The 121,896-nt window shown below is 41.4% G+C and overlaps 1 protein-coding gene across 1 annotated transcript; it reads right to left on the bottom strand.

Moving 5' to 3' along the window:
• Nucleotides 1-20,227: 20,227 nt before the first annotated feature.
• On the bottom strand, nt 20,228-121,003 carry suclg2 (succinate-CoA ligase GDP-forming subunit beta). The gene is made up of 11 exons (XM_084348223.1): nt 120,893-121,003; nt 99,193-99,334; nt 79,836-79,935; nt 77,697-77,787; nt 75,899-76,051; nt 74,568-74,657; nt 72,904-73,000; nt 68,088-68,249; nt 66,673-66,815; nt 30,685-30,805; nt 20,228-21,291 (listed from the first exon to the last, which is right to left on the bottom strand). The coding sequence occupies exons 1-11, from the start codon at nt 120,974-120,976 to the stop codon at nt 21,179-21,181; spliced, it is 1,296 nt and encodes a 431-aa protein (XP_084204349.1). The 5' UTR covers nt 120,977-121,003; the 3' UTR covers nt 20,228-21,178.
• Nucleotides 121,004-121,896: the final 893 nt, after the last annotated feature.

The raw sequence follows: 121,896 nt of genomic DNA on the forward strand, positions 1-121,896 counted from the left end.
TTGATTGGGCTCTGATGGGCAGGACACTGGGAAGACTGCCATAGTAATGTGTCTGGGCTTGGCTGGAAGGGTGCATTTCTTCCCTCCAACTCCTTACCCCCCCCCCCCCTCCTCCTGTTTCTCATCTTCATCTAGCTGCAGGTTGTGATTTAATAATATTTGCTACTTGGCACTGCAGCCCAGGGGTCCGGGGACCCGGAAACAGGAGCCCAGCGCTTCCTGTGGGCTGTCAGAAAGATGTTAACAACATGACAAATGTTTGGCCAGGCTCTATAAGGATCTGAGGGTGAATAAGTGGAGGTGTCAGCTGAGGAATTTATGGCTTCACCTGGGCTGGGGAGGAGATTGGGTTCATGGAAGAGATGAGACAATCCATATGGTTACACACACACACACACACACACACGCGCACACACGCTTGTTTGTCAGTGCAGAAATACATCCACCTGCTTTACTTAGCCTTAAAACTAACCCGTAACTAGACACAGCAGACCTGTCACGCTTTCTTACACATGTTGAGTGTTAATGGGGCTGTAGAGAGATACTTAACACTTAGTAAAGTTGTTAGGAATGGATAAAACAATGTTTATTCGCTGTAACGTAAGATGCAATTGATAGCATGTCTGGCTAACTAGCTTAAAGTAGTAACCAAGCCTACATCTAAGGACAAGAGGTACATCATTAACCAACTTTACGATCTGGTTTGGTACCTCGGACCCAGATATGTCACCTTACCAAGAGCCACAGTGACTAAACATTTGGAAAAACTCTTTGAGAAGAAGAAGTGTGAGCTACAAGACAAGCTAGCAAGGGCAGACAAGCTAATGTTAGCTCCAACAAGTGACTGCTGGACAACTTCACGACTACCTGGAACTTCATCAGTGCTGACTGGGCGATGTGGTCGGGTGTGCTCTTTCTTCCAGCGCTGACACAGCGACACAATGAAGCGTGGAAAAAGTCCAGTTATGCGAGACTCGTGCTTCTCAATTAGAGCCAGAAAACCTTGACGACAAGCTGTAGCGGTGCACCCGATCCCATTAAGTCAACGGGCACCACACTGAAAGGAAAATGCCTCTTTTCATACCATTTTGCTTTTATATTCCTAATAACTAACTGTTTTTTTAGTTATGTTATTTTTTTATTTGTTATTACATTCATACTGTTCTTCTTACACATAGGATACTGTAACTTAAACTTATTAACTTAATAAACAAGCACATACAAACCTCGCTTGTGGTCATTTCAATATACTTACAACTACTGTCTTGTGGTTGAGTGTGGCTGGACAGATGTGTTTCTCCACTGTTGGAAAATCATTAGAAAAACAAACTTTTTTTCACTTTGGACATTTTGACAACAGCGCATTATTAAAAGCAAATAGTTTGAGGAATACCAGGGAGCTGAAATTCATTCATGGGGAAACAAGATTTAAAGAACACTCAAGCAACCACAGCAAACGTTACCCAAGATATCGCTACTTCCGCCAAACACAAGGCTCTGAAAGCCTTTTCTCTTGGAATGGAAAATGGAAAACAAACGTCAAAAAAATGTAAAGTTAGAAAAATGAAAAAGTCTGCCAGAGACTGTTTTCAAAAGACTCACAGAGCTGAGTTTGGCTTAATTAGCTAACTAGACACAGCTGATGAAATCTGCAAGTAACAGAGTCAACGAGCAGCTTCTGTCATCCTCTGCATGAAGTCCAGAGCCCATCGTTTAGAAAATCACTGAGGATTCTGAGTGATACATCTGCAAATATCTAAACTGCATGTGCATGGGTGAACAGGTGAGGCAACAGTGACTATAACTAATGGTGGGTGGACTTAGCAATTTCAAAAATGACATGTGAACTGCGATGGCTCCTTTTTGTGCTGTTTTCATCCTCCAGTCAAAACCAGGCAGATCTAAGGAGTTGAAGAAAGAAACCAACTGGTAATTGCAGCTCCAGTTTTTAATGAACGCTTCTATAAAAACATAAAAAAATCAAATCCCAACCCCTCCCGCCATCATCTGCAGCGTCTTCAACTGAGACAGGTGCCCAGAAAGCCATCCATCAGCGGGGACGGGCGCAGCCAATCACGACTTCTTAAATCAACCAGACGTTTACCCTCGCTCCCAGGTGGGTGGGCGGTAATTGCCAGTCGCAACTTTGCCCACCTGGCGGGCTGCCATGGGACGCAAAGAGGTAGGGAGAAGTCTGACCTGAGGGAAGAGTGGAGGGGAATGAGGAATATTTAACGGAACAAACAGACGGTCGGGACTGGCACGGAGAAGTGTGGCTGAGCAAACCTGATGACTCATCTGAGATACGCAGTACGACGCTCCTAATTCCATTGTTAAGTCGGCGTCTCGTCTTCGCTCCACGCTGCGTTTGGCTCACGGTGCTTACCCCCGTAAACACTCCTGCTTTGTAGCTCTGCCATCCTGGGCCACTGTGATGATTGTCATTATGCTGCCTCAGCAGCGCCGTGCCCCGAAGAGAAGAGCAATCACGCTGGTGGAGGATTTTAAATTTCACACCCGTACTGTGGGAGGGAATGGGACGTGGGGGGTTTTGGACAAGGTGCTAATTGAAGAGGCGATACACCACCTGTGTGTGTTCCAATGCGAGCGTTCATCCAAATAGCTGATGCAGGGGCTTCGACTAGGCTGTGAAGTGAGGCGTTGGCTGGCTGCTTTCCTCGCCCATAAGGATGCTGAGAGAAGCTGTTCTGAATGGGACCCCAGATATACTTCAAAATCCGTCTTAATTGCTCTTGAATGTGGAAAAACTACCGGCTTATTGTTATTTCATGTCTGCGTGGGTGTAATACACCACAGCCTTCCAAAGGCGCAATTGTTTTTCATTTCACAGGCGTTTCTAGCTGAGATTTTCCTGAACACAGAGCGGTGCAGACACACTGAACTGTAAAAACTGCCAGTAGCTGTGGCGTCAGATGGCGGAGGGCCAGATTCAGATGTCCACATGGCGATTGGGGCTGTCAGATAGGCAGGTTGGGGGGAAATCGGAGCAAAGCTGAAGACTACTCCTCCGGTCATCAATCACCTGCCTGTAGCCGGCGTGCGAGCCAATCCGCCCAGGCCTCGGGCCCCGGGATTCATCAGAGGGGACAAGGCCTGACATCCAGAAAAATGAGCTCAACCCTCCTCACGTCAGGACAGATCGGAGCCCAATGTCACCGACTCGCTAAGCATGAGAGGTCTCCACTCAAAAGGAATAACAGAGACAGGAAATGTGTATCTGCACAGTATCTTCCTCTATTTTTGTTCTGACAGTTGGTCCCACGTGATCTTCACATTCCTATAGTGAGGAATTGTAGTTCTGCCATGTGATGAGCATGTGTGTGTCCATGTCCCTCACTCACTCTCACACACATACACTCTTCCTGGTTGAGAAGATGAAGGGGGGAGTCATCGGGCTGAAAATGATCAATGCCCCTTTTTGTCCATCCTGGCATCTGGAGCACATCTGCCCCGCTGGGACCAGGACAGATATGGTACCCGCTTCAGGGATTAAGCTGCCCTTCGCCCTCTCTCCTGAGGCTCCAGGTAAGGGATCCTTCCCTGCAGCCAGCACCGCCCTCCCTCCTCCAAAAACCCCCAGGGTGGCTCAGCCTGGGCCCACCTCGGAGCTCGGCACATTAAGCGGGGATGATATTTATGATGTGGAAATGGCCTGCTATTTATTCAGCGTACAGACCCATCGTCTCCTCTCTCTCTCTCTTTTTCACAAATCTCTCCTCGCAGCTCCTCTCCCCTCCTCTGCATTTAATTCCCTCCTCTTCCTGTCTTTCTCTTTGCATTTTTCTACATATCAGGATTTCCTTTTTCATATTTTGAATTATTCACTTAAAATTCCCAGAGTTTTGAAGCAAGGGCTGAGTGTACCTGTGGGTCATGTGGCCAAGTGACAAAAAAACTAGCTGGCTGCTAAGAGAAGGGAAAATAAAATACATAATATACACTAACCCTTATTTTCCTATCACATACAAGGAGATTTCTGACTGCATGTTTACTTATGTTGATATTATTAAATTCTTGCCAGACCAAAATATCTGTGCTTTTTAGGTGTGGAAAAAGTAGTATGTGCTTGTGTACTGACAGAGAAATGATGGAACAGATTTCCTAATAAGACTCATCAGGTTACAGCAGTTGGCAGTTGATTAATTGCAGAGTACAGAGTAGGTGTGGATATCCAGTTGACATAAACTCTTTGATAAGCATATAAAAGCATACAAAGACAGAAATTTGCATTCAGAAAAGGTTGGAAAACCATCAAATTCTTTATCTACACATTCTGCTTTTTCTTCTTCTCTCAAAACTTCCCTCAGATCTGATTAAAAACATAATTTTGGTGGGTTTATATGGCGGTATGTGACTGAGATCTTGAAACGTATCTCTGGTTAAAGTTTCTGATTGCTACCAAACTCTCCAACTCACTTATATCTGCTTTTTTCTGTAAGCCATTTGATTTAATGGAACCGGGAGGAGACATTTCTTGCAAAATCTACCTTCACACTGTGGATCAGCGATCTTCTAATATATTCAAAACTTTAAAAAGGAGAGAGGAACCTTACTCTTATCTTGGTAGTGTTAAAATAGCCTGGAGACATTTCAGCGATACTTTATTTTACAGGTTTTTAATACTGTTTGGGATTAATTACAGGCAAAGTTGAGACATTGCTACACTTACAATATATAAATTCCAATTAGCTGATAGTGAAGCCTGTAGTCAGTGCACAGCAGGTCGGGTGCAAATGCAAAAATGTGTAATTTGTCTTCAGGCAATCATAGAAGTCATTTCCAATAAAAACACAGCAATAAATGAGTATTTACTGGGATTTATATGAAGCATTTTTTAAAGGGTATTCCTCTAGAGACTAACCACTACCACTTCTGCAACGTGACTAACCAAACTAACTAACTAACTAACTCTGTCTATATTGTTGCTATAATTAGTGCCAAATTACTTTATTCTTTCCTCACAAACACCACAGAAAGTTTTCATTTATGCACCCATAAAATAAAGTGCTGCCAAGATGTTCTTCTTTATGTTCTGAGTGAATGCTTCACATATCTGGAGTGATTTGCTTCATCTTACTGTATCATAAATGTTCTGTGTTGTATTGTGATTAAAAAAAAGAAATTGGAAGAGAAATTAAATCTGCAGACGAAGGACAAGCAGTCACTTTACATTTCTCCAGAAACCGTGCTTGAAAGCAATCTTTACATAAAGTGGTGAATTTCTTATTGAAAAAGCTTGTTGCAATTATTCCGCATAGTCAATTAATGACATGCCAAGCAAGGAGAGAAAGAAAGAAAGAAAGAAAAACAAAAAGTAATGTCGCCCAGCATGAGATCACCATGAACGATTCATCGTTTTCCAGGAAGTTACAGTCCCCATATAATCTGAGTGATCATAGTTCATATTTTGAACACATCCACTGCATGCTATGGATACGCTATAAATAGATAAAACAATAGATGAAAATAAATAGAAACATAATGCAAAAGCCGAAGTCCACAGGATACACAGGACACCAATAACGCATCGATACCCCCAATACCACATCATGAGATCTGTGACCACTTTGGAGAGTATTTTTTAGCCTGGCTGACACACACAAACACACGCGCACACACACACTACCACACACACACACACGCTGCCCAGGCGGCTAAGAGAAAAGAGAGAAGCCGAGGGGAGGAGTGTGTGAGAGTATGACAGTGGATCAATAGTTGTGTTTGTGGCGGCGCTCCCACAGGAGTGGAGCAGTATATGAAAAGCCGCTGCTGATGGCTGAAGGTCCTCTCAGAACATTCCCTGTGTGTTTAGCCCAGAGCCAAGGTTAAACCCAGCACAAAGACGCCACAAAACCTCAGCCTGCCTCCCCGGGGCTACACACATTCACACGGGCAAGGGCCCACAGGAGCCTTTCTTCTTTCCCTGTGTGTGTGTGTGTGTGACTGTGTGTGTGTGTGTGCAAAGAAACGGTGAATCCCTTAAATATCGTGACACAAGCTGCTGCTTAACTCTTTCATTTATCGTGTCATCGTCAGCGTGTTTTATTACAATAACTGGCTGTAATTAGATTACAGACGACAGTGAGAACAGTAGAGAGAGGGATCATACGGCAGGTGCGACAGCACATTTCCACAGCGTTTAAACTCTTGTTGTAAATAAAGTAATGAATTTCATTAAAGGCAGACTGTAATTGTGAGCCGGAGCAGAGTTAACCCCGGTGATTTATCCAGACTTAATTTCCATCTTAACACCTCTTTATTGCTTTTACTAGCATTAAACAGCCCCTCAGAGAGAGAGGCAATAACTGTGGGGCCATAACACTGCTAAATCATGCATTTAAAGCAGTACAATGTGTATATGGAAGTTTCACTACACAAAGGGTGACAGGCTCCAATAAAAAAAATAAACGGAACGTTGTTTTTCTCTGGTTGGAGTTAGACATAAGAGAGGGGGGGAAAAAAGTCACCCTCCCGAGGCTCATTTTTCCTCCTGAATTATATCTTATTCACCAGATTCTGCCAGCACAAAGGATCAGTGTTGTTGTTGATTACACAGATGAAGAAAAATAGGAAGCTTGTCACGCTCTCTACAGTAATGATAGGATACTCTGTCAAGCAGCTCTCAAGGTGTCCACATTCCTTCACTTCAGCCGTCCTCGGGCCGTAACTAGCTGCGATGTGCCTCGACAGGCCGTCATCGCCACAGAGGACTGATGGAATACTAATTAGCGTGCCACCACTTGAATTATTCATGCATCTTAATTAGGGGAGAGATTTCCCATTAGGCTTTTGGATGTGACTTAAGAGTTTGGCTCCTGTTTTTTCGTGCGCGAGCGTAAATAGACGAGCGCGCGCGCCAACATGTAGGCCGCCATACATGTGCTCGGACGGGATTTAAATTGGACGTCACTCAAGCAAAAGCTGAAATTAATGTGGAGAGAAGTGTTGAACGGTCACCACATTCATCACTGATGTGCAGCTTTTTCACAAAATGCCAAATCGCAACAACTTTTCTTTTTAAAAGTGCTTAATTAATAAATAACAGCTGCTCCTCTGCAAGGCTGCGCAGGAAACATGCCGGTCCCGCTGCCCCGCTATAGGGTTCACCAATTAACTAACGTGCTACAGCTAAGAACGCAGAGAGAAGCTACCAGTGCATCAGATCCCTCACTTCCTCACTGTGCTTCTCTTTGGTACCGAGCGCTAGCCGGCTCGAGCCAGAGCCACATCCATCTGCTGCGGTTTAGCAGGGAAATTAGGCACTCAATGTAGCATATTTGTTTAAGTAATTGGAAAGTAATTAATAACCTGAAAATATAATAATGTGCTCAGCAGCAGCTCTTCTTCTGCAAACCATTCAGGGGAAAAGTGGTGGGAAGTGCCAAGTGTGTGTGTGTGGTTGTGTGTGTGTGTGTGTGTGTCTTGTCAGCATATTACAGTGCAGCTGCTTTATGCATATCTGGGAGTGAGATAAATAGGACTGACAGTAGAAAGGGGAGAGAGGGGGGAGAAATCAAACGTTGAGTCATAGGTGAGGCACCGACGAGGAGCTCTACATGACATCACTCGGCAGGGTGCTCATTGGCCGCCCGTTTGGCTGCAGACGCTGCCGCACTGTCTCCCTCAACCGCACAGCGGGGACGGCGGCGAAATAGGAGCCCAAGGATTAGGCCCGACATTAAAGGCGGCCTCTAATTACGCTGCTCGGAGATTGTTTTTTATAAATATTTGATGAAATGTCATCTGCTGCACTGAGGTGCTGAGAGGAGGGGGGGGGGGGGGGTGAGAGGAGGGCTGCTGCAGTCTCAATTCACACATGCATGCGAGCACACGCACGCACACACACACACACACACACACACACGCACACACACACACACACACACACACACACACACACACACACGCACACACACACACACACACAGTACCTGTAGACAGCCTCTCTCCCTTCTCACATTCTTGCTCTCAAACCTGCACAGATCATCCTTTAAGCACTTTCATTACTACATATTTCCATGTAATAAAATCGCTGAGACATCATTTTTATATATGTGAACCTGCAGCATCATTTGCACCTCACCTCACACTGGATATGTATGTGTCTATTCTGCTACAAACATAGACGTTTCCAGCAGATTAAACACATACTAGGTCAACTATTTTGGGGAGATGGGGATTTCAAACATAAATGTGCGAGCTTCAGAGAGGACAGCACCTCGCTACACAGATCTGTACATAGGACATTTTACATGGACTTTACTGGATTAGTGAGAAGAAATTTTTATTTTGTGTTTTATGTGTCATGGTGCTAGGTTTTAGTTCAGCTGATTTCCTGTTTTATGTTGAAAGTGTGTCGTCATATGTCAAGTTTTACTTTCCACTTCCTGTCTTTGTCTTTCCCCTGCCCTTTATCTGTGTACACCTGTGTTTCATTCGTCCTTAGCCACTGTGTATTCAGTCTGTGTCTTCAGGTTTGTATTTCTCTTTAGGTTTTTTTCCTTGGACTTCTCTTTGACTGCTTTCTGTTGTTTGCATTGGATTTTGGTTTGTTGGGTATCAGCTCATCATTAAACCTTACTTTTTGTTGTTCAACCTGCCTGCCTCTGCCTCTGCCTCTGCAACTGCGTCTGCGTCTGTGTCTGGGCTCTGTGACATTATGTTTTATTTTGAAAACAGGGTATGAGTTTAATAGTCATGATGCTCAGCATGTTAATTGATCCTTATATGAGGATTGATGATAACAATATAAATGTCTCATGAAAGACAACTATAGTGCAGAGCCTTACTGTATGTAAAGAGGAATTTAAAGAACAGTTACGCATGGGTATGTTGATGAGAGCCATAGAAACAGGCACGTTTAGTTGTACAACGAAACCTTACCTGACTTTCCATCGACATCAGCGTGAGTAGATAAGAACTGACTTTTCATTTTCAGCTGAACTTTTATTTCTGATGGTGAAACCCTTTTTGTAGAGCTTGGTGGAGGATCTTGTTTAACCACTGCAATAATGTTTTTGGTGTCTTATAAGATCATCCATCTTTTCAGATGGATGATCTTCTCTTTCTCCCTGTTTGTCTTTCACATGTGTGTCACATGTGTGTTGAGGTGTGTGTGCGTGTGTGTGTGTGTGTGTGTGTGTGTGAGTGTGAGTGTGTGTTTCACGCAGCTGCTGCATGTGGCTCTCCGGGATGGCTGCCGACATGGTCGAACTCCACCGCAGAGTTTTTCAGGTGTCCTTGAAAGTGTGCGTCAAGGGCGACGGATCCAGGTGGAGGAAGACAGGAGGGATCTCCCAGCTCGCTGCCGCTGCTTTGTAGCTCCACCAAGACGGCAAATTGACAGCTGTTTCACTGCTTGAGAGAGTCGTTTTTGAAATTCCTATTCTCCTCCTCTCTGTTGAGCCACAGTGAAGTGACTCATGAAGAGCAGTGGGTGATGCCGACACGTTGATCCGAAGATCTGACAAGGAAATTAGGGTAATGTCAGATAATAACACCCCATATGTCCTGTAGACTGGACCTTTGTTTTCCAACTGACATCTATGGTGTTCCAGAGAAGAACTTGGTAGTGCTAGGCCTATATCAACTCATTGCACTACCATAAGTAATAAACAAGAAGAGAAAACAAACAATTTATTCAGAAAATTATCTCTAGATTACAATCAGATGTTTGGGTTAATAATGATTAAAGTTTATCAAAAAGCATATGTCATACTTTCATACATACTTGAGTATTTCTTTGTCTTCCCCATTTCTCTGTCTGTCTCTGACTCACTGAGGAGGACAGGGCGCAGCAGTAGACTACACGTCGTGCAGAGCCAGACACAGGTTGTGATAAATAAAAAGGAGAAAAGGTGTAAAAATGTGTCATAAATTGGGAGAAATACAGGTTATGGCCGTGTTGGTGTTGGTGGCATACAGTATATTGCGCAGAACGATGTAATTCACTCAGCAGTTTAACGCAAGCCTAAATGGTACTTCACTATCTTTATGACAAACTGCACATTTTTTTAACTTCATATGTGAAATTCATGGGATAATTAAAACATGATTAAAAAATGATTTGTCTCTTGCCATTAGGGTTGGGCCGATAGAAAGTGCCATCGTCCATCGCTGATGGCTGACAGTCATAGACTACTGAGCCCCGTGCCATCGTACCATTGTGATTTAAAAGGCCCCCCGCCATAAGTGCAAAAGAGCATTGTGTCCCCTCAGAGTTGCTGTAAGGCGAGAGTTGTTGGTGTTTGTGACATGAGGGAGAGAAAAGAAAGAAGTTTGTTGCTGCTCAATGCACTAATGCTACGTCTCCATGTCCCGTTATCTTCTTATTAAAGGCGAAAGAAACTCACAGGTAAACTTATTCAGAAGAGAAAACTAAAGTGAACTGTGAAATTATGAAGCAGCACTGTCAGTTATAAACATCTGTCACTGTTCAACAACGTCCTTGTTCAACATAAAAAAAAAGTGGCTAAGGTCAGTCTGACAGCTTGTCTCTTGCATTATGGGATGTTCAGTGTCACTTTGCAATGACTTTGGTTAGTAGTGTTATCTTCAGTGTTATTCAAGACATTGAATCAACAGAGCACATATTTTCTTACGTATATGAACTACACTTAAAAAGTGCCCACTAGCCACTCTGCAGGCCTCGGGGTGTCATCTGATCCGGTGTGAAATACTAATCCTCCTCATCGATCCACAAAGGATCATTGACGGGGGCAGACCAGATAAATATGTTTATAATGAAGCGGTACCCTGAGGATGCAGTGGAGCCTCCACCTGATATCAGCGGGAACAGGTAACAGGGGTGATGCTGAGAAAATGTGGGGACGGGGAGTTTCTGTTCACACCGACCTTGGTGGCGACAAGCACATACAGAAAGAAAATATTTCCATGTGTCGGTGCCATGTGACCTTGTGGGATAACCAGAGCTCATTACAGGGGAGAGCAGCAGTAGAATCGGTGGCAATGAAAAGCCGACATGACCCTCAGATTGTTGGAGCCAACATGAAAGTGCTCGGCTATCAGGAGGGGGGTGGTACTGTAAGAGCGAGCGCAAAGGAGCTGTCCACAAACTGGAATATGAACTGTACTGGTTTGCATAATTTAAGGTTAATGAGGAAACAACAGCGGATAAGATCTCCCTCGTTCTATCCCTGCTGGCTCGGCTCTAGCAGGGCGCTTTTCATTAAAAAGGCATCAGAAGCAGTGCTTTAATGACCTGCGAAATTCACCGCATTTCATATGACTTCACGTACCGTACATGGATGTGAGAGAGCGCTTCCTTTTTCAAAGAGATGCCCTGTCTTGTTTAGCTTTGGTGGATCAGCGGAGCAAACACGCTGCTACGTCTCCGCCCCTTTCCAAGCGCTATCCTCATGTTTCCATCCACTAATGCTCACATACCGCCTGCAGACTGCATATGTATTAATACAGATAGGCAATAAGTGCATATAAAAGACGCTCTTAATTGTCTTTAAAAGGGAAGTTAAAGGTTAAAAGGAGAACAGCAAGTAGTCATTGATGATACAGCATGGAAAACACTATGTTAGTAAAAACACATTGAGTGCACTGGTGGACTCAAGGGGGGTGATGGGGGCACCGGGGGGGCTCCATGGTCTGGTTGGCCCCTGGGTTGGCCTTCCAGTGGACAGAACGTGGTGAAGTGCCCTCACTTCACTTGAAATACATCACGACTTTCTGCACATTTCCCAACAATTGTGGTGCCCTTTTTATTAATTTTTTTGCCCCTGCCCCTCAAACAACCTGAGTCCCCCACTGCTTGAGTGTGTGTGTGTACGAATCTTGTGTCAAAATACACAAAACTTTGACTCCTAATCAGTGTTTCAAAGGCAGCCTCTGGCCCTCTCTCTGTCTCAGTTATCCTTCCAGAGGTAATTGGACGAAGGGATACGCCATCCTCCTCTCCGCCAGCCTCGTCTCCTCCGCGCGTCCCCCTCCCCCGTGTGCCTAATCACACCTCCATTTGCATGGAGAGCCCGAGAATCAGCCTCAATAACGCCGCGCTGCTTTGAAAGATGAGTTTTTAATCTGGGAGAGGAGATGAGTTTCTGACCCGCACCTGTTTGTTTCCGTAGCTTCTTTTTCCTTGTCGTACAAAAGTGACCTGCGGGTAAATCTGCAGAGGCAGGGTAGCTGCTCGCCTCCCTAAGTACTGTCATTGTGCATTCATTAATATCCCCATATCTGACATGGCGGAGAAAATGGTTCTTGGCAAAAAAGGGCACTTGTCGTGGTGGGTGAGACTCCCTAACAGGCAATCAGATGGGCTGACAGCGAGTGTCAGACAGTGTGTGTGTGTGTGTGTGTGTGTGTGTGCAGGCAAAGGAGAGGGCTGTGGTCTTCGGGAGAGGTGTGGGTATTTATTCTTCTCCCACTGCCCTCTATTGACCCGTGTAATGGAGAATTTTACAAGGGGAAGTGTTTGAAATATCCTTTGGATGTAGGTAATGTTTCATCTATTCAGTCCTGTACTATCTGCCTCTCTCTTTCTCACACATAGACACATTGCCTGTGCATGTATAATACTGCAATATGTAATATGGCTAAATAAACTTATTTTTAGTGTTATTGGAGGTTTTGTGTTCCAATAGAGTATAACAGTACAAACACTGTAGATACACTGAGCGCTGCTGCTGGTCGAGTTTAAAGGAAAGACGAGATCAGGTCTTTGAATGCAACAACTATTGTCAAAGTCATTCAAACTGATCCACCGTGTAGTCCTGGTCCTAGCATGTCCTTTCGTGGCATTTGTTGCCAGGCCCGCCAGTATCAGGGGTACTTGGTCTTTTATTAAACCTGGCTCATTTTTGTCAAACGCGCAATCCGGCAACGTTAGTTTTAACCGTCATGCCATATTACGTTCACCTGGTGATTGTCGCAACCAGGATTGGGGTAACGTACGGTATAATTACTCGTTACCTTTTAAAAATATTTTTTTCTGTGACTTTAGTGGAATAAGTTACCTCCTAATTATGTAATCCTGTTACATGTATCCCATTACTCCCCAAGCCTGGTCATGACAAAGAATAAGAATATGCGATGACGCGAATTTTAATTGTACAGTGATTGGTGATAAACTTTCAAACTCATCCACAATCCAGATGTTACTGAGCCAAACCGTGACGAGCCAGACTCAGCCAACATGAATAAACACCATCCTGACCAGCTACCATCAGTGCACCATTAATAAGGCTTTTAATCTTCACTGTGGCTCCTCAGCAGCCAACGGAAGAACAGGAGGGCTGTGTTTCTTACAGTCGGTGGAAGCTCCCACTAATGAATCTATGCTACTATGTAAACACGCTGATGCTGTGTGCTCAGCAAAACTACTGCAAGTAAACAAAGGTGAGACGAAGTTTACAATTAGTCATCGTGCTGTCTCGTATATTCAGCTCATGCTAATTGCTGCCGTATGATTTAAATGTTCCAGGCCGGGCTGCGTTAAGCTGGCATGAGTTTACCTCTGTGGAAAAAGCAATTCAGTTACAACCCAGAATGCAAACAAACCTTCAAGCATATTTCACTACACAAACAGCTCATCGCCTCTTCCCATAGACGAAACAGAACACACACACAGGCACACACACACACACACACACACACACACTCACACAAATATGCACAGATCTGAGGTCCAGGTACATTTTGTACAAGTAGAAAATAAAACACACCTACTCTGATTACCCACAGCTCCCGCATCAAAAAACATCCTCAACAAGGCAGATCTTAGCACACACGCTGAACTTCATCACCTTGTTTATAGCTGGATGTGTGTGAGTGCTTCCGCGGCACAGCAGCCTTCATCTCGCCATTACTGCTCCGCTTTATACTGTTGCCAAAATCACAGGTGACAGGCCACTTTTCCCGGGTGCCTCGGCGCAAACCCTCCTCTCAGCGCGCGCTGCAGGCACAGTTGTTTGACGCCGATAGCACCCGACACACACAGGTTTCATATATTCAGCCCGAGTATGAGACGGCAGAGGGAGAAAAGAAGGCAGTGAGAAGCTACCGTTATCGCTATTAACTGTCAAAGTCACCTTCACCCCGAGGCACAGCCCCCACTGAGCACACTAAACCAACATACACACAAGATGGAAGCACAGTGGCTCAGGGGTTAACAGGAAGGATCGGGGTTTGATTCCCAGACTTTCTGTGTGGAGTTTGCATGTTCTCTTCATGTTTGCACTGGTTTCCAAAAACATGTATGTTGGGTCTAATATCATTGTCTTCTTAATACTTACTACTAACTATACTTAGCATACTACGAAGTTCACTTACTACTGACTTTATACTAACTAACTCAACACTAAGTATTAATTATACTAAGTATACTTTAAAGTACTAAATTAAGTACTAAGAAGTAAGTATTACTAACTTAATACTTAATACGAATTTCCCATTAGAATCAATAACAGATAACATATCCATGTGCTGAAACTAGCGTGACTCATGAAACTGATGAAGTGATGTTATTTAAATAAAACCTGAGATCGGCCCAGCAAACCTTCAGCCATCTGACGCGAAAGAAGATTGTGTGTGAAGGAGAAAAAAACAACTCACAAACAACAAAAGCGCCTCCCGATTTTCCGCACCGCGTTGTCATTACCGTGCCTTACTGTCGGCCCCTCAGGATTGCGTCTCACCTTTATTTTTACTCAGCAGACGGCATGAAAGCTCGGCATTGTGGGACAATGGAGTGTCTGAGTGTGTCAGCCGAACACCTGCCGAGCGCTCCACCAGGATAACTCAGGAGTCTAATTATCAAGCAATTTGAAACAGCATTCTGTTGTCTCTGCCGCCGTTTTAATTAGGGGGTGTTGGCTTTCAGAGGTCACACCAAATGAGCTTTTAACTACTGTCATTCCAAGAGAAGATTTCTCTCCTCAATGAAGGCCGCTCTCCTGACGCCACTTTGTAGACGACAGGATCGCGGGCAGATCGCCAAAACCAACAACAAAGCGGTACGAAAGTTTATTGTGCAAATGGAAACTAAGGAATATTTAAAAAGACTAAGTGTATAAGATGTGTTAAGCCCCAGTTTCCTCCTTTTCCCCTCTGTTGCTCCCTAATAGCTGACTCAAAGGATGTTGGCTGGTTGCTGAGAAAGGATGCAAGACAGGAAGGAAGGAATGAGTGACACAAGGAAAAATTAAAGATGAATAAAAGGAAAAAGGTACAGAAGGCGGTGACAAAGTAGGCAAAGAAGGAAGGTTTCATGAAATAAAAACTGTGGACAGTAGATAAGAAAGAGGGTGTGACAGATAAAAATGAGAAGAAGGAAGATACAGAGAAGGGAAGCAGAATAAAAAGATGAAGGGGAAACATCCCAAATTACAAAAAGATGAGTGAATAAATGGATGTTTGAATGATGGGTCGACAGGGCAGGAAGGATGGGAAGAATGGAAAAGAAGCATGATGGGTAAATTGGATGAACAGAAGCAGGATGGAATCGCAAATGAGAATAAGATTCAATTTGAAACATATGAAAAGACAGATTGTTGGATATATTCAGCTCTGCTTTTCTTGTCTTTCTTGTCATTTTTTTAAATTGAAGAAGGGTCAATAGCTGCTCGCTCTGGGGGGAGTTAAAAAAAGAACTAAGGCAACTACTGAGAGGACTGAGGCAAGCAAGGAAGGGAGGCAGGGAGAAGGAGGGAAGCAAGGAAGGAAGGAAGGAAGGAAGGAAGGAAGGGATGAAGGGATGAGGAAAATCTGATACCCCTTTCACATTCAATATTCACATTCGGTTCACTGCGCATGTGCCCGTCTCAACAGAGATGAAAAACAAGTGATGTCTCACTCCTTAGCAACTTCTGTCATCAGCTCTGGGTGTTATCCGAGTGTGGTGTGATGAGATCTGATCCGTTTCTTGTTTCTCTGGTGTGTTTGTGATGACGAAGGTGACAAACAAGGTGGAAAAAAAATAACAGAAAGGTAAACGAGTCTCCTCGCAATGGGAAAGGTGTCAATTGCCTATTTTTTAGCTGCATATAACCTGTTAGTGTTGGTGTTAAATTTGTATGAGAAAAGTAAAAACTGCAGGAAGGCAAGGAGCAGAGGAGGAATTTCAATCTGACAGGAAAAAAACGAACGCAAAGAAGAAAGGAAGATTGTTGGTGGACATCTTGAATTTATAAATGCAACTAGCAGCCCTCTGTACTTTGACTTAAATGCTAAAGGCAACATGCTAACATGCTCACAATACTGACTGTATAAAACATGGACGGAGCTTCCAGGCCTGAAAAAGTGAAGCAGTGCTGAAATCCTCCTCCTCCTCGGATGAGTGGTGCAGAGACACGACAGGGCAGGAGGAAGGTGGAAGAACAGACAAAATTAGTAAGGAAGGAAAGGGTGGAGAGGAAGCATGATGGAGAGATGAGGTGGATGGAAGCAGGATGGGGTTTAGGAAAAGGACAAAGACATGAAAAAGAAGGATGGCAGGATAGATGGATAAAAGAGCTAATGGATGAAAGTAAGATGGAAAGGAACGGTGTAAGTCAATAAAAGGAAGGAAAGAGGAGAGGAAAGTACAGTGTTGAAGGGATGGCTGGATCATTTGAGAACTATAAAGTAGGGGAGAAACTGGGGTTTGATTGATGGAAGGAAAGCAAAGCATGATGGGAAGGCTAACAGCAGAGCAGCCACACTGGAAACATCCCAAAAACTCTTTCAGACAAAAGCTGTGTGTTCAAACTTTGCACTTGAAAACTCAAATTGTATTGATTGTGTGAGTGGCTCGGAGACGGGCTGAAAACAAGACATCGTCATGGCAAAAAGGAAGATTCAGGAGGTGTGTTGCTTATTGCAACTTTTTAAATCTGCCCCCTCTTCGCTCATTTTCTCGAGACAGCCAAGGTAATTTAAATCGATTCTAAGTCCTTCAATTACGGACAGACTGACAACAGTTTGGAGAGAGGGAAATGGATTTTTCTGCTCTTTTGCGAGCCAAGGCCAAATCTGAGGACCTCATCGGCCACGCCGCAACAAAACGCAACACAGACAGCCTCGGCTGCTCCTTCACTCTTGACGTTTTTACTCTTTCCCGCACTGTGTTGCTTTTTTTTCCTGCATAAAACCTGTCAAGCACTATTTTTTATGATTTCAGGCTGAGAGGTAAGACAATAACGGCTGTGGAGAGGTGAAGCCGGAGCTGCTGTTGTGAACGAGACGAAGAAAAACAAACAGAGAGGCAACACTTCTGTGTTCGGATTGATCCCCGAGGGGAAAAATTGTTTGCTGTTTCTGTACAGAAGCTCTGAAACTTATGTAGAAAACTAAACACATTCATGCTTTACACAGGGATGGATCAATATACCAGAGAAGACACAAACACACACACATACACACACAGGCTCATGCACCTTATCTCCCAGCCGCCTGCTCGGCAGATGCACAGGCAGAAAATTGTAAATATTGAGCAACCCCTTGTCCCTGAAAGACGAAGTACAATAGCCGCGGGCAATTCACACCGCTATTGCTTTATTATGAACTAATATGTTCATAGTTGTGGCTTCCAAATGACTCAATAAATATCCAATACTTCCTGAGAGACGGCCTTGACCCTGTTGTCTGAAAGAAAGCTTTTCCCGAGCTCCGGCTCTTCCAACACGCTTAAACACTGAAGGCAGCTTCATAAAGTAGCAATTACCGTTTTGACATCAATTCAAAAGCACATAAAAAACCTGCCGCGTCTCCAGAAAGCAAAACGGACAATTACAGAGACAAATAAAGTGAGCCAGCAAGGGTGAAAAATAAAACTGCCGCCGCATAATAATTCAGCTTAATTAAAGGAGCAGCCCGCCCAAAGGGTCGCTTTAAAACAACACCACCCCCCCCTCCCTCCTCTCACCTCCAGAGGTATTAGCCGAGTTAAAAGCAGCGGGCTCCATGATAGAAGTCTTCAAGCTGACCTCCAAAGCTTCTTTCCCCCTCATCTATATTTATATGAAGGAGCGGCACTAATTTTGCCCAGTAAATCAGTGTGCACATTTCGTTGTGACCTCCAGCTTGACACTGAATTAAACAATATCAGGGCCCCGAGAAGCCCGCTTTAACAAGCCTTAAATTCCTCCGCCCAATCCATCAGTGGGGATATTTCTGACACATGGAGGGAAGAGCATGAAATAAGGCAATTATTGAACCCTTCAGCCCATTTCTACGGCTTGGCTGGCTGGCACGGTGCTGCACAGAGCCACAAACCCCTGGGTTTGTGTCTTCAGATGACTCTCGGTGATAGGGGACACTTTAAATTAATAAATCACAAACAAATTATAGCAGCAGGCCAACAACTTCACTTAATAGCTCTCTCTCTACTTTGTGTTAAGGTTGGCAGTAATATGCAGCACGTCACTTCTAACTACGTAGAAAACAAAGATGTGAAGCGACTGAAAAAAATTACAAGAAGGCCTGATAAAAAAAAATCACACAAGACGAGCTCTCTCCAGTTTTCTGTGTGTTCCTCTTAGACAAAACCTCCTGGTGCATACAGGAGGAAGAAAAAAAAGAAAAGCTTTGTGTGTGTGTGTCTTTCATGGAGGTGGCAGTCGATCCTGTGTGTCTGGGCATCCTCTCAGATTGCCTGACAGATAATCCATCACACAGTCAGTGTGTCTGACAGGAAGAGGTCTCATTCAACTCTCTGTCTCCCGGTGCTGCTCACACAGGGCCCGTGAAGGACAGCCGCTCCTCTCGAGTCTCTCCTGGGACGCTGTACACTTGAGTTTCATTAGAGGACTGAAGGTGTGTGCTTTGGGGAGTTAACGTGTGTGTGCACCGACCTGCAGAACAGAAAAATGTGTTAAGTATGTATAGAGTATGCTGTATCGTATATCTTTACATGAATGAGTTTTTTACACAACAGCGGATTAATCCACATCCCATTGTTGTGTTTATATATCAATGTTGTGTTATCTACTGTCGTGTACTGTATGTTAGTTTTGTACTGACCTGAGCAAAATGTGGTTCCCTTGTGAACAATAAAGAACATCTGATTTAATCAAATACAGAAAGATTAGTCTTTTTTTGACACGAACAGAATGTCATTTTGCACATCAACAGCCTTTCATCCCTAAGTTTTTGCAGTTTGCTTGGTGCTTTTCTTGTATAACAAAGACACACCGGTAGCATGAAAGTCCCTTCAAACGATTTAGCTTCAAATAGACGACGATATCAAACTTACTATGAATTTTAGTTAATGTTGTACAAACAATTGCTACATGAGTAACTGAAGGATTTTGGACTGCAGGTCAGACAAAATAAAACATTTTTAGGATGTGACCTTGGACTGGGAAGTGATGGAAGTACATTTACTCAAGTACTGTACTTAATCACAATTTGAGGTACTTTTACTGGAGTATTTCTATTTTTATCCTACTTTGTACTTCTACTCCACTGCATTTTGGAAGTAAATATCATACTTTTACTATTAAATATTATTAGATAACTTACTTTGCAGATTACATGATGTATCAGAGACAGTTTTGAAATTATTTTTTATCAGCAATGAGATAATGTATATATATATATATATATATATGTACACAACATATATGTTGTATCAAATGTACTTACAATTAATATCAGATACTTCAAAGCTTTTACTGAAGTACTATCCATATGGGTGAGTAATATTTTATCTTTATGTATTTTGTTTTGGTGACAGAGCTGTAGCTTTGGGTAGCTGATACATGGCTCAATAAATAAACTCTAATTAAACCAGTCGCTACTAAAACTAAACTAAACTGTCAGTGTAACTGATCTGGATCTTATCATAGTTTGAACCTAAACACATTAGACCATGTGACTTTCATACTGAACATACAGTAAGTTGATCTGAAGGATCAAAACTTGGCAAAATGCATGCTTGATGTTGGCAAAGTCGACGTGAATTATTTTGAACAAGCGGCTGCTGTACTGTATATTGAAAGGTTATATTAAGTCTGGACTATGCGTTTCTGTGTGGGCTGGTGAAGACTAGAAGGCTTGCAACCGTACAAACTGCTGAGGTCCTGCTTCCCCCGACTGACATAACGTTTATCCAACAAAATAAGGAAAAAAAAACGACCACCAGAACCAGTACAATGACTGAATTTCTGTTTCCAAATCTGCTTTCCTTTCATCTACTTCTGTCTTTTCCCCCCATGATATTTTAATGTAAAGTGAGCCAACAAACAACACAGTCATCTCGAAATATTTGTTTTTAATCTCTCAAATTATATACACAGTTTTCACACTGTATTCAAGATTTTCTGTCAATATACATTCACGATTATAAAAAATTCTAAATACAATTTCATATCTGATTTTCTTTTCTGAGCACCTCTCTGTACGAAACTACTGCTGGGATAGTTTACAAAACGCCTTCATGAAATAGGCAGATTTAAGCAGTTGACACACCGAGCACTTAACAAATAAGACACGATGTACAAAATTCACAGCGCGGGTTCCTCACACACCTCATTTGAGACACAGATAAGGCAATGGATGGATTCACGGATTTGGACCAACTTGGATCAAGTCATTAAGAAATCGAGGCCGATTGATCCAAAGTTAACTGCTTGCCTTTTGTTTTTAAGCCAAGTGCCATCAAATGATTTCACAACTCATGAAAAGGCTTTTTTTCAGTCATATTTTGCCTTTAAGTACTTAAAGCAAAGGCTGAAAGTGGAAAGAGAGAATGTCTCTCTTAACTATTTCCTACAAATGCCACAAAATGGAAAGTGGAATGCACAAAGTGTTGGTTCTTCATCCAATTTCACCAGAGCTTCATCATAGTCCATGACAAAATTATGTTGACTTTCATAATGTCAATTAATAACAAGCCTGAGAGTGATTTACCCCAATTAATATGTATTTAATAGAGAAGAAATAATCTGAAAGCTAATTTTCACAGGGGAGGTGAGTGTAAGTGTTAAATATTGCAGTGATACAGCACCTCAAACATTGATATTCAGTAAGTAATGGGAAGTGTAACTTGGAAGCTAGTGTTAAAAATAAAAAATGAAGGCCTTGGAGAGCAAAGGCTTGAAGTCGTGGAGGTCTGTAAAAAAGAAAAAGGCAGACGGTGCTGATCTGAGGCTGATATAAACGTTGGTGACGGGCGGACCGAGTGCAGTCGGTTTACACTGAGAGTTTTCTATTTCTTGATGGCGGCCACTGCTTTCTTGGCGGCGTCATCCAGGTTGTCCGCTGCTGTGATGGGCAGCCCGCTCTCGGCCAGAATCCTCTTGGCCTCGTGGACGTTGGTCCCTGGCAGACACAGGAAAACACTGTTACAACAGGTACACAGAAAAATGACAAAAACCGGCTTAACAAGGTTGAACCTGAGCTGCCATCTGCACCGATGTAAAAACCACGCTGTGTGAAAGACGAAGAGTTCCTTTGGAGGAATCGCTGCACATGAAGACAGATGGATGGAGTTATGGGTGAACGGCGGCAAATTCAGCCGCTGATCCGAAAGCGGCTTGGTCTCTGAGCAAAGTCTGCGAGGCAAGAGGGCAATTTGTGTGTGTGTGTGTGCGTGCTTTTGTGCATGTGTGCTCCTCCTGACTGCAGCGAGGTCAGGAGCAGCAGGTGCTAGGTGATACGGTGGCGTCCATGCCCCGGTAGACCCTCAACCAACCAGAGAGAGAGACACCCGGAGACACTCTGCACGGCCCCGGGGCTCCACACGCTGAGCTGGCTGCCTCCCAGCGCTGCATGCGGAGCAGCCAAACACCAGCCTGACATGGCTGTCACAACACAGGGCAGGGGGGCGCCGCGGTGGACGGAAGGACACGGAGAGGGAGAGGACGGAGGTGGAGCGAGGGAGCGAAGAAGCGCGTGAGAGAGAGAAAAAGGTCAAACGAAGCAGAATCACCCGCGCTGCTAAAACAACAAAAGGCAGCCGTTTATGTGGCATTTACTGATTTCACACATGAAGAGGTGATGGCAAAGAAGAGACTGTTTACACCAGTGTGTCTCGTGAGGTTTCAACTAGTCTTTTTTTGGTTACTTTCTTATTCCTGTTCTTATTCTTATTTTGTTTTAATTTAATAGCTAATAATGTTTTTTTTTTCTGAAATTACTTTGCCGTCTTTATGCTTCTGCAACACCTGAATTTTCCCACAGGAGAACAATAAAGACTCTTTTTAAATAATGACTACATCATACACCACTGAAGACGTCAAACAGCACTGTGTAATCTGATTACTTTGTGCAAGACCTATCACTTTAACCACTTTTCTTTATGCATAAAAAATTATGCAATTGCTGGGGCGACCCGGTAGCTCAGTTGGTAGAGCACGTGCCACATGCTCAGAGAAACCGCAGCGGTCCAGAGTTCAAACCTGACCCGGGCCCTTTGCTGCATTTCTGCCCCCCTCTCTCTCATCCCATTTCCTGTCAACTCTCTAAGCTGTTCTGTCCAATAAAGCCACGAAAAAAGGCCCAAATGTAATAATAAATAAGGTGATGCTGCACTGGGTCATAACATAAATGTACAGGTGTACTACTATAGTTTTGGGGGAGAAATTTTAATCAGAAGAAGAAAAATCTCAATTTCATTGATTGATTTTAATGCCTAAACAAAGTAAATATACAAACTCTCTTCATTTTCATGACTGACTCAACTGAATAAACAACCTGACCTTAAAGGACAACACAGTTTCATACTGTTTCACTTTGTTTATATTTGGCGGACCCTGCCACCTTTGTATTTTCAAACAGTGTTCTGGGACGTTATTTTCCTCTGAGAACAGCTTGTTTATTCAGATATGGATCAAACACATATTTCTGACTTTGCATGATCACTTTATTAATAATATATAATTAATATGAATTAATTAATATATAATTAATTCAATATTAATTTTCTGAGTTCAAATTTCTTCATAGTGCCCCTTTAATTTTGAAGTAATTTATAAGCAAAAATAAATTAATTAATAAAATGAAAATAATCATTAGTTCCAGCTAAACACTCATGTACAGTATTTACTGTATGAGTGTACCAATGTACTCTGAACAAAACGGTGATGTTAAATAAGTGGAGCTGCGTGTGTGTGTGTTTGTGCATGCTCAGACACTTACAGGTTGACCTTAGCTCTCTTGCTTGGCGTGTAATTAAGACCGCATGATATGTGAATTCTCCGGAGGCCCGGCCACCCTGATCAATAGACCTTTCATGAGGAATTCTATTACCAGCGCCACTTAACGCCTAATATTTCATCTCTTTAGTCCAGCCAGATAATAAGTCATTCCAAACACATTTCTGGAGGCTCGCACTCCAAACAATCAATTCCACAATGTAATTAATTAGAATAAGAGCAGGAAGAGGCCTTGCTCTGGCACGTAAACAGGGGGGATCGGGTGTCCCGTGTCATCTTGTGATCAAATAGCATAGATTTTTCTCTCTCTGTAAAGTCTCAACCGGCGAGCTGTCGCTCATACAGAGGAGAGGAAGGGAGAGGAGGGGGGGAGCAGTGCTGTATGCTTTACATTCAATAGGCTGACCTGTGTTAACTTCATTGGGATTGACGGATCCATATTATCATACTGACAGGCTTATCTGTCAGATGATTAAAACAAAGTTGCTGCACAACAAACTTGAAACAAAAGGAGATAAAACTGTGGGAGAAGCTGCCATATGTGCCCACAGCAAATACATAATGCAGGAGACACACTGAAAAGACAAATATGCTTATGGAAAGTGTATACAGCACGGAAACAACGCATGTGTTTTTGCTCATTTTTTTCACACCATAAATATTCATGAGAGGCAAAAGTGTGTGCGCACTGTTCAGACAATATCTGTCTATCCATGTTACGTGTGAGGGGGGGAATCACACATCTGTGGGTGTGAGAAATAAGAGGCATGCACTTCATGTATGTCTGAATATGTGTGTGTGTGTGTGTGTGTGTGTGTGTGTGTGTGTGTGTGTGAGGTGACTGCAGTTCCACTGTGAGCAGTAGGGAGCACTGATAGCTCACAGCAGCAGAGGCAAGGACAGAGCCCAGCTGGATACAGCACCACTAAAAGTGTGTGTGTGTGACGAATGTATGTGTGTAGAGTATGCCAAGTATATGAATGTGTTCACCTGCAGCCACTAGGTGCTGCCAGAGACCTACTCAGAGTCTGGACCAAGAGACATTCAGTATAAGGCACAATGAACGCACACACGAGGCAAACACACCGAGACAGACTCTAATTTTGAAAGATTTTAACAAGAAATTCCATTTGATTAACTCTGAAGAACGACATTAAAACGGAACAAAAGGAAAGATTTTTAATGTCCCATAGGAAGGAAATGATCACAATATATATTTAGGGTTTTATGGGCTTATTCATCAGTAGCAATGACTATTGGCAAATGGGATTTCTGGCTTTCAAACCTCAATTTAAATTCAATCCCAATCCACAGGGCCACCACTTTCTCCCACAACTCTGAGGCCTGCTCCAATCAGCTGATCAGCCTCACAACACCGCTCAGCCGCGAGTCTGTTCAAGCCAAGACAACAGAAGACGAGGCAGCGTTAAGTATTCCTCCATGTGATATATTGCCACTTCACAACACATTTCTGTTTGGATCTCCGCTCTAATTAGCGGGCTTACTTGGTGATTATTGTGAAAATGTCACTTTAATGTGTGAGTCAATTACAGGCCACCATATTTCACTGAGATAATAAGGCCTGGGGTGGTGCCAAACACTTCCGCCAGAGGAGTTCTGTTGATGCTGCCGTTCCTACATTTGTGACTAATTCTGTCCTAACAAGCTGAGTTTCCTGAAGCTAAGATCTAATGTGAGGAGGAGACTCAGGCATAGAGAGGAACTCCATTGTTCTGATGGTAGACTATGTAGCTTGTCTTAGAAGAAATAACAGCATCTATATTATCCAGAGGAATAGCTGATGTCATACATAATAAGGTGTTGTTGCTACAGCCTTACCTGGTGTGGTATGACTAGTTGTGGCTAATGTTAACAAACTTTTAGTTAAATATTGTTCTTCAATCGACATTACTGCGTCAGTTTGCTGACTCTCTGACTCTTCTGTTCATCTAACTTTTAGTATTTACCATGGGCCTGATTCACAGCAGACATTCTGACTTGTCACAGTCGCGGAAGCAGGTGTTACTAATAACATTAACGATGGCTCAGTTCTATCCAAGTGTCCTCGTAAGCCACGACAGTGTGACAGTGAGCCAGCATGAACAATAACTAAGCCATTATTAATCTTATTATTTACACCTCTGCCTTTCCCACTCTGAAGTGTCACAAAGTCTTCATTGAAAAGGCTTTTTATCTCGTCACTTTTGGAGACTCTAGCCGGTGTTTGGAAAAAGTTCAATAAACATAATTTAAAAGGGCCACTATGGAGTTTTAGAGAAGACATTCAACTCAGAATATTAACATTTACAATATTATCTCTCATCTCATTGTCTTTCCGCTATGTCCCTATTGGGGTCGCAGGATGTTGCCGCTTTTATCCCCCCTTTCGGGGGGTTGCGGGGCTACTGGGGCCAAATCCAGCTCTCACAGGGCGAAGGCCAGGGTACACCCCTGGATGAGACGCCAATTCATCCAGGGCCCTCTGATGGCAGAGGCTGCCTTGCAAGGTGCCAACTGCGCATCAGTTGGCTATTTACAATATTACAATATTTAATAATATTGGCTATTTACAATATTAGTGAGGTAATAATACGAACTAAGAAAACATTTTTTTCCCCCCAAAACTGAATAAACAAGCTGTTCTCAGAGGAAAATAAGGTCCCAGAACACTGTTTGAAGCTAGAAAGGTGGCAGGGTCTGCCACAAATAAACAAAGTAAAACAGAATTGAATTGTGTTGTCGTTTAAGGTCAGTTTGTTTATTTATTTATATACCCCAAAACTACATAGTGCACCCTTTAACGTTTTACCAAAAAGTAAATGAACTCTTCTAATTTCTGTTTCCTTTTTGGCCAATTTAAATGTGCATAATTATAAATAATTAGAATAAAACATTTTTTTTCTTATTTTGTTGAACAGTGACTAAGTAAAGCTTATCTGAAACAGATGGAGGAGAATCAGATGCATCTGAAATGTTTGCTGAGAATCTTTTGGCAGATATTCTGGACTGATAAACTATGTGCAGTTGGAAAAAAAAAAAAAAAAAGCCCAAATAGTTAATAATATCACTGAATATTAAAGCAACATTATGTAGAAATGAGCATTTTGTGCAATTAGAGTGCCCCCCCACAGTTTCTGAGTGTAACATCACTGTTGTAAACATAAATCCCAGGTCTGTAACAATGTGTCAGACGTAATGTAGGTGCTAACTACAAACAAAACTCATGACATTATCACAATGTCATGTGTTGAAAACTTGTGTGTTGAAGTAAACATGTATGTAACGCTGTGATCCTTCCCTCTCACTGAAGTTACATAGTGCAGAAACAAGTGTTGGCGGAGTGGCTGAGACAGAGACACCACTCACCCTATTACAAAACACTGTACCATCAACATGATTTTGACACAGACATTAGAAGGTAAAAAAGTTGCATAACGTTGCTTTAAAGAACAGAGATACTAAACGGTATCCTTAGAATTTTTGTCACTGCAAGCACAACAGAAAATACAAGCGTCTTGGTGTCTTGTTACGCCTAGTTACCTTGGATTACTGGTGTAAAAACATTTTTCTTTCATCACTGGATGTCATCATATTTGTTCTGACTTTGACTGTTAATCCTCATAATAATCAGTGGCAACAGTGCAAGTTTTCCCTTCGCAGCCAGAAATGGATGAGCCCTGCTCCTCCCTCCTTATCCTGCGTGTCAAACATCAAATGCTTCTCATTTGGACGCCGAGCGAGATACTCCTGAACAGTGCAGACTCCTTTCCTTTGATGTGCTCGCCAGTCATTAATCAAAGTTCTCATGTCTCGTGTGTTGTCTAGACTCTTGTTTGAGAGAAACACTCTCTGTAGCCAAGTATACTAGATCCACAGAGCATCTCTGACAGGCTGATAAAGAGCCTTATTGTATTAACAAATAAAATCACTGTTTTCAGTTTTTGTGCAGCAGTCATGCTCATAAACTATTCAATTCTTGTCTGGTGCTTTTTAGAGACAAAGACAAGAAAATAATGAAATATTGGTTATTGTTTAATATTCACATCTAAGCATTTCTTAATGTAGATTTAAAAGGCTAAACAAAAAGGTCAGATCAGAGTCAAAACAAGCCTGAATGTGCATATTTATGTATATCTGTTTGTGTGTGTAGCTGCAGCAGATGGTTATTTAAGCTATAATGATGCTGTCAGGACTGAAAAGGCCATCTGAAGCGCACTATAGGACCTCGCATCTCTTTTTAATTAAATGGGAGAAAAATGGCCAGATCTCCTTTTGAGGAGAAAACAGCCTCCACTGTTTGACAGACAGTTGGGGAATGGCTCTGTAAATCAATAGGCCGGGGAACAGAGTTAAGCGAATGCAGTCACCTTTATCCACGGACTCTAAGGGCTATTTAAGGGGAATTTTTTCCATAGTGGTAGACAGCATCCTCACAGAGCAATATGTCTATGTTCACACTGTGGCCAAAGGGGGCAGTACAGTACTTCCTCAGGTATCTCTTCCTATCAGTACCTTAAATATTAGTGTTTCTCCATGTGCGTTCTGTGCTGAATCTGTAGCTTTAATTTTCAGTGTATGAACACAAGTGCTGAATCTGTATCCAACAGACTGTCTGAGATTTAGTTAGACTCTCAATCAGCCCACAATAAACACTTCATGCAACCCTAATCAACTAATTCCACTATCAGCATCTAGACCACATGGTCCTTCTCCTCCACATATGGGAATATTAAACTCTCCACCAATGAAATCAACCCAGGCCTTTAAAAAGAGCCTTCCCAATTAAAAGTGTGCCAGTTAATCCATTCTGATCCTGCTGAAGAGCGCTGGGCCGTTCTCACTGCCCTGCGGTCAGCCTAGCAAGCTGAGCTGATTGATTCTGAACCAATCTTCTCCACAAGGCTGCAGCCCAGGACGTAATGACCCACAGCTAAAGCTTGGATTAGGCCCCGGCCAGCAAAACGTGGTTGGACCAACCACCAGCAGTGACCTTCTGGACTCAGCTCGGTTTGTGAGTCAGGTTGAATTACATGGCCTAGTATGAGAAATGTGCAGGGACTAATTGAGGGTCTGTTTTTCACTGCCAATCCGGTCGCTTCTGTGGCAGTTCAGCAGTTATGGAGAAACTCTTCAGCCAATCAGTTGGCAACATGAGGACGGATAGTTGACAGAAATTACACACAAAATTATGACGTTGATATGATACTTGTCTAAATGTCTCAATACGACACTGAAATGATACTACGGCAAAAACCTGAAACATTGGGAAAAGTAATGGAACAATGTACCGTATTGCATGATCGATCATGATACTTATTTATTAATACGAAAAACTACAGAAAATGTAAATACCATTGGTTGACTATGATTACAATTACCAGTACTATTTGACAATAAATTGATAACTACCTCCTCTTCCTTTTGTCCGTTGGTTGGTTTGTCATCAGGATTACACCAAACTACTCAACGGATGTCCATGAAACTTGGATGGCTGCGAGTACAAAAGGGGACTGCTGGGCCATGGCGGAGGTTTGCACCCTACTGAGTGCCATTCTAGTTTATAACTGGTGTTGTTGATCTGCATACTTGTGAAAGTCTGATTTAGCAGCTTCTAAGTTATAGTAAGTTTACTTCTTCAGTGGGAGCCTTGTGTTAACATATAGAAATCTATGCCATTCATACGTTAGCTAAAGCTAAAGCAATTAAACATTATTGCCCTTAGTTGTCGGTGGCAGATTGGCATATCTATCAGCAAGATGCTTAGCCAGTTCGGATGTGTTGGCTCCCTTGGTCTGCTTGGGTTTCAACCATCTTTTACAGACAGGCTTTGTGATGTCCGTGAGCTAACCTTTACTGCGCTTGTGTTAGTGAAGTAATGCCATATTTTGCTCCATGTGTCTGACTGTCAACAAGCGGTGGACAGATGGCAAGAGGACTCATACTTGCAGCTACGTCTAATATGAGACGTGCATATGAAAGAAATTGTGGTAAAGTACTGTTTCTAATGGCAGGGTATTGTGATACCTCTCTAGTGTCAGTTCACTGTGTAACACTAAAAACAGTTGCATATTTTGCACCTTGAGCTTTTCCGACTGGTACCGGTGTTTAACTACGTGTGTAATTGTAATCGCTGGGATTTGGGTGTAAGCCACACATCTTTCCTTGTTTTGGTCCAGGTGCAAAGACAAACGGAGGCACTAATATTACACACCTGCACAAAATCTGCTTGTGTTTAGTGAGGAAATAGTGAAAACAATGTCACAGAATTTTTAGGGATGGTGTTCATTATTCTGATCTGTCTGATGTTTGCTACATCTATCTATCTGTGTGTGTGTGTGTGTGTGTGTGTGTGTGTGTGTGTGTGTGTGTTTGTGTTTGTGTTTACAGGCCTCATTTGAATGCGAATAAAAACCTTTAGGTGATAATATAACAACTCAACTTTCCACACCTAGTACACAGTTGGGTTCTAGAAACCGCTTCCACACCCTGACCTACAAACCACATTAGCAGAGTGTGTGAGGATGCACACACACACACACACACACACACCTAGCACGCGCAAGCACGTACACGCGCGCACGCACACGCACACACACACACACACACACACACACACACACACACACACACACACAGACACACACACACACACACACACACACACACACACACACACACACACACCCTCCCTGCTCTGGACACACCACTCAGCAGGATCTTGACAATTAAGCTAACCACCATCTGGCCCCGCGCCTCCGGGAGTCACTGCTGCCATCCCACACACACGCACACACACAACTGAATAGGTTCCATTAGCATATACAGGTGAAAGGTGAGCCAATCAGTGCCGTCTCTGCTGTTATTCTGGCTGGCGCTAATGACGGGTGCGGCAAAATGTGACACGTATGAGAAATGCACTGCTGCTCTTACTGGGACACTGGGCCGCAATGAAGACGGATAGGCTCCAGAGAGAACAGCAGCAATAATACAATGGGTCCAAAGTTTAAAACAATGGGCTCTAAATCCTGCTGCACTCCACCAAAGCTGTTATATATACAGTTGTCATTAGAAAACAGTAAATAAATACATTTAAAGTTAGATACAACTAACTATATTATCAGTGATTATTATCCCAGGTTTACTAGCTAATTTCATGGAAGTCGATGCTAAATGTCACATGTGTTATGGCTATGTGGCTAGCTGTCACAGTGATAATGAGCTGTAGTATAGAAAAGACCCATTTCAAATTAAAGCTTGATTTGCTCTTTACATGACACGAATGCTGACGTTAGAGATGCTCTTGATCAGCCTAAAGATGCACATCATGTCGAGGCAAACAGCTCGAGTGACAAGTGCTGGAGGTGTGAATTTGGTTTCATATTGTAGCTTTGAGGCCAGTGTCATTAACAGCATCATGAAATCCTCATTAAGGTCAAGTGCTTTCAACCGAGGCCAGATGGAGATCAATGGTCCACGCTTCTGAGGGGGCGACACAAATTTTGTATTGTGCGAGTGTCAGTGGGGACCAGCTTGTACAAGCATGTGTGCACATTCTCACCTTCCAGCCTGACCACCAGCGGCACCTTCAGCTCCAGCTCTCGACAGGCCTTGGTGATGCCGTTGGCGATGATGGCACAGTTGACGATCCCGCCAAAGATGTTGACCAGGATGGCTTCAACCTGTGAAGGAAGACAATGAATAAATGATTGAATCCAGCAGCGGGGGAGACACCTGTGATCAAAAATCATCCATCTGTGTGTCACAGCGGGACAGTAGCACTGAAAGTGAGAGCACTGTATTAGCAATGAGCACTGAAATTCACGTGGAAAACTAATTTTGCCGAAATCTAAGTACAAAGTGTTCTCACAGGGTCCAGTACGGCTGGTAACACTCTTCACCACTTCAGTGCAAACCTAATTCCTTCAAGTTTGAAATCTACTTAGACATACAACATTTAGTAGAGCAGCCTCACTCCCAACTTTGTGTACAGTAGGTCGTGCACCCACAGGCAATGCACCCCGAGGCTATACAATATAAAGCTATATATCATTGAGAGGGCAGCACCAGCATGTGAAAGAGGCAAAACTGGAGGCAATAATGAGACAAATGGACAAACAACATAAGCTACACACCTGGCTGCTTTTCTAACTAATGCGGCAGAGCAATTGATCATTTTAGCCTTTAAAACTGATTTACATACCATGTGTGGTAAAAAAAACACGGCTAGTATAAAAATAAAATAGCATCAAGTTCACCCACACAGACAGCGGTCAGCAGATCCAGTAGTCAGTTCCCATCCCATCCTGACCTTGTAAATAAAATTCTACTGGTATCACTCCCAAATTTTAAGACGTCCTTGGCTTTGACAATTCCATGTTTTCCTCGAGGCTTTTAAGAACAAACATGCAAGTTTGAACACACTAAGTTGTGCCAAACAATCCTGCTGTCTTTACTATGTTCACTTCAGCTGTCTTGCAGTTTCTTTGCAAAATATATCTCCAGCTATCTCAGAGAATGAGCACGAAACTGATACCACTAAGTAGTGAAGCAAGGCAGCTAGTGTGTGTGTGTGTGTGTGTGTGTGTGTGTGTGTGTGTGTGTGTGTGCGTGCGTGCGTGTGTGTGTGAGAGTGCGATTACACTAACAATCTAGCACTTGGTAATTACCCTGGCTAGCTCAGTGGAAAAGTAGACTGAGAGCACACAGGATTAATCCTCCATGTTTGTTTATAATCACTGCTAATCTGTTAGCGCCGATTTGGATGAGCAGCTTGTGGGTGTGTGAGTGCGTGTGTGTGTGTGTGCCTGTTGTGAATGTGTATGTTTTTATGTTTTCAGTGTGTGGTAATGATGTTTATAGGGAGAGAAGATCAAGGACTTGGATAGCTATCAGAGCGACAGCCATGGCATTGTCCTCTCCGTGCTATCCAAATGAGCATCTCCTTATAAACAGCAGAAAATGACACAAGACCAGGAGAGAGCTCCAAAACAAACACAAACGTAGGCAGTAGCATAAAGACTCCGACGCCATGCGAAGAAATTGAGCAAGCTGTTAGGTCAACACGGTGTACTGTTTCAAACTGATTAAGTAGATCACACAGGGATGTGACCAGGAATGCAAAAAAACAAAGGAAAAGGCAAGCAAGCATTAACCTCCGACTGCAAATGAACATGACTCAGTTGTTTACCTTTAAAACAAAGAGAAACAAAATGAATCATGACCTCTTGATTACATATGTACAGCAGGTCTTATCCATTTCGTACGACTTTGTTGTAGTTCATTTAAACGAGGTAAGAGTAATTTGGTCAGCGGGTTCATATTGCGTACCATGTTCCAACAGAGCACATGACCCGAGGGACGAGGACAGGTGGACATTTACATCATTGATGCTTGGTGCTCACATGCAGAGTTGATTGACAGTGTCTACCTCATGTCAAACTTTTAATGTGAAGATGCCAACCATATTATCATCACCATCTTGTTACGGCTGTTCACATTCAACCAGACGCAAATTCAAACAATGCACGGCAGGAATGTTCCTGGATTTATATTTGTTCATGTGTATATAAATTACTTTTAATTATGTTCTATGTTTGTGTGAAGAAACTATGAACTTTGTTACGCAACCATGTGGTGTATAATGACAAGCACAGCTTAGCACCTTGAACCTTGATATCGTCACTATGGTTACTTGCACTTTCATATACAGTATGGTCTGTGCTCATTCAGACTTACGATAAAACTTTAAACAAAATGATGTTTGAAGTGTTCTGACACACGATTTGAACAAACCCGTATCAGCCAATCAGACTCATTATTTGGAAGATGCAATCTCTATCTCAAAAATAAGTATTTTGTATTAGTGTCAATATCCATACTTGTGATTAAGGAAAACCCTCAGTGGGGGTAGCTGACTGAAGTTTATTCATTCAAGTTCATAAAAGCTTGTCCTGTAAATAGTTCTCTTACTCCTGGGATCAAAAACATGGATCCTACCTCATAACTTCCTACCATTTTCATATTCCACGTCCAAAGTTCGGAACACAGGCCTTCTGTAAAAAAATCCGACATCAACGGGGTTATTCTTTTAGTCTTAAGAAAGCTTTCGAAAGCGCCAATGAAGATGTTATACAACTTCTCTCACAGGATGAGTATCACTCCTTGTGATAAGCACACTCATCTCCCTGTGTGTTAAAGTGCCCCTTTAATGTAAAGTGGCTATCATATTAAAGAGCACAAGGCAAGCTTAAATGGATCCATGGTGTTAATTTCTGTTTCTTGGACTGGTGCAACACGACTAATGGGAGCCTGCTTCCAATACACATTCACCACACACATTCACCGCACGTGTACGTGCAGGTGTTGACTGGAAAACTCAGCAGGCATGAATGTGTATCATCACATCTTCCAGGTGCACAGCCAGATGCACTTACAGTACAGACACACACTTGTAGAGTTCTACTACACATAAAGATACATTAATTTGCTTTTTATAGAGAACCAGCATATCAGTAACAGCCTATTGAAGGACAGGCCTGAATGTAAATGTGTGAAGAGTGGCAGACGGTGAAAGAACTGGATGAGTTTAGCAGCAACAGAAAGAGGTGTGAAATGATACCGGCTTGTTGGTTCTCAAACCTCAGCCGTATATTGAACGGTTCCTCTGACAGCCTGTTAGGCACGATCCGCAGTTCACAGAGTGTATGTTTGTGTGTGTGTATGTGTGTGCGTTCTCTGCTGCCTAAGGGCACATGTGTGAATGTGTGTTTCCCCACTGGCTTGTGCAGATGTGGCCTACAGCAGTGGCTCGAGGTCAACATTGACAAAGCCACTATGAATTTGTACACAGCCACTTTAAAATGAATGAAGGACAGATTCAGATCTGGAGCTTGAATATTATAAATCCCAAGGCTTGAGTCTGTAAGTACAGTACATCTTTAGGCCTAAATACAGTGGAAATTGCTTACAGTAACCACAGTTACAGTAGTCAACATCTTATATGGATCAAAAAGTTTGGGACAGAATCACAGTAATATTTTCCTGTTTAGGTAATTAGCTTGTAGTCATCAAACAGTCTGCTTCCACAACATATAGTCTCCTCGAAGCTTATGACAAACTAAAACGAGCCAACAACATGCAGCAGCGACACTTGGTCTTCCTAAGGCTACCTTGTGTAGTCCATTAAACAATGAGAAACAATCATGTCTGCTTGTGAGAAAGACAGCAAAAGATGTGCACAGGTAAAGCACCTGTGGTTGAAGCCACCCTATTCAAGTAGGTTGATAATGCCCAGTCACCTAATGCTCCCTTCATCGCACCCTTGGTGAGGTAAAAGCTGTATTGTGTTTTGAAGCAGTCAATAAAATTCAGTGAAATAGCAAACATATTTTCAGTTCAGATGTCGGGGGACGCACCGATATATCGGCCAATGTTTGTCTTGTTGACAGCTATCAGCTTATCTGCAAATAGGAATGGCAGTGGCCGATGTTTCTCTGTTGTGTTACATCAATTTTGCACTGGCACTTTCATGAGCTGCTGGCTTGTGACACCCCTACTATCAGTTTGTAAGGCTATGCAAGTACAAAAAAATTATTTGTATTAGGTAGGTAGTTATCCAGTGCGCTATAAAAGGCTTTTGAAGCAGTTTGTACAAAAACAAAACTCAAAAAAGCGTTCAAATTGTGTTTTCATGTGAGAGAAGGTTATGTAAAAGATTTGTTCATAAATTTGTATGAACAAATTTGTGCTATTTCAAAGATACACTAATTAAGGGCCCAGATGACTTTTCGTGACGGTTCCATTATTTTCTTTTATAATAAAGACTTTGATTCCCTACCAGAAAAGGGGGAATAATTAACAACAAAATCAAGGTTTAAGTTTTATTTATTTATCATTTTACAACACTGGAGTTGCAAAAATAAACTGAGTTTGAATCCCTTCATGCTACTTCATAGAAAAACAAAAACAAAACTAACTATTTTATAGAGTGAACTGTGGAGGATGAATTAGGGACCAAATGAGCAACAAAAACAAAAAACCCATTTAGGGGGATCATCAATTTCCCAATCCGTGCATCTTTACAAATGCCAATTAGATTGTAGATTGTTATCTGCAAAAAATGGTTTGACCCAATATACCTGTAAGAGGTGTCCACTTTAGATTCAAATTACCTCGACTTGCAATAAACATGCAGGAACAAAGATCCTATGAAGCAAATATACTTGAATGACTGGATGTTAAGGGTGATTATAGCTGCATACAAAGTGCAGTGCATTACCACTGAAATGTATTTAATGTGACAGTGACATTAGTCTCATGCTCATCTTGGATAGTAGATGCTGAGGCACAGCAATACAGGACTCCACCCAATGATATCAATGTCTTTACATAATGGTGACTATACAACACAGGGTTCTGGGTGGGTAAGACTTTATACATTGTATCAGAGAGTTTGACTCAGTGTCTCACACTCACATGCACACGCACAGACACACACATACACAGCATGATCTGGCCCCCACTGGGGGGCAGCAGAGATTCAGATGCCTTTTTGCAGCCTCACGAGAGAAGGCTCTATTCTCACACTATCTGCAGCCCATTTTTCAACTCTGTCTCTATTGGGAAGAACCATATTTCTTCCATTCATGCGTCTACTATTGACACCCATGTATATTAATGATACATAAGACATGATTTATGTAGCTTGGCACAGAAGTAAATGCGGTTTATAAAAATATGGATGCAGCAAGGATTGAGTTGCACTTTTCGGGACTTTCCCTATAATCTCTCTGGTTTTGGTTCACAAGCAGATGTACAGCCTAAAGAACACTATGCTCCCCTGTTCTAACCTACGACCAAAAATAAGCAGACGTTTGATGTAGAAGTTCTTCCACTTCTGCCGATTTCAACTAAAGATCACAAATCCAGAGCTACAACACCCACACACACAAACCACCATACTGTAATCTGGAGAGTGATAATGTGATACTGTGTGCCCGGAGGGAACGCAGCTTTAAATTGAGAATACGGAGAGACATTGGAGTTAAAGGAGCAGACAAAGTTAAAATGCGAGCATCTTATTCATCTCTCTAATCAGATCCTCTCCTGGGACAGTTCATTCAGTTCCAAAACGCAGTATGTACTTTGATCAGACATTTTGGCCCCTTTTGTGCTAGACTGCACTGTGCACATTAGATTTTAGACATATTGCTTCTTTTTAGCAAGGCACTGGTCAGTATAGGAGTTAAAATACCACAATGATGAAGCGAAGAAAAAGAACGGCAGCCAAATTCAGGGTCAATCTTCTTGGTTTGATGCCCTCTCCAATCAAAAGTCTAACCCTGTTCTGCTCCATTCAGCTCACAGCGTCTCAGAAATCCAGCCTTAAGGTATGAAATAGCATTGCACACTCCAATCTGTCTAAATTCTTCAACATCACACTGTGTAGCATTTTACCTCCTGTCACAGAAGCAAGTACAGCCTCTTTCCTTAAAGGCATCCATTTCAGGTGAGCTAACTTGGCAGCGGGGTGGATTTCTTTCATCAGAGCTCAGCATAAAGGCATCAGGTGTAATGTGCCAGCTCGCTCTTTTTATAGAGGATCTTTGTGTGTTCTTTCAGGCGGTGTTAAGGCATGAGCCGATGCCTTCTACCTGGATGCCGGAGAAACGATTCAGATTGTACAAAATGGGATCATTGCTGCTGGCATTCCGATAGCCTGCCAAGGTTTTCTTTGCGTCAAAGTAAAAAAAAGGAGAAAAAAAAAGGCTTTTACAGGGGAAACAGGCTTTTCTGCCTGCTATTATACACCTTACTAAGTGCATTTAGGGCAAGCCACAAGAAAAAGAAGTAACAATTTGACATGCTCACATGGTCATGTATTATAATTCTGGTCCATCTGTTTTCATGTGTCTTGGATGCATGTTTGAAAAACATGTGCGTTCTTGTTACAGACGCAGGCAGTTTGGACTGTAAAACTGTCAGATTTTTCATCAGTGGTCATTTGTACGGACTGAACTGCGAAAACAACACTGGAAAGTAACATTGCGTTTTTCAGAAAGTCTTCATATTCCCTCCACAGGCTGATAAATAGCAAACAAACATGATGTACTTTTCTCCTCCAAGTTTCAACCCAGGGGGGAATAAAAGCATTGTGTTCCTTCTCATTCAGCGAGGCTCCTTGTCACAAGTTTTGCGTGCATTGCTGAATTATCACTCAAATACACATTTTCATGCCCATACCCCTGTTAAGCGCTGCTAATCTCTCTGCAGGAAAGAAAGAAAAGGGAAAGCATCTTGTTTCCTTTGTTACCAGCGAGCAGATAGGAGTAGAAAAAGGCAGGGCTGGAGATGGGTGTGTGTCTCTCTGTGGCCTATTAAGGGCTATTGTTCTGTCTTATCTACTGGAGACAGCCTGTACTGTCACCGCCTGCTCTGGCAGGCCTTGTTTATTTGTTTTCGATCTGCCAAGGGCCCTGCGCTCGGCCCTGGGGCCACAGGTTAACATGCACGGATTCCGAATCAAGGCAGGCTGGTTGGTTCTAATCACACATCTTGGAATGGTGGGACTGCTGTTGCTGAGAAACGATTATTCTGTTTCCATCCACATTTGAAGTAAGATAGGACTGAACTGCCTTAGATGGTCAATGCGTTTTTTAGGATTTTTTCACACATGTTCTGTTTGGACTTGATGTCACAGCTTCCACCTGTCATGTTGCATCCGAACCACAAAGTATTGAGCTAAGCTACATACCATTTACTTTAAGCTATGGGACACCCAAAAGGGACATGAGAACTACGGTGTTCGGGGATACATCAATTACATTACTTGCCCACCGCCCCCTCCCGTCGTTTAACTTTTTGACGGAAACAACGCAGAAAGAGTTGCAGCACAAAGTAGCAGGAATCGCTTCACTTATTATGTGAGGAAAGTAAAGACAGTTGACTGACAAGATGATGGCGGAGAATTTGCTGTCAAAAGCACCTATTGGGCAGTATGTCAGATTTAAACCCAATGCAAATAGGGAACCTGATAACGCTAATGAGCGAAAAGGAGTTAGTTATCTCACTGAGAAGTTGAAGGTGTGCGTCCTGTCGCCTGCTCCTTCTTGTTCCATTTCTCCCAAAAACTGTATAAAACTACTCCCTGACATATCTCAAACTGCTCTGCTGTCAACAAATGCTGAAAATACTACTTGCCTACTTCATAATAATAGTCAACTTGCGTTTCACCAGCTAAATGCTTTTTATGTAAAGTCAGAGGTGCACTGTCACATGTTCATGGTATCAAATTATCCCTGTTGAGCATTGTTGCGACGTTTGTGTATAGATGACAAAAACATTTAAAGATAAAGCTTTGTCTATGTAATCAACACAAATAAGCAATATCCTGCGTTGTTACAAAAGATGAGGGTACACACAACACAGCCTTCAGTCTTTTTACACAGCTCACAGATTTTTTGAATTATTTCATTCCTTGATATTGCCCACACTGTAATTGTGTTTCATGTCACAGCTGGATGATAAGGATGTGTGGATGAAAGGAAGAGCACGATTGCATATGTTCTTTGTCATATGTGTAGGGAACATCAAATGAATAGGGTAAGCCATGTGATAAAGATGTTTATATGGCAGTCTCGTATGTTATGTTTTCTCCTCTGAGCACCAATTCTGTCAGACTGAGGAGCTATTTTGCCGGTGCAAATCTATTCTTAGAGAGGATACAGGACAAGAAAGGGAGAATGACACAAAGACAGAGTGAGGGAAAAGAGGGTCTTGAAGTCAGAGAGTGAGGCGAAGTGAAACAGATGGAGGAAGAGAGATGGAGAAGAAAAGAGACGGAGGGAGGTGATGGGAAGTGGTGCGGTCCCTGGCTTCTATTGAAGGCTAGGATTGGCCCTGGCAAGGAGGGATAAGAGGGAAATAATTATCCGGCCTGCTGAAGCATGACAGCCCCTTCTTGGGACTGCGGAGAGACAGACTGAACGTTATGTCAAAGATTGGTCATGTCACCGGCGGAGACACCTCTTGACAGACAGTGGCATCTTAAGTTTCCCTTGATGGTAAAAAAACCCCCACCGCAACCGGCAGCCAGATACCTGCCTGATCAATGCCTGGTGGAGACAAGGTTTCATCTGGGGACATGAAGGTGTAATCACTGAGCTTAGTCTACCATCTACATTACCTTGTGCTAGGTCTTGTTTACCTGTTCCACGGACATTTCCAAGCCTTTGGATTGATTTCATTTTATGAAAAGGACTTAAATGAATAACTCAGCTCTCTCAAAATGCAATTATACTGTATTTATCCACAGAAAATTTTGTACTTGCTGTGAGCAAGTAATCCCAATTCCCTTTTCAGAAAACAAATTATGCCGATCATCTAAGTGATTCCCATTTAAACCAAAATCAGCAACGGAGACACACAACTCCTGAGTCTTATGTCATGCAGCATCATTTTACCACATGTACCCTATTCTGCACTTTCTCGTTCTCTCTCACATTTATCGGCATCATCGAGTCTTCTCACATCTTCCCTGGCCAAGAGAACTGTATGAACACTCAGCCTCCTTCCACCTGCTGCCCCCTCTGACTCCATTTTTCAGGTCAAAGAAGAGAGACCAATCAAGGCAGGAACGGCTTTCCTTCCAGTCAAGAGAGGTTTGTGAGATGGTAGGGGTGAGTGAGGAAAATGAGGAAAGGTGAGATCTGGCAGTACTTCATGGACAGAGAATGGATCCTGCAGACGGCTATGACAACCTTAAGGTTTGCCATATCTGTCTGAATGAACAGCAGGGTCGTAGGCAGTGATATCTGATGTGATCAGTTCATTCCTGTCTCTTATTGATTTCCATAAGGTTATCCAGGCATTCATTTTTTCCTGCCTGGACCACTGAAATGCATTTTAAGCCAGTATCGGGCAGAGCTCCCTTCATCGACTCCAACTTGTACAGAATGCTGTTGCCTGAATTTTAGGAACCAACAACAGCCACTTGTGCCAACCAATTTAGACTAGCTACCAATTTTGTTCCTTATTGACTTGAAAATTATGTTGACAATATTTAAAGCACAAAATGAACTTGTCTTAGATCAAATCAAAGAATTCTTTAACTTCCTATGAGCCTAGATCAGTGGATGTGGCTTTGCTGGTTATTCGCAGATCCTGGCTTGTGACCAAAGGTCACTGCCTAATGTAATCAAATAAGCAACATCATTAACGTCCTTTAAATCCTTTCTTAAGTTTATATCATTCTAGCCATGCCACCTCACATCTTTAACTTTATTTCAACATCCAGTGTTTTAGTGATATTTTTTGCGCCATTTTGTTAATTTTATTTTGTTTCTTCCTTTAAAGCACTTGATAATCTTGTTAAGAAAAAAAAGAAAAAGAAAATATCATCATTATTATTTAGATTTTGTCACTTCTAAACCAAATCTCTTGCAAATATCTTATCTCACGTCATTTTACGGGGGTGAAGACATTATAATTTTTAGGCCACTAACATTTATGATTTGGTTGTAATGAATGATAGGACCAAATGGGATTGAGTCTTTTCCAGTCAGGGCCAGTTGGTGCTGACAGTTGGGAGATAAAATGATACAGCATGTGGTGTTTAATGATTGTAATCGTTTGCCTTCTGATCCATTAACTGCCAGACATTCCCATTAGGATTATTTTAAACATGTTTGACAGGTGTGAGCAGCACCAATTAAACAAAAACTGTCAGCATAAAGCACAAAAAATTGTGCAGTTTGTCATGGCTGAGAGTACTTCAGTTCCTCCTTCATTTCACCCAAACTCGATTTTTTTTCCCCCTTTTGAATTTTTTCTCAGATTTTTCTGTGAAAACGCAGCATGAAAGAGCAGGGGAAGCTGTTTGTTGATGGATCGGTTTTTCTCGTCTTTGCTGCAGTCATGCAACAATTTTTGGGGGGGTTGCCTTATAACGCAAAACAATCATTCTCTACTTGCTCTTGTAAATGATTTCTATGTTTAAGTGCAGTACTGTACAAGTACTGTAGCTCCTGCATAACCAATTATCATGTGGTACATTACAGTACTTATAGTAGTAGTACTAGCAGATAGCACCCTGACTGTTACAGTAAAAAAAACAAATAAAAATAACAAACAGTAATGATCAAGTTAGATGAGTGTAGAGAAGCTGCAAGCGACAGGCAGTTTGCACCAGCAAACCTCCAACACACCATTAACACTTTCCACTGTTGCATCCTGTCATATGGAATACTCATGCTGTGAACACAACACAAGATCTGATTGGTGTTGCTCGCTGCACGCATGGCTCGACATCGGTGTTCCTACCTGTTTGGAAAAATGCCAACAGTCAACTGAGTTTGACTTTGAATGTTGAGGCAATCTGCGCTTTGCAACATGGATCATTATCTCCAGGTATGTCTTTGAAGATTACTGTGGTCATAAATGGATGCCCCATATCGGCATGCTGTCCTGTTCAAATGAAAGCGTGCCAAGAAATTGTTCCTCAGACCTCAACGCCACCAGTGTACATGAGCATGATGCATGAGTGGAATCATGCCATTCAACCTGCCATCAATGTGTCTGCGAAGCAGGATTTGTCCATCATAATTGTCATCAAATGCACATGTGTATTTGTTGTGTGTCCTCCACCCTTTGTGTATGCCTTCACAGACTTTATTACTTCCACCTGCCCTCTGATTTTTGATGTGACAGTTAATTTGTTTGGAGCTTTTGGTATCACTTCCACAGCACAAAATGCCACATTCAAGTGAGAGTCGAGCAGGTAATCAGACACGACAGGACAAGGAGTTCAAAAGAAGTCCAGCAACCAGGAAAGAATTTATTAAAACATATTGTGTAGACACCCAGTCATCATTGACATTATAATGATTCACATATAAAAAAGGAGCTTTCATTTTGACACAGTTTATATTTAGGAGTGTTTGTTGCCTCAGGCCAAACTGAATATGTTGCATTTGGTAATACAGTTCATATTGCCTCCACTGCTGCTCTACAATTTAAATTCTAGCATTTTATTATAATACTTGGGTCAAACAGAGCGGTCAAAGTTATTAAAAAATCCTCACAACAATAGGTATTATTTTAAAAGACGGTGTGTATATGTAGAGTATTTATGTATTTTAATATCCTTGTGGTGCCTGAAAGTCTGAGAGCTGAATTTGAAGGTCAGCTTCAAAGAACATACTTTGGCACACCCTCCCTCTCCCTTTGTCATGGAGATGGAGGCAGGGTGTGCATGCAGTTGGCTTCAAGGTACAGTAGATCACATTGTTGTTGAGGTATTTGACAGGCCTTTCAAACACTAGGTCTCCACTGTATAGTTAAAATCAAGCAGGTATTGTGAACTCCATAACTCCTCTTTTTTCCCCCAAATATTTACAATTATCAACAATGATTCAGAGAAAACTCCCTGCCTCTTACGCAGAACACGATCAATACCTTATACAACCACCATCAAAGGTACAATTTGTAGGACAGACTGGGAAAATACATGGAAGTTGGTGATTAGGCCTTCTATATGTGTAAGACGTAAGGTAATACAGTATAACATTTTTTGCAGAGCTTATATTACCTTTGTTAGACTTTTACATGTTGAGGAAAATTATCCTTAGCAAATTTGACATGGTTGCAGCAGAGCTTTGTTCCATTTATTGTGTGAGTACCCAGAAGTGTGAATGAATGAGATCTTAGATGTCAAGTTTCCAGTTTGACCTGAAATAACATGCCCTTTACTCCTTCCCTACGAATTGTCTTATCACACTGGTCTCTCTGCAAAATAAATAATCTAGATGAACTGGAAAGGTCAAAAACAATCCAGCTTTGCAATAAATCATAGGTTGGAGGACTATCTTGATCTGTTACACAGAGAGAGCAGTGGTTTTTCTCAAAGATTGGTCACTGGGACATACTGAGGAACTTAACTTTACAGTATTATCCCATCAATTGTTGTGTTATGTATGTACCTCACCCTTCCTTATTGTGTTCTTGTTTGTTTGTCTTTAACATGTCTAATAAGTGAACAAAGAAATTCTTAATAGCGAGCATGCTTTGAATGTGCTACTTGCTGATCGTGTCCATATTCTTTTTTGTCATCAGGTAATACCGTTTAACCAATTGGGAGAATGGAGTGATAGATTTCCAGAGCCCCTGAGGGGTAGTTCTGAAGAAATAAACATGGCTATAGATAATGTACAACCACTGTTCACTCCATCACCTACCTGCCCTAATCACATTTAATATCATTGGTAGACAATATTGTGTTTGCATCTTCTCTACACTGTCTTTTACGGTCTTATTTTTGAGTGATTGTCAATCTCTTCGGAGAGTAAACTGTAAATCAAAATCTAATTACATCATTTTAATCATTTAATCAATGTTAGAATTTTTCAATCATGTATAATAACTGCAGTTGTTTTTGTTGGGGCACATCAACCTCCACAAATCAAAGTTTAGGGAAATGCACACGCTGCTGGTCCTAAAGCATCTTGCTGTGAGCACATGGGGATCATTTTCAAGGGAAGGCATCCCAGAAGAATGATCTCAGGGGTTGCCACTTGATAACAGTGTTAAACGGTGGGATTGGTAAGGATTATCAACTCTTATAATTAGCATTAACTGTGACTGATGATTTCAGAACCGAGCCCACAACAAGTGCGCTGTTCTCAAATCTGAACTTCACTGTGGACAAAAGGTTTAATTGTTTTATTCCCTTTTCATTAAGATGTGTATTGAATTAAAATGATCTATATTGCTATAATATAGTTATTGTAGTTTCTACATAGGAACTGAAATCATACCAGGTTTTATTTTTTAACCCATTTGTTCAGCCATTAAGCCTATCTGACAGGAAAGTTTTAGATTTTCAAAATGTAACGTTTAGTATAGATACAAAGCATTAGAGAAAGATTCCATGCAGTACACAGAGTGAGGAGGAGAGACACCGACCTCTGTGGTGAGCGGGAGGTTTGTCAGATGTCAGTGAGGGATGTAGAACTCATCTCCTGCTGCTCACCTCAGGGTATCACAATGCCCCTGAACCCACACACAACTTACTGTACGCACACCAACACACACATTGTGAATGTATCAGCAGGCGCACACACCAAACTGCACACACACACACCACTTTGCTGTGAATTGGACTCAACAATCGGAGCCAGTGTAGGGCAGGCATATTATTCATCCCCAGAGGGTGTCGTGTCGCTGCTGACAGGCAGACATAAATATTCCTCAACCTCTTCACCAAGGGTTAATGGCTGTCCATCAAGCAGCAATGAGACTCACAGGGCAGCACGGGCCTGGTGTAGACACACACAGTGTGGGCACTGGAATAGCAAGGTCACTTATGGAGATGGGGGAAAAACCAGTGAGGACAAGAAGCCACATGAGGCAGGCACGAATACTCTGCTTCAGCATGTTTACATGGGCACAGATAAATAGATTTATATGAAAAATCCCACCCACACACCTGAAATCTCCGTATGAATTTACATGTAGTGCACCCACACAGATCTGTGCGCATACTTTTCTTGCTAAGACAGACTGAAGCCTCACCTAAAAACTTGAGCATGGCTCCATATCATGCTGTTTTGTGCTCTACTCTGCTCAAAGCAGGAATTATTTTATTAAACTGAGGAAATGCATAATAGTTGGGGAATGGCATATATAATCACCTCAGAGACTGGGTACAACAAACCGGCAGCTGAATATAAAAGAGCCAACATTTCCCGCTTTGTTCCTAATGTTGCACGGCCAATCAAAATTAATTTATTCTAATGTATGCACACAGAAGGTCAATTATCCAAATGATTCCAGTTCAGATTGCACCTGATCTTGGGAGCCAATGAGCCATTGAAAGGGCAGATGGGTGTGCTTTGCAAGGCAAATCATCGCCCCAGCCCTCTTCTCTTTGTCACCTCCCAACCATTTGCATGTCTAAATGTGCAGGCCATCCGCTCACCTTTAGACAAGTGCATTCCACTAATGGATAAACAGCTTAGCATTTAACTTGTGTAGGAAGAGTCTGGCCACAGAACAAGATCCTGTATACAGTAGGTGAAGCCCTAAAAGCTACAGAAGCAGCAGCCATCTGAGGACCAAAAGTATTCAAAGGGTAATAAAGAATTCTTTGTGAGCACGAAGCCATAAACAGGTCCAATGGAAAGAAATGATGATGAAAACTACACTGATTAAAAGTTGTCGTTTCAGGTTGAATTGAGTGTACTGTACAGCCTAATTCCACCATAATTATATTCAAGTAGATGATGCTCTCCATATTCACAGCACAGGCATCTTCGTTTTCATGAATGTACTTTGAAAAGTTGATAGGCAAGAGCTACGTGTGTTTACAGAAGTTTTCCAGTCTTACTTCTTGATCTCACTTCGCTCCCCCAACAATAAGTGGCATACCTGCAATTTTCACCTTAAAAGCAACACAGTGGTTGCAACACCTGCCGTTTGCTGTTCAACAGAGCACTTATAAATTCACCTCACTGTTTAGTTTACAGCTTGATCAACAGTTCAGTTGGGTATGTTGTGGAAAAAGTTCCTCCTTGGTTTTATGTTACTTAAGACGTTCACACACCATCCTCACCCCAGTTCACACCCTACAACACTATTGACACCACATATCACACACCCCATGTGTTTGGATTTCTGCTATGTACATAAGCAAGTTAATCATGTTGAATAAATTACTCTATCTTATCTTTGAAACGGTGTGGCTTTGAGAGATAAGGCAGTAATACATGTAAACATACAGCACTTTAGAGGCTCTCCCAAGCTGTGACAGAATGCAGAAGCAGACAATTAAGCTACAACAAGTATATGACAATGGTCAAGTGTGAGATTTCACAATGTGAAATCAGGAACTCTTACACAGCAATGACTTACGATATATACGCCAAGAGAACTTAATATTTCTTCTGTGACGGGATGTACAGCTTGAGAGGCAATTTAGCAGGGCTGGTATGACCTCAGAGAGCTGTCATTCTTCAAACAGCATTCTCAACCTTTGCTGGCCCCCTAAAAACCTCTATATAGTGCCCCTTTCTACAAGCCCACTGATTTGTTTTTCATCCTCGTCAATGACTTAATCACGGCAGTTATTGAAAGCGAATGACTGTTTCTTCTATGCCACTCATCTTTGGCTAAAAGAGTAATTGATAGACGGAATAGGCATATTTCTCCCTCCACTCTAGCCTTCCAGCCTTGTGGATCCTGCAAGGTCTGGGTAAGTGGGTGCTAAATTGCTGGGAACATCCAAACCTGGTCGAAACAGATGGGCGCAATCAGGGATTAATTTCCAAAAAGCCAGACATGGATACAAACACTGATTGGGCATGTTAGCGTGCTTAGCCCATACTTTCATGCTGCAATGGGAGCTGTTAGATTAAAATTTACTCATGTCCTCAAATCTCATCAAATGGAGAAGTGGTCGCCTCTCAAATGCAAATTGCGAAGGATTTTTTAGTCGTCTTTCAGAGGAGGGGGGCGACCAACGGCTCCAAGGCTGACATTTTGCCCTGCAGACTTTAGATGGAGCTCTGGAGAACAGAGCAGCATATCAATTAGCCATTAAGGGTTTGCTCAGGTATTAGAGGGATCAGAGAAACCAATAAAAGCCTCAAGAGGGAAAGGAAGAGGCTGAGTAGACTAAAGATCGATGGAGGTCTCATCTAGGGGCTTGCTCCATGTCAAGGAGGGGCATATAAGGTGGACAAATAATGAGACCTTTGAACTGCAGACTGAGGGTGTTATCCTAATGAAGACCTCAGACCGTCAGTTATGTAACTCGTCTTGATTTCTTGCAGAAGATTGAGAGCTGTACATCAAATTGGGATGGGCTTACTACTGTACAAACAATGTAAGTCTCAGTGAGGAAAATAAACCATCCATCCATTTTGGAATCAGTGTTACATACGGTACTAACAGAGAAAAAGCAAAAATCCATTTAAAAAAAAGCCACAACCAATAAAATTAGTATATTCTTGCCCTTTCAGGAGGATGGTTTTTTAAAATGTTGCATTTCATTATGCCGAAGATGGTGTATTTGTTAAGAAAGGATGTGTGGAACATTACCAATGCTCTGGCTCTGCTGTAAACCAATAAATACAACCTGCACAAACACACTCAACAGTTTTCCAATAGCTAAGCAATAGCATATAAAGTAAAAGTCCTGTTGTCCATGTTTTACAACACTCGACACCGTGAATATAGTATCTAACTAGAATTACTAGAACAAAAATAATGGATTACTGACTCCCCCACAAGCAGGTTCATTAAGTTTAAAAAACACGAGAGGAGACATGAGGTTTTTCAGCTCAGCAACTAAAAAAGAGAAAGTGACATTTGTTTATACAAGAGGCTTTCCGATAAGTCTCCTTAAGCCTAATGGCCACCAAACACACTGTAGACATGTTCAATCAAGCTCCAAAATGGAGTTATTTTACTGTTTCCATGTCATCGAGTTCAGTCACATCTTTTTCTTCACTGCTCTGATATTTAAATGTTTGTGGCCTGTTTTTGCCGAACCCCTTTTCATTATCATAGCATTGAACAAACAAACCTTGACTTATTATACGAGTTTAATAGTTTGATACTGTAATAGTATGTCCATATCTAATTATTATTTACATTATGTACATTTGTGATTATATTTGATTATATGATCTGTCCTCATGTAAATAAAACAGATACAGGAAGCACTGTTCAACATTTAAGGTTTTGAGATGTATATAAAGCACTGTTATCTTGACCAATAATTGATAATTGTAATTGATAAGGCATTTCTTACATTACATTTACTACTCCTCCCTCATTAAGAAATCCTGAATCTATGATTGTAAATATGTACAAATATTTAAGTGTGACCACTTGACAGAAGGAGAAAGTCTATTCTCAGTGGACGTATGCTGGAGGCTTCAAGTTTATACTGAATATTGGACCAGGATTGAATTACAAACTGTTTATGATGTCACAAATAATATTTGTGGGCCTGCCTCTTAAAATCAGATTTTCAAAGAGCATGGAGGACATTTACACTTTGAGCAACCAAGGTGAAAACAGCCTCCTCGTGTCAAACTCTGCACATATATCAGTCTAGACAGTGAAGCTCAAACATTCAACGTAGATGCTGTTGTAAGATTGTTTCGTGAGCTGTTGGTTCCAAGGTCAAGAATTAACTTTCAATCCAAATTCTACGCCAATATGGATTAAAAACATCTTATTTTAACATGATCAATTAATCGACCAAGTATTTTCACGATCAACGAATTAACTGTTTAGTCTATAAAATGTCAAAAAGTTGAGAAAATCAAAAGTGGTGTCTTCAAATTGCTTCTATTGTCCAACCAAGAGCCCAAAACCCAAAGAGTCTTCATTGACTCTCATAAATACAAAGACAAGCAGCAAATTATTCAATTTAAGATGCTGAAACCAGCATGTTTGACACTTTTGCTTGAAAATTGACTGAAACGATAAACCGATGATCAAAACAGTTGGCAACTAATATCTTTCAATCGACTAACTGATTGACTAATCCTTGCAACTCTGTGGTACACAAGCTCTAGATAAACATCTTAGCTCTGTGCTAACATCCTCAACAGCAAATTAAAGCTTAAAAAAGTACGAAAATCTGTCTGCCAAGTGAACTCTAAACATTTCCACTGTACATTACAACCAATGCTGCAGCTGTGTCAAAACTGAATTGTGAAATGTGTGTGATGGACATTAGGGGTCATTTACTGCTGCGGGGCACGGTGTCACTGTTCAGTATATTGGCTGCATGTATCCTATGTGGTTTAACATTTTAATATGACTTTGATTTGCAATCCAAGCAACCACGGATATACAATCTCTCACTCGTCAAGCACACACAATAGCAGTGAAAGAGTCAAAGTAGGGTTAGGGGGGGTCTTCAGTCCCACATCTCATTCGTTCAGCCACCTGCTGCAGTAAAACTCCCCTTAATTCATTTTTTTCCAGTCCATAAACTCTACCTCTAGCACCTTTAAAATCACCAGCGTGGTCTCCACTCCTGCCTTCAGTGAACCAGTGAGTGAGGTACCACACTCGCCTCCAATCCCCACCTCTGCAGATAAACTCTTTCAGTTCCTTAAGAATAAACAGGAACACCCCCATCTCACCACTCTATCAACCCACTGTCCCATATACCAGTCAACCACGGATGGCGGACTAGCCCGTTTGTGCATGCGTGTGTGTGTGTGTTTGTGTGTGGCAGAGAGCGAATGGAAGTCTTCTCCCGCAAGATGAGCTCCAGTGATTACAGGCTGAGACAGTTTTCTAATTATTCTGTCAAACATCAATCCTGTGGGCTGATGCAGGCCGTCCTGTGGCCTGATGGACAATGTAATCACTGCTAGAGCCCCCTCCTACCCCCACTTCTCCACCCACTCCACAGCTCTCCACACCCGTTTCCTTCCTCTCCCCTCACCTTCTGCACTCTCTCTCAAATTCTCCTCCCTTTATCGCTCTTTTCAACACAACCCTCTCACTCCCCCCCTTTTTCTGTTGCTGCTTTTCTACCCGTCTCTTTTCTCTACACACTATTTCAACCATTCCCATGCTTGCTAGTTGTAAAAAAAACAAAAAAAAAAACACTCTGGATCTGGAAGGAAAAAAGATGAATGTCAGAGGGCTGTTAAAAATGATACAGCAGGTTGTAGGAATGAGGAAACAATCAAACACAGTACAAAAAGGAAAGTGTGGAAGAAAAGGAGGAGAGACAGAGGGAAGGGGCAAATTCAAGTTGCTGTAGCCAATAGACTGAGTCTTCCTACGTGAGCAAGTTTGTAAGATTCACTTTGGACGCTCAGACTTGAGTTACAAACAAAACTGATCAATTATTTTCATATTGAAATGTCAAACTGAAAGGGTGTCATTTTCAAACTGTAAGCACATGATTTAAATTATAATTTACAAGAAAGGAAACTTGCTCTTGGCTGGTTAATGTGCTCTCTGCAGGCTGTTGTCTGTGCTATTTACGCCTGGCAAAAGGAAAGGGCTGTATCTTTGTACTGTTCATAAAAGACCAACAAAGGGACAAGTCTTTTCTTGACATAAATGATCTAAGTGATTGTCAGACAGGTAGCGATGAAATGACAGACAGCTGGTTAACAGAGTTGTCAGAAATGTACTAATACAACGATGCCACATCATATCTTTGTTTTATCACTGTAAAAGATGCGAGTCTGGACCTTCAGGATTGATGTGAAGCTAACATTAGCTCAAGCTGCTACAGGGAAGAGCGCTCTTTTGATTGATTGATGTAGAAACAAGATGTGTTGCTGATTTTGCTCAGTACAATCTTGTTTAAAGTTGACTACAAATACAGGCCGAGAATTACATTTACAGAGAACAAGCACAATTTACAATCAGCTGCTATATTGAAAAGAAACATTGAAATTAGATTGAGAAGGAACACCTGCACCAGTGCTGTTGTCTTCAATCGGCTGTAACAAATTTATCAGCTGAAAGTGAGGATATTCATTCAGAGCGGTGTTAGCAACCGGAGCAGAGGGGAAAGTTTAGCAGAGAAGTTGTCTGTGGTGACAGTAAATGTACAGTACAGGTTACATGTTGACCAGGAATAAACTCTGCAGCTCCTCAATACACAAGAAGAACTTCTGTTTGAGTGACAGCTATCACTATCCCTGCAAATATTCACGCTATTGCTCATCCATGCTAATATCGATGCTGTCGCTAATCCATGCTAGTGTTGCTGATTTTGCTAGAACGACAGTCTGGTTGTGATGGGAAATAACAAAGTAAGACTATTAACCACGCCCCCATTCTCTGTTTGAGATAGGAGTGTTGACCGGTGAACAGGAAGGAAAATGACTGGAGGGGGGCTTTAAGTACGAGGGATGATTTATTGTCTGAAACAAATGGACTTGCCTGGCAACATCCTGCAGTATAGCTAAAAGAAAGCAGCACTTGAGTGACATTATTTTCTTCTCTCAGGGAACCAAGGTTACAATATAACCACATGTTTTCATACTGAGGCTGTTGTGCCTTCAGCTGAAAGCTTATCGTTCCTCTTTGATTAAATCATACCATATCAAAAACGACAATGAGCTGTCAATGTCACAAATAGGACCAGGGAAAGGAAAGTGGGCCTTCTTTAACAAAAGCATCAACCAGGAATTGTAGAGACTCTTTTCAAGCAAAATAACTTTTTTTATACAAAAGTCCGCATTTTGATCAAAGTCTCATACAGGAACTCACTTTTATTGTACTGATTACTGAGTACTGATATTGTGTGTTATAGTGCTTCAACGCAATCTGAGATCGTAAGGCCTCAGAAGTTGTTGTCCTGGCAACTGAACCTTAACAAAGCAAATGTTGTACCACTCACAACCACACTAGAATAGCAACAAATAAAAGGGAAAATGACAAGGACATGATGGACAGAACGATGTTACTTCAGGTTTTTTTGTTCAGCGTGGCATAATTTTCTATCTGGACTTTTTCTAGCGTCAACAGTAACTTGTACGTTTTCAGCGTGTCGACAAAATTGATGTTTTGTTAACATGTAAAATGTTAAATAAAAAAGACTGATTATAAAAAATACTCGTGCTGTATAGCAATGTTCTCCCTTTCTTTACAGTACATCCCAGGTTTCCCATTGCAAATCTCTCGTCCATCTGTATCCTCCTCTGGCAGTAGCTGATATTGACTGAGATAATAGTGAAGGAGAGCCATGTTCGACATTGCCTCTGCTGCTCAGAGAACAAGGCAGACTGCTGCAGCGGCAGACAGTCATGTCAGCTTGGACAGCGTACTGGGGACTGGACTGGATCACACAATCTGATACGAAATCCTTCCCACCGGCTGTCAATTATCAGGAACGCGGGTACAATATTATCTAGACAGGGGAAATGTGAGGTGGTACGTAAAAGTCGAATACAGATAACTTTGCATATTTATACATGTCTGACTGCATAGACTATATAGAAAGCTAATATACTGTATATAGGGTTTGTTTGCAGGACTCAACAACATCTTTCCTCTCTCGTCTTCAGTATACGTGCACTGTTGCATACTGTTTCTGTGTATGTGGCTATGCTGTACGTGCCTCATCTTAGCACAGATACACTGCTTTCCATCCTGACCCTGAGGATAGAAACTAAACGTAATAGGCGATTTTGTTGGAGATGCGATGAGGCGAACGTTTCATGTGAGTCTCAACGTCTTTCCATTACGCTCGATAATAAAGCAGTGTGTGGATCAGACAAGAGGCTCGTATCAAATCAGGCCTGGAAAAGCCAATTACACCGACAATAATCTCTCGCTGTACTGCTGCCGGCATGTCTCGCCATACAAAGCAACAAATACCTGAAACACGGCGAGTGGGGGGAGGAGAGACAGGACATTTGAAAAGACAAACTAAATGTGTGAATGCTTGCTCATTTGGCCACGCAGTTGGTAGAAAAGAAGTGAGAATTTTGGTAGTTGCTGGCTGTGTATTGAATGCTAATCAAAATTCTTCAAATTTAAGTGAGAAAAACTTCATTTCAACATTTTTTAGGAGTGGACAAAGATGTTAAAACACTGGATGACATAAAACACCACTGCTGCTCTTGCAAGTGTCATACTGAGGTTGTTACGGAGGCGGATAACAAAGCGAAGCTGGTGGAGAGGACACGATGTCTCAACCCTGTGACCCTGCCCACAACCCAGGGGGCTGCAACAAGAGAGAGAGCAAAAGGGCTGTTGGATTTGAGAGCTGGGTCTGACTAAAATCAGAAGGTTAATGCGAGTCGTTAGAAGCCTCGGGCCATGTTAGAACAAACACAAGCTTCAGGAGCCTCGGCACAAGCATATAAGCTGCAGACAAGTGGATGCATGCACAGATACTGAGTGGTGCAGATTAAATATGCTCTCATAGAAGCTACAAATAAACACACCCAACAACTCAAAAGGATCCAACCTAATCTTACAATGACCCATCTATGCTCTGCACTGTTAGGAAAATAGCATCAATGTCCACTTTAATCTCTTTACTCCAGTAATGTCCTCTATTACTGACCTTGTGATATGGAGTATTTGAATCAATTTCAGAGTTATAGCCCAATTTCCAAGTTACAGTAAAATGAGGGGGATACCTGCAGTCCTGTTGTAAAAGTGTGAGGACGTCTCAAAGAATCTTTTTCATTATCTTTTATAGTTCAAACTAAATTAAGAGCATTTATATCATTTGTCTGGGTATGGCTACAATAAGGTTATTTCCACAGTCAAAGGAAATTGACCAGGTTTATTTGGGATTAACCATCATCAGCACAGCAGCATGCAGCTGCACTTCTCTATTTCTTTCGTGTCATCTACTGCCAGTTGGGCTGGGCAATTGTCTGCTATTGTCAGACTGTTAAATAAATGAAAAAATAAAGGGAACTCCACTGACTTTACACATAAAGCTCAGTTTACTCAGACTGTGAAACAGTTGTATAATGTCCTCTGTGGCTCTGGGGGAGCTTTCCAAAACTCAAAAAAGATAAATAAAAGCAGCTATTGAGATCACTATTATAATAGATCCAGTATTTTGGGACTTTTTCCTTTTTTGTGTGGTAACCAACTCTATGGAAGTATAACACTTAAATCTCTTCATGAGTAACTTTGCAGGGTCATCTGCTGTTATTAATTTTCCTTGCAATCCTCCCCCATATGATGTAAAGGTGTATCTGAACTCTGGTTTAATACTATGACGCTCTGTTTTCACACAGGATGACAGTCCTGCTGTGCAATGCCATATAATTCCCAGTCTTTACAGAATCGCATAATATCAGGACCTCTAGAAGCATGAATGAAATTTTTGCCTCTACAGATCCAGCTCTTTGACCAGACATATTGTTACTCAGCCTGCTAATATACTGTATGTTCTAATTACAGCACTGTTCTACATGCGTATCCTGTGAATCGTGTCTTACAGTGACTCATACTGCAGTTAATGATGTGAGGTGCACCATAACCACCTCTAGTTAAAACAAGGAAGGAAACAACATTTTCTTTGGCCTGTTGTGATTGTTAAGATCATATGTTACACTGCTAGTTAATTTACAGCAACACTCCGTCAGCTATCACTGCAATTAGCACTTTCAGTGATGCAGGCTTAACCTCGACCAGCGACTTCAAAAATATCGCCTGCGTTATTCGTCCTAGAGGACAGGAAAGGGCACAGTGTTTGTGGTGTCAGTGCATGGCTCAGAGAGCACGAATGATCTCATCAGCTGGGTGTTTGAATGGCCTCCAATAATCCCCCAGCATGTGCACACATAAGAGCCAAGGGAGCATGAAATGAGGGAGGTCTAACAGTCGCCACTTCTGCCGCAATGTCTCTCAGCACTGGACATGGCTGCCTCTGATGCTGATACTCCCTTAAGTCTTTGGAAATGGACAGATGGAGCGATGGAGGACTGGAATGGCGGCAAAGGGTGGAGCGATGACAGCAGATGATTTGGATGGAAGGGATCTTTACTATTAATACAAAAAGTAGAAGAGCAGGAAAACGTTTGTAAGGATTACATTGACTAACAACAGCACGCCCACATTTAATAGGAGGCATTATCGTGGGTTACTGATCCATGACTATGTTGAAACCATGTGTGAAGTGTAAACACAGCAGAACTGCCGCTCTCATGGCATGATATTTATAGCTGGAGAGAATCATGTGTTAGTCATACTGCCAAGACAAGGGTTTGAGATCATTTTAATTTATTCTCTGGATGTGTGCTGGGTAGCAGTGGCATGTGAAATACATGCAAAGGGATGCGTGAGGACCTGCCTCACTGCATCGAGGAAAAAAAATAAAGGGAAATGTAGGTATTTATAAACCTCAGCTCTTTATTTACTTGTTTTGATGTGTAAATGATTCATAATTTTACAGAAGTTTTGGAATCGGTCAATTGGATCTCCTCAGCTGGCAGCAACGCAATCCTTTGGGGCAACTCCGACTGCCAAAGTTACATCCACTAAAAGTGCTTTTTGTTGTCACCGACAGGCTAAGGCTGTTATTCCAAGTGTCTGACAAGACTATAGAAAAGACTATTTCACGATGATGATGATTGATTTTTATTTTCGTGTCATGCACACAGAGAGCCCAACCCTCATGGGTTTACAAGACAACAAAAATACAGTTGCAGCAGTCAAACAGTTCATTACATTTCATTCCAAAATTAGAAATTATTTTGCAGCTCAGTCTTAAACAAAACATTCTGCCTCCTCTCCGATGCTTGACAAAGAAAATCTGCTACGAAGAAAGGTTCCCTTCCTGAAGCACAGCTCACATTTTTCATAATCATCCAAAAAAAAGGAATCGGCATAAATTGAGGACATTTTAGTAAAAATTGTGTCCCTTACCTCGTCATAGACAGGACAACAGTACAAGAAATTAACCTCTTTCTCAGTTTCACCTCACTTACATAACAAACAAAGTCAGTCCTCCTCTGGAATGGCAGTAAACCTGTCGGTCTCCAAGGCTAAAGGTATGGGACCTTTGCCTTTTGTTTAAATTATACTTCACATAAGGTTATACAGTATAGCTGTCCTTTATGAGACATTAGGTTTGTAATTTTTGCTTAGATCAAATATCAACAGACCATTTTTCTTTATGCATGAGAAACATCTTGCTCCTGATCTCCTGAATATCACAAAGTAACTTGTTCTGGAAAACGAATGACAAATCATTCAAATAGAACAAGGATGAATAGCAACTCTTCTAATAACTCTTTTGCCTCGGGATGACCATGAGAGATGTCTCAATTAAATATCTTTTTGGTGAGTCTATGATCAGACATCTTCACAAGTCTATTTCAGAGCTGAAGCAACAAGAAGTCTAAAATCTCATGCGTGACTCACCCTATGACTTGTTTCCACCGTTATCTCCCCGTAACAACTCACCTCTTGCAAGATTTCAGAGTGTGACTTCTGCTTGAGCGATTTGTGTTTCTGGTTACAAAAAGGATCTTATTGTTTAACAAAAAAGTCTATCTCAGGAGGAATCATTTCAGTAATCTTGTCAGACAATTATAAAAACAACCTTCACCAGTCAGGCAAAAAAAAGCACTTTAAGTAGACGTAGCTTTGAGGGATGCAGTTGCCCCAAACAATTCTGTTGCAGCCATTGAAGCTGTGTGACGATTGCCAGCTGAGGCGAATCCAAAACCTTTTGTAGAATCAGTACACACCAAAACAATGTAAATATAAGGCCCAGGTACCGGACTTTCCCTCAAAGAGTAGAGCTGCATAAAATCCACAGTGATACTCACTACTGTAACAATTCTGACTCCCGAAACTGTGCAACAGACGATACATTTCTATTTCCTTTATCATCAGGTGGAGAGCTCCTGCAGAGGCACATGAGAATAAATGAAGCCCTTCTTTGCTATGCCCTTCCTCTGAGTACTCGACTTCACAAGGTCGCTCAATCACACGCAGCTCCCCTCCCTGTGGCATCCAAAGACCCTATCTGATCACTGGCTGGCTCCCCCTGGCCCCATGGTGTGAACCAGGTGCTGCGATGACAAAACGCTCCTGGCAGCAATAAGAGAACGGAGAGAGCAGAGCTCAATTAGCCCGAGCTCCAATCCCAGATCCTCTATTGATTTCCCACGGATGAGGAATGGCAGACAGGAGAAAGCTCAATCAGACATACCCATGGGACCTGTCGCTGCCTGTGTGTGTGTGTGTGTGTGCATGCGTGTGTGAGAGAAACAACAGGGGACGTGTTGGTGCCGAGACAAGGTGCTGGGATAAGGTGAATACATTAGCAATCCATAGTCTTTATGCATACATGATGGTAAGTAATAGTGTTGTCTACTGAGGGTGCGGTGGAAAATGACATGAGTCTTTAAAAGCCTGCTGTGCTGTCCTGCCCAGATCAAATGGAGAAGGAGACAGTCAAGGCATAAGATCCCTGAAGGGCAAATCAATCTGACAAGTCATCAGCTCCATGGTGCATCTCTGGACAGTTCCTTCATTTCCTCAAATTAACCTTCACAAGAGGAATGACACACAGAATGTATGGAGTCTGACAACCTCATTTGTCCTTCACTTATGTCTTGAACCTTCTTCCTGAGGTGCAAAATGTATAGTTTTGCTCAAATTCATGACGAGTGCACAGATTTGATATTTGATCCCTGACAGCATATAGATATGTTAGGATGATGTATTTTCAGAGCTGGGTTTAAGAGTTTAGAGCAGCGGCATACGTGTAAAAGATGTGTGTTGTTGTCCTTTCACATGTGATTGCCCTGTTTTCAAACACAAATATACAAGTTAGAGTTCTGTTACTCTGCCCGAGCCCAAAAGGCCCATGAAAGTGGAGACACGAACTGAGTCTCATTTCATCTTACAGAAACCACGACTCTGCAGCAGAATCCTTCTTGCTCGCCCACGCTCTGTGGGCTCAGTCTCTACTTCTCTTGCAAGTCTCTCTCTCTTAATTTCAAACCTTTTCTGTAGAAAAGTCAGTTATTTCGCTACAAAAGCTAAACATTTTTTTTTTTTAAATCGTACTTACAATACTTACATAGTAATATTAGAAGCACCTGCTCACCAGGCCAGCCGGTGTCCAATCCCTGCTCCTGTTCTCCCATTTAAATCAATTTAAACCACTGACTGAAGGAAATATGGACGCAGCTTCCTGGTCAACAGAGGTGCCTTAAACCTGCATTCTCTCTAAAAGCCAGCAGGGGGCGACTCCAGTGGTTTCAAAAGGAGTCGGATTGTATGTAAGCTGACGACAAAATGAGCCCGTTTCTCACTTAATGAATCACCTCAATAAATAGTTAGTTTAAAATCTTCTATGTATCCATAGGCTAAAATAGCAACTTTCCAAACTATGTAATAATTTAGGCTTTCTTGAATGCTTATATGTTACTGAATCATATATCATAACAGTGCAGTCAAAATCTGCTTTATAAATCAATTCAGAATCAGTCACAGTCTAGAAAAACAGTATTGCAAGTCAAGAAGCAAATGTAGAAAACAGAAAAAAATATGTACAAACATTATAAACCATATAAACTATACTTTTTTCACATTTTTGTTCAATTCAGTGAAAATGGATGTGCATAACAATACACAAACCATCAACTTTCTCTAAATAGCACCACCTGCTTAGTTACTGCCTCATAAGGCATTCTGTTTGTTAGCAAGAATCACTTGACACGTCTTTACAGCTCTTATGCAGCTCATCCCAAAGCTGCGTGCACTTGTGTGTTGAAGTTCTGTGAGACTGAGCAGGCAATGTTAAGTCAGTATGAGCTGTCCTTCGCAATCACTCTTGACGAAAATGTCTTTTTAAAACGGCTTTGAGGTGTGTTTCAGGTTGTCGTTTTGCCTAAGAACTGAAATACTCAGCGGGCCTGGTGGCACGGCACACTTATTATAAGGAATGCCAGGATTGATTTAGTTTTGAGAATGCAGTGACCCTGGTTTAGGTGAATCAAACATAATGCCTGCAAATGGTAGAAAAGGGTCACTCTGTACGAGGTAGCCACATTCATATGCATTGTTCAATCACTTAAACCTAAAGTAGGGGACGACCAATAATATGAGATTCAAAAAGACTAGAGTAGAGCAATTCAATTAAGCGAGCAGAGAGGAAACATCTTTAAATACTTTACACTGTTCACAGTCAGAACAGATGTCATATGGCATTCGATCATATTACAAATACAGATACATTTAATATATAAAAAGCCAGAAGGCAAAGCTACACCAATGCCAACACTTGCTGAGACATGAAACAGAAGTCTGCCAACTTTAATATCATATTCAAACAAATGTTTTCTTTCCTTTTACACCACAAACAACGACATGCAAGCTCAATACAATAATCAATGTGCTTCACTGTCATCAAGATGTTTGTGGATGTTTTTCATTGCTTGCTGTTATTTCTTTGTTCACCTACACACTAGCGGTACAAAAAGCTTGACGCACTTAGTTTCACAGTCCCTATAAGATTGTTCTTACATTATATGAAAAAGAAGGAGAAGTGTGGTAAACAAAGGCATAATAAATCTAACTCTAACACTGTTGCTTACAGTTACCTGACATCATGTTTGAAAAATACACGACTACTTCTGGTAAGGCTGATTTATCCGAGTTGTACCTTCCTTTATCTGTCATGTGGGTTTCTGAGTTCGCGGAGCAAAGGGCTTGGCTCATCAAGCCAGTTCACCCGGTCCGCATCAGTCTATAGGTGAATGCATCGCTAAGGCTGCACAATTGAGTTTTGAACTTCAGCCCCATAGCTCGGAGACTTTCAATGGACAGCCTTGGGAGTCTATACACACTTTGCATGCACGCTCAATGCTCAAACAGCGAAAGAGATCTCACACATTATTACATAGAGCTCCATGTCTACATGTGCACAGACCAATTACTTTGCAGGCCGCTGAATACATTTCAAGGACTAACACAGGGTCAGTGCACACTGTGCTTAGCCAATACCTTAAGCTCCACACATTGCTGCAGTGGTTTTAAATGTACTAGAGCAGAATGGTCCCATGATAGACACAAACCCAACCCTACATCTGTCACAAGAGCAGGATTTTTAATGCACTGTAAGCATATCTGCAGGAAAACCATTATATGGAGTTAGAGCTGTTCTCTTATAATGGCAAACCGATACAATGACCTGCACAGCGTGTAACTGAAAAAAAGACATGCATCACCCGGAGAGCCACTTCTCCCTTAAAGCACTCAAACCCCCCCAATGCTGTCTGTCTGGTACAAGGAATGTTCACTCTTTCTGTGGCCTGGCCTCAGTATGGCAGCCCCAGTGTTGGCTGCACTGAGTACTCGCTCCTTCATGGCTGGCCCCCTATTTAGTCCTGGTGTAATATTCTGCGCGTTGGGAATGAACTCCATTACCGTGGTAGCTTGTTTTCTCCGTCCCCCTCCTTCTCTCAGTGGCTTTGCATTGCTTGTGTTTATAACACAGGGAACCAGCAGCTCCCCCAGGGGGCCCTCGGCTTCGGGCGGAGAGGTGATTTCTTTCCCTCTAAAATAACACACCATGGGGCTCTCACACCACAGGTGACTCTTGTGATTAAAAGTTGTTGGTGTCCCTGGAGGGCTGCACGTGTGTGCAGATGTGTGTATGATGTGGGTGCCACAATACAAGCATGTATTTGCACCTGTTTGACTGAATGAGCTGCGTGACTTGCACCCCAAGGATACAACCTTGTAAAATAGGGCTCCTTTTCTACCTTCCGTCCTGTGCAGCCTGAAGAGAGGATAGCGCGCCTTTCACAACACATTTCTCTAGCTCACCTGGCTTGGACCAGAGCCACCGCCTCTCGGACTCTATACATGTTCAAGCACATTAGACATGGGCTCAGACATCTCCATATGACAAAGGCAGTGCCTGGACTCCTGAAGGATTTAGCTAGCAGGCATGAAACTGAGGGGGAGCTCCTCACATTGACTTTAACAGGATTTAGCGAGATGAAAGGCCGCAGGGAGGAAAAGAGAGATACAAAGAAGCAGAGACACTGAGAGAAAGAGCAAGAAGAGATGGAAAGGAGAGGAGAAAGACACAAGAGAGTGGCTGGAAGACACAGCGGGGCACCGCCATAAACGTCCAGTTATGTATAAACACAGAAGTAGCTGAATAATACCAATAAAGACGCTTTTACAGAAAAAGCGGACAGTGTTGGAAAGGAAGTAGTAATGGTGCGTCCCCTGTAGAGGGTCGGGCTCAGGAGTGTCACTGCAACAAGGAGAAAAGTGGTTAAAGAGGGACCACAGGTGAGTTACAGCAGAGTCACTGAGCTGGAAAGAAGGAAAATAGTATATAGTTTTGCTTGAGGGCAATTCGGACTGAAACACTAGGGGACTAGCACAATAATCCCACACAAACAGGAGGAGGTGAAAATGCACAGAGCGAAACACTGAACATTATTGACGCACACAAACACACACACACTCGCTCAGGTGAGCCTCAGCATTCCAAATTGAGATCGCAGCCATGCCAGTGGGAGCTGAGAAGATGTTTCATGATCAACCGCGTGATTATGCAACAACATTAAAACATGCACATGAACATGCCTCCATATTTGTCCAGGAGGCGGGTCACCAGGCTGAACTAATGCTAATGTGCCAATGTGCACCTGTTTCACCTCAGAGCGGAGCCTCCCCACTCTGCATGCCTGCTTCGCCTTAAAAAACGCAGCAGCTCGTGCAGGCGTGCAACAAGCCTATAGGTACAGTAACAACATGCAAGCTTTTACACAGAATCACATACCGTATTTTATGTATGCACGCAGACAAGGGTTGTCTATATCACCAGGTAATGCTAAATGCATTATAGATTGCCACTTGACTTATAAGACGTTATTTTTTTTGTATTTGTGCTTTCCTTTCTTACAGTATTTCTTTATTCTTCCTCCCTTTCGTTTTTACTTTTTGCACTCACAGACACACAGAGGCACTGAGCAAGAGGCAGAACATTCACAATTCTTACTCACAACAGAAGCGGAAATGTGACTGGCTCTCTGCCAATGCCAGGAGAACAAAATGCTACTCTGAGAGGAAAAGACTTTATCCACCCTCAGAAACAGTTCAGTCAGTAGTTTAAATACTTTAAATTCTGTAAAAAGGACAGAGGATTTTATTGATTGTGAATAGAAATAGAGTTGATAGCCAGCAGACACAACTAACCTCACAACTGATCTCCGCAGTCACCCTATTAGTATGCAACATGGCAAAATTAAGATGTAGCGCTATTACTTCAATTTATACTAAGTTCAGTCTGTTTAAATAAACGCTTGCAAAGTCACACGGGACGCACACGCCTCCACTCCTCATTCCTGATCTCCCGAGTACATGCACCACTAAAACTGCTGCATGAAGTCATTACTTGTATGCATATTAAAGACGTTAAAGGAGCACTACGTAGTTTTGGGGAAGACATTTTAATCCGAAGAGAAAGATCTTCATTGACTGATTTTGTTTATGCCAACACAAACTAAATAAACAAACTCTCTTTGTTTTCATGACTGAATAAACTGAATAAACAACTGACCTTAATTAAAGGACAACACAATTTCACAATTTTACTTTGTTTCTATGTGGCGGACCCTGCCAACGTTCAAAACAGTGTTCTGTGGACCTTATTTTCCTCTGAGAACAGCTTGTTTGTTCGGTTAAGGAAAAAATAAATATTTCTTAATTTGTATTATTACCTCATTCATATTGCTAATATTCAAATTCTGAGTTTGGATTTCTTCTCCAAATTAACATAGTGCCCCTTTAATTTGTGGTCTGGATAGATGTAAAATATGTGATGATGCTAAATCTAAAAAATATGGAAACAAACAGAAAAATACAGTAGTGAAAACAGCTGTTGAATCAGGAAAAGCCCACTAAAAACATCTTCAGATTAGTTTTGATTTAAATAATGTTTTGCCATGAGAAATAGTAGTTATATACATATATATATATATAGCAATGGCCCTTATACAGACATACAGCAACCATGAAGGTGTGTTTGAGAAAAATGTCATCATTTACTCGAGCCCATAAAAATTACAGAAAACTGCCTTAAGCCCTGAGAACAAAATGGATGTCGAGTTGGACAAAACATCCATCTGCCACTTTCTTCAGAGCACTGGCACAAGGCAATAACGAGGTTATTTGGCTGTCGGTATTTGCTGCCTGCTGCTGCTTCGTGCCTACAGGTGATGTGAGGGAAACCTCAATAAATTCAGCCATTCTGTCAACAAACTGTTCTATACGTGGATATGAAGAAAGTGGAGCTATTTATTTTAGCATGAAAAATAAATATGTCCACGCTTAAAAAGCCGGGGGCCGAAATTCAAACAAAGCTGAATGGTCTAGTACACCCAGCTGAGCTACATAACATCGCACATCTCTGAAAACACACGCTGGGCTACACACTGCTTTATGATTCCTTTTTTTTTTATGTTCCTATCATTTCATTGTGGCTCTTTTACTTCTATGTTGTTGCTATATAGTATCCCTATTTCATCTGTTTTCTCTTCCATGCTCTTTCAGAGAATAATAATGTTTAAGGTAATGAATGCTGTAAGGGTAGATACTGGAGAAGTGAACAAACAAGAAAAAAGGGGGCTTTGTCATCCCAGATTCCGTCTCGGCTATTCAGTGCCAGCAATACACTCACATCACTTCCACTCCTCTCAGCACAATGAGCCTGAGACATCAAAGCGGGGACTGAGAGGGAGAGAGCGGGAAAGGCGGAGGGAGGGAGACCAAAGCGTAAAAAAGGGACCGAGGAAGAAAGGCTGAAAGGAAAGATAGACACCAAAATGCTTGTTTTTTGTGGAAATGTATGGCGTTATTACTGCGGGATATTTGCTGCTACAGTGCGTGACTGGCCGCTGATCGCACTTCTGTCTTTTGTCACAGCATATAAACTATTTTAATCGACTCAGGCAAAAGTCACAGCTAAAAAAAACAACACATATTCATGGCCTTTTCCTACAGCTGCTGTCAAACTCATCATACCAGTAGAAATAAGCAGTTGAAACATGCTGTTGTTTAAAAAAAAGCTACCCCTCGAGTGGGGCTTCAAACAGTAAAACAACTGTCAATAAAAGGGTTGCATTTTTGAAGGCCATTACCACTGATTGCTGTGATATTTGAGTCAAATAAGCACAACAGCTGCCTCTCGATGCTCTACTGGAACATGGAATCAATAATGTCGCCTTGTCGTTTTCACCTAGCCACGGGCGTGATTTCAATCACCATTTCTGCTCATACTTTTTAAGTTTGAGAGCGGTAATTTGTGGAGAAAAGAGTAGAAAAAAAAATTACTGAATGCAAATGAGCAGCTCTGTCTCTCTCACTCTTATTGTGAGATGATTAACATTCCCTCCACAGATCAGAGCAGGTTTCTCAGCTCCCCTGGTTGAAATGCTAATGGTGCCTCCAACTCAGTTTAATGTCAATCCTATTCTACTTTTTTCCCCTGTTGGGGAGGAGCTCCCTGTCTCTATTTCCATACACAGCAGCAGGAGGGACAGACAGCAGGCTTACTCTCCCATCTGGATCTGGGGAATCGGCCCAAGACAGCGAGAGATGGAGGAACGAGAGGAGGGTGGAGGAGGATCCTCTGGTTCACGCGGGAGTGTTTTGGAATGAATGCAGACTTTAAAACCTGATTCTGCCTTTGCAGAAATCCGCCTCACTTTAAAAGGGTTCAATAATAACAGATGATGGCCTCATACCAGAAGAGATTGACACGTCTTTGTAGTTTTCTTTCTCCCCTATTGATCACATTTCTTTTAATCCACCGTATTCATTTTTATTTTCCCCTACAGACCACTGAGTTGAACTCACCTGAGACCAAATAGAATCTACACACAGTGGAAATCTGAGTGAGGCAATGTATCACCTGCTGGGGTGTTAAGGTTGGTAGGGTTTTAAATATTCATCTATAAATGTGTGCAACACTGGTCTGTTGACTGCTGTGCGATAAATATGAGGCAGACCTCTTTTAAAAATGGCCCTCCCTACTCACACTGCCATATGAAAAAGTCTACAACTGAGCATTAGGTTTAGACGAAATTGAGTTTACTGGAGGTGTAATAATGACAGACTATCTATTATAAGAGCAGACTGCGTATCACAGTTAATGTATCTGTATTCACAGCCCGTCCATTGTTTCTGCATGTTTAAATGAAGTACACTAGCATTATTCTAGTAAGCAAATGTTAAAAAAAAGGTTGAAAGCGTGATATGTCATCTGTATTACAGATTAGTGACCTCTACTGAAAGCTGTGTTTCAATTTAGCAACTCCCACATTTGTAGATATCTTAAATTAGTGTGAAACACATTTTTGAAAGCATTTCCTGCCAAGTCACATCATCATGGGTAAATAAAGGTTTTCAAAAAACGGCCGGGTTGAGACTGAATTGGTATCAAATACTGCTCTGTATTCAACACAACCGAGCCTTGTCAGAGATGCTAACACAGAGGCAACCGGAGATGAGCCCGGGAATGTGGGAGTGACGGTGGCGGGGGAATTAGCGGTGTGATGACTGTCAACACACAATCAGCGCTGCGGTGTCGTTACAAGGCTCACGTTGTTTAGTTTGGAGTTATCAGCTTTCTGAACATAGAGCTGGATCACTTGTGAAACACCCCAAGCTGCCACTCGTCCTGAGCGGCAAGACTTCCACAGGCACACTAGTGAGTTAATTTTTGTATCCGTGCGTTCGTTTTGAGCTGCGTATGAGCCTGTGCTGTGCGTTAATATGCCTGCGCACATGTGTGTGGAGTCTTTAAAAGCAGAGTCTTGTTGCAGAGCACAGAGCAGTGATTTAGCACGCCACTGCAACTGAAATGATGGCATATAATCACACAGCCTCACAACTCCGTTTTCCTCAGTGAAACATGTACATATGCCAAGCTCTCTCGTTTAATGAGCGCTGTTGTCTCAGTGACACAGTGCTAACCAGATAGACAGGGCTTTATGAATGTGTTATGACAACATACAGTACTGTGCAAAAACTTTAGGCAGGTGTGAAAAAATGCTGTAAACTAAGAATGCTTTAAAAGATGAAAAGTGTTAATAGTTTATTTTCATCAATTAACAAAATGCAGTGAATGAAAAAACAATTAAAAACAGCATCGATTCTTCTAGGTACACTTGCACACAGTTTATAAAGGAACTCGGATGGTAGGTTGTTCCAAACATCTTGGAGAACTAACCACAGATCTTCTGTGGATGTAGGCTTCCTCAAATCCTTCTGTCTCTTCATGTAATCCCAGACAGACTTGGTGATGTTGAGATCTCTGTGGGGGCCATACCATCACTTCTAGGACTTCTTGTTCTTCTTTACGCTGAAGATAGTTCTTATTTGGCCGACCACTGCGTCTACGATCCTCAACGTTGCCCGTTTCTTTGTGCTTCTTCAAAAGAGCTTGAACACAGCACATCTTGAAACCCCAGTCTGCTTTGAAATCTTTGTCTGGGAGAGACCTTGCTGATGCAGTATAACTACCTTGTGTGTTGTTGCTTCGCTAAGTCTTGACATGGCGTATGACCTGTGACATGAAACTGTCTTCCACAACCTCACCTTGGTAGCAGAGTTTGACTGTTCCTCAGCCTCCTGCAGAGCTGTTTCTGTTTCAGTTAATGACTGTGTTTCAACCTACATGTGAAATTGATGATCATTAGCACCTGTTTGGTATCATTGGTTGATCATACACCTGACTATAATCCTACAAAATCACTTTGTGCAAGTGTACCTATAAGAACTGATGCTGGTTTGATGGCAAAGGGTAGTAAAACCAAATATTGATTTGATTTAGATTTTCTTTTGTTCGCTCACTTTGCATTTTGTAAATTGATTTATATTTTTGAAAGCATTCTTAGTTTATTTTTTCACACCTACAGTACTGTACATGACTGCAATATCAAAGACAACTCAACAGGTGGTAGAAACAGCTTTGTTTATGCTGACTTTTTCTTCAAAGACGTGCCTTAAGATAAGAAATTGTTAAAATGTTTGTTCCTACCTTCGGGTCAGCGGTGAGCAGCTTAAAGGCCTCGTACACCTGCCTCTCTTTGACACCTCCCCCCAGGTCCAAGAAGTTAGCTGGCTTTCCTCCATGCAGGTCAATTATGTCACATGTGGCCATGGCCAGCCCGGCTCCATTCACTGTAAACATTGACCGTGTCAGTTCAGTCAAAAAAGCAAAAATATGTACTGAAATATAGAGCAAAAGGATGGTACTTGTTTAAGTGTGAGACTAATGTAGTAATGTGTACCCATTTTACATGTTGAATGTGAACTGTAGCCTCATAATGATCTCATGTAAGGTGTAGTTATTATATATAATGATGGTAAATCTGACCATTAGGTCAAGGATAAAGGTAAGTGTGACGCCAGCAGCCAAGAGCTAATTAAAATAACATTTCAGGCGTTGAAGGAAAGATGGCATTTACTACAAGAACACCCACAAAGGAATCCAGCAGTGAATTATCAACCAAAGAAGAGCAAATATCTGAAGAAAAAAAAAAGTCACACTTTAAAAGCGAATCGGCTGGAAATCTTCTAATCAGGAACATTCAATGCTTCAAGTCGAGCAACACAGAGAAAATTTGATTATGACTTGACTCTCGACTTCAGAGGAAAGCGAGTTGATTAGAAGAGGTTCGGCTACGCTTCTGTCTTCTTCTTTTTTTCCTTTTGCGGCCCGTGTCATCATTTAGCCAACTGCCAGCGCCGCTACCCTGCTGAGCCAAGTGCACAAAACTGTCTTACCTCATTTAGTTTAGCCAAGCTGCACTTGTGTCCTGGCAAGCTCCCCAACCGAGGTCTCAATAAAAGGGAAATTCGCTTTAACAGCTGTCACTTTGGTGGCTTACAGAGCTCTCAAGGAAGCTGCAGGGCCTTAAAAGCTGTTGTTACTTTAAGAGAGGCTGGGAGCAGGGGATGTAGAATGGGTGCGTGTGTGTGTGTGTGTGTTTGTGGAAGAGGAAGAGGGGTAGTGCTAACAGACATCTAATGTGTTTATGAGGCTACGGGGTAAGTAGCAAGAGCACCTGTTAGTGCTGCTGTACACTGTAAAAGCTTTGATTTATGACAAGAGAGGGGGCCTTTAATGAGAATGCTAACAATCTGGCTCACTGGAGACTTTCTGGGCGGATTATAGCTAATTAGAACGCATTGGTTACGGCAGCATTCCTTCTGGAGTCCTCAGAAAGCTGCTTGTAATGTGGACTGGAGGAGAGCCCAGGCTGCCTTTACTTTGACTAAGTTTTAACTGTGTCCGAGCTTTTACACTTATGTGACTTAAGAGACGCATTAAAGCCTTATGCCAGGAGGGGGTCGCGTATGGGAGAATTCATTTAACAGTTGGTTTGTGTGTGTGTGTGTGTGTGTGTGTGTGTGTGTGTGTGTGTGTGCAGAAACGAGCTCTGCACATACCAAAGCAGGCGATGTTTCCGTCCAGTCCGATGTATTTGAGGTCCCACTTGGCCGCCTCCATCTCTGTGGGGTCGCTCTCAGTCATGTCGTCCATGGCAAACACGGCTTTCTGACGGAACTCAGCGTTGTCGTCAAAGTTGATCTTGGCATCAAAGCAAACCACTGGAGGGACGGGGAGATGACAAAAGGCAGGGTTAGAAATAAAGACAGCGGCAGAGGACGCATTAAGAGTGAGAGAGAAGGAGATGGCAGGCGAGGGAAAAGGGAAGAGAAGGAGGACTTCAGACATAAAAAGCCAACTAATTATCATTTCTAAAACCTGAAATTAATGAACTGAGCGGCATCCCCTTGGCCTACTGGTCTTAATTATTTCAGAGGTTGGCTCACTAAGGGCTGGGTTTTTGACACTGCCTCTGAGGGATAAGCCATTATAGTAAATGGACATTTCCTTTACACTTCAAAGAGACTGCATTTCAAAGAGACCACACTCGTGAAGCTACCTGGTGAAATACCAGGCAAACAACGCAATACATTAGTGGAAGAGCTTTTTCTATACAAAACACTTGAAGTGACTGTCATTGAAGGAGTAGTTTGACGTATTTGAGAGAACCCTATTCACCTTGTGACTGAGACTACGATGACAAGACTGATCCATTGCCATGTTTGTACGGCGGTTAGCTTAGCTTGGCACAAGACTGGTGAAATGGGTGAAACAGTGTGGCTCTGTCCAAAGGTATGAAAATCACCGCCGACACCTTTTATAGCTCACTATCTAACACGTCAAATCTCGTTTGTTCAAATTGTGCAAAACCAACACATTGAAGTGTTCCGGGAGGTTATGTGCCAGACTATTTCTGTGTTGAGCAGAGTGAGTTTTGACTTGCTGTGAGGTTGTCAGGCAACGAGCAAGATTACAGGAAATAAGTGTAAGAAATACTCTGGCAGGTTACTCCACGTGAAACTGCATCTTTTTCCTCCCATCTCTAGTCTTTGTGCTGGGCTGAGCTAACCAGCTACTGGCTGTAGAGTCGTATCTTTTCTTCTAACTTTTAACAAGAAAGCACATTTCCCAAAATATCAAACTATTCAATTAAAGAAATAACATTCTAGGGTTTTTTGCAAACTGGGAAATGTTTTTAATTCCTTGTTCAGACATCAGTTATCTGCTCAGTTTAGTAAACCATGTTAAAGGAATTCTAGTTTACAAGCCAATCAATTCAAGCCAATTTTGGTCAGAGCAAAGCCTGCAACTTTGAACCATTAAAAACGTAACTTTTATGGTTTGAAGAGAACCCGCGGTCATGTCAATAAAACCTTGAGCATCAGCTTTTCAAATTAATGCTACATTTCAGGGGAAAAGACAGCCAGAAAACACACAAGCTGTAGTGAGAAAAGGTAACAACATAAAGAAACATGGGAATTGGCTTTGAGAGTGTCACACAGACAAAGAGATAGACACACAACATATTGTGGACATGCAGCAGGCAGACTGTCTTGGGACTGGGGAGAAGACATGCTGTGTCCTCCAGGTGACGTAGCACTCGCACTACACAACTCCTTTTGTTTACGTTTTGACACATCTATTATGGCAGACCATCTACAGAACAAATTGAGCTATTACCAAATGAGAACAACAACACATTTTCCACCCTTGAGAATTTTTCCTTGCTAATACAAATATTTTGAATGCCTGGTGGAAAATAGCTGCGCTCCCTGGTGACATGTGAACAAATCGAACCAACAAATGAGTCGACGTTAATGCGAAGCTCGCCTACAAAGCCTGCCTCAATCACAGCCTCTGCTTCTCCTGCTGGTAGAAAAGGAAGCTCATACCTATTGGTAAGAAGTCATTGTTTGAAAGGAGTCATTTTATTCATTAATATTCATAAGACATCATGAAACACAAACTTCTCTTGTCAATCTTTGATAAAGCATACTTTGAACAAGAATCTGTTTTTGAGCAGACTAAATAACATCAAAGAAGTGATGCATCTTCAGCACATTGTAATACGTCTCGATAGGACACATCACAGTCAATCTGCGCTCAGCGCTGCAGACAAGACAATCATTCTAATTTCTGCGGAAGAAAAACAAAGTTCAGCGCAAGTTCAGCCAAAGCAGCATCGCAATAGCTACGATATGCATCGTATCTACGTATAATGGCTTTCACATCTGAATGATGAGCCTTGAAATGCTGTCCTGCTAACCTCCAAGTGTTTCATGTTTGTTTTTGATTGTATTAAGTGACAATGGAGGACTGGAGTTTACAGCACTTTTACGTTTCTTTGTGGATTCAAGTGTTTTCATCATAATAGTTTGTTTTTATTATATTTTATATATATATTTTTTTTTCTTTGCTACTTATTTCCCTCTGTGCTACTATGTTACCTGTGAATTTCTCCCAAGGGGGATCAATAAAGGAACATCTTATCTTACCTCATCTCATCTATAAGGGATTGAGGTAAAAAAAACATGCAAAGACTATAGAAACTGAACAGAGTCAGCCTTTAAGCCCATGAATTGAAGCTGGACCCATAGTTATAGCAAACAGTGATCTAAGTCTTGATGCAAGACATCATTTGACACAAAGGAAGCCTGGCATTGACTTCAGATGGCAAGACTGCCCCCCTAAAAGAGACCACACACTGTTTAAGATCAGCTCTTCCAGCTGTTCTTGGTGATAATTAAAAGAAATCATGCCATGAACGTTGAACTCAGACTTACTGACTTTAAAAGACAATATATTTCAAATCTGTGTGTTTTGGACCAATCGTGTTTACAAGTGAAATGAGAAGGGGCAATTCTGGGATTGTTTTAGATGACATACAACAGGGACACTTTCACTTAAAAAAACTGCCAGTGTAGATCTTCATTAATCTAAAATTAATTCCACCATTTACCCACAACCTTTACAGCACAGCAATGATGGAGCCTGAATTTATATTTCAGTCTCACTGTGGTTATTCATTTTTAAAGCAGTAAGAGTTGACTAATGTTGACAATAGAGACATTATTTATTGCTCGAGTGCACCACAGATAATCCTGAATCCAATTGCTTAAAGTTCATTTCAATAGACTGAAAATATAATAGAGTGCACTACAAAATACAGTGAAATGAGGCTGATTTACTACCCTTTTTAATTTGTTTTCTATTCACAGACACTAAATTTGTCTTTACAGAAGTATTCAAGGCTAGTGTATCAAGTATTTTTGGTTCAGCTCAGTAAGTATCACAATAAGGTAGATTTACAACTAGAAATTCCATGAAATGCTCATTTTAGGACACAAACTAGAATACAACTGCCTGGTTGTACGCCTCCGCACACTAGTCATGTAACTATGGTGTTGAATAATGGCCAGAACATTTTTTGCAGAATATTATGATGTCACAGTGAAGTTAAACTTTAAACTTTTGGATAGAAAATTTCATAACTTCATCAATTTATCCCATCAGATGTGTGTAAAATGTTGTCATAACTATCATATTGATTGTTGAGTAATGGCCAAAAATGTGTTTTGTGAGGTCCCAGTGACCTTTGATCAGGCGGACATTTGCACTAAGTTCAAGTAAGATTGCCCAAAGACGTACCACAAGAAAGGGACAGGGGAATGGACGATATTGATTTTTGTAGTAGTACAATTTACCAGATTTTTATTTATTGTAGATGCAAAGGAAGTTTGGTTTATCTAGAATAACTGATTTTCCCAGTTTTGAGTACAGGTGTAAAGAAAGTATGTTCATTCAAGGAAAGAAGTTTAGTATCGGAGACATATTATGCTCATTTTAAAGATCATAATTGCATCTTGGGGTTACTACTAGAACATGCTTTAATGCTCAAAAACATCCGTTTTCTGTTTTCCGCTAACAACAACAGAGCAGCTGTGTTTAATCAATTTGGACGTGCCAAACTAGCTGCTAGGCATAAATTATGCAAATGTGTGACTCAGTTATGTCGTGTGATGTCACAAAGACACGGAATTGAAGATGAGACTACTGACGAGGTGTTTCAGGAGCAGTGTTTTCTGTAGGAGAGAAGAGCTTCTGTTGGTGCGGACCTTGACCTTTTTAACTTTCAAGATCTTTTACATGCTTAACAACAAATATAAAAGACTGTAGGAAAGGAAAACAACAAAAAAGCCTGCTCAGGTTTTTATAAGCTATCAAAACTAAAGATCCTGCTGTGAAGGAGTTTGTCAACACAAAATTCTGTGTTACTTTTAAGGCCTGATTTATAGCATGTATACAGTATGTAGAGGGAATTTAGCATTGAGCTTATTGGATGTATTTTGTAAGCTATTAATAGAGCATCCCTGATGGTTAAATGAGAGACGAGTCTGTAGCTGCTGCTGTAATTCCTCTGGTAATTGTAGTTCCTCATTAATAGTGATGATAGACTGCGCGCCTTTAGTTAATCATCAGTAACTAAGAATCATGAACAAACATCAACATGCTGTGAATATGAAAAGCTCCGATCCCTGAAGCCATTTGGATTTTGATCCAGACAGAGTCATGCTGACAAGAAACTGACGTCAATGTGTTGCAATTACACTCCACATTCTTAAATGCATTCAGACCCAAGGAGATGAATCCCACAGTCACTGATAACAAGGTGGCTGCCTGCTCATGCAAAAATGCTGCATTCTCTATTCAAAAAGTGTTGAAATATTACACATGCTTGACGTGATTTCAGGTCAGTTAGTAAAAGGTAAAAACACAGATGCAAAAAATAATACACACTCAAAGACAGAGGCCACGTCCACACAAACACATGCAGACACACACACAAAGACAGGCATTTTCTATGATACAAGGTACCTTGTCCTTCGGGAGTCTCGCCGAGTGGATTGACTTCGACTTGAGTGGCGTCGACTTTCAGGAACAGATCATAGAGCCTCTTAATCTGATCTGCTGCCTGTGAGGTCCACAGAGGACAGTAATTACCTGATGGTTCGACTCTGAGCAGCCGGCCCCACCAAGGCCACTCAGCATCCCACACAAGCTACATAAAACATGGCAAATCACCTTCAACATCATGCTGTCGCTGTTTGTTGTGCATGAATGTGTATGTCTCTGTGCTGAAGGGGGAGAATGCTTTTCACGTTTTTTAAAAAGATGTGTGAACTGGCACATGGATTACAACACATACTAGACACTTTGATCTAATGTGGTTACATACAAAAACAGCAACATAATGCACATTTCAGTAGATTCCACCTGGCAGTCGTATCCAAACATGTGCTTCTTTAGTTATTTCTTTCTTCATACAGGATCTACATTTATTAACAGCGTATAGGCAAAAGATGAATACAGTCGGTGAAAATAGCAACACAGAAATGCCGCAACACTTAAATCATTACTGTCAAGATAGCCATTTTCAAAGGATCTGTATTGCTGCAACTGTTCTTTAGTAATGAGACGGATTGACAAGAACCTCTCGGTGCACAGTTCCAGACACAGTCGAACAATCTCACTTTTTTCTGTCACACACACACACACACACACACACACACACACACACACACACACACACACACACACACACACACACACACACACACACACACACACACACACACACACACACACACACACACACACACACACACAACCAGTATGTATGCACACACACTTGCACGTACACAAAGATTCTGTCGTGCCATAGCGCTTTCAAAACAGTAAGATATTAAATACAATCTGCAATTATCTCTGAATTGAACACTCAGGCAGCTAACTCGCCGTAACCCAGGAGAAGCACACTGGCAATGCAGACACTTAACCATTCAATTTCTATTCTCTTCCTGCCCATTTAAAATCAATGGCAATTCAGTACACACAATCAGTATTCACACTGCTGATATATTTATATATAGATATAGATATAGATATAGTGTATATACAGCAACATAATTCATGTGATTCTGAGCTAATCTGATTTAACATGTCATGGTGCCTTCAGTGATCTGACGCCAAGAGAATAATGGCTTTGGAATGAACTCTACATCTGAGCACACACCCCCCATTCTGAACGTCAACCGTTTCTGTGCAGCTCTTTCTTGGCCTCATTTTACTCGCTAATGCTGCCTGAACTAAATTTGTTCAACTTGACGTGACTAAGAAAAAACGTTTGTTTCACTGTCCTCAAAATTATAGGTTGCCCGCAGAGATGAGTTTTGTTTCTTACTGTGTGATTCACTTACAGATCCAGTGTGCGCCATGTTCTACCAAATAATGGTACCATTAGTGATGTTAGCTCCCCTCAGCCTGGCACAGGGCTGTGCATCACTGACAGACATGACAATAGACCACCTGGCAAGTGAGTCTGGTGTAATGACACTTCACAACTTGCCTCTGGAAAACTAATAATAGCCAAAGTTTGGTCTGTTTGTGAATGACGATATATCCGTCTGTGTGTGTGTTTGTGTGCAACTTTCTGCCCGTTCTTTGCATCGTGACTTTAAAGCCTTCAGTGCGCCCATTACCTGTCTCTGCAGAGGTCCTTTGAAACCCAAATTAGCTGCCATGCGAAGTGACTGGTCATCTCGCACACCTTCAAATATATCTATGACTTCCTGTAAGATTTGCAGTGACAGAGAAAGAGAGAGGGAGAGAAACAAATGGAGAGAGGGAGTGAGAGGGAACAAGAGGCTCAAACGCTGGACTATAATTTCACACAAAGCCGATGTTCATTTTAAACTGCCGACATCATAATGAAGTAGAGGCACGCTGCCAGACATGGAGAAAAGGGAGATTGGAACGATGGATTCATGCACATCAGATCCTCATATCTTTGACTTTGAGATAGAGAGAGGCTCTCTTCTAAGTTTCTTCACAGATAAAAAAAAATGGATGAGGGATTTCAGGGTGCACACTGGTTAAGAAAATAAAGTATAAAACTGCAGCTGTCGTAAGCAGTTTGAAATGATTTTGTTTAAACTACGTCTGGACCATATAGGTTTTAATGAGATGTGTGCAAGGTGTGCTGCGCTGTTGAGTGTGTTGGATAGCAACACCACAGCTGTGTGTTGCATATACAATCTGAAATCCTCGGTGGAAATAATGACTGACATAAATCTCAGTGGGATCTTTACAATCTGCTCTAACATCTGTAGACTACAGCAAAAGTAAGATATACGACAATAGGACATGCAGGCAAACTCCATCTGTAATGTTCAAATTTTGCATCTGTTGACAACGACAGGAACCTGTTGCCAAGTAGTCAAGTGACGCTGGATTAAGCTCTGTAAATGGAATCTAAATTATAGCAATATAAAACACAGAAGGCAGTGTGTTTGTTCACACTAAGCTTCAGTGTGTTTCTGTATGTGTTCAGCTGCTGCATTGCGCATGCAGACAGGACAATGAAAGTAATTGAATTAGCAGAAAATATGAACGGAGCACAGCTGTAAGACCCACCGGGCAATCCAGTCCTGGCCTGATTTCAAGACAAATAAAATGTTCTTGCAGCAAAGATGGCAATGGGTTTGCACTTTTTACAGATTTACATAGTGCTGGACAGAATCGGTAAATTTTTACCTTCTGCATTTTTTGAAGGAAATGTATTTATGTATTTAAAAAGGATCCCTATTAGCTAATTTGCCCATGGCATCAGCTCGGCTTCCTGGGGACCAGTACATCATATTGAGGGGAGAACAGGGTACGATGAGCCATTTTTTACATTTGATTATTTTACTGCAAAATAAAAGTCTATTTGTTTCAAATAAGAGTTACTTTACATACTTCAGGTTATTGTGTTTTCTTAATCTTCACATTTCTTATTGTAGTGACGAGTATAAAACCTCAAATCATGTACCTTAAAGATGAGCTCTGGGCTGCTGGCGGCTACCTCCTCGATATCCATTCCTCCCTGGGGGCTTCCCACCATGACTGGACCATTGCAGGAACGGTCCATCAGGATGGCGAAGTAGGTCTCCCTGGTAATGTCGAGGGCCTCAGCAACCATCACCTGGACACAGCACAGCAGGAGAAAGAGAGGCTGATGGAGGAATTCATCTATGAAACCCATTGTTCCCAACTTTCTACATTACAGTGCTTTATTTATAAAAAAGTGTATAATATCCAATACTAGATTGAGCACAACTACAGAGGCAAATAAGCAGGGTCCATAGATTGACAGAATCTAGGAAGCATAGCGCTGAGAAAATCTCATATGCTGTGAATGAGACAAAGGGAGGCAAATAGAGAGGGACTGAATATTTAGAGTCCGGCATATAGAGGAAGCAAGCAAGCGAGAGGCTCATTTGGAAAAGAGAGAAAAAAAATCCTGACAGGAAACTATCAGTTGTGTGGTGGTTAATGGGTTGCAGGTTTTCTGGACGGGGTGTTTGTTTGAACATGCACAGCCGTTATGTTCTGCTTCCAGCCTATCGCCCAGCGAATGAGGATGGATAGCCTTCTCTACCCTCCGCGTGAACAGACAGCACTCCTATCTCCTTGTCCAAATGTTGTCTTCTCCAGTCACTCAAACCTTCTCTTAACTTCCCTGTTGTTTGACTTGCAGCCCAATTCTTGACTCAAACTAAACATATTCTGTTCTAGCCGTCTTGTTCTTTCCATTTCACCTCAACCCCCTGGTTTTGTCTCCTACACTTTCCTTCAACAACCATCTTTTTTACCTCCTGTCTCCCCCGTCTGCCTCCTCCTTCTCTAAGCCTCTACCCTCATTCCTCTATCAGTGCCATGACAGCAAATCCATGTAGATGCTGAAGTGTTGCCCCCTTTTTCCTGTGCTGTTCTCGCCTCTGTGTGCAGTATGGGTTGAGGCTTGACGCAAGCCCTATTGGCAGGTTGACAGCTAAGGTCTGGCTGTCATCTCACAGACCAGGTTGTGACAAAACTCCGTCTCTGCCAGATCCTTCAGGTCAGTCAGTGGCTGCTCTTGACAGGTTTGATTTCAGCAGGTAAGATAATTAGATGGCCAACTGGAGGCTCATGGTTTTTCTCACTCACATCTAATTCAAGTTTTGTCCAATTTATTTTGTTGGGTGCCTTTTCTCCTGCCTCTGAGACACAGAGTTGAATCTCAGCTTGTGAAGTTTCTGGTCTGTGGGTACGTTTCTTTTTTCATACAAATGACAAGTGTGGCGCTCGTTTGTTTCCGCCTAAACTCTGCAGCAAGAGTAGGAGCAGGAGTTGGGTGGAGTTGGGGTTAGAAGGGGTAAGATGGGGAGGGGTTAAAGAAAGAAAAGGGGACCCAAATACACAAGCCACAGGCTGAGAAGGCTTCATCACCTGGATATGTCTGTTTTGAGGAGGTACTGCATGCAGCATGCGAGTAGAGAAAATGATATTCCTGCTTGTTAGTGGCACATAGAAACAGTTGTTTACCAAACACTTTAAATTCACAGTGGGCCCAGTTCAATTTATGCAATGAGCCATAACACCAGCCAGCGCGTACCCACAGTAAACAACAGTGGACAGCTACTATTTAAACCTAGTGGGGAAAAAAAAACACAGAGCCAGACTGCCTTCACAGTCATTAATTTTACAGAACTGCATTACTGGACTCAAAATGCCTTGAAATGAGGTCAGAAAAAAAATGAGAGAGAAGAAGTATATGTTTCTTTTGTTTAGTCTGCGCAGTAGCTCACCGTTTTTACTTTCACTCCTTCTTTCGGTGTTTGCTTAGTAGTCAGGTTGAAACCCAGCATCTTATTGGCCAGTTCACCAACAACTGCAGGGCTTAAGGAGAGAGGTTAACAGGTCAGACAGTCATTTTAATGACACACTGACTTATAACAGGGAGAATGGCGCCACTGTCATTCACACTCTGTGCCCTGAAGGCCTGTTCTTGCCCCAGAGATGTATAATAGCATGTTGTATTGATGTATTCTAGCTACCGGGTTGACTTCTAGGGTATGTAGTCCATTGAATATGCGCAATAGAGTTTCATAATTGACCTTGTTTGCAGTTCAAGGTGTCCTGTTGACAATTCTATAGATGTCTCTTTCATAATGGAGGTCTATTGGGAATGCTTTGTCAACCACTGGGCGATTTTTTGCTGCAATACTGCAAGTGACTACTGGGATGAACTGGAAGCAGCCGCACGTCTGTATCCAGGTCTTGCACTATGCAACTTGGGTGGGCAATTACAATCTCCCCTCTTTACCTCTGATGTCCTCTGACTGCTCTGCATCAACTCTACATGATCTACAAGTTTTCTGATGGACTAATTGCTTTACCTGTTGCTAAAATAACCACTAACTGCTGCTAACTGTAGCTGATAGCTAGTTAGCTCTGCCTAGACCTGACCAGGAGCTCGGAGCCCCGAGGGATTGTTGGTGGTTACACCACTAGGTAAGGGGCCTTGGAACGCTGGGAGGACAAGGATTTTAGGCCCGGAGCAGGGAATGACGCACCATGACCGAATGGGGGCTCAGCAGCCTCCACAGACATCATGACAGAGGCGAAGAGACCAAAGAGGATGTGATGGAGGAAGCTAAGATGATAAAAAGAGGGAGTGCTTGAGCAGGAGGCCGGACAACAGTAAATCTCAGACCATTGGCGAAAAGAAACGGCTACAAGACAGACGCAGAGCTAGCCTTGTTGGTGTTTGACTAGTAAATAATATTAGCTGGTTTGCTATGTCTTGTTTTGAGTCATAAGAAATGCATTCATAGCAAATGCAGGTGTGTAGCTGTCCATATTTAGGACAATGTTTTGTATGCACTCCAAAACTGCAGTGGCACCAAATCGCAAGAAAGGTAAAAATGTTTACATAATGTTGCTTTAAGAACCAGTCTTAATTTGTAAAATAATCACGGAAAAAAACTACACTTGAAAGAAAATGAAAGATGGAGAAAATGAGGTCAACTGACAGACAAATAACTATTTCTTAATCGCTGCTCAGCTGAAGAGAGATATGCCTCAGCACTTTCTGGTATGAAACAAATTTTGACAAAGCACAGCTTTTGGAGACACTTTGTTATGTCTACACATCGCTGGGAATGAACCTCTACTTATTCTCTCTGTTTAAAGGCAGGCTGCATGCCAGGGATGCTGCTCTGGTTTCATAAGTGAATAAAAATGAAGCCAGGGGTTGTACTCATCCTTTGATAGATGAGAGGAAGGTGAACTGTGTACCCATGTCACTGTCTGGGGACGATGAACTTCAGCATATCTCACTTTGAAAAAGTTCCCGGCCATTCCAAACCCCGAAGTAGGGTGACGATGATACATGTCTGGGACAATTGTCATAAATCATCTTTTTGCTGTTAAGGCAGCAGTAAGTGGTGGGTACCTTTACTAATAAAATAACACTGTTTTACTACACGGAAACTGCAGCGCCTGGGCAAAGAAAAGCTTTTTCAGGTTTTTGCAAAGCCTTTTAAAAAATGCACAAGATTTCAGAGTGAGCCTTCACTAGAGGAATGCACCCCTTCACACTTTGTAATTTTAAACTAGAACAAAATAAACCTCTGCTGCAGCACAAAACCCAATCAACCTGAGAGAGGAAAACTCAGTATGGGGTGAATCAAGCTTCTGGTGACCTTAAAATATCTTTTTTAACATTTAATTGAGGGTAGTTGTTTGAAAAAAGGGGCAATGGAAGAAAGAAAAACTGTTTATTTGCAGTACAAGAATACCTGACTGTGTCTTTGTGCCTAGGGATCATCTTCAGAGAGCTCTTTGAGCTTCCTCAGTCTAAAAGCCGCCATTGTTGGAGAAATAATATGAATCTATCTCCAACAGTAACTCTGAGTGTGAAATGCACACAGGGGTATACTTACTCCTTAGTTAAGTGCACTCCACCTTTAAGGCCACTGTCAAACACACCCTTGCCTCTGCCACCGGCCAGAATCTGAGCTTTCAGCACGATCTCCTTGGCATCTGAAAAACAGAGAGAGACAGATTGAGTGAGAGACAAAATGAGGAAAAGAAGGACAAAGAAAGAGAGACAGAGCACTTAAGATACAGGCTCAGCACCTTGGATGCCCCCTTCAGTCTGACACTCATCTCTCTATCTGATTGAAGGAAGGAGGCGGGGAGGAAAAGAGAGGGGTGAGGGTTACCTTGTGAGGCAGCTGGATTCGCAAGATCACGTGATCATGTGATCCTGCAAATCCATCTTGCAAGGCCTCAAGCTCTGCGCTTGTGTCTGAACCACAGTGGTTCAACTAATAAGCATCCTATGGATCTACTGCCAGCTACAGGGATGGTTTAGATGGAACGACCAGCGCAGAAGAAACTGTTTGAAAAAATGATGGCGGCTCCTTGGTTAGCACAGTCGTGGTCAAAAGTTTACAAACACTTGTATAGAACATGTACAGGTCCATCTAAAAGAATCAGAATATCATGGGAAAGTTATTTTTTTCTGTAATTTAATTTAAAAAAACACAACATAAGGCCAATCAAAAAAAGGATTTATAATACAGAAATGTGGACCTTCTACGAAATATGTTAATTTATGCACTCAATACTTAGTCAGACGCTCCTTTTGCAAGAAAGCCCAGGTTGCTTTGATGGCAGCCTTCAGCTCGTCTGTATTGTTGGGTCTGCTGTCTGTCATCTTCCTCTTGACAAATACCCTTTAGATTGTTCATGGGGTACAGATCAGGCGAGTTGGCGGGCCAATCAAGCACAGTAATACCATGGTCAGCAAACCAGTTACTAGTCCTGCTGGAAAGGGAAATCAGCGTCTCCGTACAGTATGAAGATGCAGATTTTCTTTTCCACCAGGACTTGGCACCTGCCCTGAATGTCATTAGTTATGCTTGTATCAATCTATTAAATTATTGTTGGGACATTTAACTCAAAACAATAAATATGAACCACATGGTGGCTCTAGAAAAAAGTCAGAGTATCAACAAAATCATTAGGATACTTTGTTGGGGAACCATCAATGTCTGCACTAAATTTGTTTTAGTCCATCCATCAGTAGATGTAGAGATATTTCACTGGATAAGCACCAACTTTAACATGTTAGTGGTGCTAGATGATAAGTCAGGGACACACCACAAATAACAAAATTCCACGGCGATCCATTTAATAGTTGTCAGGATGTTTCACTAAAATTCAGATATTTCAACCTCATGGTGGCAACAAGAGGAAAAGTCAAAAGATCTTCTCTGGAACATGAATGTCGATGCAAAATTTCATGGTAATCTATCCAATAGTTGTAAAAAATATTTCAGTGTGGACCAAAGTGGAGAACCAAACCGACAGATCGAAAATTGCTATCTCTAGAACAATGCAGCTACTAGCATGGCTAAAAATACTATCCACATACACGATCCATTTGACCTGTTTCACTGATGTGTTTCCTCACAACTGGCATCCAGTTATAGTCTCAGTGCAAGAAGGGAAATAAACAACTGCACAACTGTTGGAAACTTTCACATGACCTTGCTCCAATTATATAACCACCCTGCTTCCCCTTTGCTGTCACTGCCACCTTGCAAGAACTCGCACATCAGGAGGAGGCCCCTCAGCTGTCTATCGAGCGTTCTGCCCAGAATCTCCCTCTATTCAAATGGGGCGAGGACACTTGATTTAAGATGGTCTCTGGCTAGGTTATTATTATCTAGGTGGGGGAGTTCAGCCATTGACAGGTGGCTGCCATCAGGGTGGGAAGCGGGTGGTAGGGAGAGTGGAAGGGGATGATCCGCCGTGCGATGGCTAGAAAGACACCTTGACCTTGAGGGCAGAAGACAAGCTCCTCCCTTGACGAAATTCTACGAGCAGGCAGGAGAACGTCCAGACAGGTGCTGGTGTGCCGGAGAGAGCCAAAAAACTGTGGCTGTGCTCACTGCTGCTGTAATGGACCCAGAGAAAATAGCCTCTGACAGGGTGGCAGGGATTAAACTAACACTGCATTAGTAAGACCCGCTCTCTGTGGACAGTCGGAAGCTGAGAGGGGAGAGAGAGAGAATGAGAGAATAAAAGGTGTGCTCATATGCAAAGGGCTCTGAGAGGAGTCATAAATGAATAAATATGTTAATAAAAAACTGCTACTGCGCAAAATTTAAAAGAGTTCAAAGCAAGATGAAATAGTGTGTCCTGCGGGCATGTGTAGCGGAGAGGGACGGCACAGCGGAAATGACTTTTGCTTTAAAGATGGAAAAAAAAGAAACAAGTGGAAGAACAAAGATGTAGCCCAATGGGGAGATTGCATTGTTTGAGGTGTGGAGAAAGGTAAGAGTATTGACACATTGATGGAGACCTTAAAAAAGCAAGCTATGGTTTTAAAGCGAAGATATATTAAATATATTAAAAGGCATGTAATGTGCCAGGGAAGGTAATGGGGTGAAAACAAGGCAGGTGTTCATTCCTGCTGCACTAGTAATTGATGGCAAACCTGCTTATTATGCAGCACACAACAAGATATTGTAGCAATATCAGCATTATGAACGGGCACTGAAAGCGCAATGTGCTGATAATGAGAGGAAACTTTATAAAATGAGGAAGATATAATGTGATGAAGTGCATTCCCGTCTCAAAGACTATAAAATGTGCCATTTTCACAGAAAAAAAGAATTTCTGTGGAATCATACAATATTCTCTGGTTAACACTGAAACACCACTCCCTGTGGAAACACATTGAGAGGATAATGATGTCCTCAAAGATCACAGTGAACATGGTGCATGGTAAAGAGCAGGGCGGCCATTATCTGGTAGTATGACAGACATGAGATGGCCTCTAACACTCAGACAAAGGTTGGTCCCTAATGAGTGCGGAGCAGAATGTGGAGTGGACGGAAAAGGAGTAGTAGTATGTAAAATCAGAGATAAGTCACGCTCTTATGTTCAACGAAGATACGGCGATGAATGAGGGGGAGGGAAGGGCACGTGTCTGAAATTAATCAGAAAAGACACCAGCGAGCACCGGTGGATTGTCTCAGTTTAAAGTGTTCAAACATTGTAAAAATGCAGTTTTAAATCTGTAAACGTAGAGGTCACGCTAATGAAGGGTGACACATATTGCATTCTGAGTATGTTCTATCAGACAGCAAAATATTGTACATTCTGTCCAAGATACTACCATTTAATATTTGTTTCATCATTGTGAGTTTGCAGAATGTACATGCACTACATACAAAATCACTATAAACAGATCTGCAAACGAATGCAGAATCTGTGGGCAAGGGACAAGATATTGGTATCGGAGGCATTCAGGTTTCCATTTGTTGTCCTTTGGCTGTCTAAGTAGCGTTAACCAATCATGTTTGAGTGGTCTTTGGTTGCATGCAGGTAAACAGTCCATGTGGGGAGCAAAAGCGGTGGAACACATTAGCTGAACCCATCGGCTATTGTCTGAAGGAGATTTAACTTTTGATTAGCTTTCTTAAAAAATTATCTGCATTGATATCTGTTTACAGATATTATCCATCTCTCAACTCCATTCTCTTGTCTTAATTTGCTAGCAGACTGTAAACAATGTTGGGCACTCGGAAGAGTAACTCTTGACCAGGAAATCCGTTATCTGGATATCTGCTGGCTACTCTCGAAACCCTGAAACACAGGCGGTGTCCCCAGAGGTTAAGTCGTCTCAGAAGGTAGCCGATGGGTTTCAAGATTGCTCGATACATAAAAAATCTTTTCTTTTTTTTTTTAACTTCTTGCAGCAACAATAATTAGAAATATGCTGTGCAGAAAGTGGTTTGGTTATTAGTTCAATGAAAAAACCCTTTTCTTGGGGGCAGGATTGCATAATCAGTTCTCAGCTTACATTCGTTTCATGCATGGCCCACTGTAAAGATGCAGAGAAAGATTTTCATCTCCATTTCTTTTCTTTATCTTGGGGACACGGGGGAGGACATTAACATAGCACAACATCTCCAATCACATCACATGCGATCGGAGTAATGTGGTCATCATCCTCAGGCCTTACTCATTTCCCAGTAATGAGTGCAAATCAACTCCCAGTCTGCTTGCCAGTGACAGCAGCTTGAAAAGACGATGTTACTTCTACAATCAGTGTCTCGTTCACCCTCTTTCTTTCTGTGTACTTTTAAAAAAGGCCTGTCCTCTTCTCCCCCCTACTCCGTTTCTATGTAGCCCATGGGTGGCCAGCAGCAGCATTAGCTTTGGTCTGATATTTAATTAAACCTTCGAGGCTACACCATGAGGGGGATGCTGGCTGGTAAGGGACAGATGCAGGCTGAGCGCCAATCCAGAGAGAGTAAGATGTGGCTACCATCTGCATGGAGGGAGAGAAAGATCACGACTGCCCTCCCCAGCGTGCATGTGTGCTGTAATGAAAGTAATGTGGCAGCTAAATGGAGGAGACTAATCAAACTCTTGGGAGAGAGGAGAAAACAAACACAAGTGCGCACAGCTACAATCAAACGCCACAGAGAGCCAGAGCCTTCCTATGGATAAATGCCATTAACACTTGAGAAACGAAAGACCCCTGAACCTTCAGCATCTGTGCACGTCATGACAAAACAGCTCCTGGGTGTGATGGGACACAGGAGAGTGTAGACTGCTGCCAAACAGGCAGAATTTAGTCTTAAAAAATAAAGGTCTGAAACGTCAGTCTACCAAGACCTTTAAAACCATTAATGTAGACATAATTAGTCTTTTCCAAGTATATTTATGGAATTAATTCCAAGCAGCTGAAGTATAATTAATGATTCAGGGGTATTCCAGTGCTATAAGTAGAAAGAACAACAATCTGTGCTTCCATTTGCTTCCATCTAGAGGCACATGGCATGTCTTTAAATAACTTCAATTATGTTGTCAACGGCATATTGATAGCTACAGAAAGCTATTGGAGCAGCTCTAGCTTTCACTTTCACTTCGCCACAGGGCTCCTTGCTGTGTCACATCAATGGCTCATTGATATTAGGAACAATGAACTCATAACCTAATATAGCAAAGTACCTTCGGCCATGCAGGGGATCAAAGACTTCAACTATCCGATAAGCTTTACTAATTGCATGAGCAGGAAGCTGAATGTGTGCATGCTCTTGCTCCCTGCATTTGTCAAAAAAAAGGTCAAGTGTAGCCGACACTTATTTCAGCACAATGTTCTGCACAATAGCCTTGCCAACACATTGTGCTTTAATTCCACTTTGAAACCTGCAGGACCAGTAAATGGAACAGGTGGAGTTCAATGTTTGGACTGTTTGTGTGATGGTTTCCTTAAACCATAGCGGTAACGCTGGCATTATCTTGGACAAGTTCAGCTTTCCGTAAACTTTTACCATTTCCAATTCTGCCAGACTGCAAAAAGGTCAGACAGAAAATTGCTCTCCATTCAAGCAGTGATGGCAGGTGAACCAAAAGGAAAGATATGAAAATAAAACCTTTAGTTTTTCATCTACCTTGACATATAATGGCCTTGGTATTCTTAAAGTTAAATGTTTTCCTGTTCAGTTGAGTTTGAAAAGTCAACAAACATTGATAAATCCTAACCCTACTCTACAATGTCCTCTTGCTGCTGGCATCTCCGCAAGACCAAGTGTTGGGAATTGTATAACAAGGGACAAGCAAGGAGAATTAGAAACAAAAAGTCAAAGCTAACAACAATTTGGCTTTTTTTGTTCTCTACACCTAAATATATCATTATCATCTCTCTATCTTGTCTGGTTTAGCCCACCGTCCCTGTGTCCATCTCTGCCTCTAATGATGCCATCTCAGTGCTACTCAGTGGAGGAGAATATCAGCGTCCCGGACCGACGGTGACACCTCTGTGTGACACATCCTCCAGTTACTGCTTCCATGACGGCCGAGTCCTCATTAGAGGACAAGTCCACCTGGCTTTCAGACGCAGAGAGCACTTCTAATGACATCCTGAGCTGGCCTTGGTCTCCTCTCAGTGACAGAGAGGTGCGGTTCAAACCCCTTGGCTAAAAGTTTTTCATTGCCATACAAGCGGAGGATGATAACGGTGTTGTGGAACGACGGGTGGTGTTTATCTATATATCCATAGGGAGAATCATTTGTGTGAAAATAAAGCCTCTGCAAAGACATTTGCTGGTATCAAGCCACATCATGAGACGGTTAACTAGAACAACACTACCCCTGGGTTGCAGTGTTCCAGTAAAAACCTCCATACGAATATTTTAAACAAGTGACTGAGGATCTACACAAACATGAGCTGCTCACTTCCCATTATTGACTGAATATTCTTCATCAGTTCAGCATGAACAATAGCAGATACAAGTATTCTAACAGCTTCCAACATCTGCTGCTGTTGACATGCTAGTGGGCACGAGGACTACTTGCAAATGCCACTTCCACTATAGGAGTAATGAAGCGTAGCTAATGGTTAGAGATCCATACAAAAAACAAAACAATGTTTGTGCATTTTACTCCACTAGTACATTTCCCATTACTGAACCTGTCTTAACTCTCAACTCTGACTAATGGCAACACGACTAGGTCGCCTGCATGTACGCAAAGTACCCTGACATGTTCACTTCTACTGGCACATTAGTATCATCCTAATACGATAGAGGGGATGTGTGAGAAATAATTCCATGTCTCAGCCACAACATGAATAGGTTAGGGTGCGTAATGAGGAGGTGGAAACACTAAGCTGCTTACAGAAATCAGCTCTTTGAGAGACAGGCCGCTTTACCCAGCAAAGCCTATTTACAGCTGTTAAGACAATTTCAGATGCATGGCTTTTTCTTAGCAAACGAGAGACCTAAGAGCCAGCTAATGCACAGGATGACAACAACAGGTCCTTGGAGAGGCCAGCGTAATTTGTATCTGGGCATGTGTGTCTGAGCACTTGTACTGTCTGTGTGCTTGAGTGCGACTTCTTAACATTTTTATGTTTGCAGTTATCATATAGCCAAAAATATGGGCTCAGTGAAAGTGTTATTGTGACATAAGACTATAGTATTGGCTTAAATTTTGGATGTCATTATACTGTGATATTTTCCGGGTTTTAAATGCTGCATCACAATAAAGTGGTGTCATTTCTGAATTTACCAGGTTGTTACCAGACCTGTCTTAATACTTGCCTTACCCACCTAGTCACTATAACCACTTCGCTGATGATTATTTATCGAAAATGTCATTGTGTTTACATTTGTTTCCCCCAAACAGTCATTCCTTCAATATTGTAGCTTAATAGAGGTATTTAGTCAAAACTATTTTGATGTTTGATTTTGTAGCCAGATCCAGACGTTCCTGTGAGAAGATTTTGAAAAAAGTCAAAATATATACTGTGTATTGCAATATAGCATACAAATAACACACAGCCCTACCTACTATGTGATCTGAATGAAGCCATTGCAGTGTATGTCAGCAGGCTGCTGCGCCCATGTCAATAACCTCCTGTTTCAAAGCAGCCCCTCCCCATCTTCTCTCTTCTCATCGGGTGTGTGTTCTCTTGGCAGGTTGTGAAGGCAGGAAAACGGCAGACCAACATCTGTCTTCCTGTGTGACAGGCGAGCCCTGTGAAGGGGCATAAGCTGTTCCGTCCATCAGCAGGAGCCCTGCAGGTAGCGGGGGGTTGTGAGGTAAAGACACCTGCAGCTCACTCCGGCTTACTCCCCGCACTCCTTTATTTCCTCTACAATGTGAGTGAAGTGGCAAACGAGGACACAGAGGTACTGCTGTGGTACTACGGTTATTTTACAGAAGGGTGGGGCATAAATTGCGGGGTGTTAAGCACTACAGACAAAGACAGAGAAAGCGACACAGTGGATAAGTAGAGCAACAACAGATTGAGGTGAGAGTGGAAGTGAGTGAACAAATCGGAGGGAGTGGAAAAGAGGTAAGAGATGAGAGGGATAAAAAAAAAGAGGGACTAAAGTACGAGGAGAGGAAAGAAAGGTCAGAATGTGTGGGTTATACATAGAAGAAAGAGCAATGTTGTTTTGACTTGACATTACCAGTTAATAGCTATGTAAATGAACCTCAACACATTAGCGTAGAGGTTATTAACATAATATTTAACTCTGGCCACGTAAACAGCAGCAGTCTGGCTAATGGCTGCAAATTTGTCAGTAATTTTCTTGTATTGGTGCGCACAGACCAGATTAATCTCATAAGTACTGCAAGTAAGTAGTATGATACCAAAATATTCCATGCTAAAGAGCAGGAAACAGCGACGAGATTCTCCAATGATTATCTAACTTTATTCTTCTGTAAACTGCACATTTGCACAGCACAAAGACAAAGACAGAGCGCAGAGTACAGCATGTACTGAGTACAAAGTGTCCAAACAAAAACTAGCTGAATGTCAATAGTGTAAAACAGAAGTTATTTCAGTGGAAGTGGAAGCAAAAAGACCGAGACATCCAAACACAAGCCTCTCCAGGAGATTGAAATGTGCAGGGCGTCAGTTTGAGGTTGTTTATGTGGCTCTGTAAACACAGAAGCAGCATGCATAAACACAAACACCTCTAATATTTTCCATCCAAGTCCACACATATCAACACACAGCGCCAACACCGCCGTCAGATTTTTCAGTGTCAATGGTGGTCAAAGAACTTGAGTTTTTACCTCAACCACTCAACTGGTAGATAATGACTGCTGTTATCTCTGTGAAGTGAAAGCACATTTTCTGTCATCTCAGAGCTCTCACAATGAGTGGGGAATCATATTGTTGAGCTATAACAGTATCCTGACCTCCTTGGCCCCTGGTTCTAGCATTATTAAGATAATATTAAAGAAGAAATTGGCTGGCAAGCCATTGCTTTGAAATTCTTTAGCTGAGTGGTCAGGTAAAAATACAAACTCCTGAATCCATGGTAGCGCTCTTAATTCACTCTTAATCCACTTAACTGTATATACGATGCGTCAAGCTCCGTACTAGTAGCTTAATGGCATGTGAGCTACTCAGCGGTATCTGAGTTTTCTCTGTTTGTAAGTACACTTTGCTTCTAAGGTCATCTAACTGGCAACCACCTTCACATCTCTGCTGACACTATGACTGGGAATGTTAGAAGTAACTTTACTATTAAAAGAGCTAATTAACTTATCTTGTCTTGCATAGTTGGATGACTCCATAACATATATACTCTTGGGTCTCATGTTGCAGTCACAAGCTTTGACGTACATCATTAAACAGACCACCTTTCTCCACTATCACAGCCAGGCTCCTGTCATGTTCACATTGAACATACAGGAGGTCAGGATGGTAACTGATGGAAATGGAAAGGCTGGCCGTAAGCGCATAAAGATGGCAACAATACAAGCTCAACATCCTTTAATACTGAGGTTGCGTATCCTTTTGAAGTTCAAGAACCCATTCTAGAAATCAGTTCCCTCAATAGGTGAGCAGCTGCCTCAGTGGCCTCCGTCCAGTAGACCAACGAGAAGAGGACGCAACATGGGTTCCAGGTGGTGTACAAACACACACTCGAACGCACAAAGCTCTAAGAGGGTCATCTTTTCCCCTCACTACTTCAGACAAAGACAGAAGTGAAAGGGCCGTGGTCGAGCCAACTCTCAGCACTAACTGCTACTGTCAGCTCTTTTCACCAGAGACTCTGCTTCATTTTCTGAAGGGGGAAGATGAAAGTGGTCTTAAAAGGCGCTTGAAGTGTTGAAGAGCACGAGGCGGCTCTAGTGGGGACTATGAATGAGAAAGGAGGGGATTCGCAGCGAGGAGAGGTCTGGCCATGATCCATGTTTTAACCATGTTTGACAGTTACATGTATTTGTCTGTCCCCAGCTGAAACAGAAGCGGGTCCCATGTGTCCATGAGGTGCATAGTACAGCTCCTTTTCACATTCAACAAATGTTAGGTTTGTCCAAACATTTTCTTAATCAATGATGACACAGGGCTGGCATTACGCACTGAGAGCCAGGCATAATAGAATTTGATGATAAAGGACCTTTCAGGGCTCATGCAACACTGTTATCCAAATCCAGGTAGGCAGAAATTGGAACCGAACGGGAGTGCATACGAAGAAAAGGCATGCAGAGGGAAAGCATTTGGAAAAAGAGAAAAGTCACTTCAATGCTTCTTACAAATTCACTGCTCAATGAAGCATGAAATAGCCTTAATAAAACATGCAATTTAGGGCCAGTATTATTCAGATAATGGCTTTATCACTGAGCAAGTGTTGGGACACCATGACATAAAAGAGGAAGCGAAGCATGAGTGATGCTAATGTGCCACAGTAGCACATCACTACTCAGCGCCCACGACGAGACTTCACAAACTCGGTGTGATTTGTGAAGTCCTTCTACACTGAACGTGTGTATGTAAATATCTTTATAAATAATATGTGATATATCAATAGTACATATTTTATATCGAATTGTATATAGTTAGATGGGAGCGTACGAAGGTACACAGGTTCAGGAAAGGAAGTAAATTGATTATGATTCATTACTGAGTTGTGTAGGGGAGGTAGGATTGAATGAGTGTATACTTCTTCCTACTCCTTTTCGGGCATTTGTAATGGAATATACTTTGTAACATGTTTTTCATTGTATTATGCTCATTTGTCTAACTAATCTAACTTCTTGTTTTCTTTTGTTTTCTTTTTCTCATGAAATCAATTTGCATTCATTCATTCATTCATTCATTCATTCAACATCTTACACCAAAGAAAGGAGAAACACAAGTATAGAGGCATTTCTTACTTTACAAATAATACTAATACTTTTAACTTCGGAGAGTTTTGCCATGCTCACTCGTAGCTGTCATATCTAGTAGTACCATCTTTCAAGTCAATGACTATGAACACATTTCCGTTACTTTTTAATCAAGTTTAAATGAATAAGAACTAGCACACAATTAATTCTAATTAATTTCAACGCAACCGTCATAGATTAATATTGAACTGTGTAGTAGAGTTGACATCTTTTCAATCGCTGTGATCTCTGCTACCAAAGCAATCAAACAGGTGCTTCATCTATGCAGCTGTGGTAATGTAACTGTAAGGCAGTTGCTTCTTTTAAAAAGGTGGCAAAAAGCCTAATCTAAAATCTTTTTATCCTTGATTTTTCTACTGAATCTAAAATACTCACACATAACTTCTCAGGTTTATTATCCATTCAGCACAGCTTGTGAATAAAAAAACTGAGAAAGCATCGCACAGCAACTCCACTGGCACACAGGCCAGTCAGGAGATGAGGTCATGCGAGAGGGGAGCACACGGGATGACTCACGTAAAATGCAAACGTCACGCATGGTTAAGGAAGTCCTCGCAATGGCTTGTTGTGATGCCCATGGTGGGGAGGAGCATTTCTATGACAGATGGTACAGGCTAGGCAGTGTGTTGGGTTAGCGAAGAAGCATATGGTACTCTCTAGATGATCTCATACACCAGCGCCAGGCCCAGTCGGAGGTGTAAATGCTTCTCTGCAGTCGATATCACCAGCAAAAGAAATATGTGGCGGCACACCAAGTGTGAGCGTGTGTGTTACGGCATAAATTATATCTGTGAGTTTAGCATTTTATCTCACATTCTTACAGATAAACCACTCGGATGTATTACCAAAACAGACAACTGAACATTTTACACAGTGAAACAAACATCCAGATTGGTATTTAGGATATTTTTCCTTCAATGTTCATTTAATGCATCAAGGATCAGGATTTTATGGCGGGGAACGTCCTGTCTCTTCGCACAGTTGCCGTCACAGTTACAGCTGCCCTGGCCCTCCACACCACTGGGTCCTTCCAAGATGCCCTTGGCTCAGTGTCTGGTATATTCCACATCTCTCCAGACTGTTAGTGATGGGGAAACGCAGCGGATGTGTCTCGGAGTCCATCCAGCAGAAGCTGCTGTGCAGGGAGTCTCCTCTGTACTTCAGTGCACAACTGGAAACCTAAACCACTATGAGTGGAAAAGTCAAAATTCTCATCCATTTGCTGGTAGTTTGCTGGTACATTCTTCTACTCCTTAGCGGTTTTGCACTTCAAGCAGCACATAGTACTACTTTATGTGAAATAGATTTGCACTGATAATATCATACACATGCTATGAGGCTGCTAGATTCTCTGATTGTCTCCAAAGCTGGCTGATCAGCTGACCTTATATGCAAGATATTTTAATCAATAAATCATCCAAATGGGCATTTACTCTACCTTTAAATCATGAGCTGCATCTGCGACTAACCCAACAAGCTTAGGTCTCCCTGAGAGGACAGGCAGGAACAGTCACAGCAGAAAAATGGCGTAATACACTTTAAGCCAGTATTGTGTGAAAAGATTTGCAGATCACAGGCCAGAGGCATAGAGGGGCTCTAAGCTGCCACAGAGAGTAGACAACTAAATAAGCAGACTGAAAACAATCACTTTAAGATACACACAACAACAGTGTCCTTGGCCTTGAGCTACTTTTAGTTACACATCATCTGAGGCACAGTGTGAGCCTCATTGACTTGACTTCAGAGCGCTAGAAGATCCCCAGTAGCCAAAGAAGAGCCTCTCTCTCCTTTTTTTATAAAAATAAATAAATAAATAAACCACTGTACAAAGCATGGCCAACAAAATGTTTATGTTTTCAGTGTAGGAACTGATGTTTACCTCAGCCAACTACAGGTACATTCTGAGTTCTTTCAAGCATGTCGACTTAAAACGGCAATGCGTGGCAGATTGAAAATAATGGAGATGCATTTCTAGGATAAGTGGTACCTATAGATCTCTTTCTTTCCCTCTCCTGATACGCCATCACAAAGCGGACAAGCATTACCGATCTGCACGCCTGCACACACACACACCTGCCTCATCAGCGAGGTAATGTCAAGGTAGCTCACTATTATTCAGTGAGCCAACATATCAGGTGAACTATCCCTCTAATAAGCTCACATGAGATTTGACAGCCATGCATAAAAACGGCTCTGTTTACACTGAATATTCATAACCGAGTGAAATAAATTAAAATGCTTCCAACCTCTTATAATTGTCATTCTGGCAGTGAGGCTGTGCTAAGCACAAAGAAGTGAAAGAGCGTAGCAGAGGTAGACTGAGGTGAACGAGGAGTGAGAGAAATTGAGGAAATTGAAAACAAGACGGAGTGAACAAAAACAGGAAGATAAAGAAAATGTAATTGCAACACAATTTGTCAAAAGGTGTGTCAGGACGATGACAATAGTAAAGAAGAGCAAAACGTTGCGTCTCATCTGATATGAGGTGTTCATATACACAAGTATGTGTTGCTCCCATCCATCACACAGGCTCAACATGCGGTGGAGATAAGAATCCAAGGCAATGTTTTCTTCCATCGCCGCTTTGTCAATGAATGATTGCTGGGTGAGGCAGCAGGCACGGCAGACATGAAGGGCTCTCGCAGCAAGGAAGGGGAGGCAAAATGTGGTTTTGATTTAGAATTCAGACTGAAAATCCATCAAGATTTGCTCAACAGATGCATCTGTCAAGCGGGTGGCGACACACAAAGTGGACTGCATAATCACATTCTCTTTGGCTGCAGCAGGGCACAGGTATTTGTATATGTGTGTGTGTGTCTGTGTGTGTGTATATATCTGGGCGCATGTGCATGGCCTGGCATGTTTGCTTGGAAGGCGAAGAAGGAATCTATATTCATTACTGGACTTGCTCTGATATCTCAGAACTGGTAGATAGCAAGCAGGTCTTTGTGAAAAACCTGCATACACACATGTATATCTGTGTATATATGAGTGCGCTCACATCGACGCAAAAGGAAAAGCAATTTAGCCTTGCATTGACTAAAGCTATAGACCATTATCAATAACATATAGATAATGCTGAAGGGGATCTTCCAGAGAAGAAGACCTCTCCCGGGTCTGTATATAACCCATATGTTTTTCAAGAATGAGGTTTGGATTTGAATAGCGTTGGGAAGAACTAGTGATGCATGGAGAGTCACAAAGCTCTTTCAGGTAATTTACTGGAAGAAGCTCTTGCTCCATTTCCCAACCACTTTTATAGTCTTGTACACCTCGAGGCATGCAACGAGATGTGTGTATTGTTCCACAGAGGGCTTTACATGTGTTTTCTCATGGAGAAGGATTGATGATGTGTCTTAACTCAAACTTTTACTAGATCTTTTATTTGACCATCTGATGGCCTTATGCACCTTACACTAAGGGGTACTTTGTTACTAGCACCTCAGCTCAGTAGCTTGTGAGCTGAGGTACTCTTTTACTCAGGTCCTTGGTTGTTTCAAGAGCCTGAACAAGACATTAAATACGCTAATAAAATATATTTGGTTGTACAACCCTGATTAAAAAAAAAAAGTAAATAGTGAAATAATTTGCATGCAAACTGTGTTCACCAACAAAGGTTTTATTCCTCAACTTTCCCAGTCTTTTGTTGCCCCTATTCCAACTTGTTTGAGACATGTTGCTGAGATCAAATTCAGAATTAGAGATGTTGATGATTAATCATTTATCCATTAATTGCCATTAAAAATTTAACCAATTAAAATTGTGTAAAACAACAATCACAGATGGGCAAAAAAACAATAAAAAGAACTAAATATATCAAAATAAAAATACATTTGTTGTTTAAAACATATTAAAAGACATTTTTTACAAACTTTTATTATTACATTTTAGCCATTTAGTAGCCTCAATATTATTGGATTTTTTTGGGCAAGTTGTTGAATAGCAACAGACAGAAGCTGCACGGTTAAAATGAAGTCATTATTTTGTGTTATACTACATACTCTGATTTTGCATCAAATATAGATCAAGTTAGTGGTTTAGACAGTTTTCTAATGGAAAAGTATTATTAGTGATTAACTGATAATCGATTGTCATGGCAGCAAACTATCATTGAAAAATTGCTTAGAATTTGTATCCCTATTCAGAATAAGCATATATTAATGATCAATTTTAATGAGGTAAAACACTATATATATTGCATTTGTGCTGTTTTCAATTCAAAAAGGATTAGAAAATTATCACATTCTGTTTTATTTGCTTTTCACAGCATCTCAACTTTTTTTGAATCAGGCTTTTATAAACAGTATTTCTAACAGGCTGAGTGTTGTGTTACTACTAAAAAAAAATGTATATCAATTTTTCATACCTCTTTTAGGCCACGTCTTAGAAGGCACGGAAATAGAGGTGCTACTGAATCTTGACTGCAGCGTGCCATATTAGCATTGCATTACACACATCAATTATTGATTCTTATTGACTTGTGCTTTCCCTATTTACCGCTGAAGAGCATGGTACATTTTCTGAGGCATAAATGAGTTTTGTCTTAAACTATAAACAAACAAAATGACTGGATACCTGATTGTAGAGACAGTAAATATCCACAAGTGTGACAGCTCAATTTAAAAGGACAATTATCTTTAACAATTTTAATCAGAACTTCTAGAAAATATGTTATGTAACTTCAAGGTCCAAAAGTTTGTTTTTCACAACTACAGCTTGGCACTCAGGCTGTCACACACACAACACAAAGATTAAAAGCTTGGGCATGAGACTAGTGGATCTGGGTCATTGGTTTTGGAAAGACAGCAGGAGTTAGCGTGCCATTCTCTCGGTGTCCCAGTGGAGCACCCATTATAAAAACTTTGGACTTTCTGATCACTCCCTGCACAGCTCACTCGGTATGGGGCCTCAGGATTCAAATCCTGCTTTCCATGAGCCATTAGCTGGTTGTGAGTCACCCATCTGCCACAATATAAAGTCTCCCCTAAGAGTTGTCATTCAAGTTAAAGGGAATCAGTGGTCCATGTCGGATATTTTTTTTTTTATGTTTTGATTGAGGAGGAGAAAGATTTTAAGCTATTTGTCCTCAGCGGTAATAGAACAAATCAATCTGTGTCCACTTTAGGAGAGTTGGACCACTTTTCAGCACATGAGAGGAGTGAGAGGACTTTCTATATAGCATAGCTGCAATTGAACTGTCAACTTAACCACTTCATGGTTAAGTGAGTGTAGCAGAGAGGAGAATACTGGTTGGTGTATATATATGTGTGTGTGTGAGAGACTTTTTGTGTTCATATGGGCAAGCTTACCCCACGCATGTCATTCATCTGTGTCTGTGCGTCCATGCTTGACTGGTTCTTTCTATTGTGTATGCAGGGAACCAAGGACTCACAGCGGGATATCAGCACCACACAGAAATCCATTGGAGTCGCTCCTGGTCAGCTCAGATACCCCAACCATCCATATCCCCTGCGCAGAGCCATACCCTGTGTTCATTACACTGGAAAGCCATGAAACAGAGCTCCATCCAGGGCTGGCTTTACACCCCGCTCCCCCCCTTGCACCCCTGAGAGTCAGAGCTCGCCAGTTTCAGTTCGCATTTCAGCCCAACAGATTACTTAAAGAGATTACTGATCTCCCTCTTTGTTCTTATTCTCCATCACATTCATGTATGACCTAACACGGCCTGAGAGTGAGCAGTACACATGCACGTGAGAGCATGAAAGGACACAGTGTGTATCTGAAGAAATTAAGCGTCAGTAGATGCTCGCTTGCATGCTTAAATGGTGAGCCAGCCATAGTCGGAAAGTGTGAGAAACACACATACACACAAGGACACTGACCACAGCTTGGCGCACAAATGGAGATGAGAAGATATAGCAGTTCTGAAGTGCACTGTGGGAAATAGAGAGGCTGATTTATTAAGCCGACCGCAAATTACTGTAAGAGTTGCAAAAATTTGCGTTGGCGCATATTTTCAATTTAGCTGGGAATTTACTAACACCCGGGATGTAAGTGGTCACAGCCACAGTCGACTTCAGTTGAACGCACCGCTGCTAATTAAGACCTGATGCTGAGCTATTTAACACGTGTCTTGTCCATTTCTGGAAAGCAATGGAGCGCAAAAGGAAAGTGTAAGTTCTCTGCCACTGAGCCTGAAATATTGGTTGAAGAAACCAATAAAAATATTTCTAAACCGCAGTCATGCAATTATCTCTACTGCAGTGGACAATCCGCAATGATAAATCATTTTCATCCTCCATTTGTATAAAGTGCCTTTCCCTCTGCACATTCACTGTTCTGCACTTCAACATAGAAATGTCCCGAAATAGATTTTACAATAACCCAAACATGCAATTTTGTGCAGTGCCACATTTCATTTGCCAGGAGAAAAACTTCAATAACTTTGTCATAACTACGAACAAATTCTATCTGACTTTTTTGCGTCTAGAAAAAAAAAAACAGTAAATCCAGAGAGATAAGTAAATCAACTCTTGAATGTGGCCTGGGTTTTATTAAGCTGTCTGCTCCTACTTCCCAAGTTTTCTGTCTCTCCATTTCTTCCCCTACCGAGCCAGTATAGGTACTGTCATGAAAATATATATCCTCTTCCTCCTATTCAGTTTATCTTTGTCTGCATCGTAACCAGGGCCAGTGGAAGCAGCACCCCAGGCGCTGGAGCCCAAACGCAGCAGTAAGAGTGGCACCTTCCTGGCTGACAACCAACCTGGATGCACTATCAGAGAGCCACTGCTGTAGTTGGAGAGGACACTGAATAAAATATAAAGCTGAGGGTGGAAAATATACACAGTATGTATAGGGCAGTTTGGTGTGTGGGAAGGAAGCAGAACAGGGAATGGAAGCGAAAGCTTGTGTGGGTGCATACAAATGTGTGTTAAACCATCTTTGTTCATGCAAGCACAATGTATTTGGGTAACAAGAATAAAATTAGAGCTTCAGTCTCTTCCTTGCATGGCTTAATGTGGGTGCGTAGCTACAATCATTCCTAATTTAACCAATAAAATAAAAATTAATAGATTAAAACAAAGAAAACAAAAATATGTATGCGAAACTGAACATGAGAGGCTGTGAAACAAATTAGCGCGGATGAGTGCATGATGAAAAACAGAGCAGGCACAGCCACTAAGCTCAAAAAACACAAGCTTCCACATCTAAGCATAAAGACACGATTAAACAGGAAAAAAACTTCAACCCTGATTAGCCACAGCCATTTGCACGTCCTGTAGCAGGGCCAGAGAGCCATGCAGCACAAATAGGGCTGTTAAGGTTTCACAGTGTACTGTACAGTGCTACAATTACACAGTAATTACAACCAACCACAGTTTACAAAACCCAACAACTCATTATCAAATTAATAGAGCATTACATTAAGAAATAAATACGTGTGTAAATCTATACAACAGAACAGTTGTGCAGCAAAGTGATGTTGTGGCCACGTGTGTAAGGGACAAACAGCTCATTTCCTACTGTGTGTATTTCAACAAGTTTCATGTGTTGCTGGAGCAGAGTGCACTATGAAATAAATAGAACACATCTACATATTCCACTTCATAGTGCCATGTCATCAAAAGACTGCTGTGTTACTGCACCCAAAAGAGACACTAAGCTAATCTCACATCAGCTAGGCTGCAATAGGGCTGAGAATCGACCCACAGTAGTTTTTAAGTAACGATCTAAGTGTGTCTGCAGCACTGACAGCAGCAAGTGTTGAAAACTAAAAAGTAAAATAAAACTGAAGAAGCAAAAGTAAGAATCCATGCTTTGCTGGGTCTCTTTTACTTAATACTTTGATCAGATATTTCTAGATTTACATCATATATTTGCCAAAATGTACAATATTTTATATTGGCAAAGGCCATGGCTGCTTCTGTTCATACACCAATAAAAACTGTTTCAGAGGTCTGGCTTGTTGTATCAAATCAAAAAAGAGATTCACAAACAAAAACAAAAAAAACATAATTCCCTGAAAATAATATTTAAATTAATGATTAAATGAAAGCTATGAAATGTAGGGGAATATCTGTATTTCTGTAAAATGTGATGCCTCTTCACTCCGATGTTTTCTTTTTTATTGCTAATTATCTTGTGTGGCCTGCCCTCTTCCAGGTCAACACGGTGGAGAGGAGGTTTTTCCACTGTTCAAAGGTTATTTATTCTCAATAAGGCAAAGTTTTTCCTCACTCGAATCCAGGGTCTTAGGACAGAGGATGTCGTTCACTGTACAGATTGTAAAGCCCACTGAGACAATGGGATTGTGGGCTATATAAATAAAACTGATTTGATTTGATTATCTCAGATATCCTATTGACACTAGGGCTGCATACATTAATTGTGCAATTCTCTCCCAAGACAGACAGACATGCAATCTGTCAAATTAATCACAATGATTTTCTTTCCTATACGGCGTAGCACTAATTGACACCAGTACAAAAACTATTTCAAAACACCCTGCCCTAGATGGCCAGTTGTTCCATTCTTTATCCAAGTTGACGCAGGTGAACTGCATGGCTCCTTGTGCATGTGTGTGTGTGTGTGTGTGTCGCCTCTACTCACTGAGTCTCTTCGCAGCCTCCAGGGCTTCAGAGGCTGTGTCGGCCACATAGAAGCGCTGGACAGCCACGCCACTCTCCTGCATCAGCTTCTTGCTCTGGTACTCCTGCAGATTCAGCCATCTCCTGGGACTCAACCAGGTGCACTGGAGGGGAGGAAGGGAAGGAGGGTGGCAGAATGAGTAAGCGTGACTTGTAAGTGAAAGATAGTTAACGCAGTGCAATAACAACGTATCATCTTGATGATTTGTACTTAATGATAACAGTTTCACCCGCACTCCCCGCTGAAGTGTTTTACATTATACAGCACTAAAACATGTCTAACACCTGCCTCTGAGTGCACAGGCTACATCCTTTCTCCTCTTCCCTACTCCTTGCTCCTCGTCTCTCCCCCTTCTTCCATCTCTCTCTCTCCCCTCTTTTCCAGTAATGAGGCAGGCAGTCGGGCCTAAGCTGCAGGACAGGTCTGGAGCCGTTTGCTCCATCAGCAGACGCAGGCTCTGTCAGCTCCAGCTGTTGTTGCTATTAAAAGGAAATTGGCTTTTTAATGTGACGGGGAGACACAAGCTGTGTACGAGTTAGAATCCCTCCACACTAGCACACAGTACAATGTGCATGGGTGTGTGTGTGTGTGTATGAGTGTATGTATGGGCATGTGTGCGTGCGCGCAAATGTTTTCACAGGGAAGATCTTCAGGGAGTCGTTAAGGAAAGAAAGGCCATTAAAGGAAAGTGAAAACAAGGATTGTGAGGTAAATTATGGTTCAGCATATAAATGATGCTTCAGTGTGTGTATTTCCTCACCCAGTGAAGATTTAACTAACATGATCATAACATCTGCACTGCACTGCTTTATGTTGCTGACTAAGTTAAACTGACCTAAGCTGTTATCCCCAGTTACTGTGTTACAGCTACTCAAGACATTAACTATTCAAGGACTTCTGCATGAACATAAGGAGCATATGTGCACATTGTAGTGCAGAAGATTATGACAACTTGTGATACTGTTAACATCTGATTGTATAGTATGTTGTAGGCATTATTGTATACTACCAGAATAGTATTAGTAATACTGCATCAATAAAGCAAAATCAAATGCTCCATGACACCAGTTGTGCTCAAGCCTGCACGGTCGATATTCTGCACTTCACAACCACCACTAGTTTTCAAAAGAGGAAGCCAGCTGCTACAGGTTGGCTCTGTGCTTGTCAGTGGGAAATATACATTTCTGTGGGGACACACAACTCACAACCTAAAATATGGCAATTGCATCAAGCAGTGCACCACAGCTTGAAATTGAATCCGAGTCCTTCGAAACTGACTGGCAAAATATATGGTAGCTGGGTGAAATTATTAGAGGCGGCGAAGATGGACAACCGACATGAGCCGGTGTTACAAGATAGAAAGTGTGAATATTCAGATAACCTTTGTAAGAATATAGAACTGTGAAAGAAAATATAAATGGTAGTCTGACGCAATAATAACTCAAGCAAAAATAGTGTCTTCAGTGGAACAATTTCCAAACAAAACCAATGGTAACATTTAATAAGCCTAATTATCGGTAATAATAAGGATAATAAGGACGATAATAGAGATATATTTATTCACGTAGCCACTTCCAATTTCTCTTTACTCTTCCTTCAGTTACTCATAGTAGTGAATTTTACACTTGCATGAAGTCACACAATGTCTACAGGCAACATGTCTAGGCTCCATTATATGTCATGTCTAATTTAGGACACGTCAGCACTACTACAACTGCACTTACTAAACCAACATTTTGAGGTTTAGGGAACTAGAAAAAACAGCTATAAACATGCAGCATTCAGTGTTCAGCTTAACATTTAAATTATGTTTGTCAATTCCTGTGTAATGTACAGAAGGTTCCTTAAGTCAACAGCTTTTATGCCACGTAATTTGAAAGCTGCATTTATAAGGAAGCCAAAATGAAGTCCTTTGGAGTGAGGAGACATTATGTAAATACCAGAACAAAGTTCCAAAATGTGTCATTTACTTGTTCTGTGTATTATATTTTTGAGGTTTATAAAGTTTAAAAAAATGTCTGTTGTGTTCTCATGAATAGTGATTCATTCAATATTAAGATAACCATAGATGACATTTAAAATGTCTGCATAAAAAACACGCAAACACAGGTACACATGCCTCCATGCATGCAAACATAAGCCACTATAATCACTGCATACAAGGAAAGAATGACTCCAACAGCAACAAAGATAGACGAGCTGAACAAGCAAATCTTATTTAATATTTACAGCAGAAAACCAAACACAAAAACTGTAACAACCAAGATGTTTTTGTGGACGTGTGTGTATCCACATGCACTGTGTGTGCATTTTTAGGCTGCATTTTGATTCAGTGGTGCATGGGATGTGACAAGGCCACTCAATGCCTTAAAAAGTCGTCAGTCCCTCCATCATTCATGAGGGCGAGGAAAGAATAGGAACACAAGGGTGTGGTGGAGGGTGTGAGGGGTCGAAGGGCAAAGTATGTGTTCAGTGTCTGCCAACCATTAAGTGTTGAAGGGAATCAAATGTAGCCCCAACTAACCCTACTACCCTAACCCAACTGTTATTGGTGATTAAAGGCTAATGAGCTTGACATGGTCACTCTAAAAGGGAGCAGCAAAGCCAAACCTTTTTTATTTATAATCTAAAACTAAGAGCACAATCATCAACAGGACTTAACTGAGAACAAAACCGCTCGGCTGGTTATTCACAATCCATGCCAAAACCAATCCTCTCTGTGCCACAGCACACTGTATTAGCATGCTTTCACCATTCCAGCTCTCATGAGAGCCTGTCGGGAGACCTCATTAGAGCCAAAATGGCTTGTTTTCTAGGAGAACAGTACATGTTGCTCCATATTGGCCTCTTCTCTCGCATAACTGAATACAGTAATGAGGGGCATCCACGGGTCACCTCTGCAGTCTCGTCTGCAATACCATACTATTCATATGTTTCAGTTATTACAGTTTATATGTATACATGTCAGCTCTGCTTTATATTCTATCCCCCATAGCACTCTATTAAAGCTAAGACTGATGATGCGACTCTCTCGCAGGAGTCTGGAAGGGTTCAAAGGCAGGGCAAGTAAATCCGCAAAGAAGGGAGAAAAAAAAAGGAAAAATTACCACAGAAGTTAGGAAAAACTAAAATAGGTCTGGACAACATGGTTCTGCCTGTTATGGAGCAAAACTTGGGTGTGTAAGACTTTCAGCATTCGCTCGTCTTCTGCCTGTCGCTCATTCTTACGTGTCCACTTTAGCGGAACATATCCCACAGCCTTAACAAGCCGAGCTGCAGAGCAAGTTTTCTCTGTTTTGTGGACTCATTTGACTGCTGTCAGGTACCTGCAGGGACTCCTCTCTTAAAACATCCACCTCCCTTGCCATTCAAACTGTTTGCCTTGGGAGGATCAGCTCTGCTGCCTGGGTGCACGTCTCCATCTGTCAGTCTATCTACACTACATTTCACTGAATGGAAATTGTAGGTGAGAGCCTGTTACAGGAAAATTTTACATGATCAGATCACACCGAGACATATTAACTGACAGGTCAAACCGTTAGCATTAGATTTTGAACTTAGTGACCTAATCTTGGACTGTGATCAGATGTTGGTAAGGTGTGGAGAATAACTCTCTCAATATGGACACAATGGTGGATATATCAGCGGTGCCACACCCCACAGTCAATCTCAACTCCAAACTTATGAAACTCCTAAAGCAACTTAGTGTTCGAGACAGCAATCCATCAGTGACGACACATTATCGTCACATTTGGCTTCTCTTTTAGAGAAACTGAGAGAGGTTTAAGATAACATTAGCTGCATAAATCCGCCTGCTGGCCACCGGCTCCAGCTCATCTAATTCATGCATCACTAATGTTATCCAACAATTATTTATAACATTGCCTGGAAAGATCAATGGGATCTAAACTTTAGAGTGAAAGTTCTCAACAACAGTTGCCTTGCACATTCAATCATAAAAGATTATTTCAAGGAGAAGTGAAACCATGTTAGTCAATACATTAAGTCCTAGTAAGGCTGAAAATACAGAGCACGTTCACTGCCTCTTAGATAGACGACCATTCTTGTCCGCAGAATCACAAACACGGTGGGAGTATGTCCTAAAACCACTGATGGATGACAATAATGTGACCTGAAAGCCGCGGCCATCAACTAAGCGGACAAGAAATTCTTCGGTCCCAATTGCTGCTGAAATGAGGACACACCTTTGTAGAGAAAGAGACACAGATGGGGCTGCACAATTTATTGTTTCAGCATTGACACTGTAAAGTGTGTGTGTGTGCAATAGTCACACCACATGACACTCAATGTCAGGTAAAGCAAATCAACTCAGCTATGTCACATTTTAGATATTTTTCATGTTTTCAAGGCATTCAAAACGAACATTCAGATTGCAGCACTTGAGAAATATTAACAATGTTGCCGCTCAGTGGTTGTAACCATGGTGAATTGCACCTACTGACATAATATACATACCCTCTATTGAGTTAATCAAGGTATCAAGTGAAGATTCTCTTATTTTTCCATATTACAATACATATACATCCCAAACCAGCTAACTAGGAAGCTCAAACCAATACATATCAATTGAAATGGAATAACATAGAATAGTGAGGGTAAGGAGGAAAAGAGCCAAGCAGACTTCCCAAAATAACAGCTGCTGCTGCTTAGTGGAGAAGTCAAGTGGGGCTGGAGGTGTCCCTCCAGGCACTGACAGTTACCTTGGGCAAAACACTGGAGAATGGAAAGGCACCTAGGGCAATTTCTAGTATATACCAAACCTGCAGACAATTTCTATCAAAGGTGGCCTCTCACTCGGTACTCTAATAACATACCTTCCTACGTATGCAGCCTCCATGGAGCTGGTCATCCAGAGACGTATTTTTATTTTACAACTGTCTGCTGATGTTTGTCTTTTGCATAGTGTTGCCTATAAGTGTACATACTCATAATATTTATAACAATACACTTTATTTATAAAGCACTTTTCTAAACACAGCTACTAAGTGATCTACACTAAAAACTAAAAAAAGCACATCTGAGAAAAACTGTCAAACTTACAGCAAAGAGATAACATTCAGAACATGCAGCTGCCAGACTGGTAAATAACTGGTTCATTATCAGCATATTATTCAGTTCTGTTTATGACCATTGTGGCCTGTGTAGCCTAATTTGAGTTATAGACACACAGCTTTCGTTTGTTGCTTGTACTGTATTCATCTTTAGTCTATCACCTTAGCACATAACTACGTCCATATGCAGAAACCATTCACAGCTGAGCGCGTAATAAATATTAAATAAAAAAGCAATGTTGTTCTGATTCTGGTAGTGATCCTCCCCATACTTTATACTTGATTTTACCTTTAGATAAAGCACCAAAAACATGTTTGAGGCTCTGTGCCAAATCCCATTATTAATAATAATGGCATAGTAATAAACTGCAACACAACCCCTTCGATATTTTACAGTAGACTTTATTTCTTAATTGCCCCTATGTGTGACTCTTCTTATTGCTGTTTTAATGTTGTTACATTTATAATATTTTCAGGCTTCTTGTCAGAAATATTTCCATTCCCTACTAGTGAATGAGAGCAAATCATATTTCTACACAAGCCTAGCCCGTGTCTGCTATGTGTAGCATCAGGGATGCAGATGACAAATCTTATCAGCAACAAATTGTAATTTTATACTTAATGATTTTTAATAAACTGTAATAACTTCTGACTTTTGAACAGCATATTTGAAGCATGTAATTGTTGTTTTTTGGTGGGTTTTTTTACCCCTCAAAGTGCATACAATAGCACTTTGCTAAAGGGACACGTTCACTTCCTTCGTTTGTAAGAGTGCAGCTCATATTACTAAGGTGAAAAGCAAAAACAAATATTAAATACTGCAGCTGTTGACTGATACAACAAAGGATGATGTTTGACTTTTTCACCTTGCTGGCATGACAGATGACACATGACTGACTGGATGTATTAATTAACTTTTTGAACGTCACCTGCATTGAAATCAGTCCTGTGTGAGTACTGTATTCTTCATTATGCTCCGATGATGGCCTGATGCCAACATCTCGGTTACTAATGAGCAGAGGAATAGCAAAGACAACTCTTTTCTCTTCTTGTTGTCTGCCCTCCTATTGTGCTACGAAGATATTTTGACACGTGTAGGTATTCTTGACAGCTGAAATTCATCACTAGAAAGACAAAGTGATGCTTGGTATTACCCACAGATGGTTGTTAAATCTGTCACTGCAATGTCAAGCAATTCTGTAACACACCTTACATGTAGGCACATCTGGCTCAATGATCCAGAGTAAGAAGAACAAAGACGAAAACAGGAGGCCTGTTGCTTTACCTGCCAACACCTTCTGTAAGTGATGTTCTCGTTATTTACGAAACCAGATCGAACCCCATGAAACTGTGCAGCATGCTGCTTCTCTAATGAAAAGAAATCTAATTTGTGATATCATTAAAAGTACTGTAATATTACTCATTTTACTTTGAGGTGGCAAAGTATGAGGAGATATTTCAGGCATCCAGGGTTTCAGATGGTGACTGGCAGCTGAAGTGAAAATGCTCTCTCAATAGGACGGGTTTTTCCTGGCGTACAGCGTTCTGTGCGCTGGTATCACATGTACACCTGGTTTTGAGACTGATTAGAGAAACTCTAGTTCTCGCTCAGTCCTTCGCCTCTTTTTTGTGCAGCTGATATAACGAAGCATTCAAATACAGGGTTGGTATTACCTTTGCAATGCTTTGAAGCATTCAATTCAGACCTTCAAAACATAAACCTATACTATTGTGAAATTATTCAGGGTACTCTTGAATCTATCACCAGGGTTTTCTCTACCATTATAAAGTTTCTGTGAGAGCATCAAAACTAACTGACAGATCTGATGTAGGCGAGTGAACCTCTTTTATCATTATGATAATTATATTATCATCATTATGATTATTATCAGTTCGAGCCTTTCCAACTTGTAAAAAAAAAAAATTAAACAAAATAAAATCAAGAGGAATTTAAGCCCTAGTTACAAAGTACGTCCAAACAGGGCAGCTACTCCTATTGTGCAACTCTTAATAGACATATAGTATAAAGACATCCCTCTTGTAAAATACTTCAAAATTCCCTTCAGACTCATGACCACACTTATGTTTCAGTCACTCCAAGTCAAGTACTTAAAGCTATCAGACAGTTAAGTCATGATACTAAGGAATAATCTCTTTGACTGCTACATGTCTGCCCTGGAAGAAAGCAGTAAGTGGTGAATGGCAGTACGTTTGCAAGGCAGGCAGGCAAGCAGGCAGCTGGTCTGCAGTCCCCTGAGACGCTCTCTCTACAGTAATTATCATCAGTAGCACTCTGGAGACAGTCCTACCCCACTCCCTCTACCTAACTACTGCTCTACTTGTTCTCAATACACACACACAGAGAATATGAGAATACACACACGGGATGTGCTGTACACACTGTGGTAAAAACAAAATTGTATGCTCTGACATTAGCCCTTGATGAAATAAATATTCACAGTGAACTCCTATACACACAAAAGCACTCAAGATACTTTCTCATGAATGCGTCCAAGTGACAAGAAGTGGGGCACAGCGGCAAAAAGCGAGTGGTGACAATGATAAACAGCATTGTTCTCTATTAAAATACTGCATGAGGAGAAACAAGGCGAAAGAGAACAGGTCTCATTCATTCTGCACATTAAACTAGTCAGGATTTCTCAGTAGCACACCCTCAAACACAAATAGAAAAAAAACCTGCAAAGTGGTAATTGGAAACGCAAGCTCACATTAGTTACAAGGATGTATGAATGGATAAGCAAATAAGCGCTGTCTGCTTTTGCTTTGCAGTTTTTGTTCAGATAAGCCATTCTGATGAAACACTCAGCTCACGGTGAAAACACCAGAGGCTGTTTCCAAAAAGGTCCACAAAACATGTACCTGGCTTTCCCTTTAGGTCAGGGACACGTGAATTTCCAGGAGATCCCGGAGGTAAAAATACGCCACGACTCAAAGCCATGAAGACATGCAGTATTAATGTGACACAGCCCCCAAAATAGCCCATCATTGTCTCCATCAAGTTTTACACCGTGACTGCATTTCCACTTTGATGCCGAGGCAACAGCAAAATCCTTTACAACAGGATTCAAATCAGACAGAGGAGAAAAAAGCTGAAGCCATATTAAGGAAGCACTTATTCCGTGAAAGAATTTTGCTTTCAGCAGGCTTGCAGCAACAGTCTTGACATTCAGCGAATGATCCCCAAATGTCACGCACACCATGGCAGGGGTGGATACTAACTTTGTCTTCTTTCTTAGAAAAGTGCTTTTTCTTTAAAGCCAAAAACAAAATGTCCTACTTTCAGTCAGATCTTAATGGTTCCTTTGATTAATGTTTTGATCAAAGTGTCTAACTTTGAGAACACTCACAGCGAGGTGCAGCCCAGTTACATTATCAGTCCGTCAAAATTAAATCATGTTGGTGTAAGAAGGGGGGGACAACACTTGATAGCCTAAATAAAGCATGGTGCAATGGAGAAGAGTTGTGCAATATGTTTTAATTTTGATGGGTTAGCATTAGATTAATTAAATCGCCACTTTCAGATGCTGCCCTCAGGGTAAGGTTACAGAGTTCCCTGTGCTAAAAAGAACATTTATAGAAAATCATTTGTCCCCGTTGCCATAAAATATCTTAATCAGTAAGGACAGCCTCCCAGCACACAGCACTTTATATCTGGTTCAGTCCTTCACATAGTCCTTGTGCTATTTTAATGTAGCTTATAGTCATGTTTGGTATTTTGTTGTTTGTTATTTTTAAAATACCTATTTTGTACATACAAAGACAAGTTATGCATGCAGAAGGTAGATAATAAAGTATTTTCTATTCTATTCTATTCAAAATTGAAATAAAAATGTCCAAATCATTAAATAAAATCATTTTATATATGTTATATGACATGCAAAAATATTTTGTGTTCATGAATAGGGGTATCACAATTTTAATTCTGAATCAAAAATAGATAGATATGAGCTATCAATATTAGATTATTGAAAACAAAAGCAGGTTTGGCAATTCTCCCAGGATTTTTTTCTCTCCATCCCTTCTTACTTACGTGTGTCTAATAAAATAATTTTTAAAAAGACACACACACCTAGCTTACCGGTAGCCTGCAGCTGTACCTCCAGACACTTGAACGAATACAATCAACTGACTGGTACTGGAGTTATAGTTTATTTTCTTTTTCAGAGATCTTTTATTGATTTGTTTGGGCATAGGGACATATTTGAGAAACCTAACTTTGTAACAAAGTTTTTGTTAGGTTAGGTTTTTAAAAAAAATTTTTTTTAATTTAACCTCTATTTCTTCAGGGAGAGTTCACTGAGAGTGATGCTCTCTTTTCCAGGAATACCCTGATTAGTCACACATTTACACATTCACACCAGGAAGCTGCGCAAAACAATGAGCAGCTCTGCCGTAGCGGTTGGGGTTTAAGGGCCTTGCTCAAGGGCACCTCAGTGGTTTCACTTTCCCCTACCAAATTTCTATCTTTTGTTGATTATCCTTGAATCCCCAAAAAGTGGTATTTTTTGTTGAACTCTGAAATCTTTATACATGTTGAATACTATTTGAGCTCGTCTAACCCCAACCTGCAAAAAGCCACCAGGATAAAGTCAAGCTGTTAAATATTATAATTATATTTAACAGCTTATATAATATAGAATATTAAAATGTAAAAGACAGTTGTCAGGGCATGGTTTGTTCAACTTTACAAATCCAGATGACAGTCTAGGAAAGGCCAGTGCCGATGAAAACTAAAAAATCTAATGTGATACGTAAAATCAAAATTAAAATCGAATCATGGATTTGGAGAATTTTGACACCTCCGTTTCAAAAATTTTATACAACCTTTGACATTTGAGGTCTCACCCACATTCATATACTGTATACTGTACTTATATTGCCTCCTAAAGGTGATATTTAGTAGCGTAAATTGTGTTTTTAAAACACTCAAACATGTTGGTATAACTGTAATATTCAATTGAGAGGATTTTTGGAAATAGTAGAAAAAAAAGAAAAGGGAGGTTAATGTTTAGACAAGTAGCAAATGTTGAGACTGTTTGTAAAAATCTATAACTAAACCAGCATTAAAAATTACGATGTAGCATATTTGTAAAATTTGACCACAAACTATTCGGTGGAAAAATTAGACAAGGTTAAAGACAATAACTCACAAAGTCATTTCCTAAAAACAAATTCACATTCAAAAAACATTCACAAGTTAAAAAAACAGAACAAAGAAATCTGAATCATTGAAATGTGCTGAATAAACTATGTCTCCACACTGCCGCTCTCGTCATAGAGCACTTTGAGTGGCTGTGCCCTCATACAAAGACACTGAGGACAGGCAGTGCCACAGCAGCAGCTGCATCAGATTGCCAAGTCCTTGTCGCAGCTGTACTTATCCACAAGTGGCACTGAAGGACAAAATCTTGGTATCGTCAACACTACTCCCAAAACACTTCTTCGGCTGCTCCATATGGTATTCAGCACGACATCATGCAACATCAGGACTTCTCCTACGAGGCACAAGATTGTGCAGTCTCGTGTTTGGTTGAGAGCAGCATGCACATTGTCTAACCACACTTGTTGTGAGAAGTGTCATCATAGTGAGGGGATGTCTGATCTTGGCACTTTGCAAAGTCATTTCGAGACACGCCAGTACTTTGTCGTTTGCCCTTCTGTTAAACTTAAGGAGTCAATATCCTAGGGCTAATTTAAAGCAGTTGTCTTTATCACTATGAAAGAGTGGAACAATGTCAAAAAGTCACCATCTGACAGAGTAGCTCTGGAGCCCATGGAAATTTATTAGAGCCATAAGCCTTAATTTACAGGGGAAGGTTACAAAGCAGGCAATCACCTTTGATCAGGCCCATAAACAGCAGCCAGTCAATGCTGCGCTGCTCGTTAATCTGTCACTCAAAAATTCAAAGGGTTGACATCGCAGGTCAAAAAACGCATTTGTTTCTTGAATGGAGGTGAAGGCAGACAGGATCCAGCCAATAGTGAGTGAAGATGTGATTCTGCCCTGGCAGTTGGTAACACTAAGGGAACATTATCTCTGAACACAATCCATCTATCTGAGGACGTCAGCGCTGTCGTTTTAACAATCCAGCAAACGGCATCTTATATTAACGCCATCAAATTCATACAGGCAATATTTAATTTCCATAGTAATTAATTATGAATACATCAAGTCATTATGGTAAAGATGACAAGTAGTTGAATGCAGTAATTAATTTGATTGCTCATTTGTGATGTATCCTGGTATTGAATTTAATCCATAAAATTATTGCGATTTAAAGCTGCCAAAAGACAAGTTTTCTGCTTTAATGTATCATTATAAAGTACATGTTAAATTGATAGATAGACATCTGTGTTTACATTAAACATACATAAACCTCGCTATCAATATACAATTTTGTCTGCCACCGGGCCAGAAGAGGAAGTTTAACTGGCGATCCATTTCTATTATGGACCAAATGATTGCATAAACTCGTGTTTTGTCCACGTGTTGTTGTTACTTGTGACTCTGAGGAAAACAATCCAGTTGTCGTTGCAACAGCGGAGTCAACAATTATACCACTAGGAAACGCAAGGGGGGAAAAGTTGTCTGCCTAATTTCACCTATATTACAGAGTGTGAAAGCCAGGGTTAGGCACAACATCACTTCATGCAGAGCTGAAAAGATTGTTATCAATTGTTTGTTGTTTTTCAAACAAAAAACATAAATACATCACTGGTTCCACCAACAGCTGGCTTTCTTTGTCATCTATCTATTTTTACTTTTTAGCCTGACCAAACAGAGCATTAGAATAGGTTGCGATGGACTCTGGGCATTTAGCTGATATTTCGTTATTATGTTTATAATTAGTTAGTTCAAATAATTAGTTATTTGATTAACCAAGACAGAGAAATTATGATTTAACACTGTATTAGTAAAGAAATTGTTTGTTGCACATCATTGTAATGTCAGGTGTATCAAATATTTTTCAACTCCAAATCTGTTTATGTGTTGATGATATTGATATCAGTACAAATCCTAAATTCATGTCCTACTGTGATTTCTCAAGCTGTGCTTTTCTGTTTGACTGACATTGGTGTGAGAACCTTTGGTACCCAGTACTCTGCTGGATGAAGTACAGCAGTGGACCTACTGGAAAAACTGCTCTGATTGATGATGTGGAACACACATGCAAAGTGGCTGCTGCTGCTGCGTGATCCAATCAATATCTTATAGGACACCTGAACAAGATCCTTCATCACTCACCACCCTTCAGAGGTCAATAAAAAAGTAACAAATTACTTTATAGAGTCCCCCCCCACCCCCCCAACAGTTCATAAATTATGAATACAGATGAAGCACTGTGAAGAGCTGCATTAAGGAGGGAGAGAACGGAAGGGATTCAGGATTTACCTTGAGCACAAGACACTATCCCACTCACACAGAGCCTATCATCATTAACAAGTCTCCATGGCTGGACAAAGTGCAGCTCCATTAGGGGAAACTCTCAATATGTCATTTCCAGAGAGTCTATCAGAAAAAAAAGGAAAAGGCTGATGCTTTTCTAGCTACTGAGGCTAAGGCATCATTTTAAGCAGGCATATTCATGAGGAAATGCAAATCATTATTGATGTGGCCCGCGTGACACTCCTCTAAGAGCAGGAAGGAGAAGCTTACAGGACTCCAATCAGTAAGAGTTCAGAGGGGCCTTTGAGATCACTTTAGGACTCTGAATGTCCTCCTAGTGTCTGTCCTTCTAATGACCACAGGGTATTCCTCTCCCATCAAAATCTGCCTTAGTGAATTTTTATCCAAAAAAAAAGAAGGAGAACAAAAAGCACAAGCACCACAGAAAGTGCAGCAGAAATAAGTGTTAAACTGAAACAAAGCAGACCTTTAAGAAAACTTAAAACCTGATGCACTGAGGCACTTTTCACAGTAAAAGCTGTGTGAAGACAAGTGAAGACAGCTGACTCTATTTTTAGCCACGCTAGTGGTGCTGCTCTATGGATGGCAAAGTCTGTCTGTTGATCTTAGGTGCACTTTGTGCATAGTGATAATTAGCAAATGTTGCCAAGAGACTTAATTAAGACAGTGAACATGATGAAAATGTTATGTTAATCTTTTTATTTTTTTTGTCGTTTTGTTTTGTTTTTTAAACAAACGAGATTTAAAACATTCGGCAATTGATGCCTCTGGTGCTTTCAGGTTTGTTTTGGTGGATGTGTCCTATAAAAAAGGGAATTGTTTAGTGTTTTGTTTTTTCAGATAAAGTAAAGGTTTACTTTGCAGGATTTGTTAGTAACTGTTTGTAAACAAAACATTCAAAGTTGGCCCAACCTCCCTGGGGAAATCTCATACTTACTTGCAAGCTAACTAAGCATCTACCTGTCCAACAGAAAACAGGCAACACAGCATTGCTCTTCATCCCCATCCTCTCCCTCAGTGTCCAGCAAGGGGTGAAACCCAACCCCAGATTCACTCTCTTTGGAAAGAGCTTTGTTGCTTGGCATTTTGCCTCGCCATATTTGCATTTTTTTGCTCTCAATCGCGCTGTTGTTGTTTGCATCTTCCTCATTATACTGTAGCTAGCCAGCCAACTTTGTTTCATGCCTCTGAGTTTCAACACAACTAAGTTACGGACATATGATGCGGGTATGAAGACCTTTTAAACCCAGCACAAGGACGTATGTGCCGGGTGAGGGGCGACAATTGTCTCGGCTGGGTGAGATCCGTCGGTGAGAGTGACAATAAGAAACAGCAATGAATCATGATGTTTCACTGATGACAACATCATATGCAAATGCAGTAGACACGGCCCAACCCTATAGTATACCGTTAAATCCTCAGAATGGTAACTAATGTACATTTTTTTTGTGAAAAGAAGCAATAATGAAAGTACTTAATCTGATAGCCAACCTGGCCTCGACGAGATTTAATTCAAACATTTACATATTATATACCACATTTGATATCTTTTGAACACAGCAGGCGAACGACGGTTTCCAGAGGCACTGAATATCTCATATTATACAGTGGTATCCCCAGATGTCTGCTAAGGTTAAAATCCTCATTACTTGTCATGGCCAGACCCTAACCCCTTTGAAATGACACTGCCTTATTAGTGACGACAAATGACTGCAGAGTTAATTAACCAGAATGCTCCTTAAGGGGCATTATCAAATGTTTAAGAAATTAACAGATTGCCAGTTCGCCAATTCTATGTAATTGATTTGTTCCCATTCAGGTTATGCACTCGTCTCTTCTCCCCATCCATTTAAGCTAACCATCCGGGGAGAATTTAAAGGGGAGCTTTATAGTGTCCACTTCCATGAGCACAGGCCGAATCAGAAGGAGCGGTACTCAGAGCGACTATCAAAATCATTGCCATACTGATTGCGGTAGAATGTTTTTCTGCTAATGAGGTGGCAGTTTGCTACTTAGTCGCAACTCATAAATACAGGCCGTCTTGCAATTAGACAAGCGCTGTGTAGTAAGCCGTGAGAGGGGTGACACACAGTAAAGGAAATGGAGGAGGCAAAGAAGCAGAGCTGATGTGGATTTTCTGCATAAACAGCGCAGCGTGAATCACAGGCATATCTCCACTTACGGCCAGCCATGGAGCAAGTGCATGCCTCATGAAGCATTAGTGGGCCAACTCAGAAAGCCTGGACTCCTTTAATTAATAAAATACTTGAGTACTGATGGCAGAAGTTCCTCTCTCTGCCGTCAGCTTTGGTACGGCCTGCGTAGATTTGGATGAGGAGTAATGGCAAAGATAAAAGGGATGTAATACTGAGAATAACATTGGTAACATCTGAGGCCATTTTGCCATTTAGTTTAATAAAAATTATAATGACTCATCCCCACAAACATAATACAGGTTAATCACTGTAGAGTACATGCAGGCGTTTGCATCTATTAGCCTTTACTTGCATAATGTCCATACCACTTTCAGATGATGTCAATAATCATGATGAATATTCAGCTTAAAAAGATTAGACAAATCAGGTAAGGTCACACGTGGGGCACAAAAGATGCACTTTTTTGCTCTCATTACTGCTGCAACGCACTTGTAGCTTTCAACGCCCTTGATCCTTAAAAGCTAAGGTCGTGTCCGGGTCATTATAATACGGCGAGAGAAATGACATCTGTCTGTTAGGGAGCAGGGAGCAGGGAATAGAGCAGTAGAGCAGAGACAGAGGCGGAAGCAGTAGAGCATGGCTCCAGGATTTAGATCAGTGAGATTTGCGTCATTGGCAGGTCTTTAGGCAGGGCAGGTCTAATCTCCTGCAGACAGGCTTAAGAAAGGAAAACCTGACTGTTGTGTCTCTACAGATAGGGATATCAGTAATTAGCATAGTTAATAAGAGAGGGTGTACGGACTAGGGAGTCATGTTCAAAGGTGTCGAGTCTCAGAGGAAGATAACTCAGTAATAATGAGAAGCCAATGCAAGGGTGTGCAACTGTGTCAAAGTTCATCCACATATACATTCAGGCAGGGCAATATATTGATATTTATAACCAGATATGGATTGGATATCATGAAATCATGATAAGGAAGTGTTGTCTTTCCCTGGTTTTAAAGGCTGTATTAAAGTAAAGTGATTTCATTTTCTGAACTTACTGTTCTACTTGTTTTTTACTTGCCTCTACCCACTCAGTCATTATATCGACACTACTGATGATTATTTAGCAAATATCTCATTGTGTTAATATCTTGTGAAAGTAGCAATACTCATCTCTACAAATAACACAATATCAATATTGAGGTCTGCGTGGGTTCTCTCCGAGTACTCCGCCTTCCTCCCACAGTCCAAAGACATGCAAGTGAGGGAAATCAGTCATTCTAGATTGCCCGTAGGTGTGAATGTGAGTGTGAACAGTTGTTTCTCTCTATAGGTCAGCCCTGTGATGGACTGGCGACTTGTCCAAGGTGTAACCCGCCGCTTGTAAAAGATAAGCAGTTACAGATAATGAATGAATGGTCAAAAATAATGTGATATTTGATTTTGTCCATATCGCCCAGCCCTAGAATAGCCTATAGGTGAACATAGCACTTCATAATTGTTTCGTGCAATTCAAAACTGTGTGTATGGGTATTGTGTATTTCCTTAATCAGAAAACCTAGGAGATTAAAAATCTGATTGAGATCCATAGAAAATAAATGAAAAATTATTGAATTGTGTCCGTTCAATCGAGCATTTCTGTGTGCTCTTGAGGAAATGTCAATATGTCGATATACAGCCACAACTGACAGGTTATGTGAGGATCACTGATCATCTCGTTACAATGCAATGTTCTGTGAAGAAACCTTGGGTCCTGAAATGTATGTGTATGCCACTTGACACACACCACCCATCCAAACACCACTGCAGACCAAGTACACCCCCTCATGGCAAGGGCAGACACCACAGGACACCCCCAGAAGTCTTATGACCCTGTCGTGACGAGTCAGAGCTGTTTTGGCTTTACAAGAGGAACCCACACAATATTAAGGAGGTGGTTTTAATGTTGTGACTGATCCGTGTATATATAGTGTGTTGCAATATAGCCTAAAAATATTACATTATTTATAGGCCATATCGCCAAGCCCTCATGTACATCCAAGTCCACATATACAGTATGAACTTATTTGCAGGCAAGTACCCTGGAGCTACATTCACGAATTGCTAACTCAACCATGGCAAATCAATGGCACTGCAGGAGTGATTAACTGGTGGTATCATGTGACTTGACATGTTCATGTTAGGTCTCTGAAAACTGCGAACAAAGTTTTATGTAAATGTTCTCACTTTAAAAATGATCATGGAAACAGTGTCTCTAGGACAAAAAACTGAAGGTCAAATTCTGACATCCAGGCAAAGTGTCTGGGGCTATCTAAAGTTTAATGTCAGTTGTGAGGAGAAACTTTAGGGTAGCTCTTTCACGGGTGTCCTTATTGCCACATGTAGCAGCCATGTTGCTCTGTTACATGGCTGAGTATGAGTACACTCACTCATATAGGATCAGGCTGCCAGACTGACCCCGTCGAAACAAAGTTCATAGGGGGCGGCCCCAGGCAAACTCACTAATGAAATCCAAATCACATTTATGATATGTTTGAAGGTCTAATTTCAAAAGATGATGAATAATCTTGTATGACAGCTGAGCAAAATCTTCAAAATACTGTACTCTCACTAAATTACAGCTGTCAGCAATCACCGACATTGTTTTTTCAACTAATTTTCAGCCTCAGCCCCACTTTTTCCTCATTAGCTACACAAGATCAACAGCCCAAGTTAAGCTGATAGGAGTGCATTCACTCATTGCATTCCCCATTTCAGAGGCTGCCAACATTTCCTAATGACTGCAGCCCTTCTAAATTATTGAAAAAGCCTAAGCACCTCACCAGCTACAGAAATGGCTATTAACCTTGGTGAAGCGATATTCAAATCCAGTTAGAGCTAACTTCGTCCTGCAGTATCCCTTGCGGGGAGGAAATGTAAATGTGTTCTTGCTGAGACAGATGGGGAAGCCGCCCGTCGTTTGAAGTTCCAGCAAAAGAAGTCGTTGCAAGCAGAGGGCTCTCCACCCCCCACTGTAAAATATTCAGGACCCAGTCTCATTGAGCCACCTCTCTTCCCAGTGTTTCCCTTCAAACCACGCTGGGTTTCGACACTGCTGGGTTATTACTAAGCAGGCACACCTTACAAAAAATAAAAAAAAACTTAGCAAACGTTTACAAATTCACCACTGTGCAGCGACAGTGAAAAACAGCCTGAGGATTATCTCGCTGTGCAGACAAGAATTCAGGAGATTTGATTTATGAGAGAGTGAGGAAAAAGAGAGAGGGAGAAGGAGAGAGCAGAAAGAAAAAAAAACATAACATCCCACTCCCCTTTTAAGAGCATCCCGGAGCCAACCATCTGAATATTGGGATGTCCTCTGCATTGTTGTTGACAAATCATCGCAAATTGAATTCCTCAGCTTAGCTGACACACTGTCAGAGCTGATTTGATTCTATTGTAGAGATACCTGGCTGTCAATCCGTTCAGGCTCTGATACTGTGCTACAGACCAGAGAGAATCCTTCATCATTACTCTTATCACCTGGCCCGAGTGAGAGCGCGAGAGTGAGAGAGAGACACAAAGAGAGAGAGAGAGAGAGAGAGAGACAAGTCAAAGTAATTGAAGAGAAGCTGGTACAAAAACCAGTAAATGTGAGATTATACATTTTGAAAGCCTTTAGCTGTTAAGGAATGACACTACATTCTGTACACCGCTGACAACAATACATTTTCTGATAGACTTCCAGATTGTTACAGATTGAATGGAGTCTTGCATACATGCAGGTGATGTATGAACACGATACAGAGTAGGTATGCAAAGCAAAGCAAAGCTGGGAAATACAACTTACATACAAGAGGATGATTCAACAATGATACACATATATATGTATGTATATGTATATATGACTGATATCACAATAATTTAATACATTTATGTGGGTAAGCATTTGTTATTATTCACTTCAGCTTTTCAAGATTTTTAATGTTAAATATGACAATCCTTTAAATTTAAATGGATAAAGTTAATTTCTAATGCAGGTGTGTAAGACCTTGAAAGTTTTAGCTGTATTTTACATAACCCCTAAAGCTGCATACTCCTTGCAATTTCTTGCAGTTGTTATCTTATCCGTTAACTGCCACAATCCTAAAAATTCCTCTCAGCCACCTAATCAGGTCACCCTCTGACTTCAGAGAAGCTTTTACTTTCATATACGTTCTGAACAATGATTTAGAGACTACAAAATGTTGTCATTCTTCAAGAAGAAATGTCCTCAGTTGTTTGACCTACGCTGAAATCTGCTACACATTCAGTCAGGGTTTTAAATTAAAAAGTACCAACCCTGGTGTCATTTTGTCTTATTTGCATAAAAGGTCACATTCAGTACTGGCCGGTACCTTGTTGAGACTTTTCAATGCCTTCAGCCCTTTCCTGTTATCACATTTTGTAGTAATCTCTGCGTTGTACCACCAAGAGGCAGCATCTAAACTCTTGTTCTCTACTAAAACTTCACTTTCAATCTCTCATGTTTACCTGTGTGTATCTGCACCATGTCTTTTACAAGTGAACAAAGCAACAGAATGTGGGATGTGTGTTTCTCTGATTGTCTCAGGTCTAATTCCTGGTGTTGGACACTTAACAGTTTCACTCTGCTGCTTTACTGAATGGTAACACTTCAGCTGATTAAGTTGGTGGTATTTCCTGCCTTTGTTGGAATTGATTTTTGTCATAGTTAACAATGTACATGACCATGCATGCTGGACTTAAAGTAAGCTAGCCTAGTTATGGACTGCCTCGACCCCCAAGAGCATCATAGTATCTCCACTGTTGCGTTGGTTTGTAAATATCTTTCGATTTTGTTTTGTTTTTTTAAACTGTTGTCAGACAGAAATATGTATAAAAATAAGCATTTCTGATTTTTTTAAAAAAATAGTTACAAACCATTGCTAAATTAAATAACTACAATAGTCAGCAGGAGCTCTAGATTGCATCCTGATGACCAAATTAACTCCAGTCCTACTACTTGGGATATCCCATGCTCATTTGGAGAATCAGTATCAATTATCGTTTTAATTTAATGGTACGTGCAATGTAAAAAACAACACCTTTTTTCAGTTCAGTGTTTGATGCAAACCACTGTGTTTCAGGCACACTGAATCAGCTATCAAAATCACCCTATTCTGCTCACTTTATAACCTTCAAGACAAAAGGCTCCAACAGGGCAACACAGCAAAATCAGCCATGAAAAAAGTAAACACGAGACATGAGATTGCTTAAGTCCAACTGTAACTGCTAACTCAGTGTCAAACAGAGTGTGCCAACTTGACTGGAACAATGTTTACAGTATCAACAGGTTCCTGCTCTGTCCTTTTCCAAAGGACATCAGTGCGAGTGTTACAAATATTTATACAGACAGGATTCCAACAAAGACCAAACTGAGTTGGTGCTCATATCTAGAGCTGCAACAATTAGCTGGTTATTTGATGTTGATAGAAAGATTATAGATACAAATAATTTTAAGTTTCCAAACGAAAATGTCAAACAAATTTCTTAAATGTAAGGATTTACTGTCTTTAATGATATTCATGAAGACTCTTTGGGTTTTGGACTGTTGGTTAGACAAAAGAAGCAATTAATGTCACTTTGGGCCGTTGGTAATTGTGATTAAAAGTTTTTTTCATTTTTGACATTTTAAAGAACAAACGATTAATTATGAAAATAATCGGCAGATTAATCAATAATGAGACCATGCTGTCATTTGGCATTTAATACACAAAACACAACTCTGCTTTCTTAAGAGTGCACTTGTTTGTTAGACAACACGGATCAGGGGGCTTTATTTCTGATTCCTTTCCGTGGCTTTGGCAGTATTTTTGTTCCATTCTGTTTTTAATCATTAATGCCGAATGCTTTGTTTGCAAAAAGGATGAGAATGTAACTGTAATCATTTTCTCTTGTGTACAGAGACAAACCTAATCGGATAAACTCTACGAGCTGTGGTTCAGTGTTTGTTTGTGCGATGTGGTTCACAGCTCATAAACAGACACTGGAGGATCAAAGTGCACGAGTTAACCATTTTACTATGTTCTTATCTGAAACGGCTGCAATACTGGTTGCAGTGTTCAGGTACTTCTGCCAAAGTCTGCTTCAGTACTACGCTGTGAACATGTACAGGCTGTTAATAATTAGTAATCACAGAGTAAGTCACGATGCGATGGGAAAATAGTATCACGATACAGCAATTCTGCAATAATTAGTACGTTGCAAGACAACCATCTGACAATACATCGCAATATCTGTCCAACTCAAGAATACAAAATAGTCCTAAAAAAGGCAAAGTACAGAAATGATACATTTTCACCGCAGTGTGGTGTCAGTTTCACAGAATTTGACATGAACTGAGATGAAACATGTATAAAAAAGTGCATAGTCCTAGCTCTTAATGCCTTTTTATCTCTCTCTCTCTCTCACACACACACACACACACACACACACACACACACACACACAGAATATTGCCATAATGACATTTTATCCAATGCCTATTAATGTTGGACCAAGTGCTCACACAGCCTGCTGTAGAGGTATTAAAACTAAATATCTTGCAGAACCCTGACTTACATTGCAAGGGTTTTTTAACCATTTTAACGATTTGCCGATTCGAAGCTTAATAACCTTTAAAAATAGCATTTATACACACACAGGCAAACATGCCAGGTTAATGTCAAAGTGACAGATAAACGCTCAGATCTTTAGCAAGGTTGTCCTCAGAAAAGCTCCCGTCCAATGACAGTATGTTTCCTTGACGAATGATTACAACTGTAACAGCACGGCCATAGTGTCGGTTACATCAGCAGCAGGCTGCCTGTCACACTGTTCAACTTTGATCTGTCAAACCTCTCTGTGTTCTCAAATGCTAATCTGCTAGCCACGTAGCTACACTGACAGCTCCCTGAGGCGATGACAACGGACATACAACAGCGGAAACCACCCGTGAGAGGTGAGCACCGCATTCACAGTAATGTAGGCTGCAAAAGCACCTTGAGTTTGTCGAGGAGTATGTTCTTAGAGGTCGCTGTCCTCAGTCCTCTTGCTGCAGCCTGGGATGCCATGGAAGCCGCCATGTTGACACAGAAGACCAAAGAGGGATGACGTCGCGAGCATGTGCGAGTTAACTCAGAGCCCGTTCATAGATCAACCGGCAGACAGGGGCGGGGCTTATAACAGATCACCACGTCACAAGTTCAGTGTGCATTTACTATACTTATGAACGTACAGTTAATGACATAGTGTGTATAATCTTATATTGTTTAATTATAATAATAAATGTTTTGTTATTATTATTACTTTTTCACCTTATCTTTAGATTATTCTCTTTTTGTCTTGCTGTTTTGTTATACACATTTTTATCTATAACTCAGTCACTGTTGTTCCTTTCCCTCTGCCTATGACTCTTAAGCTGTTGAGATACGTGAATTTCCCCGCTGAGGGATTAATAAAGATCTTATCTTATCTTGTGGTCTATAGTGATAGTAGTAGTAGTTCTTAGTCCAATAAAGTAATTGTATGTCTAAAATCTAGGCTACATTGAGATGACATGCACAACCTTCAAAAACTCCCCTCAAATCCATAGGTGGAAGACATGGGGGGTCCAGGAAAAAGAGAGATTTGTCCCCATCAATAACTTTTATCAGTGAAAACATATCGTTTGAATAATATGCAATGAAAACACCTGTGCTTATTAAAGATGTGTAATAATGTGTTTTTAAGTTTCCAAAGATTTGTTCCCCCACCTCTGCCAGTCAACCTGCAGCTCACACACCTGTCTGTGGACAGTGTCTGAGCGTGGTGGTGCTGGCAGACCATTGTAATTAGATATTTTGCAAAAGTTAATTTTTAAGAGAGGTGCTGTTTTTCTCTTGTGACAAAGGGTTAGGTCCAAGCACAACAAAACGCTTGGTTTGGTTAGATAAACACAGTGCTTTGCTTGAATTAGCTCCCTGTTTCATTGGCCACAAACACCGTTGTAGATGTCCTGAGGTCT

Source organism: Pagrus pagrus (assembly GCF_965226575.1).
Source record: "Pagrus pagrus genome assembly, chromosome: 3".
Taxonomy (NCBI): domain Eukaryota; kingdom Metazoa; phylum Chordata; class Actinopteri; order Spariformes; family Sparidae; genus Pagrus; species Pagrus pagrus.

Coding starts and splice junctions, on each gene's coding strand:
- suclg2 (XM_084348223.1), bottom strand. CDS start 120,976: ATGGCGGCTTCCATGGCATCCCAGGCTGCAGCAAGAGGACTGAGGACA. Junction 79,936..99,192: donor GGAGGCTGCGAAGAGACTCA/GTGAGTAGAGGC, acceptor TCTGTTTTTCAG/ATGCCAAGGAGATCGTGCTG. Junction 74,658..75,898: donor GCCCAGAGCTCATCTTTAAG/GTACATGATTTG, acceptor CAAATCTTACAG/GAAGTCATAGATATATTTGA.